The following is a 144,179-nucleotide window of genomic DNA, read 5'->3' as shown; positions in this document are numbered from 1 at the left end:
TAAAGGGAATAGTACAACTATATTTGAGAATATCAAAATCAAGAACAAGTCACAAAGTGGAGACACACATTCGATCTTATAGCTATAAGTAAAATAAAGAATGCGAATACAATCAAGATTGAGATCAAGTGTCAAAATCGAGGGACAATATCGAAGGGGAGACAACCCACAACCTTATAGGAGAAGTACAATAAGAGGTGCATAAATGAAATTATAATTTAAATCAAATGTCAAATTCAAGGATAGCGTATCTGGAGGTGGAGACATACCATTAACTTTATAGGAAAATTATAATCACAAACACATTGTTAGATTTATAATTCAAATAAAGACCCAAAATTGAGGGGGAATCTCAAGTTGGAGACACCATCAACGTTATGGAATATGGACAATCGCAAGAACAGTCATAGAATTATGATTCAAATCATGTGTCAAAGTTGGGGAAGATAAATCTCAAAGTGGAGATGCACCATCAACCTCTAGGAAAATTTTAATTACAAGCACCAGCATAGTTTTCTGACAGAAATCAAGTGTCAACAATACCTCGAAGAGGCTAAATATCAATCTATAGGATAAGTAAAATCAGAACGACAAAAATGGAATTATTATTCAAATCAAGTGCAAAAATCGATAAGGGAGAAATTTAAGGAGGTCCTTGTAGTTATAGTATAATCACAAGCACAAGAATAGATTTACAACTAAAATCATGGGTAAAAAGTGAAAGTGAACCTCAAGGCGGAGAACCAACCTCAACCTAGTAGAATAAGAAATATCACAAAAATAGAAATAGCATTATGATTAAAATCAAGTAGAAAAAACGGGGGCAAAGCATAAGGTGGAGAAACACTGTTAACCATATAGAATATGAACAATCACCAGAACACTAATAGATTTATGATTAAAATCAAGTGTAAAAATCAAGGTGAACCACTCTCAACTTGATAGAATAATTAGAATCACAAGGATAGGAATAGCATTATGATTAAAATCAAGTATCGAAATTGAGGGTGAATCCCAAGGTGGAGACACACCCACAACTACATATTGTAACTACAATCCCAAGGACATGAATAGAATTATGACTTAATCAAGTTTCAAAATCAAGAAGGGATCTCAAGTTGGAGACCCACTATCAAGCTGATAGGATAAAGTACAATCACAGAAACAATGATAGAATTATGATTTAAATCAAGTGTCAAAATCATGGTGGTACTAACCGTGGACATTGTAGAGAAAGTATAATCACAAGCACAAGAACACATTTAAGACTAAAATCATGTGTCGAATTTGAGGAGGGTAAACTTCAAGGTGGAGTAGAACCCACAACCTTATAAGATAAATACAATCACAATGATAAGAATAGCATTATAATTAAAATCAAGTATAAAAATTGTGAAACAATCTCAAGGTGGAGACATACCCCAAACATATAGGGATAGTATTCAATCACAATGATAAGAATAGGTTTATGAATAAAATCAAGCGCCGAACTATAACTACGAATGAAATAAAGTGTCAATCGAGGAGGACGAATCACAACCTTAAATGATAAGTAAAATCATAAAGATAATAGTACAACAATATTTGAGAATATCAATATCAAGGACGAGTCTCAAAGTGGAGACACACATTAGATCTTATAGCTATAAGTAGAATAAAGAATGCGAATACAATCACGATTGAGATCAAGTGTCAAAATAGAGGGACAATATCAAGGGGGAGACAACCCTCAACCTTATAGGAGAAGTACAATCACAAGTGCATAAATGAGATTATAATTTAAATCAAATGTCAAATTCGAGGATAGCATATCTCGAGGTGCAGACATACCATTAACTTTATAGGAAAATTATAATCACAAGATCATTGTTAGATTTATAATTGAAATAAAGACACAAAATTGAGGGGGAATCTCAAGTTGGAGACACCAACAACGTTATGGAATATGGACAATCGTATGAACAGTGAAAGAATTATGATTCAAGTCATGTATCAAAGTTGGGGAAGACAAATCTCAAAATGGAGATGCACCATCAACCTCTAGGAAAATTTTAATCACAAGGACCAGCATAGTTTTCTGACTGAAATCAAGTGTCAACAATACCTCGAAGACACTAAATATAAATCTATAGGATAAGTAAAATCACAACAACAAGAATGGAATTATTATTGAAATCAAGTGCCAAAATCGACAAGGAAGAAACTTAAGGAGGTCCTTGTAGTTAAAGTATAATCACAAGCACAAGAATAGATTTAACACTAAAATCATTTGTAAAAATTGAAGGTGAACCTCAAGGCGGAGAACCAACCTCAACCTATTAGAATAATAAAAATCACAAGAATAGAAATAGCTTTATGATTAAAATCATGTAAAAAATCGAGAGCAAATCTCAAGGTGGAGAAACACTTTTACCATAAAGAATATGTACAATCACCAGAACACTAATAGATTTATGATTAAAATCAATTGTCAAAATCAAAGTGAACCACCGTCAACTTGACAGAATAATTAGAATCACAAGGATAGAAATAGGATTATGATTAAAATCAAGTATCGAAATCGAGGGTGAATCTCAAGGTGGAGACACACCCTCAACTACATAAGGTAACTACAATCCCAAGGACATGAATAGAATTATGACTTAATCAAGTTTCAAAACCAAGAAGGGATCTCAAGTTAGAGACCCACTATCAGACTGATAGGATAAAGTACAATCACAGGAACAATGATAGAATTATGATTTAAATCAAGTGTCTAAATCATGGTGATACTAACCGTGGACATTGTAGGAAAAGTATAATCACAAGGACAAGAACATATTAAAGACTAAAATCATGTGTCAATTTTGAAGAGGGTAAACCTCAAGGTGGAGTAGAACCCTCAACCTTATACGATAAGTACAATCACAAGGATAAGAATAGCATTATCATTAAAATCAAGTATCAAAATTGTGAAAGAATCTCAAGGTGGAGACATACCCCAAACATATAGGGATAGTCTACAATCACAAGGACAAGAATAGATTTATGAATAAAATCAAGCGCAGAACTAAAACTACGAATGAAATAAAGTTTCAATCGAGGACGAATCACAACCTTAAATGATAAGTATAATAATAAAGGTAATAGTACAACTATATTTGAGAATATCAAAATCAAGGACGAGTCTCAAAGTGGAGACACACATTCGATCTTATAGCTATAAGTAGAATAAAGAATGCGAATACAATCACGATTGAGATCAAGTGTCAAAATCGAGGGACAATATCAAGGGGGAGACAACCCTCAACCTTATAGGAGAAGTACAATCACAAGTGCATAAATGAGATTATAATTTAAATCAAATGTCAAATTCGAGGATAGCATATCTCGAGGTGCAGACATACCATTAACTTTATAGGAAAATTATAATCACAAGATCATTGTTAGATTTATAATTGAAATAAAGACACAAAATTGAGGGGGAATCTCAAGTTGGAGACACCAACAACGTTATGGAATATGGACAATCGTATGAACAGTGAAAGAATTATGATTCAAGTCATGTATCAAAGTTGGGGAAGACAAATCTCAAAATGGAGATGCACCATCAACCACTAGGAAAATTTTAATCACAAGGACCAGCATAGTTTTCTGACTGAAATCAAGTGTCAACAATACCTCGAAGACGCTAAATATCAATCTATAGGATAAGTAAAATCACAACGACAAGAATGGAATTATTATTGAAATCAAGTGCCAAAATCGATAAGGAAGAAACTTAAGGAGGTCCTTGTAGTTAAAGTATAATAACAAGCACAAGAATAGATTTACAATTAAAATCATGTGTAACAATTGAAGGTGAACCTCAAGGCGGAGAACCAACCTCAACCTAGTAGAATAAGAAAAATCACAAGAATAGAAATAGATTTATGATTAAAATCATGTAAAAAATCGAGGGCAAATCTAAAGGTGGAGAAACACTGTTTACCATAAGGAATATGTACAATCACCAGAACACTAATAGATTTATGATTAAAATCAAGTGTCAAAAATAATGTGAACCACCTTCAACTTGATAGAATAATTAGAATCACAAGGATAAGAATAGCATTATGATTAAAATCAAGTATCGAAATCGAGGGTGAATCTCAAGGTGGAGACACACCCACAACTACATAAGGTAACTACAATCCCAAGGACATGAATAGAATTATGACTTAATCAAATTTCAAAATCAAGAAGGGATCTCAAGTTGGAGACCCACTATCGGCCAAGTAGGATAAAGTACAATCACAGGAACAATGAAAGAATTATGATTTAAATCATGTGTCTAAATAAAGGTGATACTAACCGTGGACATTGTAGGAAAAGTATAATCACAAGCACAAAACTAATTAAAGACTAAAATCAACCTTATAAGATAAGTACAATCACAAGGATAAGAATAGCATTATAATTCAAATCTAGTATCAAAATTGTGAAAGAATCTCAAGGTGGAGACATACCCCAAACATATAGGGATAGTATACAATCACAAAGATAAGAATAGATTTATGAATAAAATCAAGCGCCGAACTATAACTACGAATGAAGTAAAGTGTCAATCGAGGAGGACGAATCACAACCTTCAATGATAAGTAAAATCATAAAGATAATAGTACAACAAAATTTGAGAATATCAAAATCAAGGACGAGTCTCAAAGTGGAGACACACATTCGATCTTATAGATATAAGTAGAATAAAGAATGCGAATACAATCACGATTGAGATCAAGTGTCAAAATCGAGGGACAATATCAAGGGGGAAAAACCCTCAACCTTATAGGAGAGGTACAATCACAACTACATAAATGAGATTATAATTTAAATCAAATGTCAAATTCGAGGATAGCATATCTCGAGGTGGAGACATACCATTAACTTTATAGGAAGATTATAATCACAAGCACATTGTTAGATTTATAATTGAAATAAAGACCCAAAATTGAGGGCCAATCTCAAGTTGGAGACACCATCAACGTTATGGAATATGGACAATCGCAAGAACGGTGATAGAATTAAAATTCAAATCATGTGTCAAAGTTCGGGAAGACAAATCTCAAAGTGGAGATGAACCATCAACCTCTAGGAAAATTTTTATCACAAGGACCAGCATAGTTTTCTGACTGAAATCAAGTGTCAACAATACCTCGAAGACGCTAAATATCAATCTATAGGATAAGTAAAATCACAACAACAAGAATGGAATTATTATTCAAATCAAGTGCCAAAATCGAAAAGGAAGAAACTTAAGGAGGTCCTTGTAGTTAAAGTATAATAACAAGCACAAGAATAGATTTACAACTAAAATCATGTGTAACAATTGAAGGTGAACCTCAAGGCGGAGAATCAACCTCAACCTAGTAGAATAAGAAAAATCACAAGAATAGAAATAGCTTTATGATTAAAATCATGTAAAAAATCGAGGGCAAATCTCAAGGTTGAGAAACACTGTTTACCATAAGGAATATGTACAATCACCAGAACACTAATAGATTTATGATTAAAATCAAGTGTCAAAATCAAGGTGAACCACCATCAACTTGATAGAATAATTAGAATCACAAGGATAGGAATAGCACTATGATTAAAATCAAGTATCGAAATCGAGGGTGAATCTCAAGGTGGAGACACACCCTCAACTATATAAGGTAACTACAATCCCGAGGACATGAATAGAATTATGACTTAATCAAGTTTCAAAATAAGGAACGGATCTCAAGTTGGAGACCCACTATCAACCTGATAAGATAAAGTACAATCACAGGAACAATGATAGAATTATGATTTAAATCAAGTGTCTAAATCATGGTGATACTAACCGTGGACATTGTAGGAAAAGTATAATCACAAGCACAAGAACAACAGCAATTAGAATTGATTATCAGGAAATCATGGTGTCCCGGGACTTTGAGGATTCACACCGACTTTAAGACTAAAATCATGTGTCAAATTTGAGGAGGGTAAACCTCAAGGTGAAGTAGAACCCTCAACCTTATAAGATAAGTACAATCACAAGGATAAGAATAGCATTATCATTAAAATCAAGTATCAAAATTGTGAAAGAATCTCAAGGTGGAGACATACTCCAAACATATAGGGATAGTCTACAATCACAAGGACAAGAATAGATTTATGAATAAAATCAAGCGCAGAACTAAAACTAAGAATGAAATAAAGTTTCAATCGAGGAGGACGAATAACAACCTTAAATGATAAGTATAATCATAAAGGTAATAGTACAACTATATTTGAAAATATCAAAATCAAGGACGAGTCTCAAAGTGGAGACACACATTCGATCTTATAGCTATAAGTAGAATAAAGAATGCGAATACATTCACGATTGAGATCAAGTGTCAAAATCGAGGGACAATATCAAGGGGGAGAAAACTTTCAACCTTATAGGAGAAGTACAATCACAAGTGCATAAATGAGATTATAATTTAAATCAAATGTCAAATTCGAGGATAGCGTATCTCGAGGTGCAGACATACCATTAACTTTATAGGAAAATTATAATCAGAAGATCATTGTTAGATTTATAATTGAAATAAAGACCCAAAATTGAATGGGAATCTAAAGTTGGAGACACCATCAACGTTATGGAATATGGACAATCGCAAGAACAGTGATAAAATTATAATTAAAATCATGTGTCAAAGTTGGGGAAGACAAATCTCAAAGTGGAGATGAACCATCAACCTCTAGGAAAATTTTAATCACAAGGACCAGCATAGTTTTCTGACTGAAATCAAGTGTCAAAAATACCTCGAAGACACTAAATATCAATCTATAGGATAAGTAAAATCACAACGACAAGAATGGAATTATTATTTGAATCAAGTGCCAAAATCGATAAGGAAGAAACATAAGGAGGTCCTTGTAGTTATAATCACAAGCACAAGAATAGATTTACAACTAAAATCATGTGTAACAATTGAAGGTGAACCTCAAGGCGGAGAACCAACCTCAACCTAGTAGAACAACAAAAATCACAAGAATAGAAATAGCTTGATGATTAAAATCATGTAAAAAATCGAGGGCAAATCTCAAGGTGGAGAAACATTGTTTACCATAAAGAATATGTACAATCACCAGAACACTAATAGATTTATGATTAAAATCAAGTGTCAAAATCAATGTGAACCACCCTCAACTTGATAGAATAATTAGAGTCACAAGGATAGGAATAGCATTATGATTAAAATAAAGTATCGAAATCGAGGGTGAATCTCAAGGTGGAGACACACCCTCAACTACATAAGGTAACTACAATCCCAAGGACATGAAAAGAATTATGACTTAATCAAGTTTCAAAATAAAGAAGGGATCCCAAGTTTGAGACCCACTATCAGCCGAGTAGGATAAAGTACTATCACAGGAACAATGAAAGAATTATGATTTAAATCAAGTGTCTAAATCAAGGTGATACTAACCGTGGACATTGTAGGAAAAGTATAATCACAAGCACAAGAAGTAATTAAAGACTAAAATCATGTATCGAATTTGAGGAGGGTAAACCTCAAGGTGGAGTAGAACCCTCAACCTTATAAGATAAGTACAATCACAAGGATAAGAATAGCATTATAATTAAAATCAAGCATCAAAATTGTGAAAGAATCTCAAGGTGGAGACATACCCCAAACATATAGGGATAGTCTACAATCACAAGGACAAGAATAGATTTATGAATAAAATCAAGCGCAGAACTAAAACTACGAATGAAATAAAGTGTCAATCGAGGAGGACGAATCACAACCTTAAATGATAAGTATAATCATAAAGGTAATAGTACATTTATATTTGAGAATATCAAAATCAAGGACGGGTCTCAAAGTAGAGACACACATTCGACCTTATAGCTATAAGTAGAATAAAGAATGCGAATACAATCACGATTGAGATCAAGTGTCAAAATCGAGGGACAATATCAAGGGGGAGAAAACCCTCAACCTTATAGGAGAAGTACAATCACAAGTGCATAAAAGAGATTATAATTTAAATCAAATGTCAAATTCGAGGATAGCGTATCTAGAGGTGGAGACATACCAATAACTTTATAGGAAAATTATAATCACAAGATCATTGTTAGATTTATAATTGAAATAAAGACCCAAAATTGAGGGCAATCTCAAGTTGGAGACACCATCAACGTTATGGAATATGGACAATCGCAAGAACAGTGACTGAATTATGATTCAAATCATGTGTCAAAGTTCGGGAAGACAAATCTCAAAGTGGAGATGAACCATCAACCTCTAGGAAAATTTTAATCACAAGGACCAGCATAGTTTTCTGACTGAAATCAAGTGTCAACAATACCTCGAAGACACTAAATATCAATCTATAGAATAAGTAAAATCACAACGAAAAGAATGGAATTATTCTTGAAATCAAGTGCCAAAATAGATAAGGAAGAAACTTAAGGAGGTCCTTGTAGTTAAAGTATAATCACAAGCACAAAAATAGATTTACAACTAAAATCATGTGTAACAATTGAAGGTGAACCTCAAGGCGGAGAACCAACCTCAACCTAATAGAATAAGAAAAATCACAAGAATAGAAATAGCTTTATGATTAAAATCATGTAAAAAATTGAGGGCAAATCTCAAGGTGGAGAAACACTGTTTACCATAAGGAATATGTACAATCACCAGAACACTAATATATTTATGATTAAAATCAAGTGTCAAAATCAATGTGAACCACCCTCAACTTGATAGAATAATTAGAATCACAAGGATAGGAATAGCATTATGATTAAAATCAAGTATCGAAATCGAGGGTGAATCTCAAGGTGGAGACACACCCCCAACAAAAAAAAAAATAAGGAATCCCAAGGAACATGAATAGAATTATGACTTAATCAAGTTTCAAAATCAAGAAGGGATATCAAGTTGGAGACCCACCGCATCAGCCGCAGAATCAAGAGGTACAATCGACAGGGAACAATGAAAGAATTATGATTTAAATCAAGTGTCTAAATCAAGGTGATACTAACCGTGGACATTGTAGGAAAAGTATAATCACAAGCACAAGAACATATTAAAGACTAAAATCAGGTATCGAGTTTGAGGAGGGTAAACCTCAAGGTGGAGTAGAACCCTCAACCTTATAAGATAAGTACAATCACAAGGATAAGAATAGCATTATAATTAAAATCAAGCATCAAAATTGTGAAAGAACCTCAAGGTGGAGACATACCCCAAACATATAGGGATAGTCTACAATCACAAGGACAAGAATAGATTTATGAATAAAATCAAGCGCAGAACTAAAACTACGAATGACATAAAGTGTCAATCGAGAAGGACGAATCACAACCTTAAATGATAAGTATAATCATAAAGGTAATAGTACATTTATATTTGAGAATATCAAAATCAGACGGGCTCAAAGAGAGACACACATTCGACCATATAGCTATAAGTAGAATAAAGAATGCGAATAGAATCACGATTGAGATCAAGTGTCAAAATCGAGGGACAATATCAGGGGGAGAACCCTCAACCTTATAGGAGAAGTACAATCACAAGTGCATAAATGAGATTATAATTGAAATCAAATGTCAAATTCGAGGATAGCGTACCTCGAGGTGGAGACATACCATTAACTTTATAGGAAAATTATAATCACAAGATCATTGTTAGATTTATAATAGAAATAAAGACCCAAAATTGAGGGGGAATCTCAAGTTGGAGACACCATCAACGTTATGGAATATGGACAATCGCAAGAACAGTGATAGAATTATGATTCAAATCATGTGTCAAAGTTCGGGAAGACAAATCTCAAAGTGGAGAGGCACCATCAACCTCTAGGAAAATTTTAATCACAAGGACCAGCAAAGTTTTCTGACTGAAATCAAGTGTCAACAATACCTCGAAGAGGCTAAATATCAATCTATAGGATAAGTAAAATCACAACGACAAGAATGGAATTATTAGTGAAATCAAATGCCAAAATCGATAAGGAAGAAACTTAAGGAGGTCTTTGTAGTTAAAGTATAATCACAAGCACAAGAATAGATTTACAACTAAAATCATGTGTAAAAAGTGAAGGTGAACCTCATGGCGGAGAACCAACCTCAACCTAGTAGCATAAGAAAAATCACAAGAATAGAAATACCATTATGATTAAAATCATGTAAAAAATCGAAGGCAAATCTCAAGGTGGAGAAACACTGTTTACCATAAGGAATATGTACAATCACCAGGACACTAATAGATTTATGATTAAAATCAAGTGTCAAAATCAAGGTGAACCACCCTCAACTTGATAGAATAATTAGAATCACAAGGATAGGAATAGCATTATGATTAAAATCAAGTATCGAAATCGAGGGTGAATCTCAAGGTGGAGACACACCCTCAACTACATAAGGTAACTACAATCCCGAGGACATGAATAGAATTATGACTTAATCAAGTTTCAAAATAAAGAAGAGATCTCAAGTTGGAGACCCACTATCAGCCGAGTAGGATAAAGAACAATCACAGGAACAATGAAAGAATTATGATTTAAATCAAGTGTCTAAATCAAGTGATACTAACCGTGGACATTGTAGGAAAAGTATAATTACAAGGACAAGAAGTAATTAAAGACTAAAATCATGTATCGAATTTGAGGAGGGTAAACCTCAAGGTGGAGTAGAACCCTCAACCTTATAAGATAAGTACAATCACAAGTATAAGAATAGCATTATGATTAAAGTCAAGTATTAAAATTGTGAAAGAATCTCAAGGTGGAGACATACCCCAAACATATAGGGATAGTCTACAATCACAAGGACAAGAATAGATTTATGAATAAAATAAAGCGCAGAACTAAAACTATGAATGAAATCAAGTGTCAATCGAGGAGGACGAATCACAACCTTCAATGATAAGTATAATTATAAAGGTAATAGTACAACTATATTTGAGAATATCAAAATCAAGGACGAGTCTCAAAGTGGAGACACACATTCGATCTTATAGATATAAGTAGAATAAAGAATGCGAATAGAATCACGATTGAGATCAAGTGTCAAAATCGAGGGACAATATCAAGGGGGAGAAAACCCTCAACCTTATAGGAGAAGTACAATCACAAGTGCATAAATGAGATTATAATTTAAATCAAATGTCAAATTCGAGGATAGCATATCTCGAGGTGGAGACATACCATTAACTTTATAGGAAGATTATAATCACAAGCACATTGTTAGACTTATAATTGAAATAAAGACCCAAAATTGAGGGGGAATCTCAAGTTGGAGACACCATCAACGTAATGGAATATGGACAATCGCAAGAACAGTGATAGAATTATGATTCAAATCATGTGTCAAAGTTGGGGAAGACAAATCTCAAAGTGGAGATGCACCATCAACCTCTAGGAAAATTTTAATCACAAGGACCAGCATAGTTTTCTGACTGAAATCAAGTGTCAACAATACCTCGAAGAGGCTAAATATCAATCTATAGGATAAGTAAAATCACACACGACAAGAATGGAATTATTATTGAAATCAAGTGCAAAAATAGATAAGGAAGAAACTTAAGGAGGTCCTTGTAGTTAAAGTATAATCACAAGCACAAGAATAGATTTACAACTAAAATCATGTATAAAAAGTGAAGGTGAACCCCATGGCGGAGAACCAACCTCAACCTAGTAGAATAAGAAAAATCACAAGAATAGAAATAGCTTTATGATTAAAATCATGTAAAATATCAAGGGCAAATCTAAAGGTGGAGAAACACTATTTACCAGAAGGAATATGTACAATCACGAGAACACTAATAGATTTATGATTAGTGTCAAAATCAAGGTGAACCACCCTCAACTTGATAAAATAATTAGAATCACAAGGATAGTAATAGCATTATGATTAAAATCAAGTATCGAAATCGAGGGTGAATCTCAAGGTGGAGACAAACCCTCATCTACATAAGGTAACTACAATCTCTAGGACATGCATAGATTTATAACTTAATCAAGTGTAAAAATCTAGAAGGGATCTCAAGTTGGGGACCAACAATCAGACTTATAGAATAAAGTACAATCACAGGAACAATGATAGAATTATGATTTAAATCAAGTGTCTAAATCATGGTGATACTAACCGTGGACATTGTAGGAAAAGTATAATCACAAGCACAAGAACATATTAAAGACTAAAATCATGTGTCGAATTTGAGGAGGATAAACCCCTGGAGTAGAACCCTCAACCTTATAAGATAAGTACAATCACAAGGATAAGAATAGCATTATGATTAAAATCAAGTATCAAAATTGTGAAAGAATCTCAAGGTAGAGACATACCCAAAACATATAGGGATAGTCTACAATCACAAGGACAAGAATAGATTTATGAATAAAATCAAGCGCGGAACTAAAACAATGAATGAAATCAAGTGTCAATCGAGGAGGACGAATCACAACCTTAAATGATAAGTATAATCATAAAGGTAATAGTACAACTATAATTGAGAATATCAAAATCAAGGACGAGTCTCAAAGTGGAGACACCTTCGATCTTATAGCTATAACTAGAATAAAGAATGCGAATACAATCACGATTGAGATCAAGTGTCAACATCGAGGGACAATATCAAGGGGGAGACAACCCTCAACATTATAGGAGAAGTACAATCACAAGTGCATAAATGAGATTATAATTTAAATCAAATGTCAAATTCAAGGATAGCGTATCTCGAGGTGGGGAAAAAACAAAAAATATAAAAAAAAAAAAAAAAAAAAAAAAATTGCTAGATTTATAATTGAAATAAAGACCCAAAATCGAGGGGGAATTTTAAGTGGAGACACCATCAACGTTATGGAATATGGACATTCGCAAGAACAATGATAGAATTATGATTCAAATCATGTGTCAAAGTTGGGGAAGACAAATCGCAAAGTAGAGATGCACCATCAACCTCATAGGAAAATTTTAATCACAAGGACCAGCATAGTTTTATGACTTAAATCAAGTGTCAACAATACCTCGAAGAGGCTAAATATCAATCTATAGGATAAGTAAATCACAACGACAAGAATGGAATTATTATTGAAATCAAGTGCCAAAATCGATAAGGGAGACACTTAAGGAAGTCCTTGTAGAATAAGAATAATCACAAGAATAGATTTACAACTAAAATCATGGGTAAAAAGTGAAGGTGAACCTCAAAGCGGAGAACCAATCTCAACCTAGTAGAATAAGAATAATCACAAGAATAGAAAGAGCTTTATGATTAAAATCAAGTAAGAAAATCGATGGCAAATCTTAAGGTGGAGAAACACTAATAACCATTTAGAATATGTACAATCACCAGAACACGAATAGATTTATGATTAAAATCAAGTGTCAAAATCAAGGTGAACCACCCTCAACTTGATAGAATAATTAGAATCACAAGGATAGAAATAGCATAATGATTAAAATCAAGTATCGAAGGTGAATCTCATGGTGGAGACACACCCTCAACTACATAAGGTAACCACAATCGCAAGGACTTGAATAGAATTATGATTAAAATCAAACGTAAAAAAGAGGGACGCGAACGTCAAGGTGCAACTGCATCCTCAACTTTTTAGGAATACAATCATAAGGACATGCATAGATTTTTGACTTAATCAAGTTTCAAAATCAAGAAAGGATCCCAAGTTGTAGACCCACAATCAGCCTTATAGGATAAAGTACAATCACAAGAACAATGATAGAATTATGATTTAAATCAAGTGTCTAAATCAAGGTGATACTAACGGTGGACATTGTAGGAAAAGTATAATCACAAGAACAAGAACACATTAAAGACTAAAATAATATGTCGAATTTGAGGAGGGTAAACCTCAAGGTGGAGAAGAACCCTCAACCTTATAGGAAAATCACAAGGACAAGAATAGATTTATGGAAAAAATCAAGCGCGGAACTAAAACTTTGAATGAAATCAAGTGTCAATCGAGGAGGACGAATCACAACCTTAAATGATAACTATAATCATAAAGGTAATAGTACAACTATATTTGAGAATATCAAAATCACGGACGAGTCTCAAAGTGGAGACACACATTCGATCTTATAGCTATAAGTAGGATAAAAAAAGCGAATACAATCACGATTGAAATTAAATGTCAAAATCGAGTATAGCGTATCTCGAGGTGGAGACATACCATTAACTTTATAGGAAACTTAAGTAGGTCCTTACAGTTAAAGTATAATCACAAGCACAAGAATAGATTTACAACTAAAACCATGTGTAAAAAGTAAAGGTGAACCTCAAGGCGGAGAACCAACCTCAACCTAGTAGAATAAGAAAAATCACAAGAACAGAAATAGCTTTATGATTAAAATCAAGTAAAAAATCAAGGGCAAATCTCAAGGTGTAGAAACACTGTTAACCATATAGAATATGTACAATCACCAGAACACTAATAGATTTATGATTAAAATCAAGTGTCAAAATTAAGGTGAACCACCCTCAACTTGATAGAATAATTAGAATCACAAGGATAGGAATATCATTACGATTAAAATCAAGTATCGAAATCAAGGGTGAATCTAAAAGTGGAGACAAACCCTCAACTACATAAGGTAACTAAAATCCCAAGGACATGAATAGAATTATGATTAAAATCAAACGTAAAAAAGAGGGACGCGAACCTCAAGGTGCAACCGCATCCTAACCTTTTTAGGAATACAATCATAAGGAAATGCATAGATTTAAGACTCAATCAAGTTTCAAAATCAAGAAGGGATCTCAAGTTGTAGACCCACTATCAGCCTTATAGTATAAAGTACAATCACAGGAACAATGATAAAATTATGATTTAAATCAAGTGTCTAAATCAGGGTGATACTAACCGTGGACATTGTTGGAAAAGTATAATCACAAGCACAAGAACATATTAAAGACTAAAATCATGCATCGAATTTGAGGAGGGTAAACCTCAAGGTGGAGTAGAACCCTCAACCTTATAAGATAAGTACTATCACAAGGATTAAAATAGCATTATGATTAAAATCAAGTATCAAAATTGTAAAAGAATCTCAACGTGGAGACGTACCCCAAACATATGGGATAGTCTACAATAACAAGGACAAGAATAGATTTATGGATAAAATCAAGCGCGGAACTAAAACTATGAATGAAATCAAGTGTCAATCGAGGAGGACGAATCACAACCTTAAATGATAATTATAATCATAAAGGTAATAGTACAACTATATTTGAGAATATCAAAATCACGGACGAGTCTCAAAGTGGAGACACACATTCGATCTTATAGCTATAAGTAGAATAAAGAAAGCGAATACAATCACGATTGACATCAACTGTCAAAATCGAGGGACAATATCAAAGGGGAGAAAACCCTCAACCTTATAGGAGAATTACAATCACAAGTGCATAAATGAAATTATAATTTAAATCAAATGTCAAAATCGAGTATAGCGTATCTCGAGGGGGAGACAAACCATTAACTTTATAGGAAAAATATAATCACAAGCACATTGTTAGATTTATAATTGAAATAAAGACCCAAAATTGAGGGGGAATCTCAAGTTGGAGACACCATCAACGTTATGGAATATGGACAATCGCAAGAACAGTGATAGAATTATGATTCAAATCATGTGTCAAAGATGGGGAAGACAAATCTCAAAGTGGAGATGCACCATCAACCTCATAGGAAAATTTTAATCACAAGGACCAGCATAGTTTTATGACTCAAATCAAGTGTCAACAATACCTCGAAGAGGCTAAATATCAATCTATAAGATAAGTAAAATCAAAACGACAAGAATGGAATTATTACTGAAAACAAGTGCCAAAATCGATAAGGGAGAAACTTAAGTAGGTCCTTAAAGTTAAAGTATAATCACAAGCACAAGAATAGATTGACAACTAAAATCTTTTATAAAAAGTAAAGGTGAACCTCAAAGCGGAGAACCAACCTCAACCTAGTAGAATAAGAAAAATCACAAGAATAGAAATAGCTTTATGATTAAAATCAAGTAAAAAATCAAGGGCAAATCTGAAGGTGTAGAAACACTGTTAACCATATAGAATATGTACAATCACCAGAACACTAATAGATTTATGATTAAAATCAAGTGTCAAAATTAAGGTGAACCACCCTCAACTTGATAGAATAATTAGAATCACAAGGATAGGAATATCATTACGATTAAAATCAAGTATCGAAATCAAGGGTGAATCTCAAAGTGGAGACAAACCCTCAACTACATAAGGTAACTAAAATCCCAAAGACATTAATAGAATTATGATTAAAATCAAACGCAAAAAAGAGGGACGCGAACCTCAAGGTGCAACCGCATCCTAACCTTTTTAGGAATACAATCATAAGGAAATGCATAGATTTAAGACTCCATCAAGTTTCAAAATCAAGAAGGGATCTCAAGTTGTAGACCCACTATCAGCCTTATAGGATAAAGTACAATCAAAGGAACAATGATAGAATTATGATTTAAATCAAGTGTCTAAATCAAGGTGATACTAACCGTGGACATTGTAGGAAAAGTATAATCACAAGCACAAGAACATATTAAAGACTAAAATCATGTATCGAATTTGAGGAGGGTAAACCTCAAGGTGGAGTAGAACCCTCAACCTTATAAGATAAGTACAATCACAAGGATTAGAATAGCATTATAATTAAAATCAAGTATCAAAATTGTAAAAGAATCTCAACGTGGAGACGTACCCCAAACATATAGGATAGTCTACAATAACAAGGACAAGAATAGATTTATGGATAAAATCAAGCGCGGAACTAAAACTACGAATGAAATAAAGTGTCAATCAAGGAGGACGAATCACAGCCTTAAATGATAAGTATAACCATAAAGGTAATAGTACATTTATATTTGAGAATATCAAAATCAAGGACGGGTCTCAAAGTTGAGACACACATTCGACCTTATAGCTATAAGTAGAATAAAGAATGCGAATACAATCACGATTGAGATCAAGTGTCAAAATTGAGGGACAATATCAAGGGGGAGAAAACCGTCAACCTAATAGGAGAAGTACAATCACAAATACATAAATGAGATTATAATTGAAATCAAATGTCAAATTCGAGGATAGCGTACCTCGAGGTGGAGACAAACCATTAACTTTATAGGAAAATTATAATCACAAGATCATTGTTAGATTTATAATTGAAATAAAGACCCAAAATTGAGGGGGAATCTCAAGTTTGGAGACACCATCAACGTTATGGAATATGGACAATCGCAAGAACAGTGACAAAATTATGATTCAAATCATGTGTCAAAGTTCGGGAAGACAAATCTCAAAGTGGAGACGCACCATCAACCTCTAGGAAAATTTTAATCACAAGGACCAGCATAGTTTTCTGACTGAAATTAAGTGTCAACAATACCTCGAAGATGCTAAATATCAATCTATAGGATAAGTAAAATCACAACGACAAGAAAGGGATTATTATTGAAATCAAGTGCCAAAATCGATAAGGAAGAAACTTAAGCAGGTCCTTGTAGTTAAAGTATAATCACAAGCACAAGAATAGATTTACAACTAAAATCATGTGTAAAAAGTGAAGGTGAACCTCATGGCATAGAACCAACCTTAACCTAGTAGAATAAGAAAAATCACAAGAATAGAAATACCATTATGATTAAAATGATGTAAAAAATCGAGGTCAAATCTCAAGGTGGAGAAACACTGTTTACCATAAGGAATATGTACAATCGCCAGAACACTAATAGATTTATGATTAAAATCAAGTGTCAAAATCAAGAACCACCCTCTACTTTATAGAATAATTATAAATCAGAAGGATAGGAATAGCATTATGATTAAAATCAAGTATCAAAATCAAGGGTGAATCTCAAGGTGGAGACACACCCTCAACTACATAAGGTAACTACAATCCCAAGGACATGAATAGAATTATGACTTAATCAAGTTTCAAAATCAAGAAATGATCTCAAGTTGGAGACCCACTATCAGACTGATAGGATAATCTACAATCACAGGAACAATGATAGAATTATGTTTTAAATCAAGTGTCTAAATCATGGTGATACTAACCGGGGACATTGTAGGAAAAGTATAACCACAAGCACAAGAACATATTAAAGACTAAAATCATGTGTCAAATTTGAGGAGGGTAAACCTCAAGGCGGAATAGAACCCTCAACCTTATAAGATAAATAAAATCACAAGTATAAGAATAACATTATAATTAAAATCAAGTATCAAAATTGTGAAAGAATCTCATGGTGAACACATACCCCAAACATATAGGGATAGTCTACAATCTCATGGACAAGAATAGATTTATGAATAAAATCAAGCGCAGAACTAAAACTACGAATGAAATAAAGTGTCAATCGATGAGGACGAATCACAACCTTCAATGATAACTATAATTATAAAGGTAATAGTACAACTATATTTGAGAATACCAAAATCAAAGACGAGTCTCAAAGTGGAGACACACATTCGATCTTAAAGATATAAGTAGAATAAAGAATGCGAATACAATCACGATTGAGATCAAGTGTCAAAATCGAGGGACAATATCAAGGGGGAGAAAACCCTCAACCTTATAGGAGAAGTACAATCACAAGTGCATAAATAAGATTATAATTTAAATCAAATGTCAAATTCGAGGATAGCATATCTCGAGGTGGAGACATACCATTAACTTTATATGAAGATTATAATCACAAGCACATTGTTAGATTTATAATTGAAATAAAGACCGAAAATTGAGGGGGAATCTCAAGTAGGAGACACCATCAACGTTATGGAATATGGACAATCGCAAGAGCAGTGATAGAATTATAATTCAAATCATGTACCAAAGTTGGGGAAGACAAATCTCAAAGTGGAGATGAACCATCAACCTCTAGGAAAATTTTAATCACAAGGACCAGCATAGTTTTCTGACTGAAATCAAGTGTCAACAATATCTCGAAGACACTAAATATCAATCTATAGGATAAGTAAAATAACAACGAAAAGAATGGAATTATTATTGAAATCAAGTGCCAAAATCGATAAGGAAGAAACTTAAGGAGGTCATTGTAGTTAAAGTATTATCACAAGCACAAGAATAGATTTACAACTAAAATCATGTGTAACAATTGAAGGTGAACCTCAAGGCGGAGAACCAACCTCAACCTAGTAGAATAAGAAAAATCACAAGAATAGAAATAGCTTTATGATTAAAATCATGTAAAAAATCGAGGGCAAATCTCAAGGTTGAGAAACACTGTTTACCATTAGGAATATGTACAATCACCAGAACACTAATAGATTTATGATTAAAATCAAGTGTCAAAATCAAGGTGAACCACCATCAACTTGATAGAATAATTAGAATCACAAGGATAGGAATAGCACTATGATTAAAATCAAGTATCGAAATCGAGCGTGAATCTCAAGGTGGAGACACACCCTCAACTATATAAGGTAACTACAATCCCGAGGACATGAATAGAATTATGACTTAATCAAGTTTCAAAATAAGGAACGGATCTCAAGTTGGAGACCCACTCTCAACATGATAAGATAAAGTACAATCACAGGAACAATGATAGAATTATGATTTAAATCAAGTGTCTAAATCATGGTGATACTAACCGTGGACATTGTAAGAAAAGTATAATCACAAGCACAAGAACAATCATAGGAACAATGATAGAATTATGATTCAAATCAAGTGTCTAAATCATGGTGATACTAACCGTGGACATTGTAGGAAAAGTATAATCACAAGCACAACAACATATTAAAGACTAAAATCATGTGTCAAATTTGAGGAGGGTAAACCTCAAGGTGGAGTAGAACCCTCAACCTTATAAGATAAGTACAATCACAAGGATAAGAATAGCATTATCATTAAAATCAAGTATCAAAATTGTGAAAGAATCTCAAGGTGGAGACATACTCCAAACATATAGGGATAGTCTACAATCACAAGGACAAGAATAGATTTATGAATAAAATCAAGCGCAGAACTAAAACCAAGAATGAAATAAAGTTTCAATCGAGGAGGACGAATCACAACCTTAAAAGATAAGTATAATCATAAAGGTAATAGTACAACTATATTTGAAAATATCAAAATCAAGGACGAGTCTCAAAGTGGAGACACACATTCGATCTTATAGCTATAAGTAGAATAAACAATGCGAATACATTCACGATTGAGATCAAGTGTCAAAATCGACGGACAATATCAAGGGGGAGAAAACTTTCAACCTTATAGGAGAAGTACAATCACAAGCGCATAAATGAGATTATAATTTAAATCAAATGTCAAATTCGAGGATAGCGTATCTCGAAGTGCAGAAATACCATTAACTTTATAGGAAAATTATAATCACAAGATCATTGTTAGATTTATAATTGAAATAAAGACCCAAAATTGAATGGGAATCTAAAGTTGGAGACACCATCAACGTTATGGAATATGGACAATCGAAAGAACAGTGATAAAATTTTAATTAAAATCATGTGTCAATGTTGGGGAAGACAAATCTCAAAGTGGAGATGAACCATCAACCTCTTGGAAAATTTTAATCACAAGGACCAGCATAGTTTTCTGACTAAAATCAAGTGTCAAAATCGATAAGGAAGAAACATAAGGAGGTCCTTGTAGTTAAAGTATAATCACAAGCACAAGAATAGATTTACAACTAAAATCATGTGTAACAATTGAAGGTGAACCTCAAGGCGGAGAACCAACCTCAACCTAGTAGAATAAGAAAAATCACAAGAATAGAAATAGATTTATGATTAAAATCACGTAAAAAATCGAGGGCAAATCTCAAGGTGGAGAAACACTCTTTACCATAAGGAATATGTACAATCACCAGAACACTAATATATTTATGATTAAAATCAAATGTCAAAATCAATGTGAACCACCCTCAACTTGATAGAATAATTAGAATCACAAGGATAAGAATAGCATTATGATTAAAATCAAGTATCGAAATCGATGGTGAATCTCAAGGTGGAGACACACCCTCAACTACATAAGGTAACTACAATCCCAAGGACATGAATAGAATTATGACTTAATCAAATTTCAAAATTAAGAAGGGATATCAAGTTGGAGACCCACTATCAGCCGAGTAGGATAAAGTACAATCACAGGAACAATGAAAGAATTATGATTTAAATCAAGTGTCTAAATCAAGGTGATACTAACCGTGGACATTGTAGGAAAAGTATAATCACAAGCACAAGAACATATTAAAGACTAAAATCAGGTATCGAGTTTGAGAAGGGTAAACCTCAAGGTGGAGTAGAACCCGCAACCTTATAAGATAAGTACAATCACAAGGATAAGAATAGCATTATAATTAAAATCAAGCATCAAAATTGTGAAAAAATCTCAAGGTGGAGACATACCCCAAACATATAGGGATAGTCTACAATCACAAGGACAAGAATAGATTTATGAATAAAATCAAGCGCAGAACTAAAACTACGAATAAAATAAAGTGTCAATTGAGGAGGACTAATCACAACCTTAAATGATAAGTATAATCATAAAGGTAATAGTACATTTATATTTGAGAAAATCAAAATCAAGGACGGGTCTCATAGTAGAGACACACATTCGACCTTATAGCTATAAGTAGAATAAAGAATGCGAATACAATCACGATTGAGATCAAGTGTCAAAATTGAGGGACAATATCAAGGGGGAGAAAACCGTCAACCTTATAGGAGAAGTACAATCACAAGTGCATAAATGAGATTAAAATTGAAATCAAATGTAAAATTCGAGGATAGCGTACCTCGAGGTGGAGACATGCCATTAACTTTATAGGAAAATTATAATCACAAGATCATTGTTAGATTTATAATAGAAATAAAGACCCAAAATTGAGGGGGAATCTCAAGTTGGAGACACCATCAACGTTATGGAATATGGACAATCGCAAGAACAGTGATAGAATTATGATTCAAATCATGTGTCAAAGTTCGGGAAGACAAATCTCAAAGTGGAGAACCAACCATCAACCTAGGAAAATTTTAATCACAAGGACCAGACATAGTTTTACGACGAAATCAAATGTCAACAATACCTCGAAGAGGCTAAATATCAATCTATAGGATAAGTAAAATCACAACGACAAGAATGGAATTATTAGTGAAATCAAGTGCCAAAATCGATAAGGAAGAAACTAAAGGAAGTCTTTGTAGTTAAAGTATAATCACAAGCACAAGAATAGATTTACAACTAAAATCATGTTTAAAAAGTGAATGTGAACCTCATGGTGGAGAACCAACCTCAACCTAGTAAGATAAGAAAAATCACAAGAATAGAAATACCATTATGATTAAAATCAAGTAAAAAATCGAAGGCAAAATCTCAAGTTGGAGAAACACACTTACCTAAGGAAAAAGTACAATCACAGAACACTAAAAGAATTATGATTAAAATCAAGTGTCAAAATCAACGTGAACCAACCCTGGACATTGAAGGAATAAGTAGAATCACAAGGACAGGATTAGCATTAAGACTAAAATCATGTATCGAATTCGAGGAGGGTGAACCTCAAGGTGGAGACACACCCTCAACCACATAAGGTAAGTACAATCCAAGGACAAGAATAGCATTATGACTTAATCAAGTATTAAAATCGAGAAGAGATCTCAAGGTGGAGACCCACCCCAAACATATAGGATAAAGTCTACAATCACAAGGACAATGAATAGATTTATGAAAAAATCAAGTGAACTAAAACATGAATGAAACAACCGTGACAATGGAGGAGGACAAATCACAACTACAATGATAAGTATAATTATAAAGGTAATAGTACAACTATATTTGAGAATATCAAAATCAAGGACGAGTCTCAAAGTGGAGACACACATCGACCTTATAGAGATAAGTACAATCACAAGAATGCAAATACCATCACGATTGAGATCAAGTGTCTAAAAATGTGAAAGAATCTCAAGGTGGAGACAAACCCCAACCATATAGGAGAAGTTACAATCACAAGGGCATGAATGAGATTATAATTTAAATCAAATGTCAAATTCGAGGATAGCATATCTAGAGGTGGAGACATACCATTAACTTTCAATAGGAAGATAATCACAACCTCACAATGATATTGTTAGACTCATAATTGAAATATAAGACCTAAAATTGAGGGGAATCTCAAGTTGGAGACACCATCAACGTAATGGAATATGGACAATCGCAAGAACAGTGACAGAATTATGATTCAAATCATGTGTCAAAGTTGGGGAAGACAAATCTCAAAGTGGTGATTCACCATCAACCTCTAGGAAAATTTTAATCACAAGGACCAGCATAGTTTTCTGACTGAAATCAAGTGTCAACAATACCTCGAAGAGGCTAAATATCAATCTATAGGATAAGTAAAATCACAACGACAAGAATGGAATTATTATTGAAATCAAGTGCAAAAATAGATAAGGAAGAAACTTAAGGAGGTCCTTGTAGTTAAAGTATAATCACAAGCACAAGAATAGATTTACAACTAAAATCATGTATAAAAAGTGAAGGTGAACCTCATGGCGGAGAACCAACCTCAACCTAGTAGAATAAGAAAATTCACAAGAATAGAAATAGCTTTCTGATTAAAATCATGTAAAATATCAAGGGCAAATCTAAAGGTGGAGAAACACTATTTACCAGAAGGAATATGTACAATCACGAGAACACTAATAGATTTATGATTAAAATCAAGTGTCAAAATCAAGGTGAACCACCCTCAACTTGATAGAATAATTAGAATCACAAGTATAGTAATAGCATTATGATTAAAATCAAGTATCGAAATCGAGGGTGAATCTCAAGGTGGAGACAAACCCTCATCTACATAAGGTAACTACAATCTCTAGGACATGCATAGATTTATAACTTAATCAAGTGTAAAAATCTAGAAGGGATCTCAAGTTGGGGACCAACAATCAGACTTATAGAATAAAGTACAATCACAGGAACAATGATAGAATTATGATTTAAATCAAGTGTCTAAATCATGGTGATACTAACCATGGACATTGTAGGAAAAGTATAATCACAAGCACAAGAACATATTAAAGACTAAAATCATGTGTCGAATTTGAGGAGGATAAACCCCTGGAGTAGAACCCTCAACCTTATAAGATAAGTACAATCACAAGGATAAGAATAGCATTATGATTAAAACCAAGTATCAAAATTGTGAAAGAATCTCAAGGTAGAGACATACCCCAAACATATAGGGATAGTCTACAATCACAAGGCCAAGAATAGATTTATGAATAAAATCAAGCGCGGAACTAAAACTATGAATGAAATCAAGTGTCAATCGAGGAGGACGAATCACAACCTTAAATGATAAGTATAATCATAAAGGTAATAGTACAACTATAATTGAGAATATCGAAATCGACGACGAGTCTCAAAGTGGAGACACCTTCGATCTTATAGCTATAACTAGAATAAAGAATGCGAATACAATCACGATTGAGATCAAGTGTCAACATCGAGGGACAATATCAAGGGGGAGACAACCCTCAACATTATAGGAGAAGTACAATCACAAGTGCATAAATGAGATTATAATTTAAATCAAATGTCAAATTCAAGGATAGCATATCTCGAGGTGGAGACATACCATTAACTTTATAGGAAAATTATAATCACAAGCACATTGTTAGATTTATAATTGAAATAAAGACCCAAAATTGAGGGGGAATTTCAAGTTGGAGACACCATCAACGTTATGGAATATGGAAATTCGCAAGAACAATGATAGAATTATGATTCAAATCATGTGTCAAAGTTGGGGAAGACAAATCTCAAAGTAGAGATGCACCATCAACCTCATAGGAAAATTTTAATCACAAGGACCAGCATAGTTTTATGACTTAAATCAAGTGTCAACAATACCTCGAAGAGGCTAAATATCAATCTATAGGATAAGTAAAATCACAACGACAAGAATGGAATTATTATTGAAATCAAGTGCCAAAATCGATAAGGGAGACACTTAAGGAAGTCCTTGTAGTTAAAGTATAATCATAAGCACAAGAATAGATTTACAACTAAAATCATGTGTAAAAAGTGAAGGTGAACCTCAAAGCGGAGAACCAATCTCAACCTAGTAGAATAAGAATAATCACAAGAATAGAAAGAGCTTTATGATTAAAATCAAGTAAGAAAATCGATGGCAAATCTTAAGGTGGAGAAACACTAATAACCATTTAGAATATGTACAATCACCAGAACACGAATAGATTTATGATTAAAATCAAGTGTCAAAATCAAGGTGAACCACCCTCAACTTGATAGAATAATTAGAATCACAAGGATAGGAATAGCATAATGATTAAAATCAAGTATCGAAATCGAGGGTGAATCTCATGGTGGAGACACACCCTCAACTACATAAGGTAACTACAATCCCAAGGACTTGAATAGAATTATGATTAAAATCAAACGTAAAAAAGAGGGACGCAAACCTCAAGGTGCAACTGCATCTTCAACTTTTTAGGAATACAATCATAAGGACATGCATAGATTTTTGACTTAATCAAGTTTCAAAATCAAGAAAGGATCTCAAGTTGTAGACCCACTATAAGCCTTATAGGATAAAGTACAATCACAAGAAGAATGATAGAATTATGATTTAAATCAAGTGTCTAAATCAAGGTGATACTAACCGTGGACATTGTAGGAAAAGTATAATGACAAGAACAAGAACACATTAAAGACTAAAATAATATGTCGAATTTGAGGAGGGTAAACCTCAAGGTGGAGAAGAACCCTCAACCTTATAGGAAAATCACAAGGACAAGAATAGATTTATGGATAAAATCAAGCGCAGAACTAAAACTACGAATGAAATAAAGTTTCAATCGAGGAGGACGAATCACAACCTTAAATGGTAAGTATAATCATAAACGTAATAGTACAACTATATTTGAAAATATCAAAATCAAGGACGAGTCTCAAAGTGGAGACACACATTCGATCTTATAGCTATAAGTAGAATAAAGAATGCGAATACAATCACGATTGAAATCAAGTGTCAAAACCGAGGGACAATATCAAAGGGGAGAAAACTTTCATATTATAGGAGAAATACAATCACAAGTGAATAAATGAGATTATAATTTAAATCAAATGACAAATTCGAGGATAGCGTATCTCGAGGTGCAGACATACCATTAACTTTATAGGAAAATTATAATCACAAGATCATTGTTAGATTTATAATTGAAATAAAGACCCAAAATTGAAGGGGAATCTCAAGTTGGAGACACCATCAACGTTATGGAATATGGACAATCGCAAGAACAGTGATAAAATTATAATTCATATCATGTGTCAAAGTTGGGGAAGACAAATCTCAAAGTGGAGATGAACCATCAACTTATAGGAAAATTTTAATCACAAGGACCAGCATAGTTTTATGACTCAAATCAAGTGTCAACAATACCTCGAAGAGGCTAAATATCAATCTACAGGATACATAAAATAACAACGACAAGAATGGAATTATTATTGAAATCAAGTGCCAAAATCGATAAGGGAGAAACTTAAGGAGGTCCTTGTAGTTAAAGTATAATCGCAAGCACAAGAATAGATTTACAACTAAAATCATGTGTAAAAAGTGAAGGTGAACCTCAAGGCGGAGAACCAACCTCACAATCTAGTAGAATAAGAAAAATCACAAGAATAAAAATAGCATTATGATTAAAATCAAATAAAAAAATAAGGGGCAAATCATGAGGTGAAGAAACACTGTTAACCATATAGAATATGTACAATCACCAGAACACTAATAGATTTATGATTAAAATCAAGTGTAAAAATCAAGGTGAACCACCCTCAACTTGATAGAATAATTAGAATCACAAGGATAGGAATAGCATTATGATTAAAATCAAGTATCAAAATCGAGGGTGAATCTTAAGGTGGAGACACACCCTAAACCACATAAGGTAAGTACAATCCCAAGGACATGAATAGAATTATGCCGGGGGCGCCCGGGCACCGCCGCACGGGGTTTAAGACTCAATCAAGTTTCAAAATCAAGAAGGGATCTCAAGTTGGAGACCCACTATCAGCCTTATAGGATAAAGTACAATCACAGGAACAATGATAGAATTATGATTTAAATCAAGTGTCTAAATCAAGGTGATACTAACCGTGGACATTGTAGGAAAAGTATAATCACAAGCACAAGAACATATTAAAGACTAAAATCATGTATCGAATTTGAGGAGGGTAAACCTCAAGGTGGAGTAGAAACCTCAACCTTATAAGATAAGTACAATCACAAGGATAAGAATAGCATTATAATTAAAATCAAGCATCAAAATTGTGAAAGAACCTCAAGGTGGAGACATACCCCAAACATATAGGGATAGTCTACAATCACAAGGACAAGAATAGATTTATGGATAAAATCAAGCACGGAAGTAAAACTACGAATGAAATAAAGTGTCAATCAAGGAGGACGAATCACAACCTTAAAGGATAAGTATAATCATAAAGGTAATAGTACATTTATATTTGAGAATATCAAAATCAAGGACGGGTCTCAAAGTTGAGACACACATTCGACCTTATAGCTATAAGTAGAATAAAGAATGCGAATACAATCACGATTGAGATCAAGTGTCAAAATTGAGGGACAATATCAAGGGGGAGAAAACCGTCAACCTTATAGGAGAAGTACAATCACAAGTGCATAAATGAGATTATAATTGAAATCAAATGTCAAATTCGAGGATAGCGTACCTCGAGGTGGAGACAGACCATTAACTTTATAGGAAAATTATAATCACAAGATCATTGTTAGATTTATAATTGAAATAAAGACCCAAAATTGAGGGGGAATCTCAAGTTGGAGACACCATCAACGTTATGGAATATGGACAATCGCAAGAACAGTGATAGAATTATGATTCAAATCATGTGTCAAAGTTCGGAAAGACAAATCTCAAAGTGGAGAGGCACCATCAACCTCTAGGAAAATTTTAATCACAAGGACCAGCATAGTTTTCTGACTGAAATCAAGTGTCAACAATACCTCGAAGAGGCTAAATATCAATCTATAGGATAAGTAAAATCACAACGACAAGAATGGAATTATTATTGAAATCAAGTGCCAAAATCGATAAGGAAGAAACTTAAGGAGGTCCTTGTAGTTAAAGTATAATCACAAGCACAAGAATAGATTTACAACTAAAATCATGTGTAAAAAGTGAAGGTGAACCTCATGGCATGGAAAACCAACCTCAACCTAGTAGAATAAGAAAAATCACAAGAATAGAAATACCATTATGATTAAAATCATGTACAAATATCGAAGGTCAAATCTCAAGGTGGAGAAACACGTTTTACCATAAGGAATATGTACAATCGCTAGAACACTAATAGATTTATGATTAAAATCAAGTGTCAAAATCAAGGTGAACCACCCTCTACTTTATAGAATAATTATAAATCACAAGGATAGGAATAACATTAAGATTAAAATCAAGTATCAAAATCAAGATTGAATCTCAAGGTGGAGACACACCCTCAACTACATAAGGTAACTACAATCCCGAGGACATGAATAGAATTATGACTTAATCAAGTTTCAAAATCAAGAAAGGATCTCAAGTTGGAGACCCACTATCAGCCTGAGTAGGATAAAGTACAATCACAGGAACAATGATAGAATTATGTTTTAAATCAAGTGTCTAAATCATGGTGATACTAACCGTGGACATTGTAGGAAAAGTATAATCACAAGCACAAGAACATATTAAAGACTAAAATCATGTATCGAATTTGAGGAGGGTAAACCTCAAGGTGGAGTAGAACCCTCAACCTTATAAGATAAGTACAATCACAAGGATAAGAATAGCATTATAATTAAAATCAAGTATCAAAATTGTGAGAGAATCTCATGGTGGAGACATACCCCAAACATATAGGGATAGTCTACAATCACAAGGACAAGAATAGATTTATGAATAAAATCAAGCGCAAAACTAAAACTATGAATGAAATCAAGTGTCAATCGAGGAGGACGAATCACAACCTTAAATGATAAGTATAATTATAAAGGTAATAGTACAACTATATTTGAGAATATCAAAATCAAGGACGAGTCTCAAAGTGGAGACACACATTCGATCTTATAGATATAAATAGAATAAAGAATGCGAATACAATCACGATTGAGATCAAGTGTCAAAATCGAGGGACAATATCAAGGGGGAGAAAACCCTCAACCTTATAGGAGAAGTACAATCACAAGTGCATAAATGAGATTATAATTTAAATCAAATGTCAAATTCGAGGATAGCATATCTCGAGGTGGAGACATACCATTAACTTTATAAGAAAGATTATAATCACAAGCACATTGTTAGATTTATAATTGAAATAAAGACCCAAAATTGAGGGGGAATCTCAAGTTGGAGACACCATCAACGTAATGGAATATGGACAATCGCAAGAACAAGTGATAAAATAATTCAATCAGGCAAAGTGGGAAGACAAACTCAAAGTGGAGAGAACCATCAACCCAGGAAAATAATCACAGGACCAGATAGGACAACAAGGCAACAAACCCAAGAGGCAAAACAACACGGAACAAAACAACGACAGAAGGAAAAGAAACAAGGCCAAAACGAAGGGAGAAACAGGAGGCCGAGAAAGAACACAAGCACAGAAAGAACAACAAACAGGAAAAAGGAAGGGAACCGGGGAGAACAACCCAACCGAGAAAAGAAAAAGAAGAAAAAAAGGAGAAAACAAAAAAAAACGGGGCAAACGAGGGAGAAACACAACCAAGAAAGACAACACGAACACAAGATGAAAAACGGAAAAAGGGGAACACCACAAGATAGAAAAGAACACAAGGAAGGAAAGCAAGAAAAACAAGCAAACGAGGGGAACCAGGGGACACACCAACACAAAGGAACACAACCCAGGACAGAAGAAAGACAACAAGCAAACAAGAAGGACCAAGGGGACCACACGGGGAGCAACGCAAGAAGAAGAAACAAGGAAACAAGGACAACCGGGACAGAGGAAAAGAAACAGGACGAAGAAAAAGACAAAACAGCGAGGGGGACCGGGGGCAACAAAGAGACAACACAGAAAAAAGAGTTAAACAAGATTGAAAAGGACAGAATTATGATTCAAATCATGTGTCAAAGTTGGGGAAGACAAATCTCAAAGTGGAGATGCACCATCAACCTCTAGGAAAATTTTAATCACAAGGACCAGCATAGTTTTCTGACTGAAATCAAGTGTCAACAATACCTCGAAGAGGCTAAATATCAATCTATAGGATAAGTAAAATTACAACGACAAGAATGGAATTATTATTGAAATCAAGTGCAAAAATAGATAAGGAAGAAACTTAAGGAGGTCCTTGTAGTTAAAGTATAATCACGAGCACAAGAATAGATTTACAACTAAAATCATGTATAAAAAGTGAAGGTGAACCTCATGGCGGAGAACCAACCTCAACCTAGTAGAATAAGAAAAATCACAAGAATAGAAATAGCTTCATGATTAAAATCATGTAAAATATCAAGGGCAAATCTAAAGGTGGAGAAACACTATTTACCATAAGGAATATGTACAATCACCAGAACACTAATAGATTTATGATTAAAATCAAGTGTCAAAATCAAGGTGAACCACCCTCAACTTGATAGAATAATTAGAATCACAAGGATAGGAATAGCATTATGATTAAAATCAAGTATCGAAATCGAGGGTGAATCTCAAGGTGGAGACAAACCCTCATCTACATAAGGTAACTACAATCCCTAGGACATGCATAGATTTATAACTTAATCAAGTGTAAAAATCTAGAAGGGATCTCAAGTTGGGGACCAACAATCAGACTTATAGAATAAAGTACAATAACAGGAACAATGATAGAATTATGATTTAAATCAAGTGTCTAAATCAGGGTGATACTAACCGTGGACATTGTAGGAAAAGTATAATCACAAGCACAAGAACATATTAAAGACTAAAATCATATGTCGAATTTGAGGAGGATAAACCCATGGAGTAGAACCCTCAACCTTATAAGATAAGTACAATCACAAGGATAAGAATAGCATTATGATTAAAATCAAGTATCAAAATTGTGAAAGAATCTCAAGGTAGAGACATACCCCAAACATATAGGGATAGTCTACAATCACAAGGACAAGAATAGATTTATGAATAAAATCAAGAGCGGAACTAAAACTATGAATGAAATCAAGTGTCAATCGAGGAGGACGAATCACAACCTTAAATGATAAGTATAATCATAAACGTAATAGTACAACTATATTTGAAAATATCAAAATCAAGGACGAGTCTCAAAGTGGAGACACACATTCGATCTTATAGCTATAAGTAGAATAAAGAATGCGAATACAATCACGATTGAAATCAAGTGTCAAAACCGAGGGACAATATCAAAGGGGAGAAAACTTTCAACCTTATAGGAGAAATACAATCACAAGTGAATAAATGAGATTATAATTTAAATCAAATGACAAATTCGAGGATAGCGTATCTCGAGGTGCAGACATACCATTAACTTTATAGGAAAATTATAATCACAAGATCATTGTTAGATTTATAATTGAAATAAAGACCCAAAATTGAAGGGGAATCTCAAGTTGGAGACACCATCAACGTTATGGAATATGGACAATCGCAAGAACAGTGATAAAATTATAATTCATATCATGTGTCAAAGTTGGGGAAGACCAATCTCAAAGTGGAGATGAACCATCAACCTCTAGGAAAATTTTAATCACAAGGACCAGCATAGTTTTCTGACTGAAATCAAGTGTCAACAATACCTCGAAGACACTAAATATCAATCTATAGGATAAGTAAAATCACAACGACAAGAATGGAATTATTATTGAAATCAAATGCCAAAATCGATAAGGAAGAAACTTAAGGAGGTCCTTGTAGTTAAAGTATAATCATAAGCACAAGAATAGCTTTACAACTAAAATCATGTGTAAAAAGTGAAGGTGAACCTCAAAGCGGAGAACCAATCTCAACCTAGTAGAATAAGAATAATCACAAGAATAGAAAGAGCTTTATGATTAAAATCAAGTAAGAAAATCGATGGCAAATCTTAAGGTGGAGAAACACTAATAACCATTTAGAATATGTACAATCACCAGAACACGAATAGATTTATGATTAAAATCATGTGTCAAAATCAAGGTGAACCACCCTCAACTTGATAGAATAATTAGAATCACAAGGATAGGAATAGCATAATGATTAAAATAAAGTATCGAAATCGAGGGTGAATCTCAAGGTGGAGACACACCCTCAACTACATAAGGTAACTACAATCCCAAGGACTTGAATAGAATTATGATTAAAATCAAACGTAAAAAAGAGGGACGCGAACCTCAAGGTGCAACTGCATCCTCAACTTTTTAGGAATACAATCATAAGGACATGCATAGATTTTTGACTTAATCAAGTTTCAAAATCAAGAAAGGATCTCAAGTTGTAGACCCACTATCAGCCTTATAGGATAAAGTACAATCACAAGAAGAATGATAGAATTATGATTTAAATCAAGTGTCTAAATCAAGGTGATACTAACCGTGGACATTGTAGGAAAAGTATAATCACAAGAACAAGAACACATTAAAGACTAAACTAATATGTCGAATTTGAGGAGGGTAAACCTCAAGGTGGAGAAGAACCCTCAACCTTATCGGAAAATCACAAGGACAAGAATAGATTTATGGATAAAATCAAGCGCGGAACTAAAACTATGAATGAAATCAAGTGTCAATCGAGGAGGACGAATCACAACCTTAAATGGTAACTATAATCATAAAGGTAATAGTACAACTATATTTGAGAATATCAAAATCACGGACGAGTCTCAAAGTGGAGACACACATTCGATCTTATAGCTATAAGCAGAATAAAGAAACCAATACAATCACGATTGAGATCAACTGTCAAAATCGAGGGACAATATCAAGGGGGATAAAACCCTCAACCTTATAGGAGAAGTACAATCACAAGTGCATAAATGAAATTATAATTTAAATCAAATGTCAAAATCGAGTATAGCGTATCTCGAGGTGGAGACATACCATTAACTTTATAGGAAAATTATAATCACAAGCACATTGTTAGATTTATAATTGAAATAAAGACCCAAAATTGAGGGGGAATCTCAAGTTGGAGACACCATCAACGTTATGGAATATGGACAATCGCAAGAACAGTGATAGAATTATGATTCAAATCATGTGTCAAAGAGGGGGAAGACAAATCTCAAAGTGGAGATGCACCATCAACCTCATAGGAAAATTTTAATCACAAGGACCAGCATAGTTTTATGACTCAAATCAAGTGTCAACAATACCTCGAAGAGACTAAATATCAATCTATAGGATAAGTAAAATCACAACGACAAAAATGGAATTATTACTGAAAACAAGTGCCAAAATCGATAAGGGAGAAACTTAAGTAGGTCCTTACAGTTAAAGTATAATCACAAGCACAAGAATAGATTTACAACTAAAATCATGTGTAAAAAGTAAAGGTGAACCTCAAGGCGGAGAACCAACCTCAACCTAGTAGAATAAGAAAAATCACAAGAATAGAAATAGCTTTATAATTAAAATCAAGTAAAAAATCAAGGGCAAATCTCAAGGTGTAGAAACACTGTTAACCATATAGAATATGTACAATCACCAGAACACTAATAGATTTATGATTAAAATCAAGTGTCAAAATTAAGGTGAACCACCCTCAACTTGATAGAATAATTAGAATCACAAGGATAGGAATATCATTACGATTAAAATCAAGTATCGAAATCAAGGGTGAATCTCAAAGTCGAGACAAACCCTCAACTACATAAGGTAACTAAAATCCCAAGGACATGAATAGAATTATGATTAAAATCAAACGTAAAAAAGAGGGACGCGAACCTCAAGGTGCAACCGCATCCTCAACTTTTTAGGAATACAATCATAAGGAAATGCATAGATTTAAGAGTCAATCAAGTTTCAAAATCAAGAAGGGATCTCAAGTTGTAGACCCACTATCAGCCTTATAGGATAAAGTACAATCACAGGAACAATGATAGAATGATGTTTTAAATCAAGTGTCTAAATCATGGTGATACTAACCGGGGACATTGTAGGAAAAGTATAATCACAAGCACAAGAAGATATTTAAGACTAAAATCATGTATCGAATTTGAGGAGGGTAAACCTCAAGGTGGAGTAGAACCCTCAACCTTATAAGATAAGTACAATCACAAGGATTAGAATAGCATTATGATTAAAATCAAGTATCAAAATTGTAAAAGAATCTCAACGTGGAGACGTACCCCAAACATATAGGATAGTCTACAATAACAAGGACAAGAATAGATTTATGGATAAAATCAAGCGCGGAACTAAAACTATGAATGAAATCAAGTGTCAATCGAGGAGGACGAATCACAACCTTAAATGATAAGTATAATCATAAAGGTAATAGTACAACTATATTTGAGAATATCAAAATCAAGGACGAGTTTCGAAGTGGAGACACATTCGATCTTATAGCTATAAGTAGAATAAAGAATGTGAATACAATAACGATAGAGATCATGTGTCAAAATCGAGGGACAATATCAAGGGGGAGAAAACCCTCAACCTTATAGGAGAAGTAGAATCACAAGTGCATAAATGAAATTATAATTTAAACCAAATGTCAAATTCGAGGATAGCGTATCTCGAGGTGGAGACATACCATTAACTTTATAGGAAAATTATAATCAAAAACACATTGTTAGATTTATAATTGAAATAAAGACCCAAAATTCAGGGGGAATCTCAAGTTGGAGACACCATCAACGTTATTGAATATGGACAATCGCAAGAACAGTAATAGAATTATGATTCAAATCATGTGTCAAAGATGGGGAAGACAAATCTCAAAGTGGAGATGCACCATCAACCTCTAGGAAAATTTTAATCACAAGGACCAGCATAGTTTTCAGACTGATATCAAGTGTCAACAATACCTCGAAGAGGCTAAATATCAATCTATAGGATAAGTAAAATCACAACGATAAGAATGGAATTATTATTGAAATCAAGTGCCAAAATCGATAAGGGAGACACTCAAGGAGGTCCTTGTAGTAAAAGTTTAATCATAAGCACAGGAATAGATTTACAACTAAAATCATGTGTAAAAAGTGAAGGTGAACCTCAAGGCGGAGAACCAACCTCAACCTAGTAGAATAAGAAAAATCACAAGAATAGAAATAGCTTTATGATTAAAATCAAGTAAAAAATCAAGGGCAAATCTCAAGGTGTAGAAACACTGTTAACCATATAGAATATGTACAATCACCAGAACACTAATAGATTTATGATTAAAATCAAGTGTCAAAATTAAGGTGAACCACCCTCAACTTGATAGAATAATTAGAATCACAAGGATAGGAATATCATTACGATTAAAATCAAGTATCGAAATCAAGGGTGAATCTCAAAGGTGAGACAAACCCTCAACTACATAAGGTAACTAAAATCCCAAGGACATGAATAGAATTATGATTAAAATCAAACGTAAAAAAGAGGGACGCGAACCTCAAGTGAACCCATCCTCAACTTAGGAATACAATCATAAGGAAATGCAAGATTTAAGACTCAATCAAGTTTCAAAATCAAGAAGGGATCTCAAGTTGTAGACCCACTATCAGCCTTATAGGATAAAGTACAATCACAGGAACAATGATAGAATTATGATTTAAATCAAGTGTCTAAATCAAGGTGATACTAACCGTGGACATTGTAGGAAAAGTATAATCACAAGCACAAGAAGATATTTAAGACTAAAATCATGTGTCGAATTTGAGGAGGGTAAACCTCAGGGTAGAGTAGAACCCTCATCCTTATAATATAAGTACAATCACAAGGATTAGAATAGCATTATGATTAAAATCAAGTATCAAAATTGTAAAAGAATCTCAAGGTGGAGACGTACCCCAAAGATATAGGATAGTCTACAATAACAAGGACAAGAATAGATTTATGGATAAAATCAAGCGCGGAACTAAAACTATGAATGAAATCAAGTGTCAATCGAGGAGGACGAATCACAACCTTAAATGATAACTATAATCATAAAGGTAATAGTACAACTATATTTGAGAATATCAAAATCAAGGACGAGTTTCAAAGTGGAGACACCTTCTATTTTATAGCTATAAGTAAAATAAAGAATGCGAATACAATCACGATAGAGATCATGTGTCAAAATCGAGGGACAATATCAAGGGGGAGACAACCATCAACCTTATAGGAGAAGTACAATCACAAGTGCATAAATGAAATTATAATTTAAATCAAATGTCAAATTCGAGGATAGCGTATCTCGAGGTGGAGACATACCATTAACTTTATAGGAAAATTATAATCAAAAACACATTATTAGATTTATAATTGAAATAAAGACCGAAAATTCAGCGGGAATCTCAAGTTGGAGACACCATCAACGTTATGGAATATGGACAATCGCAAGAACAGAGATAGAATTATTATTCAAATCATGTGTCAAAGTTGGGGAAGACAAATCTCAAAGTGGAGATTCACCATCAACCTCATAGGAAAATTTTAATCAAAAGGACCAGCATAGTTTTATGACTCAAATCAAGTGTCAACAATACCTCGAAGAGGCTAAATAACAATCTACAGGATACATAAAATAACAACGACAAGAATGGAATTATTATTGAAATCAAGTGCCAAAATCGATAATGGAGAAACTTAAGGAGGTCCTTGTAGTTAAAGTATAATCACAAGCACAAGAATAGATTTACAACTAAAATCATGTGTAAAAAGTGAAGGTGAACATCAAGGCGGAGAACCAACCTCAACCTAGTAGAATAAGAAAAATCACAAGAATAAAAATAGCTTCATGATTAAAATCATGTAAAATATCAAGGGCAAATCTAAAGGTGGAGAAACACTGTTAACCATATAGAATATGTACAATCACCAGAACACTAATAGATTTATGATTAAAATCAAGTGTAAAAATCAAGGTGAACCACCCTCAACTTGATAGAATAATTAGAATCACAAGGATAGGAATAGCATTATGATTAAAATCAAGTATCGAAATCGAGGGTAAATCCCAAGGTGGAGACACACCCTCAACTACATAAGGTAACCACAATCCCAAGGACATGCATAGAATTATGATTTAATCAAGTTTCAAAATCAAGAAGGGATCTCAAGTTGTAGACCCACTATCAGCCTTATAGGATAAAGTACAATCATAGGAACAATGATAGAATTATGATTTAAATCAAGGTGATACTAACCGTGGACATTGTAGGAAAAGTATAATCACAAGCACAAGAACATATTAAAGACTAAAATCATGTGTCGAATTTGAGGAGGGTAAACCTCAAGGTGGAGTAGAACCCTCAACCTTATAATATAAGTACAATCATAAGGATAAGAATAGCATTATGATTCAAATCATGTATCAAAATTGTGAAAGAATCTCATGGTGGAGACATATCCCAAACATATAGGGATAGTCTACAATCACAAGGACAAGAATAGATTTAAGAATAAAATCAAGCGCAAAACTAAAACTATGAATGAAATCAAGTGTCAATCGAGGAGGACGAATCACAACCTTAAATGATAAGTATAATCATAAAGGTAATAGTACAACTATATTTTAGAATATCAAAATCAAGGATGAGTCTCAAAGTGGAGACGCACATTCGATCTTATAGCTATAAGTAGAATAAAGAATGCGAATACAATCACGATGAGATCAAGTGTCAAAATCGAGGGACAATATCAAGGGGGAGACAACCCTCAACCTTATAGGAGAAGTACAATCACAAGTGCATAAATGAAATTATAATTTAAATCAAATGTCAAATTCGAGGATAGCGTATCTCGAGGTGGAGACATACCATTAAGTTTATAGGAAATTTATAATCACAAGCACATTGTTAGATTTATAATTGAAATAAAGACCCAAAATTGAGGTGGAATCTCAAGTTGGAGACACCATCAACGTTATGGAATATGGACAATCGCAAGAACTGTGATAGAATTATGATTCAAATAATGTGTCAAAGTTGGGGAAGACAAATCTCAAAGTGGAGATGCACCATCAACCTCAAGGTGGAGGAGATTCATCCTCACCCTGACAAGAAAATTAGAAGCACAAGGCATGAATTGATTTATGACTAAAAGAAAATGCCAAATCTTGGAGAGGGAATCTTAAGGTGGAAAAGTACCCTCAAGTTGATAGAATAAATACAATCAAAAGGACAAGAATAGTATTATGATTAAAATCAAATATCAAAATCGATGGTGAATCTCAAAGTGGAAACACACCCTCAACCACATAGGATAAGTACAAAACACAAGGACATGAATAGCATAATGATGAAAATCAACCGTCAAAAAAGTGTAATGCAGATCTCAAGGTGGAGACAAACCCTTAAATTGATAGGAAAATTAGGATCACACGGACATGCATAGGTTTATGACTTAAACAAGTGTCAAACTCAAGAAAAGTGAATCTCAAGTTAGAGATGCAATATCAATTTTATAAAATAAGTACAATCAAAAGGACAGTGATAGAATTATTATTGAAATCAAGTCTCAAAATCGGGGACGGCAAATCTCAAGGTGGAGATGTGCTAGTAATCTCATAGGAAATTTATAATCACAAGGATAGGCACAGCTTATGACTGAAATCAAGTGTTAACATCGTGGAGGCCAAATATCAGAGTGGAGGCTCCATCCACTTTATAAGAAAAGTACAATCCCAAGGACAATAATAGAACTATGATTGAAATCGAGTGTCAAAATCAAACCAAGTGAAACTCAGGGTCCAGCCGTACCCTCGACCTTGTAAGAAAAATAAAATCACATGGACAGGAATTGATTTATGAGAAAAATCATTTATCAAATTCAAGGAGGATGAACATCAAGGTGGAGAAGCACCCTCAGCCTTATAGAATAAGTACAATCACAAGGGAAAATAGCATCATGAGTAAAATCAATTATCCAACTTAAGGATGAATCTCAAGGTGGAGACACACCCTTAACCACATAGAATAATGAACAATCACAAGGACATGAAAAGACTTATGATTAAAATCATATGTCAAATTTGAGGAAGCAGATCTCAAGGTGGAGACACACCCTCAGCTTTATACAAAAATTATACTTACAAGCACATGCCTAATTTGTGATATAAACCAAGTGCCAAAATCAAGGAGGGGAATCTCAAGTTGGAGACACACCATCAACCTTATAAGATAAGGACAACACAATGACTGATAGAATTATGATTGAAATCATGTGATGAAATCAAGGAGGACGATTCTCAAGGTGGAGATGTACCATCAACATCATAACAAAATTATAATCACTAGGACCAGCATTGTTTTATGACTAACATCAAATGTAAATATCAAGGAAGTCGAATATCTATTTATAGGATAAGCACAATCACGAGAACAAGAATAGAAAGTTACAATTGAAATCAAGTGTCAAGATTGAGGAGGGTGAAACTCAAGGTGAACCTATAGGAATAGTATAATCATGAGGATAAGAATAGATTTATGATTAAAATCATGTGTCAAAATAAAGGAGGGTGAACTTCAAGGTGGAGAAGCACCCTCAACCTTATAGATTAAGTATAATCACAAGAATAGAAATAGCTTCATGATTAAAATCAAGTACCAAAATCGAGGGTGAATCTCAAGGTGGAGACACACAGTCAACCATATACAATATGTACAATCACAAAGACATGAATAGATTAATAATTAATATCAAATGTCAAAATCAAAGAGGTCAAATCTCAAGGTGGAGACGCACCCTTGCCCTTATTGAAAAATTATAATCACAAGGACATCCCTAAATTTATGACTGAAAGCAAGTGTCGAAATCCAGGAGCAGCTGAAGCATGAATCTCAAGTTAGAGTCACACCATCAACATTATAGGATAAGTACAATCACAAGAACAGTGATAGAATTATGACCGAAATCAAGTGTCGAATTCGGGGAGGGCAAATATCAAGGAGGAGAAGCACCAGCAATTTTATAGGAAACTTATAATCAAAAGGACCAGCATAGTTTTATGATTAAAATCAATTATCAACATTAAGGAGGTTGAGTATCAATTTATAGAATAAATACAATCACAATGACAAGAATATAATTATGATGGAAATCAAGTGTCCCAAGTTAAGAGTGGTGAAACTTAAGGTGGACCTTGTGGGAAGAGTATAATTTATGACTAAAATCATGTGTCAAAGTCAAGGAGGGTGAATCTCAAGGTGGAGAAGCACCTCAACCCTATAGAATAAGTACAATCACAAGAACAGAAATAGCCAATCACAAGAATAGAAATAGTTTTATGATTATAACAAAGTATCAAAATTGAGGGCAAATCTCAATGTTGAGACAAACCATCGACCATTTAGGATAAGTACAATCACAAGGACATGAATAGATTTATGATTAAAATAAAATGCCAAAATCGAGGAGATCAAACCTCAAGGTCGAGACACACCATCAACCTTGTAGGAAAATTATATTCACATGGACATGCCTAGATTTATGATTGAAATTAAGGGTCAAAATCAAGGAGGGCAAATCTCAAGTTGGAGACGCACCATCAATCTTATAGGATAAGTAGAATCACAAGGACACTGATAGAATTATAAATGAAATTATGTGTCAAAATTAAGGAGGATGTGTTGTAAGGTGGAGACGCATCCTCAACCTTATAGGATAAGTAGAATAATAAGGACAAAAATAAATTTATGATTGAAATCAAGTGTCAAAATCGAGGACGACAAATCTCAAAGTGCAGACTCACACTCAATCGTATCGGACAAATACAATCACAAGGGCAAGAACAAAAATATGACTACAATCAATTTCAGGAAGGTTCAATTATAAGGCAGAGACACACCCTCGACCTTGTAGGAAAATTTCAATCACAAGAACAGGAATAGATTTATGACTAAAATCATGTGTCAAAATTGTGAAGGGCGAATTGTAAGGTGGAGACACACCCTCAACCTTATAGGATAAGTATTATAACAATGACAAGAATGGAATTAGCATTGAAATCAAGTGTTAAAATTGTGGAAGGTGAATCTAAAGGTGGAGACACACCTTCATCCTTATAGGAAAGTATAATCACAAGGACATGAGTAGAATTATGAATAATTAAATTCAGGAGTCAAAATAGGTGGAAATGCACCTGAAACCTAATAGGAAAATTATAATCACAAGGACAAACATAAATTTATGAATGAAATCAAGTGTCAAAATTGAGGAGGGCGAATCGTAAGTGCCTAATGTGAAGGTATAGCTAGTTTTAGGGGTAAAAATATCCAAAGAGGAGGAAAAGTTATTGTTTTGTTTAGTTTTGTAAACCCAAAGTTGAATTTAGCTAATTTTGTTGAATTAAATATTGAGTGACTATTTCTATAAAGATAAACCTAGAAGTAGCTAATCTACTAATTATCCCATAGAATTATGATTGAAATCAAGTGTCAAAATCAAGGAGGGTAAATCTTAAAAGTGGAGACACACCCCTCAACCTTATACGATAAGTTTAATCTTAAGGGCAAGAATAAAACTATAATTGAAATCAAGTGTCAAAATTGAGGAGGGTAAATCTCAGTGTAGAGACGGACCCCTCATCCTTATAGGATAGGTACCAACACAAGGACATGAATAGAATTATGATTAAGATCAAGTGTTGAAATTGGTGCGACACAATACGATTATTTATAGCCTAGTCCAATAGAACGACAACTTTGCATTGAATATCGTTAATTTAGCCATCCATGCTAGAGAACAATTTCCACTATCCTATTTTTCTCTTGTCAAATTTGAGTAATACAAATGGATGTGGGCCTTGCTGTGACTACTAAACCCTTAGGGCAAAGAAGCCTTGCTAAAAGGCAAAATTCATCCATCCAAACTTTGAATTTTCTTGTTCTCCTTCGTTATTCAAATCTTTTCGTAGTGGAAGAGTTGAGCTGTTGGTGTCATTAATGGAAAGAGTTCTGGATTGGCAGCTGCTCCCTTACTTGGAAGCCATCCTTCCTTCCTTCATTCTATTCACAAACCTTACTCCATTCTACTTACAATTGATCCACCTCCCATCCAATCTTCTTCCAATTACTTCACCAACATGCATTACTTTCTGAGTTCGAAACACCACCACAACAGATATTCTGACAAGCATTAATCAGTTTTAAATGCAGCACATATTCATGGCCTACATTCAATCCCACATTGAAGCGCTGCTGATTGGAACTTTAGTCCACAGAACATAAGTTTCCAAGTTGGTGAATAGTATCATCTCTAGCAATCAAACCATAATCAAGTGAGAATTGCAGCAGTCCTTCCTCTAAATACAAGCATTACTTGAGCATAGTCTGATTAGAATTCTAGCCAACGGTTTGACTTACACAGTAAGCTTCTAAATTTTTGGCCTTGCTTTCTAATTTGGTTCTGTTGGTCACTTTGGTGCAAAGTTGTCATTAATTTTAGCCATAAAATGGTCGGTACCATTTGACATACCAATTTCAGATGGAATAGGTTAATGAGTAGTCAAATCAATGAATTGACACAAAGTCTACCAAGGCCAACTTCATAAGAGCTGGCACAATTGGCAATTGGTAGGATTAGGTCACTGAGGAGTCAAATCAAATGAATTTCCACCTCATATAGTTCAGTCTACCTAGACCAACCACATAAGAGCTGGCCACACTTGGAAATAGGTGTTCATCAATACAAGGTTTCTTTTCAAGGAGCAAAGGACCATCTTTTTTAATAAAAAACAAGTGCAGTGGACCAATAGACAGAGAAAAACATCTGTACAGATGAGAAGTTGAGAACAAATCAGCCAATAAACTTGATTCCAAAAACAAAATATCAGAAATAATGCTATAGATATGGTTTATACAAGATCCATTGGTTTACCCATGAAATAAAAAGATTTAGATAGCGTATTAGACAAAATTACTGAAAGAAAAGACACTAAGACAGCCAGTAATTGTTGAGACACAAACCTGATCACACACTCGTGTTCAAGCTTTGACTGTTTGTCATCTCTCCCTTTCATGGCTTTTTCAAGATCTTCCACCTTCCACTCCTCGAGATCCATATCCTTCAGCAAGCCAACATAGAAATCAGAAAGCAAATAGACAAAATACTAAGAAGAATGTGCATTCATGTTTACGAGGACAATAGAAGCAACATCATGCATGAAGAATAACCTACAAACAAACTATAAGAAGTGTGTCTAGAAGAGGCCAAATACAGAACCAAAACTTTTCCAATGCAGTGCAGAATCAATCTATTCATTATTGTGTAAATGGGTGTCATGTTGACTTCACCTTAGCCTCTCTGTTTGTTACTTTCTTCTCTGTTGTATAATGGTTCCCTTAGGATTCAGTATCAAATTCCTAAATACTTCTTTTCTTACTAAAATTCTGGTTGTAAATCTCTCTCTACTCTAGGCAATTCAATCACTAGATTCCTGTCCCCATCCATCTCCACTATTATGAGTTCTACATCTGAAACAATCCCTGAACTTGAGGTTACAAACTCTCAGAGAATTCATTCAGGTTTCAAACCATCATTTGTGGATGTTAGAGAGCAGTGGATCGGAATCCTGCTTCTGAAATTTCATATTGATTGCTGCCTAAGATCTCCCTTTCAAACTACTCCTTTTGTTGCTGGCATTGCTTGAAGTTAGAAGAAGCGAATATGTTTTCCAAATCTTGCCATAACAGTTCTTTCCCACTTTATCCGTTGCTTCTTCCTTTATTATATCTACTCCTGATTTAACATTCATTCTAGGTTTACCTCATATCAATACAGACCCCTTATGCTTTTCTAGTTCAGCCAACAACAACCCCTTTCAATTTTGGTCAATTATAGAATTGACAATCCCAATATAAACTTAAGAGATATCTACAACTGTGTTGCTGTTGTTGAGTAGACAATAATTGATCTGGACCAGGTATTTTTAGAACTCTAGATTTCCTTACCATGTTTCTAATACAATATACTTATGTTTCCCACTATTTTACCAATAAAATAATGCATTTATTCTTTTGGTAATAAAAATAATGCATTTTGAATCATAATGTATTGGTTTTAAGTAAATTTATTAGAACACATCACAGAGAATGAAGTGAGCAATTGGGAGCTGCTTACCATGTCCCGTTCAATGTTGACAAAAATTTTGTTCAACCAAATTCTCATGTAGATAACTGAATTCTCAAACCAAACACTCAAATATCTTTTAACTGTAAGATGATTTGTCAAAATTATTTGTCAAAGAAATTATTATATTGTACCCATTCAGGACTCCTTTTAAACAAAGATCAGGTTCATTAAAGCTAAACAAAATCTTTCACTCCTGAATTAAAATAGTTGGATGGATTACTAGAGGAATTCAGGATATTGTTTAGGAATTCAGGATATTGTTTAGGAATCGCTGAATTTGATTAGTTACTTGAGAAGCATTGCTATTAAGTGGAAGAAGACAAACATAAGAGAATTGTAGTATGAAGCACCCTCAGACGTAACTAACCTTTAATTTTTTTCCTTCTAAACGACATTGCCACTTTTTCAAATTTATTACAGCGTTACCAGGGATCACGGTTCCGTCTCACAGTTTCCTTGTTGAGAAATTAACTGGTTACAGACCATAAATTAAATAGTAGTACACTTTCAGAAACTTCCTCATATCATTGATCCATCTCCCTCATAACCATTTAACATCTGAAGTATGAGAAAATTTCTATATACCAAGCAGAAAAAGCAAAAGAACTATAGGAAGGCAGAATTAACAAACAGTAGATGAAAACCAGCGAAAGGGAGTTCAAACCTTTGCCAGTATGGAACCCAGTGGATTTGCAATTATTCCCCTTGTAGCATTCTCAGTAATATCAATAAAGAAGCTCTCAAGGAAAGCCGCCGGCGAACTTCAAGACTAAGAGAAATTAGGGTTTAAGTGGTGAAACACATATGGGTAATGAGGCTAAGTCGGCACCGGCCAAAACCCCTGCTTTTGCCAGCCTCGGTTGCTTCCACTTGTGGCCTTCTTTGAGCAACGAACACCCACTCTTCTTCTTTTCATGACTAAACGAACAGGAATTCCAAGCTGAAGAAAGGCGAGAAAGAGTTAGATACTCAAAACGATGAGAAAACAGGGTTTCAGTGGAGAAAATAAAATGGGTACTGATCGGAGTGAGAGTTAATACTCGGAGGTTGAAACAATCAGAGAAATCAGGGTTTGAGTGGAGAGAAGAAAATGGGTAATGATCCGAGAGAGAGTTGATATTCAAAACGATCGAAAAAATCAGGGTTTCAGTGGAGGAATGAAGATGGGTAATGATCGGAGAAAGTACCCAAAACGACCGGAGAAACCAGGGTTTCAATGGAGAGAAGAAAATGGGTAATGATCGGTGAGAGAGTTGATACTCAAAACCGGAAAAAACAGGGTTTCAGTGGAGGAATGAAGATGGGTAATGATCGGAGAAGAGTTGGAACTCAAAACCATCGGAAAAACCTGGGTTTCAGTGGAGAAATGAAGATGGGTAACGATCGGAGAGTACCCAAAACGACAGGAGAAACCAGGGTTTCAATGGAGAGAAGAAATGGTTAATGATCTGAGAGAGAGAGAGTTAATACTCAAAACCATCGAGAAACCAGGGTTTCAGTACAGAGAAGAAAACGGGTATTGATACTCAAATCGATCGGAGAAACCAGTGTTTCAGACTTTAAGTAGAGGAATGAAAATGGGTATCGATCGGTGAGAGTTGATACTGGGGAATTGGGATGGTTTGAGCGGGAGATGAAGCGGCATTTGATCAAATATCTGCACGTGTTAAATGAGGTTTAAATATATAAATAAACAAAATTTAAAAAGAAGACGGAACGATCCCAACGACTAGAAGAGAGATTTAACCGACATTTATGATAACGTCGGTTTGTTAAAACTATTTTTAAAAAATAATTTACTTTTCATTTTAGTTATCAAATATAATTTTTTCAAAAAAAATCTTATTTCTCATGATGGTTCTTTTTCTTTTTTTTAAACAAATAATGGATTGTTTTTGTTAAATTATTTTCATAAATCTTTCTTGTATCTCAATTCTTATAGACAAAGATAATTTTAAAATTTTAAAATAATCTCTTTTTTTGTATCTTTTAGGAGTCAATTATTAATAAATTTTTACAATTTATAAAAAGTTTTCAATTATTTTGAATTTTGACAACGACCATGGTCCATGGTAACAAAATTATAGGATTGTTTAACAAAAGAAAATAAATAAATTTATAAGATTAAATTATTAAAAGAATAAAAGATAATTATTGTTTCTCCTATTTACTCTAATTTAATGACTATTTTATTTCCTATAGTTTTTCAAATTACTAATTCAAATGTAGAGTTACTTATTTTTACCGATCCTTCTACCTTTAAGTTCCATTAGTTAATTGATGACATAGTATCTTTGTTTATTCAAAAACCCTAAATTACTCTTGAAATTTTATATTACTCATTTATATTTGATGTTAAATTGCATAGAAAAAAAAATTTAACCCTAAACTTAAGGTGCTAAACAGTTTTTTTTTTTTAAACAAATGCACTTTTTATATAAGAAAATTAGAAATTGGGATTGTTAGAAAATGCCATGTCAGCATTTGTTACATTAGCTTCTATTGGTTTTGATAATAGTAAACATGAATTACTAATGACTATATTGAATTACGTTGTTTAAGTTCAAGATGAGAAACAAGTGTACCAACTCCAAGTCAAAGTCATATGCTCAAGTCAAGCCAAAACCAAGATCATGCCAATATGGACATGAAGTCTAAGTCAAGATGATCATGCCAAGATAATCATGAAGAATGGAATACAAAAAGACTCAAGAACTTCAATGATCAAGACTTAGATGAAGTTAGGACTTAGGACACTTCCATATGCACTATCATGTAACTGTATGTAATCATGTGCATATCATGTCACTAGACTGACCTAGGACATAGTAGGAAGGTGTATAAGACTTAGGGTTGACCAAAAACCCAAGCCAAATCCAAGTCTCATACTTGACTTGCTGCTGACGGACGTCTATCTAGTTTCTGTCAAATCATAGAAAGTCAGACGGATGACCGCTTGATTTAACTAAAACACAACGGCAAGTTTTTAACGGCTATTTCCCAGACGGACAACCGTCTAGTCAGATGGACGATTGTCTGGACTGAAAATTGGACTAAAATTATGTTCTTTTTCTATCCGTTGGGGATTGGGCTAAGGTACTCAAATGCCATCTATTTAAGCCCAATTCACCCCCTTTTGAGAGAGTTGAACTCACACTTGATCAACTACTCCTCAAGTAATCTCAAGCTCTCAAAATACAAGAAAGCCATTGGGTTTTGCCTCTCACCCTCTCTCCAGACTTGAAGACCATACCAAGGTGTTAAAGTAAGCTTGTGGAAGTCAAGCTTGAGGTGATTGAAGGCTTTGGTGGTGCATGCATTTCATATATTGAGCATACAACTCTTATTGCATCACACACACACAAGAGGTAAAGTGTCACACCTCTTGTTAAGGTACCATCCTTCTCTTGTAACTGTTTTCAATTATAGTCTAGATAGATTATAATTGGTTTTAGGTACTCTTGCCCGTGAACAAAGATTGGTTGGGTACTCTTGCCCATAAACAAAGATTGAAGAGGGTGCTTTTGCCCTAAGATAAAACAAAGATTGTAAATGGTGCTCTTGCCCCGTAACAAATATTGTAAACGATTTGATCTCTACCCAATTGTATTGAAAGAGAATCCCTAGTGGAATACTCTCTTGAGGCCAAGAAAGGAGTGAACGTAGACTTGTAAAGTCAAACCACTATAAATCATGTGTTGTGATTGTTTGTCATTGTTTAAATTCATTTGAATTCTCAATTTATCTTGAAATCACAATCAAACCGAAAAATTGGGACAATCCACTAGTTGTAACCGATTCACCCCCCTTTAGGTTGCTCCAATAGGGATATTACATATGTCGCCGGCAACGATTGAACCCACAATCTCTCCACTGAGAGGTGAAGTTCTCAACCATTATTCCCTTACCATTCTCCTCTTACTTATAAAAATGAAAATGAAAATATATATATATATATATATATATATATATATATATATATATATATATATATATATATATATATTCTTTTGGCAAAAGTGATCACCTGGTTTCATTTCATTCCTTTTCCCTTTTTCTTTTTGGTAAATCCGATTTCATCTTAACTTTTTTGAATCTAACATTACAATAATAAGGATAAAATTGATATTTCATATAATATTTTCTCTTAGCTTCTTAGTTCTATAAGGACAAAACAAACATATGTACAACCATAACAATTTCTTAACATCGTTAGAAGTAAAGAGGCTCTAGTAATTTCATAAAGAGTAAGATCCTTTCTAGTAATTAAGTAATAATATAAAGGGCAATAGCAATTATCTCAAATGAATAAATTAAACAAAACATGTGAACTATCAAATTAGAGTAAATTTGTTAGAAATTTTGTGAAGAACATGAGGAGTGATTACCAAATTTTAAGAGTAAATTGTTGAAAAAAATCTTGGTAACATGAATGAAAAATGACATCAAAACGAGCTTAATCAAAAACTAACTTCCTAATTTCGTTTTGGAGTTAAAGAGTCCTAAATATGTGGGTTTATATACTTAACCCACAAAAATGAGACATAAAGAATGCTAAGCCCATGACCCATATTACACATTTGGCAATTGAAATTGAGAGAACTTGACTTGGACTAAAAAACAACGGGCCCATCTTATGGGTCTCATCTTCTAGCTAAAGTATTGCAATATCATGTCAACAGCTTAATTTTCCAGCAAGTGTATTGGCCTTAGGGGACCAAGTCATCAACTTTAATGTCTCAAATGTAATCAGAGGTCCTAGTTATAGAATATGGTTATGGATGTCAAGGATTTTGCTTCAGTGCTGTGCGTTTATCTGCAGCACTAAGATGCCATTAGTGAGGATCAATTTCTCGTTTCAATTTTTATTTATTTATTTATTTGTTACCTTTTGAACTACACGATTGAACCCCCCCCCCAAAAAAAAGGGTGGTCTACATTTGATCTCGACCATCACTTTAAATCTGTATCGTAAGCAGCTCAGTGCTGCACAATTAGAAACAAAATCCAGATATCAAAGTCTCTAAAATTTGTACACATCAATGCTTCTTGAATGCAACTTAATGCTGATGTTATGAATAGTGATTATTGACATCATGGTTTTTACATGTTTCAATGCTATCAAGTTATTTACAGCATCTATTAAATCCAATAACGATACAAACTTATAGTGTAAATTATCAAAATTACAAATATTTGATAAATTAAATATAAATAAATTTATTTATTTTCCTTTACATTGAAAAAATACCTAGGAGATCAAAGTACACTAGCACCTTAGCTCCTAGATTCCACTACATTCTATGGAAGATTAAAAAACTAAGAGGACTCCATCAAGGCGTTAAACAGAAGATTCTTTGCCATTGGTGTCATTCATAAATAATTTAAGAGAGAAGGATTTCTATAAAATAGAATTTCTCACATTTTTGCACATAATGAGATTCACACTGATATTTGTTCATTTACACAAAACATGAGTCCCTCACTAAATTTTACCAAAAAAATTATTTTTCTTACCAAACAAATTGAGGTCTGATGAGACCAAGATTCATAGTTATCCAAAACAATTCAAAGTGTTTTTTTTTTCTTCTTCTGGGTGGGGCGTCGGAAAATTGAGGTTTGATGAGCGTTTTTATATGCACCTCAACTACATCTTTTAAGGATAGTGTTATATACCATAGAGCTTTACTTTTGGCCTCATAAATAGAAAGGTGTAAATATAATTAACTTTTTCTTTGTGTGGTGGGGAGCGAATATGAATTTGTAGTTTCATATTAAGGGGTGAAGACAGTGAGCGTTGATCCATACTTTTTACTAAGCAGTGTTTGTTATTATAAACTGAGCAATTTTGTAATAATTGTTTAGCAAGTATTTTAGGGCTTAGGAGGCACGTATGTGAACGGGGGAGCAAAACCCTAAAACCCTGCATAGTTTGGATTATGTGATATATTCTGATTCTTCTTTCTTCTTTAGTATTCTTCAGTGATCAGTCCTTCCACTTTGAGTGTAATCCAAAACTTCAAACTACATAAGCAACATATTTTAAAGAAAACCCAATTTCCAACACTTGTTTCTCTTCTCTTCCTACTTGAAACACCCAACTCCAAGGCATGCAAGCATGCCCACAATCTCAATCTTCAAACCCTAAACCCACAGACTTGTTTTCAGATATGCTAAGTGTTACGTTCGTCATCTCAACATATGTCTAATATGTCAACCCCTCAGCTACACCTGGCAAATTACACAGACATGGAGACCATGACAAACAAATATGTTACCCCTAAACTCAGCTCCAAACCAGTGTAGTTCAAGCCTTGCACAAACTATCCAAGCACCCATCTCTACATATATCTGCTACTGAGACTTCAATGTCTGAAATGAACATTCCAGTGTGTTCCAAATTATTTTTAATAACTCCATATTCAGGACCTTGCTTTGTAACTATTTAAATACTTCTAATCAATTCTAAACAATCTTTCATATGTTTTAACTAGATCTCAACGTATTCTTGCTATTTTAGCTCCTCAGCCACATCTAGCAATCTACAAGACCATGACAAAAAGGTACCATAGTCAAGAACTTGCTCGACCCAGGTTTTAGGTACTCACCGTCGATTTGTACTTAAACCGTACCGAATTGGTATCGGACCAAATTAAGGAATATAAATATAACTTTACAATTAAAACACTATATTTTTACCATATCTATAATTCCCTATTACAAATTTTCATTTCATCATTTACTCTTCTATCGATTATTTGATCGCAATTTCATTAGAATCTTAATGAACTAACAATAAAAGTCGCAATTTCATCAGGATCTTAATGAACTAAGCAACAAAAGTAGCATAACGAAAGATAGAAGAAGAAAAAAAAAAAATTCAATTGTGGCCCATGCAGGTCTCGAACCTGCGACCTCCGCGTTATTAGCACGACGCTCTAACCAACTGAGCTAATGGGCCAGTTGATTCTATTTTAAAAGATTTTCTTTACTGATTGATATCAATTGTTATTTTGGTTTAATATTTAAATAATTTTTTGTAATAGATGATTTTTTATATTGAGAATAGAGGATATTACGTAATCCAAGGCAAGTGTTGCCGTTACCCCGGAGGAAATTCAAATTTCAAACTATAATCCCTTATTTAGGAGTAAGTGTTGAATTTTTACCAAAAAAGTCACATCCCTCAGTTAAGATATTTAATCTTTAAACCAACAAAAACATGACATATTGATCACTATCAACCTTGGAAAGTACTTCCTGGCATTTTAACCACTCGGATAACGTCAGGAGAGATTAGGACTTAGGAGTACATCAGGAGAACTGATCAGGAGTAAGGGGATTTATGTATTTCATTTAGAAATTGGACTTACAAAATCCAACAAATCTTCATTGCCTATACTAAAAATTTTCTTTTATTTTTTTTTTGGTTTGCCAACCCCGGTTTCCAAGGCTTTGCCCTGACTATTCCGGTGTTCAACCCGGGTCGCACACCTGGCTGTGGTGGGTGAGTCTCCCAACGGAAATTTTTTGCATCCACAATGATTTGATACTGAAACCTTGCTTAAGTGGACAAAGTTGCTTACCACTTCCTAGAGACTAGAGTTAATGGACATGGGGACCCGAGGGTTGAGGCGCAGCGAGCCATTCCATTCAAGCAAGACAAAATGGGCGGGCACGAACGGTCTAGTGTTCGAGTGAATTGGTTAGACAATGGCTACTTTACTTATTAGATTGGTATTAATTGCCTACCCCGGAATGGAATGGAATAGAAAGGATGCAAAACACTACCACTATAGGATCAGTTTTTTTTGGGGGAAACTTTCGTACAATTGGATTCATTGGTGGATTCCATTTAGAACAATTTGATTGACAGATTTATCACAGAAAAACATCATCTATTGTGCACGTCTCTTTACTATGCACAACAATGCACTTTTGTACCAAATGGTTGACTAAAAAAACAAAACAAATACAAGACTATTGAGAATTTTAAAATTTTATAATTAAACTTTTAATCTCAGCCTTTTATTTGGTACAAAAGTGTGTCGCTATGCACAGCAGAAGATTTTTTTTCCACTTATCATTGACCTAGGGTAAAACATTTAATATAAGAAAGTTGTAGGAAGCGCTACTCAAGTGGTTGCCTTCTTTTCTTAACAAAAATTTGAACATCTCATGAGTGTTTAGGTGGAGATGATTTCTTTTTACATCCCAATTTCAGATAAATGGCAGGTCATAATGTTCATATAGCAAAAGAGAGATAGAGGGAAGGAAAAGAGAGAAAAGGGAGAAAGAAGAAGAAAAAAAAAGAAGGGGGGGGGGGGACGTTCTCTTTGTTGTCACAATAAAAACACTAGTAGGAAAAGCCATTTCTAAATTCTGTACAACTCAAAGAAACATATATCAAGAAATACATATGCTTTCATGGACCATACTTGACAGGCTGGCCATTCTTTCCAGAAGCAATAACTGCACTAACTGACTCGGTGGGAAGAGTTACACTGATCTTACCATTATCTATCAGAACTGACCAGAGAGCCCTTTACCCAGCTTAGAAACTCCACTTTCAGAACCAGGGACAGTTAGCAAGTTACCACTATCAGACATGTAGTAGTAGTTATAGTTGATTCTCGTAACCAGATCTGCCAAATGAGGAAAGTGCCCCACGTTGAGTTTAAAGGACAAGACCTATACAAATATGAGGAAAGAATCAGCTTTGTGTGGTATCATTTGCTAGTAAAACTATCAGTGAAACCACTATGTTCATGCAAGCAGAAGATATGTAGAATGAGCATCTGTGGAGTTTGTCACTTGAGTCACAGAGACAACCAAGCATATAAACTGAGACAGAAAGAAGATTACCCTCAGAAGAAAAGCAACACAGTCATCAAACTGTTTCTCAATCCGATCCACTTCCATTTCACATCTAGCCCTGATTGCAAGGGCACCTCCACCACTACTTAAAGTCTGCTGGACGGAGTAGAAGTCTAGAGCTAACCCAAGGATATTCTTGATTCGGCTTGCAATTAATGCCCACTGTGGATTCCATAACAGATTATCAGAATAAAGCATAACACATTTCTTTCATGGTGAGATCCCTAGCTCTGTGGAGACCAAGGAATGTAAATAAATTTCAAACAAACCCTACCACAAACTTGAGACAGTACTGTACCAGTTTATCTGGAACCACAAAGCACTGCCGCTGGATGGATAAGAGGTAGCCTTCATGTACATCAATGACTTCATCAAGAGAACCAGCTGATGCCATACCCTCACAGAGTTCATGCCATGCACCATGAAAGACCTGCTTAGCAAATCCTCGTCAGAATAAAGAGTGAAATTCCATCATGAGAAACTATACAATATGTCAAGATTGTACCCTGTCCATGACATATTGGTGAAAAGCATCCACGAAATGAAGGAGTTTCTGCTCCACTAACCAGTGATGCTTATGATTGATTGCAGTGCTTCTACCCTGACAGGAGGAATCAACAGATACCACAAAAACTATCATCCCATAAGAAATGGGACAGTTATACAGAATTCCGGTAGCCATAATTTATATGTGAGTTCATCCATTTTTTAATTATCATAACAAGTAGAACAGTGCAAAAGACTTCAAGAACTGACCTACCTTCCACATCCATCTTCGAGTTTTGTCAAGAACAAATTTTGCACGCTTTACTTTCAATAAGAAACCCATCACCTTAGAACCAACATGATCAGATCAGATAATAAATCAAGATAGTAGATGATTATCAATTAATTCAGGTGAAGAAAGCTAATGAAAAGGCTGTACCTGGTTATATTTCTTAATTGCCTCATTATTAGCAATAAGTTCAAGCGGCCAAGAGACCTGTTACATGCAACAAAAGCTTATTATACAAAGAAAAAAAAATAAAATAAATAAATATACATATAAAGAGAAAAAGAAAAAGAAAAAGATGTCCAGAACCTACAGTGCCAGAAGCAGTTACTTCCTAGTGGACTGTTGATTCTAAGTATCAAACAGATGGAAATTCCATGAATAGCCTACAAGTTATATTTAATAACCTATCAACTGCACGGTCCACAATGTATAAAGTTTTTTTAAGAGTCAGTTGTTCTTCAGATAGTAGAACAGTACATTGAACTTCAAACAGTTTCCAAAGCATTATATTGACATATGCTGATGATCACATGAATGACACATCTACTTAAATAGCAGTAACTAAGCTGCCATGCAGTGGTCATTGTCACAGAGTTAGAAGTCATTCCGGCACTGTCAGCAATGAATCCATGCACCAATTTATAAATTAAACAGGTAGAAAGCATCGTTATACCAGAATAACTACCTTGTATGTGAATTTTAAAGAATCTAAGGCATCAACCCCAAAAAAGTGGTTGCGCCCTTTATGAGGAGTCGAGACAAGGTTGGCTACATTATGTTGAGCATCACCACTGGAAACATGCTGTTTCGTGATTGACACTTCCAACAAATCTGGTGCACCAAGAAGCATTCCATCAGCAGAATTTCGAATGGATTCCTGCAGTCAACAAGCAGTCTCCAATTAACAGAAACCTTAAGAGTTAAAAGAAGAGGAAGGTATTTGTGTATGGGGGATTCTTCAGTCAACTTCATCAAATAGAGGGGAGGGGCATGTCAATTCAGATGGGCATTTATGCTAAGAATATATCAATCAATTGAGAATGCAACAGGAAACCACTCAGCTGGTCAGCATTTGCTGTTGTTCCACCCTAGGAAACAGATCCTAATAGTGAGTGCTACTACCCTGCATGCATACTGTACCAGTACACTGCCAGTAGTTATGCTAGACACATGTCTATAACTTATTAGATCATTTTTTACTGAACATGATTAGCTGCACCTGTAGTATTGTATTCAATTCAAAATCATCATCCCAGGATTCTCCCTTGTCTAACTTCTCAAAAAGAACCACCAGAAACTGCTGCAGCAGGTCACCTAACATATAACAGCACACAGACCAAAAAGAGTGAAGTTAGCATCACAATAACAAGTGGCATGCTACCTGTATGGCCAATGTAGGAATGATTTCATGCACGGCCCTAATATTTGAAAATACATAAATATTCAAATGAAATAAATCAACAGATGAAAAATACAAGGGAGATTACTGACACGTGAGGTCAATCAGGTCATACAATTGAACTTTATCTTTCTTTTTTGACAGGTTGAGTTTAACTCTAATATGCATCACCAATCCAAACTTTGCCCTATGTATCTATTGTACAGTAAAAACTAATCAACTCTTGCTTCAACAGCACAAAAACAAGTATTCTGTGTAGGAAGACCCAAGAAGTACACTAAATTGTTGCCACATAGATAGCCTTTTTCCTATCGGTCAATCAGATAGACCAATCTCTATAGGATGTAACATAACTACATAGTACCTGAACCCAATAAGTATATAGCACGCAATACTCCTAGCTCATCCATCAGTCTCCAACCATTCATCAACTTTAACAAGATATGTCTGCCAATGTAATCCACCTGGCACAAAGATCAATATAGAAACCAGTGAATTGAAAGCTCTAGCATCGTATTTAGAATTTTTTTTAAAACCAGATTGAGCTGCCTACCTGTTTCTTGATGTAGACAACAAGGCATTCCTGCATAATAACAAGAGGAAGTGGAGTGGCCTTCGGTTCAAAACTTTCAACCCAGTTAAGAACTCTTGAGATCAACGTGCTGTTTCTTTGAAAAGGTAAGACCTCTGAAATACGCAAGTTTTCCTAAAACAGAATAATGAATTAGTTTCATAAGAGTTTCTAGATGAATCGATAACAGCAAAAACTATACTAAATATTGATAATCAGGTAACAGAATGTACCTGAAAAGAAGGTAGAATGGTTGGGAAGCAGTACAATTCCCTTAATGTCTTCATGTCACCCTCCAAATGAGTATACTCAGATTCCCCATATTGAAAACCAAAAGCAAAGTCTGTCCCTCTGACTGCACAGTGTGTTTCATCTTTTACACCAAAAATAGCTTCTCGTAAATTCTCATCATTTAAAGGAGGGAGGTGACAATTTCTACCTAAGTTCAACATATTCCACTTTTCACTGTTTTCGAGCAGCGGTGTTTGGCATACAGTGATAACAGGATTTTCAGGACAGAATGACTGAAGGAAAGATGAATCATTCAAAAAACTATAAACGCTATCTTTATCCTTCACTTCATGAGATTCTGAAGAGGTCTCCTTTTTCTTTGACATTCTATCATTTAAGAACTTGAACCATATCTTCTCCGAGAAAGCAGAAGCTAAAGAAGTTGCATCATTCCCTTCTTCTAGCTTCTGTTTCCTTGTACAAGTCTCAAGCAAATGGGTAAATGTGGGGTTCCATGGACTATCCTGCTTTAAATACATAGAAATGTGATCACGATCACCTATGAGACCCACCAAGGATAGGCTGAAGACTTCTGACAAGGTTAATCCCCCGATGCTCTTCCGACAAAGTATCGCACTTAAGTCGTTCCCACTGACATGTCTTTCATAACCATATTGACAATCAGATGTCCTTTTACATTCCCCAGGAATATGCCGGATTAGCTGTAGTGATTTCCCTGCGGATACAATAGCTTTGGCTATGTCTCTGATGAACATAGGACAGACTTCAAGGCCTGCTCCACTCTGAGAGGTCCCTTTTACTAAGCTGGATTGCAAGATTGATTCTCGGTCAGCCCTTTCTTTCTTGTCACTATCACTGGCACAAGAAGCAGAAGGAAGCCCAGGATCCAACTTTTGGTTTTGTAATGATCTCAATAAGTAGCTCTTTTCCCAGAATGCAGCCTCATCAATTGATATTGTCTCATTGGCATAAAAAAACAACTACAATAACAAGTGAAACAGCAACAACAGAAAGAAGCTTAAGGTCATGGCTTAAAGTATCGGAAACTAGGCATACTGAATGCCAATTTAGCAAATTGTAACAGCCGGATTTCAACTCCAGAAAGACACAAACACAACAGCAGAGAACATTTGTCATAATAAATAAAGCAACGGATTCAACTAATAATTTTCAAGCAATGATATCTGCATAATTAAGTCGAGACAATTTTTTCCAATGCAGTCACACAAGTACTGGTCCAACAGTTCAATTGTTAATTCACATTCCTCTGATCCTCTCTTTATGACATTTAGCAATGCCAGTCTAGCATTTAGAAATTTGAATTCCATAATCTAATTAATTTAGACGTTTGCAAATTATTCAAATTTAACATAACACCATGTACACCAAACATCAAATTAGTCAACTGAACTAATCCTCTCTAAACTTCAGGAACAGCAATACAATTTCTCTATAGCATTTTAGAACTTGGTAGGAACATGTTATATATAATTATATATTTTTAAACATGAACCAAGCAGTTCCACCTGGTCTCTAGAACAAAGGAAAAGAGAAGGGGTTTTGGTTCTCATCCTAAAAATAGACATATTAAATTTGTAAAGATCACTAATAAAAACAATTAGACTAAAATCAATATCAGAATAAAAAATCAACACCAAAGATACCAAAAAAAAAAAAAAAAGCCTACAAGCTTCATTTCTGAGATGTTGAATAACTGAAAAATATTGAAATAATACAGCTTCCCTGCCAAGTATTCTATTATGCTTGCTGTCATGGCTCGGTTGATTAGGCTAAAGATAGTTCCCCATAAAAAAAAAATCCCCTTCCATAGGGATAGGGTTTCCTTTTAGTTCTTGCTCCGCATACGGTTTCCAACTCATAACAGAATGTAACCCATGTTTAGCTACTCTACACAAATTACACTAAAGTGGTGTTTAGTCAACCAACTGTGCACGATTTGGGTCAGATTACGATTTTAACTGTTTAAGTCTCAACATTAACTTCATGTGAAGCCATCACCTACCAAAGTTGCATACCAAGAGATGGATAGCAACAACCCATAATCTCCACATTTTAACATGTTTAGCCCAATAAATGGTCAACCTCAAGTTTAGGACGACATATAAAACACCAAAACGTAATTACCTCCTCAAATGGATCATCAAGAGTTCCATCATAAAGCCAGGAATCAAGCCCCTCAATGTATGGCACTAAACTCCCAACAAATATATACAAGAGCATCTGGTACAATTCTTCCTGAAATTGGGAAAAATGTATTCCAATAAGGATCTTATAGCATAAGATAATCATAGCAGATGAATTTAGAGCACAAAGCACGGTTGAAAAACTCCACAACCTCGCCACCTTGCATGAGGCAAACTTCATTTAACTTCTTGTAAAGGTGATCGAGGATATGAACTGCTAATTCACCAGCAGGAAAAGAAGATCCAGCCTCAAGGTAAACAGTGGGTACCGCTCCACGCACTACTTGGAGTAGATATTCAGCACTTGAGCAAAGGCTGTGGAATATATCTCATTAGCTTAGTTAAAAATACATCGTATGGCACATCGATGATGTAGAATGAATCATACACAACTCAGTTCGCTACAGAGTGGTAAAAGGAATTAGGATGCAGCAGCTTCAGAAAATTATATTTTGGCCATGAGAGCAAGAGGTTCTCTAGACGGAAAATCCAAGTGTCTGACTGATTGTAGTTCCTAATATACTGGTCCCACAAATTCCTTAGTGCCAATCATAGTAATTTTCAGCTAACTTGGTCAAAGTCAGTGGCAACACCTTGATAAGGAATTTACTAATCCGAGGAGGGTTGGAGTGGTTTTAGCATCAGCCTCTGCTATTCTCGTCTCCTCCCTTAAAGCAGCGTCATGCAATCTCTGTTCCACAACACAGGTAGTCAGTCTTCCCTACATTATAAAAAATGAATAACAGAAAATGACAATCAAAAAAATCAGAGATGTAGACACCTTAAGCCATGAGGACACAGAACTTGCAAATGCCTTCAAGGTAGGAGGTGATTGCATGGAAGATCTCTCCACCTTTTTGATGAAAATTTCAACCAGCTGGAAGCATGTCGCACCATAAATAAACTGGTTGAGAATGGCCCTCAGACTTGTCTGAGAAAGATGAGTCACATAAATCTCCTTTTTGGCATAAAAAGTTTGCCCTCCATCATCCCAAAAAAACACAGAACTGGAGAGTCCTTGTAGCATTTGCAAGACACCCCTAACCTATATTTGGAAAAAAGAAAAGGCATGATTAAGATGAGCATATGTAGGACCATGCAGTGTTTGCATGTTACAGATCTGGATCCAAATATACATAAGTTACAAGAATCAAAATACTAGTATACCAGGTCAAGCTCATTGGCCTTAAAATTAGCAGCTGGCGCTGCCAAGGGAAGGTCATCTGAGAAAATGCTATGTAGCCTGCTGACTAAACTTTTTGCACTTCCTGTTGTAAATCTATCCGCTGCAAACATTGTCAAGGAGGAAAAACAGTAGTAAGGTATCCCAAATGGCCTTGCACTTAGTATAGCTCATTTTTTTTTTGGGGTGAAGATAGTATAGCTCATTCCGTCCAAAATTATTTAAAAAAAGCTAGTACAACACCAAGATACTGTTCCAAGCCCCTAGCCTTTTCCTTTTGCTTTTCATTGTGTTTTTTGATGGTGGACAACCATAATAAACTTTTGTGTCAATTTTCTAAAGCTTATCCTGAGAATTGAAGTTACTGCTTTGTACTAATACATCATGCTAAGTCTCAAGTTATCAACCACTCAACTAAAAACCAGAGTATTATAAACTCTGATGAATCTCAAGTAGAACCCCAAAATGAAGCCTATAATACCGTTGCCAATGGAGAATTATACAATTGCATTGTTAATGCTCTACGTGTGTCTTACGAAAGCCACTTACTCATAGAAGCATTCAAAAAAGTGCCACTGAAAATTTCCATGAGATGTGCTCATTTACCAATTAAATCAACTATGAAACACTTCTAGTTTATAACTGAAGAGGATATTCCATACGACATGAACAAACATACCAAACCTTGATCGGGTCCAACAAATCCTGAAGCATGAGCTCTAAGGCTTGCTTTAAAGCTATAACGTAGTAAAAGCCTTACTCAGAGACAAGTACCACAGTGTTTATCAAATTCAAAGTGAGCTACCAGAGATAAATGATTACTAGTTTGGTAGTACCATTGTAAATGGGATTTCCCATTAAAATACTATGTAAGCTTGTAAGGGTCTGTGCTTCATGGAAGGAAACCCCATTGACAACAGCTGCAATCAATGTGAAAATTGGAATTCATCTGCCTGCAATGGAAACATGACAAGCTTAAGTCCATAATTATGTAAATTGACATCAGAAAATTCAGTAACGATAAAATATGCAATGACAATAAGGTTCCATCTGATTGGATCCATAGTGAACGGGAGGGAAATGAAATTAAAATAATAAATTAAATTGAACTTCCAATCTTTTTTTTTTTTGGGTAAAAGATTTTCCAATAATTGTCAATAATATGTAACTAATGAAAAGACTTGTTAAATCTGCCAGTAGAATTTTATTTTAATCCTATGATTTGAACATGCAATTACGACATACAGTAGTTCCCTTTCTTGTTTTAAGTATAATTAAACTTCCCTACATTTCACTTTACTTGAAACAGAGACGGCTTGAATAAATTCGAGCTCAACACGTAGCATGTAACTTCTATATCATAGTCCTCTCAATTAGTTCTGAGAAATTCAACTTATAACTCCACATTTTTGCTTATGGGATCAACACTAGACGTTTGAGCAATTAATATCAGTTACAATAGAAAGAATCGTACAATACAAAACGCCAAAGTTTCCAGCAAGGGATACGAGAACTGTAGCCATACAGTAAGGGATGTACTCTTGGACAAGTCAAACTAGAAGTATCCACGAGAGCTGGGTCTGATAAGGAAGTTGTAGGGTATTCTTACACAACCAAAAGTTGAAGCTTTCCCTGGTTCATGACTTGAGCTAAAAAGTTGGGGCAAAGCAGAATCTTCAAGAGTTTGTGCATAGGGAGGGCGAATTGCATTTGGTGGTTAATACAGGTGTGTGCAAAGATGCACGGTTTGTTTATGCTAGAAATAGGTCCCCTGAGTTTTCTATCCATGGAAAGGATGAGGGCAGCTACACTACAGACATGCCAATTAGGGTCACAGGATGATTTCTCAGATGAAGAGCGACAAGGCCGGATGTTTTGATGAAAGAGTGGGCGTTAGAGTTGAAGGGTGTGGATAGGGTAGGGGCAGATACTGATGGGTTACTGAGGAGATTAGGATTCAAAGGAAGAGGGTTGTTAAAGTTGAAAGCTCTTTTGCGAATTCGAGTGTTTGGGAAAGTGTAGATTATAGAGAAAGCATTTGCATAAGATGTTTGCCAAGGAGAGAGTGACACTGTACCTATAACTGCAATCTGGGTAACGCAGGAGCTCTAAAGCCGTGTCCACCTTCAACTACAGATTCACAATCATCGCAAAGTAAAGACTGCAATTTACTTTGTCGCTCTAAGACCCGATGTGAATGCAAACCACGAGGAACACAGATTCAGGTGAGAGGGAAAACGAAAACAGAAGAATTTGAAAATAGCATAACCGATTCAATCGAGAAATTAGGTGAACAAATTACCAGAAAAGGACATTTGATGAAATTAACTTCCCAAATAGAAAACGAATTTGAAATTGCATATCAAATGTTTACGTGTTGTGTGAAAAGGAAAAAACGAAAAAGCGCCAAAGGCGTTATTAGCTATCGACGCTCCCTGTTATTAGGGCAGTCTGTTTCTAAAAAACAAAAGAAAATCTTATAAAAAAAAAAAAACTTATTAAAAAAAAAAAAACCTAAAACAAATTAATCGAAAAAGAAAACAATCGTATTTTTGTCGCAAAAATTATTAAACTAATAGTTTCAGTTAAAAGGAGCCATTTGCAAAAAAAAACTTAAATTGGACCATTTGCAAAAGAAAACTTAAATTGGACCAAACGTGACCAGACCAAACCTTAAGGTCCAAATGAAAATTACCCAAAATTTAAATACATTTTTTTGCTTCTAAAATTAATTTCCAAATCCCGCCTTTTTTTAAAAAGAAATCTCAATTAAGAATTGAATTTATTAAAAACAAACAATTGAGAGGGAAAGAAACACTCTTCTGCAATTAGGAGCCGAAGAGAAAGTCATGGTTGCTTAGTTTGCTAAGTATACAAAAAGAACTCCGCTATATCCTTACCCAAAGTGCCGTTTTAGGCCCAATTTCTTGTAAGTTCTCCCATCAACACCTGTGTCGTGTGAACACCATGAAGGAGGTGCAAGCCTTTAATGAGTCCATAGTGACGGCCTGGAGATGAAAAGGTCTACCCTCTAGGATTTTACCCATTAGAACCAGGTCTATATGTTGATCTAAACGATCCTCTTCTTCTAGATCCAAAACCAGTGGAGCACAGTGGGTTGGCCGGGGGGAGAATGACGGTGAGAGAGGAGGAGAATGTGGAAGGCGAGAGGGGAGGCTCACCTCTCATGGCTAACAGAGGAGAAAAGGCCAGATACTGCAATAACATTCCGCTGGGGAGGACTAACTCACTCTGGTGAGGAGGATGACAGAAGGTATTTTTCCTCGCAGTGCTTATAGGTTTACATTAAGGTTCAAGCTACCTGAATTCACTAGCACAAATCGAATACATAGATTTAACAGTATAGACACAAACAGGAGTGCAAATTCATAAGGCTTTTGTGAGTTAATATTTTAGGTTGTGCCAAAAAATCAGATCCATAAAATGCATAACAATCACTGAAACATACCACCGAAACCTGACAAAATTTATACAGATTTCAACAAGATTTTGAAAGTCTCCAGGTGGGTACAACCTCAAGATGAACCAAAATCTTGAACCTTGATCACAGTGTTGTAGAACAGAAATAGGCACATGAAACTCACGAAGAAGAGAAGAGAGTATAATGAAATAATCAAATCAACTTGATAGTAGTCCATGCTCACAAGCTATAGCAAGTTGTTTACACGATTGCCAAGTAGCAGCAATCGCAAAGCCCAGAAAAATTGGATTGCCATCATTTTATTAAGGGGAATCTGAGTTTTCATATTTCAGTTTAATCTTCCAGTCTTCCTTTTCTTTGTGGCTCATTAAAAAAATCAATCCACTGATCATCCTGTAACAAAACGTACAAATCAGATTTTAGGATACATTAGAGAGCAGCAAGCCAAAAAGAAAGGGAGAATTAGAAGACCACAGAATTACTAGAAGAATAAATGTATTTGAAAAATGGTAGGAGAAGATGATGGGTGTATCTTCGTCATGAAAATTAACTCAGATTTTAAGATGCAAATTTTGAACAATGTTAGGTTTTTTTATAATTAATCTATATTATTTATATATTAAGTTTCAAAATTAGTTTTTGTATTTCTTTTATTTATTTATTTTGTTAGTGTATGGGACCCATGAGGTAAGGGTGGTAATGAGGCACCATGAGTAAAGGAGGCCCTTCATGACTTTGGTTATGAGGCTCTTCATGACATTGTTCATGGGTCTTAAAGGTCTTGATCATGGTGATGAGGTGGGCTTACTTGAATGGTGGAATTACTCAAGTTCTAACTCTTGACCTTCATTTCTCATTTCAACTTCATGACCATTCATGGCCATTACCATGAGTGGGGGTTAAGGTCTTTGAATGGGTTAACTCCTATTCATTCCAAAGAAGTGAATATGAGAGTTACTTCCCCAAGTAGTGGGGAGGTTAGGTCAAAGGGGTTTATTCACATTAGTGGAGGAGGGATAAACCATTGATTCTCCATTAGTGGAGAATTGATTCTCCCCTTGTGAGGAGGTGTGGTTTGGGTCTATATAAACCCAACCCTTCCTTGCATATGGTGTGAAAATAGAAACACTCCTCACTCACATTATTTTGTGTTACAAAGTTAGTTTTTTTTCTTGAGTTGTCTAAGTGTTGTGCTCTAGCTTTTGGCTCTTTGAAGGGACTAGAAGAACTACCTCATCTTCTAGTTGGATGTTGCTTTATCTTGGAGGTGGTGGTGTGAAGAACCCTTAGTAGTAGGGTGCATCAATTACCTTAAAGACAACACTCAAGGTGTGACTCAACCTCATTGATCGGTGGTTCGTTCTTTTGCAACATCAAGCTTTCCGAATTAGTTAAGGATTTTCATCTTTCAATTGTGTTGTAATTTCATTTTTTGTATTTTAAAGAATTTGTAATATAATTATCCCAACAAACAATGTGAGAAAATAGAGGGGTTATCATTAAAAATTACAAGTTTCTTGAGTTGAAGAAGCTTCCAACACTTTTTGAAATGCATTAATAAATCACCTTTCATTTTCTTGAATATTTGATAACATCTTGAAGTGCCCGAATGGTGGTTCTGCTCCATGAAAGCTTTGAGTGATGCATTTAAGTTTCGGTGCAGAAATTGAGAAAACCCCCTTCTTGCATTTTTTCTGTGGGCACTTGAATTCATCTCCATTTACTTTCTTCTATCTACATCTCTTCATTAAAGCTGTCAAAATGTTAAAATATATTGTACCCAAATTTGCAAAGACTACTGTACAAAAGTGGAGTTCAAAAGAAAAGAAGAAAAGAAAGAAACAAGAAGGAAAGAAGAGGACGAGGAAGCAAATGTGCCAAGAAGTGAACTCTTGTTATAGTATACACACAAGGTGTTGGTGAAAACATTTGAAAAGAAGGAGATTGAGAACAGAAAAAATGACAATGGCTGAAAAGCTGTAGGATTAAATTTTATGTTTCCTACACTACAAAGGAACACCTAAAATTGGAAGATTCAAGTGGATTACTAGTCATCTCATCTCATTTCAAAAATCCTAGTGGTTAGAGACAATGCATGCTGTGAGCTTTCTTTTATCTCTTGGCACGTTAATTGTATATGCTAGATAGGTTTGATCAAGGTTTAAAGTATCCCATGATACCATACGATACTAGTCGATACGTATCTATATTTGACTCAACCGATACGATACATCTCGATACGTATCTCCATTGAATTACACTAAAATATATTAGCTAGAGCGATACAATACTCGATACAAGACGATACGTCTCTTAAAATCACTTAACCAATACGATACTCGATACTGATACTTTAAACCTTGGGTTTGATTACTACCATTGACCTACCTTAGTGTGCTTTCACTGTATTGTCACTGTAGGTAGGCATGTGTCTCCTAGATAAATTCTAGCTAATCAGTGAAGACCAAGTCTTGGTAATTTAGGGTGGAAAGTATTTTGTTGTGTTATAGATGCTTGCTTGTTAGTATTTGAAGTATGTGGTTTTCAAGATGGACATACACACTTAAGTAGAGCCTTTGAATCTCTCTGGGGTGAATATATACAACTATGTGTATATATATACCACTTATGATGTGAGATAGCATTGGTATATTGAGAAACATCATATACAGTTTTAAGCAAAGGAATATTGTGCAGTGGCATAGAAATACTAAAAGCAGCTGATACAGTTGAAAGCAAAAGAAAAAAAATATGGAGCCATGATGTGTTTGAGCGAAAAATCTATAGCATTGTGTCAGGTAGCTCTAAGCAGTAGGTCTTGATTACAATGTCATCAATGTATTACAAATGATTAGACCAGTGGTGGAGCCAGATTTTTCAAAATTTATTTGAATTCCTTTAATATTGTTATTTTTATGTTAATTTTTTTCATTTTTCCATTTTTTTCTCTTCTCACATGTAAAATATCACTATTTGGCCCCCTCAATATTGAAAATAAATTTTAAAGGTAAAATAATGAGTATAAATGTCATCCCTAGTGAAAAACTAACTCTTCAATCCCTATTTATTCTCCATCTCTTGTCTCTCACATCTTTTCTTCCTATTTATTCTCTTCTCTTTCTATAAACGGATTAATGGAAAATTTTGGAAAAAAATCTTATTAGATATTCAAAATGTAATTCTAATTAGAAACCGACTCTTTTCAATCCCTATTTATTCTCTCATCTCTCCTCTTTTCTTCCTATTTATTCTCTTCCGTTTATTTCTTTCTTTTTATTTATTATTCCCTTTCTATAAGGGTGGGTTAAGGAAAATTTGGGAAAAAATATTCTCTACAATTAGGTACTCTTTCTGTTTCTCAATTTATTTATTATTTCTTTTTTTCTCATTTGTTTGTTATTCTTTATTTGATTTTATATTTTATATATATATTTTTTATTTCTTTTGCAATTTTTTGTTATTTGATTTTATATTGTGAATAAAATGGCAATAGTTAGTAAGGTAACTAATTACCATTGGTTTGCATCTCTTATTTAAAAAAAACCTTTGGTTTGCATTGAACTTTTTAGGGTTAAAGTCATATATATTTATTTTTGTTCGGATGCTTTAATTTACCTATATCTTGTTGAAAAAATGTACCATTATCAATAATTTACCTAATTTTGTCAAATATATGTGGGCTCTACAAAATATATGTGGGTCTAATCCTTAATATAATAAAATAATTTATAAGTGGGATCCTAATGGGTCTTATAAGGGGCTCACACAATATGTGTGGCGAAAAAGTATTAGTGCTTCCCCAATTTGGACTTCCATTCTCGTTATATTGAATCCTGGCTCCACCCTGGATTAGACACTGAAAAATGACCACCCTCCCGAAAAATCAGTGCTAAGTAAAGACCAAGAAACCATAATTAAGAAGATGGATGGAGGCTGTTAATTACCTCATCATTCAAACCACTTTGCTGCAAGTGTTGATATTGTTGTTGCTGATGCAGATGCTCTTGTTGTGGTGGGTGTTGGACTTGAAACAGATTGTCAACTGGAACTAAAGGTATTGAAGAAGAGATAGCCCCTCTTAGCTGATTAAATTCAACACCATTTGCCTCAGTTGCCTCAAGAGCCCTATCAAAGCCATTATTTATCTTGACAAGCTCATGTTGTTGAACCTGCTGCTGTTGTTGCTCCTCGTAGAGCCTCATCATCTCGTGTTGTTGTTGTCTAGCAGCTACAGCTTTGGCTAGATTTTGTGACTCTATTATTTGTTGTTGCTGCTGGGCATGTGCTAATGCTTCTGGTGGCAAAACTATTTCTGTCGAAGACATTCCATATAGTGGTATGTTCAAAGGATTCTGGTATGGATATGGGTACATGTTCTGATGGTGCAGTGGTTGACTATTGAGAGGAACCACCGATGATGATGATGAGCCAAAGCGGTTCATGAGTTCTGTCCTGGAAGTTAATAGTTGAGTCTGGAGTTGCTTCAGCTCTTGTTGTAGGTATGCTACAATACTCACACAGCCATACACAGGATCTTTAAGCCTACTTTCTGCCTCGTAGGCTAGGGAACCTACTGCTTCTTCTCTCAGTGCAACAGGTATATCAGTTAGAATCTTAGACACATTGCTTGCACCAAAAACCTTGTGCACATTTGCGAATTTCATTGGTTGATCGGGTGGAAAATATGGTGCAAACACACATTCTTGTGTGCACTTTCGCCTAAGGAACTTGCATGCTGCACAAGGAGAATTTGACGAAGACGCCATTTCACTACACTGTTATAACATATTCAACTTTCACTTCATTTGTATAACATAACATATTCAACTACATAAAATTTTGCAATCAATGAAGCCTAAGTAGGTGGAAAATTTTATATCAGAGTTTTCTTTTATCCCAAAAGTTTCCAATTTCTGTTTGATTCTCTCTTAATTTGCTTTTTTCCTTTTAATTACAGCATTTAGGTTTTTTTTGTTGTTGTGGAATAAAAGGCCTTCATATGCATGCATTTGATTTATTCGTATAAAGATCATGAATGGTTGTATTAGATTGAATCTTGGATCTATATTCTCTAAGAATTTGGAGTATTGTATTAGATTGCAAGATCATGACTGTTGCATTTGATTAATCCTTTATAAAGATTCACAGTATGCAAGCATAGATGGCTGATATCCTATGTATCTAAATTCTAAAGGATTTTGACTCTCTAAGGAAATCATTTCGCCATTAACAGTAAAAGAAGAAAAAAGAAGATAAACAAAAGGCGATGCATCTCTTACCCACAAGCAGTAATATCTCTACTGCACTGGAAAAACGAAGAGCAGCAACAACAGCAAAAAATAATCATTTACAGAGATAGAAAGAAGGAATGACAGATTGATTAGTCAGGAAAAAATAATATTACCTTGATTGGATCCTCAAGATTTACTTTGTATAAGCTTTAGTGCGGCTTGAAGAGCTGAAGTAAAACATAACCTATTTCTTTTATAATTTAGCAATTTGACTTGAATTGCAGATAAGTATTGAAGTTCCCACAACACATTCAATAAATTACATAGACCATCCGATTATAATCTTTGTATATTTATGATCATATTTACGTTTTTCATTTTATAAATAAAAAGAATTTCATTAGTAAGGAATCAAGATTGATTTACCAAAAAAAGAAAAGAAAAGAAATCAAGACTGCAGTGCCCGGATTTTTTGAAAATTTAAATATGCGTTTAGTAACATTTCTGTTCTGAGAAACCAGTTTTTTATGCAAAACCGTTTTTTAATGTTTCTGTGCTAAAAGACCATTCTTTACTTGAAAATGGGCATTTGAAAAATCTGTTTTGAAAATATTTTTAAAACACTAAATAGAATATGATAGTGTTTTTTTTTTTTGGGTTGAAAAATAATTTGATGTTTGATAAACTTGTTCTAAGGCTTCAATTTGAACCAATTTTATCACTTCCGTTTCTGTTCTTCGGTAAAAATATCTTTTTTATGTTCTGTAAAAAACGTTATTTAGAACACTTTTCTGACTAGTCCGTTCTTAAAGAACAGAAGAACGAACCGTTTTATCAAACGCTTCTAACTCGTTCTTCCTTTCTCAAAGAATAGAAAACGCCAGAAACGTTTGTTAAGAACGTTATCAAACGCGCCCTAAACATCCCTATTATTTTTCTTTATTTCTCTCACTTTATATGTGAAATACCACCATTTGGCCCCTTCAAAAATTAAAAATAAAAATTTACCATAAAGATGATGAATACAAATGTCATTCTTAATAATTATTTAATGGTTATCATTAAAACACTAGTTTTAAGGAATAAAAGGTTAAATTATAATTAAAAACTAACTCACGATCCATGAATTTCTCCCTATATAATCTCTCATATTTTCATTTTTATTTATTCTCCAATGAATCTCTTCTTTTATTCGTATTGAAGCAGTTAGCAAATATTGGAATTTTCCTAAATTTTCTCCACAGTTATCAGGTATTCACTCTCTCTTTTTTTCAAATTATTCCTCTCTCTCACGCTCATGATTTTTCTAGTATTCTTCTCATAAAGCATAATTTTTTTAATTATTTTTCTATTTCGTTCTTCTTCGTAATCATTTAATTTTATTTTTGAATCTCTAAACTTTCTCAAATCCTACTAATAGCAATTTAAAATTTAAGTTTATTAGTTGGATGTTTAAATTTATGCCATTGATTTTTTAATTAATTTATGATAAATTAAGTGTTCATCCCATATTTAGTTAATAGACTTCAAATCTATATTTTTTCTTATAATTTCTCCCACAATTTCTTTTTCGCCTTTTTTCTTTCGTGATTTATAAAAAAAAAATTCTCCCAGAATTTTAGCCCCTATTTTTTTTAATATATTTTTTTTATAGTTTACTTATAATTGTGTTATCTATATTTTAGTCCTCTTATTAATTTACCTAAATTTTTGTTGTGGATCTCACGTCAAAATATAATAAAAGATTCTAAGATGGAACCTATAGTGGGTCGCGCATTGGCCCACATATATTCGGCCCCCCAATGTTCAAAATATAATAAAAGATTCTAAGATAGGACCTATAGTGGGTCGTGCATTGGCCCACATATATTCGGCCCCCCAATGTTCAATCCTAGCTCTGCCCCTGATCAAGAGTACACATCTGAGGTTGCATTTATATTTTATTTTTTATGTTTTAGAATTGGTAGTTTTTTTTTATAATATGGAATGGGGATTGAGAACTATTACATATACTATTGAGAGACTCGAACATGAGACCTCTTCAATAAGAGATGTCTAATCTTGACTTAAAAAAAGAAAGAAAGAAAAAAAAAAGCAAGCTACCCACTAATGGCAAACTTGCCTTAATAAGCTTTTCAAGGATTAATTGAGTTGCATACAGTTGCTTGAGTGACCTCGGCTTTAATTTTCTTAACGACCTTGTGAATTCAATTCACTCACTTCGGAAGATTAGTTAAAGTACGTGTGAGATGATCCGAATGTCTTGGTCATAAAAGAAAATCATTTATTATTTCATAAAATGTCTAATTGTCAAATGATCACACGATTATCATAGCCCTAAGACTTCTGGTATAATGATGGCAACCTCTTATACAAAGACATCAAGACAAAAGAGGTGTTAAGTTTATCAGCGCACGCATTCCTGCTCCCCACCTTCCCCTCTTCTGAGCCTATGAGTCCGAGTTACTTTCAAGAAAAGTTTTGCTGGTTAACTTGAAAAGAAAAACACCTAACTCTTATTTTTATTTTTTATTTTTAAGTAAAAGAGGTAAGAGTCCCACCTACAGGAATGTTCCAAAAAATAAAATGTGTGGTGCGCTAGGAATTCTAGGGTTTCATTCCTTTATTGAATTGGATTGATTATAAAAGTTCAATCCGTTGATCATCCTGTGACCATATATTTCAAACAGATTTTGAAACTCTCCGAAGAAGATTTCAAAAAGAAAATACAATGTCATACTACGGAGACTACATGACAAATATCACAACCATGGATGTAATCATTCTATTATTCCTGGGTTTAGCAAAACCATATTTAAGAAGACAGATGAGCCCTATTGTTAGCCTCATTCAAATCTCTCTTACTGCTGATGTGAATGCTCTTGTTGTGGTGGTTGAACCTGAAAGGGATTGTCCAATGGAATCTCTGCACTCAACTGATTAAATTCAACACCATCTTCCTCAGCAGCTTTATCAAAGTTGAACCTTGCAATCTCATGTTGCTGTTGTTGTTGCTGCTGCTGCTGCCACAGATGTGCCTCCACCATCTGCTGTTGCTCCCGCATTAAGAGTTGGGCCTGTGCTTGGGCTTCTGGAGACATTCCATAAGGTCCCATTGCAGATGAAATGTTCTGGTATGGGTGTTGATACATGTGCTGATGGTGTGCTTGTTGATGGCTAAGAGGAATTGCTGATGGGCCAACATAATTAACAAGTTCAGTCTTGGCAGTGATGAGATCATTCTGCATTTGTCTCAGCTTCTGCTGTAGCATTGAAACTAGACCCACACAGCCATAAACTGGATCTCTAAGCCTAAATTCTGCTTCATAGGCTAGGGAATTCACTGCTTCTTCTCTATGGGAAGGAGGTAAATCTGTGAGGATCTTTGAAATGTTGCTTGCACCAAAAACCTTGTGCACATTAGCAAACTTTGTTGGCTGATCAGGTGGAAAATATGGTGCAAACACGCATTCTTGGGTACATTTCCGGCGAAGAAGCTTGCATGCCGCGCATGGAGAATTGGATGAGGACGCCATTTCTCTTCGCACACTTTTCAAATTCAAACACAGCATTTCAAGTTTGCACACCAACAACATAGATAAATTAGCAAAAGGAATTAGACAAGCATGGCTAATTGTTTTCAGAATCTTATGATTTCCCAGCTTAAACCGATTTAAACAAAGTGATCTAAGAGAAAAGCATTTCAATGCATGAAATATGAGTTCAAGAAAACCCTAGGGCCTAAGGTCGAGGGATTCAAAAGAGTCTGGATTAACTCGTCGTAAGAAAGAACAACGTATTCATGTTTTTAATAGGAATAGAACCCCCTTTAAATACTGACAAAATGAATCGAAACCTATTATCTTAAAGAAAAGTGTTTTATTCTATTCTGATGAGATGATGATGCTTTTTTCGAAATTACTGGCCAACGGATTTTTATTTTCCCTCAGATTTTTTGTGAAACGAATTATCTCAGTGAAAGAGATTAAAGCAAAAAACACAGATTTTTCTAAACTCGAGATACGAGAAAGATATAAACGTAATGCATCAGATAAGATCGGGGGAAGTTTTTTTTTTTAATTAATACATGAAAAATCAAAATTTCATTTAGAAAGAATCAGATCAGACTTTGAAGCTTTGTTTTCACCCTGTTAACATCTCTATGCAATCATGTAGATGTTAAAAGAATGTTTACAAAAATAATTAGCATTTAAGAAGAAAGTAAAGATCGATCCATACCTAAAAGAGCTAGCTTGCTCCTTGAAATTAAAACTCTGAGATGATTTTCGTTGTCTCCTCTTAGAGCCTCTCTTTTGAACCAAAAAATATTTCTGTGAATCTGAAGATAGTCTTAGAAATTCCGAAGAGAAAAGACCATGCAATTCAGAGTCGCAGAGGAGTATATAGTCAGAACTCAGAAGCATAAGCATGCAGCAATGCCATTTGTGGCTCAAATTTGCAGCTCGTTTTTTTTTTTCTTTTTTTCTGAAGCATTTTTTTGGTACGAAAAAGTCATTTAGAGTTTTTATTAGCATTTAATTATTTGGGAGTTTCTAGCCCCAAATATGTCCATTTGTTTATTATGGCATCCTCAGATCCGAAGTCTCATATTTTTGGTTTCGAAACCGAAAAACATATAGATTTGTTATATCAAGTAACAGATATTTGTTTGTTTCTGTTATGAATGTAATTTACTAGTTTTTCAACTCTATAAGGAGACTAGCAGAGAGGGTGAGCCATATTAGAATTTAACTTCTTGTAAAAATTTTACTCTTTTCTATTTAAAGATAATAAAACCTCAACCCATAAGTAAGTTGATTGAGGTTTTCTTGCCGTGGATGTAAGCTTCACAATGAATGCCAAACCACGTTAAATCTTGGGTTCTTTATATGAATGTTTATGGTAAATTTAACATGGTATCAGAGCAATGGCATTTGCCACTAGTGAATTAGTCTGGATTGGTGTCCTACTGTGATAATCAAGTGGCTACACACATTGCCTCTAATCCGGTGTTTCATGAAAGAACTAAACACATTGAAGTTGATTGTCATTTTGTTCGTGAGAAGGTTCAAGATGAAACTATAGAAACCCCTTATGTAAGAAGTGAAAATCAGCTTGCAGATGTTTTCACCAAAGCCTTGTCAAAGGGATTGTTTCAAATTGTATTGAGCAAGTTGACCTCAAATGATATTTTCGATCCAACTTGAGGGGGGTTATGAATGTAACTTGCTAGTCTTCCAACTCTATAAAGAGACTAGTAGAGAGAGGGAGTCATATTAGAATTTAACTTCTTGTAAACTCTTACTCTTTTCTATTTAAAGATAATGAAACTTCACCTCAGAAGTAAGTTGATTGAGGTTTTCTTACCATGGATGTAGACTTCACAATGAATGTCGTTAAATCTTGGGTTCTTTGTATGAATGTTTATGGTAAATTTAATAGTTTTAAAGTATGAAATTTTGTTAGATATATCCAGGTGTTTCTCATAACACTGCACATTTTGAAACGTTCAACTATGGGCTGTAAATTTAACAGCATATTTTGAAAGGTTCTTTCTCCCCTTCTTGGGGTATTCGACAAGGCGACCCGTTATCCCCTTTCTTATTCATATTGGGGTCTCAGGTCCTCAATTCTATTGTGAATGATGCAGAGCACCACAACTTTGTCAAAGGCATCAGTGTGAAAAATAGAGCTCCCCGGATCTCCCATTTACTATTGCCTGATGACTGTTTGATGTTTTCAGAAGTTAATCTTCAACAAATATGTCATTTGAAGGCATGCATGGGCCTTTATTGCCAAGCAAGTGGTCAGACTATCAATGAAGGTAAATCCTCCTTCACCTTCAGCCCTAATGCCCCAGTTTGCTTCAGAAGATGGTTCTCTAGGGTGTTAAAAATTAAATATGCTGATGAACCTTCCAATTATCTTGGCCTACCATCGGATTTTGGAGTTAAAAAATCAAATATTTTTAAGGACATTGGTGAAAAAGTGAGAAAAAGAACACTTGGATGGAAGGCCAAGATACTCTCTCAAGCGGGGCGTGAGGTGTTGATCAAATCAGTAGCATCAGCTATTTCATCCTATTCGGGCTCACATTTTATGTTACCTGGTACAGTCCATAATGAAGCAAGGAAAGCAATCTCCAATTTCTACTGGGGTCAAACTGAAGAGGAGCATAAAACCCACTGGATGTCTTGGTCTAGGCTTTGCAGATCAAAAGAGAATGGTGGACTTGGTTTCTGGGATCCAACACTTCATAACTGGGCGCTACTATCAAAAGTGGCTTGGCGGTTATGGGCTCAGCCAAATTCACTATGGGCCAAGTTTATCAAAGCCATCTACTATCCAAATTGCAGTTTTCTAGAGGCTAGAAATGGATCAAATACATCGTGGGCATGGCAAAGCATATTAAAAGGCAGGGAGGTTCTAAAGATGGGCTTGTTATCAGTGGTTGGAGATGGAGCTGACATCTCAATTTGGGATAATAACTAGATCCCAAGTCTACCATGTTACAGAATTACTTCTCCTAGGCCTAATTCGAGCCCAGTTAAATGGGTATCCGATCTTATTGATCCCAGTTCAAAGTCTTGGAAGAGTCAATTATTACAACAGTTGTTCTCATCTGAGGAAGTCAAGGCAATTTCAAAAATACAAATCGGACATACTCTGGTTTGCGATTCTGTAGTCTGGGGAGGAGCAACAAATGGGAAATTTTCTGTTAAAAGTGCATACCATCTCTTATGTAATCGAAGGGATCTGCGTGCTTGCTTGGCTCCATTTTCTTCGAGGCGACACAGATGGGAGGAAATACCTTCAAAGGTCTGGAGATTGGTATGGAAAATACAATGTTATCCGAAGATCAGGAATTTCTTATGGGAGGCTTTGAATCAAGCAATTGCTACTGGAGAAAACTTGCTTACCAAACAAATCCGGATTGATCCAATATGCAGAAGATGTGATAAAGTGGTTGAATCGATGGATCATATATTTTTTGATTGCGATCACTCTAGACCTCTGTGGTTTGGGTTGGGTCTCTCAGGATGTTTCATGCACACGAACCAACGTCCTTATCAGGCATTCTTAACAATTGGGGAAATCTGCAATTCCCGGACAAAGAAACAAAAGAGAGGATGCTCAGTCTGCTTGGATTCGCTGCTGTTGGAACATCTGGTTAGCAAGAAATGATTTAACTTTTAAAAGCATCATATGGAGCCCTAACGATCTGGTGGAGAAAATCAAAAGGAATCATAAGGAATTTTGGGATTTATCGAGGAAAACTACATACCTTGTAAATCTGATCTCTCGAAGGTGGGAAGCTCCGAGCAGCCGCTACTTGAAGATGAACTCTGATTTTTCCCTCTCTAATGGGGAAGACAAAGCAGGCTTGGGGGCGATTCTTTGGAATTCCAGCAGAGTTTGTATCTGGGCAGCTTCAATCCCATGCACTGGGTCGAGTGTTTTCACAGGTGAAGCGCGAGCCTTGAGGGAAGCTTTGATCTGGGCGAAGGAGGAAGCGTTGGCTGAAGTTATCTTTGAATGCGATTCTGAAAGCTTGGTGCAGCGAATTGAAAACCCCAAGTATCCCCGTGAGACAGAGGCTTCATGTGTGGTGGAAGATGTTCGTTTCCTATTATCCTCAGAACCAAGTTGGGGTATTAGGTATATATCTAGATGGGCCAACTCTATGACTAATAGTCTGGGTAGGAAGGCCCAGTCCATGGCAAGTAGGACTATATGGCCGGTTTCCACTCCTTCGCTTCTTGAAGCTTGTATCCAAGATGCCTTGGGCTTTTCTTGCCCCTCTTTCAATTAAATCTACTATTACCAAAAAAAAAAAAGAAAAAAGTAAGGGCTAATAATTTAGAAATCAGGTAAAGTCTCTCATGCATGATGAATGGACGTATATATATATATATATATATATATATATATATATATATATATATATATATATATATATATATATATATATATATATATATATATATATATATATATATTACGTATATATATATAACACATATCCAAACCATAGAAGAAAATTCGACCGAAATTGTCGAAATTTCGGTCGAAATGTTTGCATTTTTAAAAAATGAAACGAAATTTCAATTATTTCGGAAAAGTGTCAAATTTCGACCGAAATTTCGACCATTTCGACCAAAATTTCGACATATCAGCATTCCAACTTGTTTTTCCTTAGTTTTTGTTGATTTCTATCCCATTTTCACCTAATTTTCACTACTCCTTTGCCTTCAAACATCACTTTTGCTTATTTTTTTGCCTCCAAACACCTCCTAAGCCACAACAGCTACAAAGGAAACTCCAGCAACAATAGAATGTGAAGCATGAGCCACACCCAACAATTCCAAACTTCCCCTTTTTTTATTTTTGTTTTGTTCATGCCTTAAATGATCTTGTATTGCCTTGAAATTAATATATGTTTAGCCTAGGACTATGATCTATAATTGTGTTTTGTTAAACTTATCTTTTTATTATTTGCTACCATTTTTTCATTTTTTCATTTTAATAATAATTTTCTAAAATTATGTATTTTTATTTTATGTATATATGATATATAGGCTTTAGCTTTATATATTTGAGACACCATCATTTGATCTAGTCGGTCATTTTATTTTGTTGACTTGTTGTATATGTAACTATTCTACCAAACAATTCATGTATGTTGTTGATTCTATGCATGTATGCAATATAGTTTGCACTTGTCGGAACCAGTCATTTGTTAGTATACTTGAATGATAAATTTTCAATAGTTTTGTTTTTTACAAAATACTAGTTCCATTGTGTTTATTATGCTTGAAATAGGTAGTATACAAGAATCCAAATCATTTTGAGTCCATATGAGGCCCGAAATTGAAGTTCCAATTTTCAGAAAAAGTGTCCAGTTTCGGAAGAAATTTTGACCGAAACATCGAAATTTCTTCCTTGATCCAAACACAAGGAATAAGTACAGTAAAAAATAAATAAATGAAAGCGTGGGCATTGTTGACTCCTACAATTAAGGGTGTCAAAACAAAATTGAAATTAAATGCCAAATTCGAAATCGACCCTAACTGCACCAAACTTATTTGGGGGTTTATATTCAATTCCAATTTTATTCACTAGTAGCTGATTGTTTAAAAATTACCTTCTACCCTCCAATGGACTCCCCCCCCTACCCAAAAAAAAAAAAAAGGAAATACCCAAACCTTCAATACCCCTAAATGATAACTGATGCAAATGCAGAGGACAGGAAACTTATATACGACCTTTGTCCTCTAAATTTTTTCTATTTTTTGGTAACATTGTCTTTGAAATGAAACCTATGGAATAATTTTACCCTAGGTTTGTACAACAAATGGAATAATACGAATGATTCACAATAAATAAAGGTTATATTGTTGAGACTCGTATTCCATACAACTGAACTTACAGGATTAAAACAGGAATGCATATATACAGGATGATATGATCAATTCCCCTCTTCTCCATCATCTGGTAGCCCAGTGTCATCTCCAATACCATCTAGGAGTGAATCGACATCCTCCCCCAACTCCTCCAACCTTAGTGTCAGCTTCTCCACCTTACTCTGTTCCTGTCCAAGGCAAACAAGCAGATCACTCAATTCTGCCTCAGCCTCCTTCTGGGCTTCTTCCCTTGCCTCAGCTTTTAGGGCCTCAATGTCTGCGGGCGGTTCTCCTTTCCTCAATGTATTTAGCTCTGATTCCATCCTAAAGTTAGCCTGTTCAATACTGTTGTATGCATCAGAAAGGCTCTTCAGATCAGCTTCCAGCTTACTAGCTACGTTGCAATACATGGATGCATCAGCCTCAATCTTAGCCTTATCAGACTTGAGCGTCTCAACCTGTTGCTTTGCTTCTTGAAGCTCTCTACGGAGGGTTTCGATCTGGACCCTCTCCCGTCCACCATTTGAAGCCTTCTGATCAGATCCGGAAGCAACACCTCCACCAGATACCATCAAATCCTCAGCTAGAGTTGCATTTCGACCCAGCAGATCCTAACACGTGGGAGCATTTTAGGAGTAAGGATGTACATGCAGACATAATGATGGGGAAAGATAAAATGTGTATACAAATCCAATCATGCATAATGGAGCTGAAATTGTATTGTAATAAGGAAAGAAGAGCAAAGACAGGCTATGATAAGTACCTGCATCTCAATACACTGCTTCTGTATAAATGATTTTAAACGTTTTATATAGTCAGCATCGCTCTCCCCACTATTCTGTTCCAACTCTGCTGGCATCACCACTGTACTGTTCTTTGGGTGACTGTAAATTTTCATAATGCTGTCTCTAATATCAGTCTCCAGCCTCTTAACAAAATTGACAAATTCACCATCAAAAAGCGACATGAGAACTGGATGTTCATCCTCATTCTCACTAGTCCCATCAATCTCATCAGTTTCTTTGTTCTCCATGACACTGGCAGTGTCAGATCTTGTCAGCAAGTTATGCTGTTGGATTGGCTTTACCAAGGTGAAAAGCAAACTTTTCTGCATCTCATCAAACTTCAGCAAGTATGAGGTCAGCCCTATCTTCTGGCTAATGGCATCTACCACCATAGAACAATCCTTGGCACTGTCACTGGATTTGTTGTAGATAATGCATTCACCTAAGAGAACAGCGGCCAAACCCCTTACACATACACTAGCAGATGGGTTTGACACTAGTTCGAGCAAGAATGTGAGGTGCGGCTTTGAATCTAAAAAGGCATGAACTGCTTCAGGGCAATCTGCAAGCCATGTGACAAGTAGTTGCAAGATAATAGGTTGGACATAGAAGCCTCCAACTGAAGTTGATTTTTTGTTTTTATGGCCATTTTCCTTCTTTCTCAAGGAGGCAGCAAGAACCAAATACTTTACTATTAGGTGCATCAATAGCTCTGGGGCACCCATGGACGACATTGGTGCTTCAATTTTGATTTGCATGACCTGAATTGTTGAAGCAGAAAGTTAGATGAGTATAATAAGATCTCCCTTCATTCAATCCTAGTTTCAGAGTTTAAGAGATCCCTGAAACCAGTAGGAAAAATGAGCCCAGAATTTCTGAAATGCTCAAGTACTTTCTATGTCTGTTAGGTATATGTTTACTTCTACATGCTCGAATCTAAACTGGGAGAGAAATAAAAAATGAAGAAATGAAAGGGTTTCTCTATTTAGGAGAGAGGATTACCCGCTCCTTGCACTGGCTATTATCCTTCAGTATGTGTTTAAGAACACTAGCAGCTCTGCAACAGGTCTGCATGCACTCAAAAGCATTAGCTGCAGAAGTATAGGAAGCAATAACAACCTATGTTTTATCCAGATCAATAATTGTGTCAAGAAGAGGCACTTTTTTTATAAATACACAGGGCGTAATCCAACTGTTCTTTTTTCCTGATAAACTAGGTTTTCTTTGGGGCAGTAAAAAGTTGTTCTAGAATCAATGGTAGCTGTGTTACCTCAAGATCTCCATCAGTCTCAGTTAAAGTAAGACCACGTAACAGCATGCTGCCACAGAAAAGCAAAGAGTTTAGGGAAGATAATCTTAAAATTAGTGCCAATTTTAAGTTTTAGATTGTAAATGATAGAGACATAGAGTAGGAGCAAATGCAGGATCTCTCTGGTATCCTCTTTCATTTTGTTTTTGATACAAACATTTTTGCAAGTGTTTGGTGTAATTTACGAAGCTATTTCCATTTAAGCTTAATCAAAATGATGGAAAATTCACAACAAGGTCAATATCCTATTGTGGAATATGGCCAAAAGTCTATTTTGATTATTTACACGGAATACTTAGATGAGCATATGCTCATGAACCCTAAAATTTAGGAGATACAGAAGAGTCTGTTTAGTTTTTGTTAGTAGATTTTTAGAAAAGCAAGCCCCAACTTACTCTTCTTCTTCCAACCCCATTCATACCTTCCCGCCAACCCCCACCCCCTCTTATTCTTCCAGCAACACACTTTTTTCCTTCCGCCTGTAATGCTACCAGCCCCCGTCCTCTGCTTCAACTCATGCTCTCCCTACCTACCCTGTCTTCCCATCCTTTCCCCCCATATCAATGCAACATTGATCTTCTACTGATTTCCATGATCAGTCCCCACTACAAAGCTGCAAACAATTCAAAATCCTTTTATTGGAACTGTTAAACATTTGGCTTCAGATCCAAGTTGAGAAATTTGACAGTAACCATGACATCAAGAATCCTTCCTTTCCGCAGTATGGGTAGTGGAATTAGATGTTCCAATTATTTCTGGTCATTCAAACCAGTCATTGTTGCAAAAAAAAAGTTCTCCTACATTGAGCTTGACAAACACTTCCAATCTTAGGATCCTTTCTACCTTAGTTGTAGCAATCTTCTTTCATGGCCAAGGACCCCAACAGCAGTGTAGAACAATAGGAGTCTGGAGAATTTCTGCTTTAGCATGCAGAGCACTGCCATTTCACAAGTGGGATGAAGAAGAGAGGACTAATGAGTATGTAGTGTGTTGGGAAGGTATGAAAGTAGAAATGGGAATAGTTGTCTGAAGGGCCTTAAGGCACTCACGCATAGAGGGATACACGTACACCACAGCAGGTGGAAGCGAAGAGATCAAGGGGATCAAACCCGGTGGATCATGTGGGGGAGAGAATCAAAGGACAAGAACAGGTGGCACAGACTCATTGGGGAGGAACCACTTTCATGTTGGAAATTTTCAGAGGGTATGGTGAGGTGGAAAGTAGTTGATGCAAACCCAGGTTTAGGGTTTATTAACCAGGACCCTCTTTAATAAGAACCAACACTGATTAGAAATTTCTGATGGCTTTGGCTAAGGGTTTTAGGGGTTATAAGGCTGCTGGGATTGTGATTTCAGGTCTGAAATTAAATAGGAATTCAACTTAAATTTGGAAATTCCAGTCCTTGGCCAACTAGGACTCAATTTGGGTTAGGGTTTTGGGAATGGGTTTCGGCTTGGAAGGGGAAAGGTAAAGGGTTGCTGGTTCTAATATTTAGAACTGTTTTCTATAGATGTTCTTCAACCAGAACCAGATCCGATGATTGGGACTTAAGAAATTTCAGAATCTGAATTTCTGGAAATTTTGAAAATTCTGCAATCCAAGGAAGAAGATGAATTGCAGGTTTTTGTTTAAACTCCAGACCAAAAGGGAAGGAAAAAGATTAGGACTAGGTTCTAGGCTTAAGGGCAACCAAAAGGGAAGGAAAAAGGGGTCGTTGGGGTTGGGAATACGGTTTTCCTATTAGGGTTAGGACTGTAAACGTGGGGAAGAAGAAGAAGATGGGAGATGGCTTCTAGGGCATAGGGAAGGGCTGGAAATTGCAGAGAACTAAAGGGGAGGGGTGAGAGAGTATTTGCAATGGGATTAGGGATACTCCTAAGGTCTGAAACTAAAAGGAGGGGTTGGGAAGGCTGCAAACTGAAGAGGGGAGTGTAAGGGCTAGGAGAGGGGGCTCAGTACTTACTTGATTGATGATGAACTGCAGGAACTTCAGTTAAATGCCGTAAACGGTGAGTGAATGTCTTGAAAGTTGAAGAAACAAAACACCAAGCCAGCTGCAGGGTCTCCTCCAAGGATCCCCACAACTTCCCAAGTCAATATTCGAACTCTATTTTCATTCAATCAATCAAATCTGAAAATAGCTTACACTAGAAAGGTATTTATAGCCTGAAAAAAGGGACTGGGACTTACTAGACTAGCACCTAAAAATTAGGACTCCTTATTAAGGAATAATTCTTTCCTAATTTACAATTCAAAGACTCTTAATAAAAGGAAACAAAACTAACTTAATCACTAAGACTCCAATTTAGAAAATAAAACCAAAATTAAAAATAAAAAATAAATCTGAACTAACCCTACTAAATAGACTCGATTCTAGGGGAGAAAATGACCATTCTGCCCTTGGTCAGATTCAGCCCTCCTTTGTTTAGGCCCTATTTCAGATGGGCTTGGGGCCCTTCTAGGCTCTTTTGGGGCTGCCTGGGGGTTGGATACATCAGTAGTTGGTCAGGATTTTTGTTGGGTTATCTTATGATAAGAAACAATTGAATTAATAAGATAATCTGGCTTAATGGTGCCAGTAACCCCCACAGCATTCACTGCTGCCCCTCAGCCATAGGCTGCCCCAAAATCACTCACATAACAATCGATACCTGCTCCTCTCCATTCTTCCCTATTTATTACCCCTCACCTGACCTAAACACTCTCTCACCCCGCCACATGACATCATCCTAGGGCCCTATCAATACCGGCCCCTAGAAATTCACCTGTCCTCAAGGTGAAGGAAAATTTGAATCTTGGTCTTTACATGTTTGTCACACAACCATGTTAGTTCAGTGTTGACCAAAACAAACTGCCTTGCTTGTCCTACTGTGATAGCAACCAATTGAGTAAACTTGACATCTGCTGTATCTTCACCCAGATCTTTGTTGATTCGTAGAAACTACAAGTCATCAAGATGCAGGTCTCCAAACTCAAAGGCTGACCTATAAACATCAGAAATATTCACAGCTGCAAGTTTTGGATGGTTCTCTCCTATGGCTGTTAATTTTTCCCAACCTTCCTGATGCGTCCAAAATCTGCTCAGCCCTTAGATCTCCTTGTAATGAGTTGCAAAACGAAAGCGTCAGATGTGGCCCGACCGCTGGGGTCGGGAGTCCACCTCCGAAGGCTAAGTCAGTTGATGAACTTAATCACAAACGGCTCTGCTAGACGCACAGAGCTAAGGAATGAAAAACTGGGAATGTGATCTAGATCGTAAGCATATGAGAGTTTACGTCCACCAGTGTGTGTATGGATCTGGGTCCCCCCTACCTCGTAGGTAAGTAAGGTTTATATAGAGTGTACCTTCGAATCTTCTTCGTTGGATGCATTTGAGCCTTCTTCGGATAGTCGTTGGATTCTAACAGTTAGATCCATTGAGCGATAGACTTCTACTAGTTTGAACTAGTAGCGGACTCCTCAGATAACCTCACGGTTATCCGATGATTATCCCTTCAATAGCGATAAGTGACAGCCGCCAAGTTGAGTCTGCCATCATTAGGGTAATTAACCTAATCCATTAGCCAGATTAGGGCGTGCTTGTTGCCGATTTAGTTTTCTTCCTCAGCAAGCTATCTCCTGGACCCGGCTCGCTCGGAAGCAAGTCGATTCCCTCCGTCTCGACCGGGGTCGAGGGTCAAACCGAGTACGAACCAGGTTCGATCATATTTCCTCCGTATCACGAGCCCCCCAGACCAAGCGTTCGGTCGATCCCGAGGGCTTGGTTTTTAACTGGGTTCTTCGTCAGGCAATAGTCTCTGCGTATCCCACTAAATGTCATATCACATTTAATGCGGTGGTCACTTTTCCTCGAGCGTTGTGAGGGTAATGCCACGTGTCCCATTACAGTCGAATGATCGTGGCTCACGTAACCCAAGCAACGGTTTCCGAATGCCTGTTTTGGATTCGTGAGTTCAAACTTTCAAACCGACTCTAAATCTCGATCGTCAACGCTAGATCAATCTCGATCGTTCACGTCTTCGAATACTCGTGCGGGTGCTTAAAAGTGGTTCGTTGTCTTCGTAGGTTTCATTCTTCTTGTCTGGAATTTTGAAACTTCGTCGTGCTGCTTCGCGCCTTCTCGTTCTCAAGCTTCTGCCTCACTGAATCAGTAAGTTTACTGATCCCTTTGCAAAGTTAAAAACTCCTTGTCTCCAGTTTTTTTTTGTACCTTCCTGAAGCTAGTAATGGAGGATAATAGGGTTTCTTCTTCCCTGGTGCCCAGCGTAAGTAATAGTAGTGGTAACGAAGCCTTTGCTTCCCTTCCTTCCGAGCAGTCGGATAGTGATAATAAAACCCTAACTGCCCTCTGGCGTGAATTCGCAGAAGTTTCTCATAAAAGTTTAAAAAGAAAGGCCGAAACTCCTTCTGGCTTTCCTGAGTCTGGACCTTCCAAGACTCCTAGGGTGACCGCCGAGTCCTCTAGACAGTCAAAACAAACCTCCAGGTCTAAAGGTGGACCTGGTTTTGTTCCCTCCTCTTACAAGGAGAAAACCCTTCTTTCGGCCATCCAGGGTTTTGATTTTCCTTCTTCTTATCATATTAGGGTTCCCAATCCTGATGAGAGGGTTGATTCGACCCTTCCGGGCGAATTTTCCCTATACATAGATGCATTGGAGAGCGGGGTTCGCTTTCCTTTTTTCAATCCTTTGTTTGCTGCCATCCTGAATCACTGGGACATTTGCCCTGGAATGCTCCTTCCCAATAGCTGGCGTCTCATCGTCGGCTTCTTGGGTTTGTGTTTTGAACTTGGTGTTACGCCCTCTCTTGCTCTTTTTGTGCACTTTCATCTACTTTCTATCTCCCATCCTCCCGGCTGGGTTGTGCTCTCCAAGCGTAATAAGACTGAGCTTAACTGGAGAGGCAGCATTCTTGCCAAAGGAACTTGCCCTTCCAATCACAAAGGATGGCGCGAACGATACTTTTTCTGTCGAGCGCCTCAGTTAGATCTCAACTTCCCGACCGTCTGGAAACAGTATACTTCATACTTTGAAAGTAACCGGGTCCTTCCTTTATCCAAAGAAGACGAGACGGCCGTCAAGACGATCAAATCAATTCCATGGTATCAGGAGATACATGGACTTGAGGTGGAGTACAACTCCATCCTTCAATATTGGGGATTGGCTCATTGTGAGCTTCTTAACCATCATCCTTCAAATTTATAAGAGTGATATGTCTTTTTGCAATTATGATTCTTGTTCTTCTTTGCAGTGCCTCCAAGAATGAACCCTGAGCATCTTCGGGCAAACGCTGTCAGGGCCATTGTGACAGCTGAGCAACGGTCGCCCCGAGCCTTAACTGTCGATCAAGAGGCTTCTGTTCCCTTTCCCGACCCTTCTTACAAGGGTATCAGGAACTTAAAGCCCGTGGTCGACGCTTCGGGAAAAGGGAAAAACCAATGGTGAAGAGGCCAAATATCTCCTCCGCCGCTCGAACCAAAAGGAAGCACGATAAAGTTGATGCTTCCTCCTATAAAAAATCCAAAAATATTGAAGATGGTGAGGAGGTCTTCATGCCTCAGTGGACACTGAAGCCAATTGATAAGGTGACTCAGGACCCTGAGAAAGCCGCAGAATGGAGTTCCCTCAGTCTTTTGCCTGCTGACCGTCAGGACTTTGAGGCCCTGAACGATGATACTCTTGTTAGTCAGTCCACCAGGTACCGGCCTTCCGATCCTTCTTTAATTGTTTTTTATAATTTCTTATGATTTTTTCTGATAATCTTCTCGTCCCCAGGAATGCCGTGCTGAGCTTTTATCAGCACATGGAAGCATTGAGCTAGGTTGGTCGTAACGGCTCTTTGTTGCAGACCTGTGAAGAGAATTTGGCCAAGGCCAATTCTGAAATAGACCGGCTGACGGCAACTGCCAAGGAGCTACAGATGAAGCATGATGAGGAGATGAACTCCTTAAAAAGGCCCTCGACTCTTCAAAGGCCCGCGCTGTAGCCGCCGAGCGCGAGGCTAAGAAGCAGAAAGCAGCTGCCACGTTGTTCGGTGACAGACTTGAGCTTAAGTCCATGGAGAACGAAAATATACTGAAGATGGCAGTCCCTAGCAAACCCGAGCATATCAAGCCGGAGCTTTGAAAGGATTGTGTTCGGAAGTACCTGAACAGCGTACCTTTCTGCAACCTGCTGGGTGCCTTCAACATCCAAGCTTACCGCTTGGGGCAGAATGACGTTTGGGAAAAGATCCTCGAATCTATCCCTTCCTTCGATACAACTCCTTTTCGTGAGGTGTGTCACAGAGAGGTCTTCGAGAAGCTTAAATTGGACCTCCCTAACTGGGCTCTGGAAGAGGATGATCCTTTTCCAGCTGACCCAAAGTATGAGGAATATCTTGCTGACGAACCGCCCCTCCAAGAAGAAAAGTCACAGGTTGTCGTTGAAAAGGACCCTGCTAATGACAATCCTGAGGAAGGCTCTTCAAAGGACCCTGAGAATGACGATCCTGAGAAAGGCTCTCCTGTGCAGGACTCTTCGGGCAATAATGAGGAAGAAGCATAAGGAGTTACTTTTTTTTTTTTTTTTTGTAAAGATTGATCCTCCTCATTAATGAATAGATACTTTTTCCATGTTTGCCTAAATATTTCCTCATCTCCTATCCGAAAGCTTGTCTTGAAAATCAAAATATAAATGATAAAACTTATCATTAACTTCGTATACCTTGACGAAGGATAATCTTGTAAAGATATCATGAAGAGATGTTTGGGAAAGATGCTTTAGCCTCTATTCCCCATTACTCCTTCATTTATTGCAAAGTCCACACGTTTCCCTTCATTTGTTGCGAAGTCCAAACGTTTTCTTGCCTTTGTATACCATTCAATGTTTTCAATGAATTGGTAATACAACCATTATTTAAATGGTGGTGCGACGGTTGGAGGTATTCTCGTATCAGGTGCCTACTTCCATGTGGCCTCCTTTTGACTGTTGATCTTGCTTGTTGAGGAATTCGAAGCGTTTCTTTGATCTGGGCCATTGGTTGCCTTTGGCTCTCAACCGTCGTCTTACTACCTGAGGCTATTTAAGTCCTTCGAGGGTACTCTCCATCTATCCTGCTATCTGCAAGTTAGATTTGCAAAAACAACATTCCGTCTTCCTGCCCTGCATCCGTATTACTCGTACTCCAACAATAATCTCTGAACAAGTGAGCTTTAAGCTTTTTTGCCCTCTCCTTCCCCTTGAGTAAACTCCACAATAGTAATACTTGGGGTTTACTTAATGAGTATTTTGAGTAGTTCATATCTGACAGAGAACGAGGGTTTTCCCTTTTTCCTTATGTTGTTGGATTCTCATACTGATACGACTTTTTCTGTGCTTGCAGTGCCTCCCAGAATCGATCAGAACTTTATTAGAACGAAGTCCTGCAAGAAAACTGTTCCAGCATCGACGGGGTTTTGGCCAATAAGGTGATTTCATCTGGTGAATCCTCTAAGCGTAAGGAGACTGCTGTTGGTGAATCTTCAGGTCAGATTCCCACAGTTTCTACTGATGCCTCTCCTACGCTCCCTCCGTCTGAAGAGATCGCCCAGTTTTCCCAGGAAGATCTTGATCACTCCATCGCTGATGGTGTTGTTGATGTCCCTGCCGGAGATACCAGTCGGGCTTCTCCGAAGGAAACTCTTCGGACATCCGAGGCAACTATGTTGGCATCTGATGAAGGTGCGCCCCCAGAGGTGCTGCTCTATTTCCAACTCTAGAGCTTGTTTGGTATCCTCTGCCTCTCCTTCTTTGGAGCCGGAGGATTTTGCCACTAGGAAGCGTCGTCGGTTGGTGGAGGATGCAACTCACCCTTCTCTTGATGTAGCTCATCCTTCTCCTCCTTCGAGGAGGTCTGAATTAGTGTCAAACGAGTTTGACAAAGCGTTGGAGTGGTGCACTGCTGCTCAAATGTCTAGCCAGAGCAGAGTTCTTTCCAAACTTCCAGACGATGACTTTATGAAGTCAGTGGTGATGTAAGTTTCTCTTCAGTTTTCTTTTGATGCTGAAGATTACTCTTTTGCTCCTGACTAACTCGGAAGTTGTTTGCAGGAGTCTTACTGGGAACTTCCACAACCAAGTGGAAGCAGCCTCTAGACTCAATAAACTGAGTAATGAAGTTTCCAGGCTTCGGGAAGACTCCGAAGCCAAAGACGCTGAGATTGCTCGTCTTAGGAAATTAGCTTGGGAGGTTGCAGGAGAAAAGAACTCGGTGATCGAGCGTCTCCGTTTAGACTTGGGTGATGCCAGGGAGAAGATCCGGCGACTGGAGCGAGAAGCGGGAAAGTCAAGGGCCTAGGGTTCTGAAGCGTTACCTCAAAGGCAAGCTGTCATTCCTTTGCCCGAATCCCTTCCGGCTGACGTTCGCAGAGCTTGCATCTTCAAGTATTTACATAGTAAGCCCTTTGTTGACATGCTGAATGCTTATAACTTGCAGGCGTACCGGGATGGCAAGAACGAAGTATGGGAATCAATACTAAGGAAAGATCCTCATTTTGATATGACTCCCTACAACGCTGTTTGTCATCCTGAAGTGTTTACCAACCTGGGTCTTCCTTCTCCTGACTGGACCAAAGATAAGATCGATCCTCCGCCTTCTGATCCGGATATTATGCATTATCTTGAGGATTCTCCTGTTTATTCTCCCCTGGAAGGATTTAGTTATGAAGAGCTTGGCCTGAATGCAAGTCTGATCGAGGACCATACTTCTTCTGGTCAAGCTGGACAAAGAGTATGAAATTGTGGAGGATTTTGTTCATACTGTAATGCTTTTGTAATCCCCGTTCCTCCTCTTTTTCTTCTTGAATCCGTGTCGCTGCTCGACTCTTGTGTTTGTTCTGGCAAAGTTGTTCTGATCTTGTTTGATTTCTTAATGATCACCGATGATGATTTTCTTTTTTTGACCGAAGATTGTATTGATGTAAAGGTTGGCCCCTTCCGGTCTTTTGAAGAAATAAGAAATTAACTTTATCTTGAACTTTGCCAGTCACTTGAGTCGCTGTTGCACTAGGTCTTAGTTATTCAGAACAATGCCTTTACTTAAAGATTTCCGGAGAAATAAAATAAGTCTGAGAAGGAACTCACTCGGGTTTTAAACCGATGCCTTTACTAAGGATTTCCGGAGAAATACAATAAGTTTGAGAAGGAACTCACTCGGGTTTTAAGCCGATGCCTTTACTTAAGGATTTCCGGAGAAATACAATAAGTCTGAGAAGGAACTCACTCGGGTTTTAAACCGATGCCTTGTAGAAGGAACTCACTCGGACTTTAAACCGATGCCTTTACTTAGAGACATTTTGGAAATTCAATAAGTCTAAGAAGGAACTCACTCGGTTTTTAAACCGATGCCTTGTGGAAGGAACTCACTCGGACTTTCATCCGATGCCTTGACTTAAGAAATTCCGAAAAATTCAATAAATTCAATAAGTGTTTGAAGGACCCACACGGATTTTCATCCGATGCCTTGTAGTTAGATCTGTTCTTGAATGTGGTGTATGATGCCCCTCAATCAAAAGATAATTGTTGAAAACCAATAATTGCATTGATTGAGTTGAAATTGGTTACATCACGAACAAAATTGAAATCATCAAGGATAAAATTTCTTGAGATGCCTGGCATTCCATGAACGATCCAACTCTTTCTGGGTGGTGATGTTCTTCAGCTTGTACGCTCCTGAACCGACTGGTTTTACAACCATATAAGGTCCTTCCCAAGAAGGATCCAACTTTCTTTGGTGGCGTGGATCTGAAGCTAAGGTATTTCTCAACACCAAATCTCCCGCCAAATACCGACGATTCTTTACTCGGGTATTGTAATGTGACGCTATCCTTCGTTGATAATGTTGAGTTCGTGCTATTGCCTTTGCACGAACCTCGTCCAACAAATCAAGGCTATCAAGCAGTCCTTGTTCGTTTGCTTTTTCTTCGAACTCTTTGTCCCACAATGTTCCTGCCATTATCTCAATAGGTGCCAATGCTTCAGATCCATAGGCTAACCTAAATGGAGTTTCTCCTGTGGGTGTTCGAACCGTAGTTCGATAGGCCCACAAGTACATTATGTAGCTCTTCGACCCATAAGGCTTTATCAGCCTCAAGTCTTCTCTTTATCCCCTCAAGCAGCGTTTGGTTAGTAACCTCTACCTGTCCATTGCTTTGGGGGTATGCCACTGAGGACATACGATGCTCGATCATATACGTTCCACAAAATTGCTCAAATTGTGGACAGTCGAACTGGGTGCCATGGTCAGTGATGATAATCTTTGGAATCCCAAAGCGATATATGATTGACTCAAGCACAAATTTCTCCACTTTTTTCTCAATGATTGTTGCCAGGGCACTGGCTTCAACCCATTTTGTGAAGTAATCAATTGCTACTATCAGATATTCCCGTCCGCCTGACGCCTTGGTGAATTTGCCCATGATATCAATTCCCCACATCGCAAAGGGGATGGGATCTAGAATTGAAGTCATGGTTTCCGCTGGTCGCTTTGATACTGTAGCATGGATTTGACAATTGCTACATCGACGAACATACTCCATAGCAGCCTCTTGGATCTTAGCCAATATAACTCAAGTTTCAGAATCTTGTGTGCCAGGGATCGTCCACCCATGTGAGCTCCACAAATTCCTTCATGAACCTCGGCCAAGGCCGAGTCCGCTCCTTCGGGACCTAAACATCTCATAAGGGGTCCAGAATAAGATCTTTTGTATAACCTTCCATTATGTATGATAAATCTCGTTGATCGTATCTTGATCAGTCTAGCCTCTTTCGTATCTTTTGGTAGTTTATCATCTCTCAGATATTCAACTATTGGATCCATCCAGCAACGCTCTGCTTCAATATAAGAAATTTCTTTCTCATGATAACTTGGAAACGTTATCTCTTCGATGTAGACCGATGGGTCTAAATTATTTTTTTTGGCATTAGCTAATCGAGATAGCTCATTTGCCACTGTGTTTTCTATCCTTGGAATCTGAAATATCTTCAAATTCCTGAATTCTTTTTTAAATGCTTGCACAATCTCTAGGTACTTCTGCAAGCGAGGTTCTTTTATACCATACTCCCCCTGAACTTGGTTGACAATAAGTTGAGAGTCACTATAAATAGTTACATCTGCTATTGCCAATGCTTTTGACAACCTAAGTCCAGCTATCAGGGCTTCATATTCTGCTTCATTATTGCTTGCTTCGAACGCAAATCTCAGTGCATATCGAATGATAAATCCCGCCGGACTCTTCAATAGAATTCCAGCTCCTGCTCCGTCCTTATTGCTCGAACCGTCCACATATACTTCCCAAATGGTTGGTATAATGGGATCTTCAACAATGTTCTCCACTGGTGCAGTAGTTTCTACTACAAAATCGGCTAACGCTTGAGCTTTGATTGCCGTTCGGGCTTAAAGCTTACTTGAAACTCACTGAGTTCAACCGACTAGGCCACCATTCTTCCAGATAAATTAGGTTTATGAAGAACTTTACTAAGAGGGAAAGTTGTAAATACCTCTATTGAATGAGCCTGAAAGTACGGACGTAGCTTCCTGGCTGCTGTCATGAGAGCTAAAGCATGCTTCTCAATCTGCGAATATCGTGTCTCCGCATCAAGTAATACGTGGCTAACATAATAAATTGGCCACTGTTTCTTATCCTTCTCCCGAACAAGTACTGCACTGACCGCTGAAAGGGATGCTGCTAAATATAGCTGTAAGATTTCCCCCTTCTCTGGTCGGGACAAAAGTGGTGGCTGTCCCAGTGTTTCCTTCAATTCCTCGAAAGCCTTCTGGCACTCTTCAGTCCAATTCGCTTCCTTTCTGCCCCTTAGATCTTTGAGTGCTTTGAAAAATGGTAGACATTTTTCTCAGATTTTGAGATGAAACGATTCAAAGCGGCAATTCTCCCCATTAAGCATTGTACATCTCGAACAGTTTTGGGAGCTTCCATGTCAATTAGAGCCTGTATTTTGGCTGGATTAGCCTTAATACCCCTTTGCGATACCATGAAGCCCAAAAATTTGCCTGACGAGACTCCAAAGGCACACTTCTCCGGATTCAGCTTCATCTAGTATTTTCGTAATACTGAAAATACCTCAGTTAAATCTGCAATATGATTTGCCTTTGTAATGCTTTTTACCAACATGTCGTCAACATAAGCCTCAACATTCCTTTCGATTAGGTCCTTGAATATCTTGTTGACGGCCCTCTGATATGTAGCTCCTGCATTTTTCAGGCCAAATGGCATGACTTTATAATAGAAGCTTTCACGATCAGTCATGAAAGCAGTAAACTTTTCATCCTCTTTATTCATGAGGATTTGATTATACCCTGAGTAGGCATCCATGAAACTCAAAGTTTCATATCCTGCAGTCGCATCTATCAAGAGGTCAATCCGTGGCAACGGATAGCAATCTTTAGGGCAAGCCTTGTTGAGGTCAGTGTAGTCTGTACACATCCTCCACTTCCCATTGGCCTTCTTGACCATTACTACGTTGGCCAACCAGATTGGGCATTCAATTGGTTCTATGAAACCTGAACTCTTCAATTTTTCGACTTTGCCCCGAACGGCTTCATACTTCTCTATGGAGAAATTTCTCCTTTTTCGGATAACTGGTTTCACCTTTGGATCTATCCAGAGTTTATGCTCTGCGACAGTTCGATCGATTCCTGGCATGTCTTCGGCAGACCATGCGAATGCATCACTATTTTGTTGAAGAAAAAACTTCAACTCTTCCTTGAACTCCTCCAGCTGCTTAGACCCGATATAAGTAATCTTTTTCTCATCATCGGTACACAACTGGATTTGCTCCAGCCTTTCTACCGGCTCGGGCCTTTGCATTTCTGCTTCTTCCCGATCATCTCGAACTTCTATTGGTAGGGCAGTCACTTTCTTCGGGCCCTCCTTGTCCTTCAAATAGGCAACATAACATTGCCGAGAGATCCTCTGGTCAGAGGAAACTTGACCAATTCCCATGTCAGTCGGGAATTTTATCTTCATGTGCTTCGTTGAAACAATAGCACCTAATTTGGACAAAGATGGCCGTCCGAGGATAACATTATAAGCTGGAAGTTCCCGAACCACCAAAAAATTGATTCGGACGGTAGTCTCTTTGGGAAAACTTCCATTAGATAAATCTAACTGGACAGATCCTTCCGCTTATGCGCAGACGATCCTGCAAAGCCATATAAATGCGTGGATGATGGCTCCATCAAATCCTCATCCACCTTCAGCTTTTGATACACTTCATAAGATATTAGGTAAGCTGCAAACCTTGTATCAACTAAAACTCTATGTACCTCCTGGCGTGCAATCTCTACCTTGATGACTATGGCATCATCATGAGGTAGACAAACGCCTCTTTCATCCTCCTCGCCAAAGGTGATGGAATCTTCACCATTTGGCCTCTTACGCTTCTGCGTCTCTCCGGTCCCAACAAATTTAGATTTTGTCTTTAACCTCCGGGAGTGATTCGGGTTTTGGGCCTCCGAAAATTGTAAGGATCGGTGACCGAGTAGCATCAATCACCTCCTTACCTTTTTTAGACTTCGGAGCCTCCTTCGGTCGTTCTGAACTAACCGAACAATCCCTTTTGGGGCCAGCTTCACGTGGCTCCTCTCTTCTTCTACTAACAAAATTGGACAAATGTCCCTGAGATATTAATCTCTCAATATCTGCTTTTAAATGACAACAGTCATTAGTATAATGACCGTAATCCTTGTGGAAACAACAATATTTTTCTCGATCCTGCTGCTCTCTGGGCTTCAAAGGAATTTTGGGTGGCCACTTCAAAATATTTCGCTTCTTAATGATATTCAAAATATCAGCCCGAGGAGCATTTAATGGAGTATACTCACTTTTACCGGGAGATCTCTGCCGCCAAGCCTGAGGCTTTCCAACCCGATCTCGAACATTCTGCTTTGGCTCAGGAGCCTTTTGTTCTTTAGTGGAGGCTTTATTGTCTCCTTGGCGCACATCTAAAATCTCCATGACTTCAGCCTGCTTTTGGCATCTCTGTACCAACTCATCATAAGTTGTAGGCATATCCTGTAGTAATAACTCCAGGAGTCTTCGGTTAGTGAGTCCAGTGAATAGAGCAGTTTTAGCTACTTGCTCATCCAGATTTTCTATCTCCATTGTTACTCTATTGAATCTTTTTAGATACTCTCTGATCGATTCGCTCTTTCCTTGTCTGATGGTAAACAAGGTTTCTTCTGTCTTCTTGACTTGGATTCCACTCTGGAATCGTCCTATGAAATTGCGTGCTAACTAATCAAAATTTACGATCCTTCCGGACGGGAGGTTCGAAAACCACTTTTGTGCTGCTCCGTAAAAGATGAACCAAAAACCCTGCAAATAATTTCATCAGAATTACTTGCAACTGCCATAGTCTGCTGATAATAGCCGATGTGGGCCGTAGGATCTCCGGAGCCATCGAATGTAGAAAAAGTTGGCAAACGGAAGTTGTAGGGAAACTGATATCCCGCAATTGGCTCGGCAAAGGGGGTTTTTCGAATAACTGAATAAATATAATCAGTTATCCTTCCTCTAGCCAATTGTCCAAGTTTCTGATTGATATTGGCCAATTCCTGACCAATATGAGTCGAATGATCTTCTGCAATACGATCACGACCTCGAACAACACGATCATCACGAGCTATTCGATCATCACGAACGGCCCGTTCGTCACGAACATTCCGCTCATCGCGAACTGCTCGATCATCACGAACGGTTCGTCTAACAGTTGGTGAGTGAGTCTTCACTCCTGTATCCAACCTTGTATTTGAATCGGTTGTACTTTCCTGTGGTCTGTCAAACCGATCGTCCTGCCTAGGTAGATCGTCGACTCTCCTAGGCCCTCGGTCACCTTCGTGAAAGTTCTGACCGATATTCCGATCTGAAGTCAATCTTTGATCCGGTGGTAATACACGCCTCCCTGAATCGCGATGATCAGGTTTTTGTGGTAATACCACTCGTCTGGTTAGCACGCGGAGTGCTTGACTCACCTCCAAAAGTTGAATCTTTACCTGATTCAATTGATCTTGGAATGTCTCCGGAGGATCATGTCCTCCTTGACCACCATCTACCTCAAGAGGTGGTAAACTTCCATGGGGAATATCTGGATTATTCTCTCCAGGAATTTGAACACCAGTATCACGTTGTGCAGCGGCTGCTGCCGATCTAGTCACCATAGCTTTATAAGTCTTTCCCACAGACGGCACCAAATGATGCGTCCAAAATCTGCTCAGCCCTTAGATCTCCTTGTAATGACCTGCAAAACGAAAGCGTCAGATGTGGCCCGACCGCTGGGGTCCGGAGTCCACCTCCGAAGGCTAAGTCAGTTGATGAACTTAATCACAAACGGCTCTGCTAGATGCACAGAGCTAAGGAATGAAAAACTGGGAATGTGATCTAGATCGTAAGCATATGAGAGTTTACGTCCACCAGTGTGTGTATGGATCTGGGTCCCCCTACCTCGTAGGTAAGTAAGGTTTATATAGAGTGTACCTTCGAATCTTCTTCGTTGGATGCATTTGAGCCTTCTTCGGATAGTCGTTGGATTCTAACAGTTAGATCCGTTGAGCGATAGACTTCTACTAGTTTGAACTAGTAGCGGACTCCTGAGATAACCTCACGGTTATCCGATGATTATCCCTTCAATAGCGATAAGTGACAGCCGCCAAGTTGAGTCTGCCATCATTAGGGTAATTAACCTAATCCATTAGCCAGATTAGGGCGTGATTGTTGCCGATTTAGTTTTCTTCCTCAGCAAGCTATCTCCTGGACCCGGCTCGCTCGGAAGCGAGTCGATTCCCTCCGTCTCGACCGGGGTCGAGGGTCAAACCGAGTACGAACCAGGTTCGATCATATTTCCTCCGTATCACTTCCTCATACAAGTTGTCGCCAATCTGAGGCCAGCCATTGAAATACAATCTGAATGCAGCAGTCACTGAGCCTCCAGTCATGAAAGTTATACAGGTGCCTTTCGACATACTCTGAGAACTCATTATACCTTTAGAGTAGTGGACAACCCCACAGGATAAAACAAGCTTCGCACCTTTTTGATCAGCTTCAAAATACTATAGTAGACGATGACTCAAAATCCTGCCAACAACCTTCTCCACTCTATCATGTGTTAATGCGTGATTACAAACTATCTCAAGACCATCGCACTCCAATCCACTAAGATTCATGAATTTTTTTTGAATCTGTTCTCTAGGTTAGCCAAGCTTTTCCCTTTCTCCATCTCGGGATCGTCTGTCGTGCAGCATTTATTCCCACTCCATCCTCATTCTCAATCACATCAGTAATCGCACCTGGGACTCTAGGAGAACCTTAAAAATTCAACCTTCTTGTGTCGAGTGTTGTCTTTGTTATGAGTGTCGTAGACATCCTCCCCACTAATAACAAGAAGGGGCTCTTTAGAAGTCATAACATTGTCGCTACTTGAGCCTTCACCATCAGCAGCTTGAAGCTCAATCTCGATCCGTCAACAGTGATGGTCACAAAGTACAAAAAAGGATCTTATGGCTTCCTAACGACTGGAATCTTCGGAGAAATGATTGCAAAACCTCCGTTCAATGACTCTTTCAACGATGAAAAACCACCCGCCATTGGAAGTGGTGTGAGCTCCTCTCTCACTGCCTCGCAGCCCTTTCTGGTTCCTGCTCAACATGATGGGGAAGGTAGAAAAGGTTGAATAGGAGATTTCATAAAATACCCCCTTTTCATGTCTAGAAAATGGGCCATTTGGTTTCTGGACCATTGTTTGTTTGGGCCCTAAAGCAACTTCTGGGGGTGGCCTAGGCTCACCCTTTAATGCCCAATTATGGTTCCCTAAGGAGTGGGCTTTAGTTGGCCCCCTTAAGGCCCATTTCTTGATTATTAAACCTTGGGCCAAATATCACACCCGACCCAGGAGTTTAACAAACTGAACCCTCATTTGAGTTGCTGGTTTCCAGGTCCATTCTTGGACATTTCTTCTCCAACAAGACACGACAACAAGCCTAATGTTCTCATCTTGCACTGCCGATTGCAAGGCACTCCTTTCTTGGTCAAGGGCAAAGGGACGCTAGAGATCAAGCCGTTCCTGCTCCCAAGATGTCGACAAGTTCTCTTCCATATCTATCGACATCGCCCATGGTGGTTTTTCTGGAGCTCGTGCCGCCCACCTCTTTCCTCCTCTGTTTCAGTGAAGCTTCATCTCTTGAAGACGAACAGAACCCTGGTCTTCAACTGTGTCGACTTCAGTTCCCCATTCACTCAACACCAATGGCGTTTGAAACTCTTCGAGTTTGCCCACTAACTGAAGGTCATCCTCCTTGATCCTTTCAATCTTTCCTTCTTCCTCGACAACATGCTGCTCTTCACTTCGTCTCCTGATAAGCATGCATTTACCATTATTTATTTGATTTAATTCCCCATACTTATTTAATTAAAGAGAGCTAATTGAGTATTTTTGTGTATTTTTCAGGAATAAGGTGATTTTGGATATTAGAGATAATATGGAGTAAAGTTGGCAAATATATTAGATATTGGTGGATTTTAAATAATGGCATTCAATCTTGCTGCTCAAGGAATCATGAAAAGTGAGATCTTAGCCAAATTGGAAATAGGTGGAGGTCTAAGGAACAAAATTGGTAATAAATCTGAAAATCGGGTAAACAGACCTACTTTCAGTATTTTGGGCATATCTCTCTCGTATGAGCTTGGATTTCGATGATTCAAGATGCTATGAAACGATATTGAAAATATCTACAACTTTCTAGTTTTGAGTTTTTCCAAAATCCGAACGAATAAAGGTCGAATCTACGGGTAAAGAGAAGGGATTCATTGTGTGCGGGAGACATAAAAGAGAAGGAAGCCATAGAAAAGAAAGGAAGACGGCGAATGCGGCTCTCATCTCTCTCATTGCTGAAGAAGAAGACCACATCTCTCTCTCTCTCCTCCCCCTATGTTTCATCTTTATTTTTCTTATGAACTTTGTGATAATGAGTAGCTAGTTCTTTTTCTTTGGGATGTAGATGAACCATGCTTATTTAATTAATTTGATTGTTCTATCTCTTCTAGTTGATTGTGTTTGAGTTTGGCCAAAGATGTTCTATAACTCAGCGAACTAAGCGTGCCAAGCTTCTGCGAAGGACGATAGTCTTGCAAAGTTAGGGCATACCTAGGAAGACCATCCCTAATTTGCTTTGAAGTGTAGAGTTATATCGGTTAAAGAAAAGCATTGGGGATTCGAAATCCCAAAGATCTTCACATATTCATAGTTTAAGTTTTTGCATTAATTAATAGATTTAGTTTAAATTTAGTTTTGTTAAATTCAATCTTAGTAACTTAGCCTTTCAGTTCCCCATAGTTCGACCCCGTACTTTCTGCTTGCTAGATTAGTATAGGATTTTATTTTTGATTGGTTAGCGACACGATCATCTCCTCTCTAATTATGCAGGCCCCCAACCCTACAATACTTCTCCAATCGGCTCCACTGACTTGATTTCCAGGTTCACATTCATCAGCCTTCTCCTCGTTGTCAACCAAATTTTCATCACCAAAATCGGTTTTCAAGGCTTCTTTGAAACTTGTCCAGGAAAACTCCAACCAGTCCTTCTGATAAACCCACTCTAAGGCTTTTCCATTCAAATGTTGGAGAGCTACTCCCAGTCAGTACTCATTCGTGATCTGATGTTTCCAATGGAACAACATAATCTCAAGAAGCCATCTATCTCTGCACATCCCCTTCGCCCAAAAACAGTGGCTATACCATTGCTTCCGTCGGATCGAACTGCTTTGATACCAATTTGATAAGAAACCTCTAATTCAATATCAAAATTAATAATGAAACAACTGAATTAATAAGATAATCTGGCTTAATGGTGCCAGTAACCCCCACAGCATTCACTGCTGACCCTCAGCCATAGGCTGCCCCAAAATCACTCACATAACAATTGATACCTGCTCCTCTCCATTCTCCCCTATTTATTACCCTTCTCCTGATCTTAACACTCTCCCCCGGCCACATGGCATCATCCTAGGGCCCTATCATATTAGAGGGAAGGGGTGAGGATAAGAGGAAGGCAAGAAGTAAGAAAGGGGTGAGCTAAGCTCGCAGGGGAGGGGAAGACCCTTGGGTAGGGCATATTGAAGAGTGTATTCAGGTCTGGGGAAGCTGTAATGGAGTTTTGTTTAATCAATTACATTTGTTGAGTTAAACATATTAGCCATTTACATTTCTCTTAACTCTATTTATGCTATGTGTGTTTAAGAGAATGAAGTGAGGTTGTTGTGTGTGTTTGTGGGCTAGGAAATCGCAGGTTGCTGCAATAATTGTCGAAGATCAATTGGGTTCTTAAACAAACTTTTATACGAAATTTCAATAGTAGACAAGGTTTCAAGTATAAGTACGGTATTGTATCAGTCAGGTGATTTTAGGAGTAGTATCTTACTGTTCACATTGTAACAGAGATACTTATCAAATGGTGGAAAAAACTCACGGGAATGGCCAAATTGTACACGGAAATACAGTTTTTCAGCAGAAAAAGACAAAATAAATAAACTTTCTATGATTTGAGTATGATGACCAAGTTTGACGCATCAACAAACTTAGTCTTGCCTAAAAATATTGATTTATAGCAAAAAAAGATGCTAAAAAAAAAAACCATAAATTAACTAAGATTCAAACAGAAAGATCAAGTTTTTTCCCCTCTTCTAAAACCTACCTTTTCTCAATGAAATCTCCTTTTTCTTGAAATCTTTTTCAATCTCTGATCCCATAAGTTCACAACCAAAATTATAATTTAACAACACATGGACCTTTAACAGTTGTAACATACAACATGTATAATGCATAAATGCGAAAATGAAGGAAACATATAATGATACAAGAAACTTTCTATGATTTGAGTATGATGACTAAGTTTGATGCATCAAAAAACTTAGTCTTGCCTAAACGTATTGATTTATAGTAAAAAAAAATGATTAAAAAACCCATAAATTAACTAAGATTTCAACACAAATATCAAGTCCCCCCCCCAACTGAAACCAACCTTTTCTCGATGGAATCTCATTTTTCTTGGAGTCTTTTTCAATCTTTGACCTCATAACCAAAATTATAATTTAACAATCACATGGACCTTTAACGATTCTATCCACATGTACAGTTGGTATTGATTGTACGATATGTATTGAGTTGTATCGGTCTATAATCATCAATGTTCTCAGACTTTTAACATCAAAACGTATTGATCTTGTATCAACTAATACACAAAATGATGTGAACACAAAGACCCCAAGCCAAAATCCTAAGTGGGGCCCCCAAAATGGCCCCAAAGCCTCCTCCATAAGCTGGCCGAACCTTTTTTTTTTTTTTGGATGAATGAATAAATATATTAAAGAAACAAAACACCGAACTACAAGAAAGATCCAAACTGGGAAGGGTCAAAGAGAAGGATGTAATTGGGAGTAGAGTCCCTAGGAAAACAACAATGAGCCTGTTCCTTGGGGAATCAACAACCAGGGGATGGGGAATACAAGCAAGCCTAGCAAATACATCAAAGTAAATCGCATTCCAAATCGAGTCAAGAGAGCGGGATTTGGAAGTCCAACGCCTGAGATTGCGCTCCCACCAAAGATGGTGGACCATAGCACCAAAGACAAGCTTACCAATCCGGTCACAAATAGAAGTATCTGAAAAGTTACTCAATATCTAAGAACAATCACGATCAAACCCAAATGAGCGACGGGAGCAGGGCCAAATGGAAGCAAGGGCTTTCCTCCAAAGGGAATTAGAGAAAGGGCAAGAAAAAAACAAATGCTCAATGTCCTCAGTACCAGTCCAACAAAGGATACAGTTAGGGTTCGCAGGGATGTGACGGGTAATAAGGAAAGCCTGGGTTGGGAGGGCTAGGTTTAGGGCTCGCCAAAGGGTAAGAGAGTGACAGGGAATGTGACCTTTGAACCAAACTAGGGGGGCCAAGAGGGGGAGGGGGAGGGGGATCGAACCAGGTTCCAAGCAGAAGATGTGGTGAAGGATTTGGTGGTGGAAGGGAGCCAAACTAGTGTATCATGGGAGAAGGGAAAGATGGGAGGGAGAGAGTTCTAAGACTTGTGTAAGACTAGGATAGGGGAGAGAGACCCAGGAGCCATCGGAGATGAAATCCTATAAAAGGGTGGATTTGGGGATACGGGTTTCATAGACAGTGCAGGGGGGAAGAAGGGTGAGGAGAATACCCATCGGATGCCACGAATCTAGCCAGAAGTTAGTGGAGAGGCCAGAGGAAATTTGGGTGGTAATGGCAGAAAGGGCACAGGGTCTGAGGAGAATAAGCTTCCTCCAGATCTAGGAAGGGTTGGAAGGGTTGGAAGGGATAGGGGAAATCCAGAAAGAGTCAAATTTGAGAAGGTAAGAGTAAATCCAATTGATCCAAATGGAATCTCGTTTGGAGACAAGTTTCCAAATGAGTTTGAGCAAAGTAGCAGAATTGACCTCTTGGATCCGTCAAATTCCTAGACCCCCCCTCAGTTTTAGGCCAACAGATGTTGGACCAACTGAGGGGACGGAGGAATCACGAGGACTCCTAGCCCTTCCAAAGAAAGAAACAGAAGAGAGATTCCATTGCCGACAAGATGGACTTGGGAATCGGAAAAATGCGACACCAATAAAGGTAGGAGGATTGGAGGACAGACCGCATGGCTCTACCCTACCAGCAAAGGAGAGAAGCCAACTTTTCCAAAGTTGGAGCTCTTACGAATGTGGTCCAGCATGGGGGAGCAGTGATGGCGAGTGAGTCTGCTAGGGATTAGAGGGAGACCAAGGTAGACAACAGGGAAGGATCCAGGCTTGAATCCGAAGATTCAGGAGATTGGAGTGCAAAGAATCGAAACCCCAGAGAGGAAGATGGTAGATTTGTGAGGTTTGACTTTAAGACCAGAGATGGACTCGAAGAAGGCGAGGGAAGAGAGGACGGAGGAGATGGACCTGTGATCAGCTTTGGAGAAGATCATGAGATCATCAGCGAAAGCAAGATGAATGAGATTGAGGGATTTGCATTTGAGAATGGGGGAAATCAGGAGCTGATCCGTCTTGGATTGGAGAATGCAGGAGAGAACCTCCAGAGCCAGGGAAAAGACATCAGGGGAGAGGGGACACCCTTGGCGAATTCCGACTCGGGAGGGGAAGAAACCAGCCAGCGAGCTATTGGTGATAATGGAGAAGGTAGGAGTGGAGATGCAGACCTTGATCCAATGCATAAAGGAAGGAGGGATCTCATGGCAAAAAGAATATCACTAATACAATCCCAACGGATAGAATCGAAAGCTTTGTGGAGGTCAACTTTGAGGAGAGCAGCAGGGGAATGAGAGGATCTCTTAAACCCCTTGGCAATCTCTGCACAAAGAAGAATATTATCTGCAATACTACCCCTGAAATGAAAGCAGTTTGATTGGCACTTACCAGATTTGGGATAACCTTCTTGAGCTGATTCGCAAGGATTTTGGAGATGAATTTGTAAAGGAGGTTACAAAGGGAAATGGGGCAAAAATTAGGAAGGGAGGAAGCACCAGCCTTCTTGAGGATAAGGCAAAGGAAAGTTTGGTTGATGGAAGAGAGAGCGGGAAGGGTTAAGAAAGAAACTGCAAACAGCGCGAATCAGATCGACCTCAATAGTATCCCAGGCACTAGAGAAGAAGCCCATATTAAACCCATCCAGGCCGGGAGCATGATTGGATTTGTGGGGATCGGATGGCTAGAAGGATTTCATCATGGGAGGGGATAGAATAGAGGGTGGAGAGGGATTGGGGCCAAAATACCCAAACCCTTTATAAGGGGTATTTTGGGCATTTTATCCCTTAGTATACCCTAAAATTAATTTAGGAATTTCATTAAGTCAGGTTTGGGTTTGTTTGGAGTATTTTATTTTGAGTTGAAGTTGTTTTTGAAGGATTCCTATTTAGTGGATTAGATAAGATAAGATTCCTTATCCGTTAGGAGTTTTGGATAAGCGTCCAGTCCAATATGTAAGTAAGGAAAACCTAGTTGGAGTTAGTCTGTTATTGTAGGCTATAAATAGCCTCTTCATGCATTATTATTTTCAGACCACATGATTTAAGAATTTGATTGGTAATCGCCTAAATGAGTGGCAGGGTTCCTTTGAGGGGGACCTTGTGGTTGTCTTTGAGAGAGTTCTCAACTTGATTCCAGCATTCAAGCAGCATTCAAGTTCTAAAGATTAAACCATCAAGTCCAGCAAGCTCCTTCAAGTTTCCAGCAAACTAAGTCAGTCACAGACTCACAGCCCATTCCCCACCTCCCCTTCCCCCCCCCCCCCCCCCCCCCCCAAAAAAAAAAAACAGAAGTCCATCCTCCACCTCCCCTGCCTTGCGCAACCCTCCCCAACCCCCTGGCCCTGCTGCTGCTTCAATTCAGCAACATCCCCTAGGTCCCACGAGTCCTTTAAACCCTTCCCCTAACCCCCATGGCCTCCCCAGCCCCTTCCCCTACTTACCCTGGCATCCGCAGGCCTCCCTTCCCTTCCTTCTCTTCCACGGCAGCCAAATCCTAACCTGAATCCCCAGTCCCTTCTCCACCCCTTTCACTCTCACTAGAATCGCAGGAAGCCATAGACTCTGGTCCTATCATTATTTTCTGCAGTTATGTTCTATTCCATTGAATTTAGAAATTCAGCAGTTCATCTTTAGCCTTGAGAAATTGCAGAAAATTTGAAGTTGCAGAATTTTGAATTGTGAAGTTCTGTTCATCAATTCATACTCTGGGGGAAAGCTTAAGACTGAGAAAAATTCTGCCATTACAGAACATAGGGAATTGAGCCTTCTTCCCCGAGCCAAAACCCTAAACTAACCTTTGAAATTCAAATTTCAAATCTGAACTTCAAAATTACAAAAGGATTCAGGTCTGAAGTTTACATTCAGAAGGTTCTAAACCCTATTAGAAACCCTAAAATCCTTCCCTCTTTCATTGGAACCTCCTGGGCAAACTCTAAGTCTAGGGAATTACCAATTTACCCTTTAGCCCTAAACCTGGTTTACATCACAATACCAAACAAGACATACTAATTTCTAAGGAAAAAGACATTATTGGTAACGTATCGCACCGGTATCAACCAATGTTGACACATATCAGCCTATATTGGTCAGCACTTACATTATGGTAGCATATGTCAAAGAACAGAAATCCAGTCCCTAACCTGTTACTAATTTGAGTTGATTTTGGAAAGAAGATTTGTTAAGGGCAAATTCTTTACCTAGCACAAAAACAATTTATGAGAGTTTCTGTCATTTCTTCAAAGATGCTAAAAAACCATTTAAACCTATTCAGCTATCAAAACTATTCTATATTTACAACAAATTATGCTAAACAGTCCACCAAAGGTTTTTATCATTTCATTAAAGAAAGATTTTCAATCATGAACTTTTAAATTTTTTAAGAATAAAAACAAAATGAAAGATGATAGTCAAAAGACCCTAAGTTAACAAGATTGTTAAGATGCTAAGAAACCTTCCAAAAGACATCTTAACGTCTTCCTCAAGAGGAGCATGAGTCATTGATTGCGGTTGGGGAATCATCGTGGATGCCAACATTGCTTGACCATCGGCATTTCCCTGAATTAACAAAGTGGGAAGCATTGCATTACAACATAAGACACAATACGACAACAACAACAACAACAACAACAAGCCTTGTCCCCACTAAATGGGGTCAGCCACAAGGATGCTTGCCTTCCAATCAGCTCTATTTGAGGCCATACTAGATAAAATATAAGGCACAATATAACAAGAAAAAACAATAGAAGACCATGCAAATTTTGTAATACCTATTTCCTGCTCTATACAGTCTCTGATCTCATATCAAAATTCCCTCTTTCATGAACCTAAGCTCTCCATATTATTGTGTCTGGATATTCCAACACATTCATCCACGTACTTGAGCAAGAATGTAATATGATGCCAATACAAAATTACAGCAAGCTAAATGCTGTGGAAATAAAATCTTAATATATCATGAGAAATAGATTTTGGTAGGGTACTTTCTCATCTCTCTTCTCTTTAGACAGACCAGGATGATACTCTCAAATTATTGGGGTGTAGATCAGCAGCACAGAAGCCAAACTCTCAAACCACTCACTTTCCAACATAATTCAATCACCATGTACAACCAATGGCTTCTTCTTCCTTATACTCAATACACTGTATTTAAAAGGAAATGACTACTATGAAGTTTGAGTCACCGCAAGAGACCAACCTCACACATAACTTAAAAATATGGTCAGCTAGTTGTAAACTGGGAGCACTACAATGTTAAAGTTTACAGTAAGAAACAAACCTCACAAAAGCACTTGAAAACATAGTCAGCTGCTATGAACTCCTGTAAACTGGAAGCACGCAAAAGGATTCGCAGGATTGAATTCAGGGCTGGTTCAACATCTGGTTCATCTCCAAGTAATTTACTAGCAAGGGTGTCAAGATTTTGAGGATTTCGAGCAACCAAATCACCGATACATTGAAGTGCCTGAAATTTTTCATATTTTTAAATCTCATTACATGAACTTGTCCATATTTTAAAGTCACATAAATGCATTTATATTATTGAGACTTGAACACATCCGAATCCTCTGTGGCATGGTCCTGCCCTGCGTACTGCTAGGATGCAGGGCATGAGATGAGGTCATCATTTTAGAGGTCACTAAGCATAGTGGAGTTCACAGTTTACCTAAAATCTGAAGTTATTCTCCAGGGGAATAATAAAAGAAATTATTAAAATAAAGGAAAGACAGAAAACAGCTTCTTCTTGAAGGAGTTGAACTGAAAACTGGAAAATCTAGACCAGAGTATATTATTACTCTATTGCTTTTACATTTCTTACGTCTTCTGAATCTATTAAATGCAATATGTAAAGAAATCATATACAGTATTTGCAAAAAGTACACTTAAACAGCGAAGCTTTTCTTCTTACAGGTAATAAATAATCTTTAGATCCTGAGTTCGAAATCGTTATGTAGAGCCCATCAGTAGTAGAGGTTGACACTCCCATCACAACTCAAATATTCACTTACAACCTTTTATGGGGTTCCAGTTCATCATCATGGACAAGCATTCAAAAAGGTGAGAACAGATGACTGGGAGTAAACAGTAAAAACCATACAACCAACTTAGTCAAAACACATTCTGATTTTCTTGTTGCAAAAACAGAGTGATGCAAATTTTCTTCATGCTGTAGTCATTTACATGCTATGGTGTCTCCATGGTTCTCACTCTGATCCATTGCTGACCATGTGTAGCCCCCGTAGATGAACCGTGATTTTTCACCGGTTGGATTGGCATGAAGATGCCATAACATGAAAGTGGCACGTAGATACCTGCTCTTTCTTGAAGGATCTAAGACCTTGTCTGCTTTGCTAGGCTATGACAATTTTAAAAAAGGTCTATATGCCAACTCAATATAATTCAAGGAAACCTCAACCTAGTTATATATGCCTATATGCATGGTCCTCAAAGAAATGTTCATCTTACCGCACAGCGCACAGCAACTGCAGCCCATTGGCTCTCAACTCCCAACATTAGAAGAGAATCCAAGGCTTTCTACAATTGAATTAAGACAATAGCAAATGAGACATTATTAGGTTGAGAAGTTCAAAAGAGGAAGTCTGAAAAGTACAACTTGAATTGGTTAAGATCTTTGAATACAAACCTGACACAAGACTCTTTGGTTAGTAAACCTGTCCGCATTTCTGGGTCCAGCCTCCTGACCTCCAATCAGTAGCAACTTAATGGACTCTAATGCACTGAGCAGATTTACAGCCTACCAGCATCATAAGTTTTTTCATGCAAATAGATAAGGAAAACCAAACACGAGATACCCATGTAAGGACAAGATCTCTGCATCCCAAGAAATACTAATTCTAAGAAAAGTTTAAATTTATTAAAGGTTGCATCTTGTAGCCACCACAATGAGAGAAAGTTGAGCTTCTTTTCAATTTTCTCTTCTTATTCCTAAAAGTTATACGATGTAAGAGTAAAAAATGTTCTGAAAATAATCCAAAACTGACTCGTCATCGTATAATTATTAAAAGCCGAACACTAAGCATGTGAAATGACAGGATTTACTGATTGGAAGAAGAAAAAATATGCATTACACTGATGGGCAAAAAAGAAAGGTTACAACCTTTTTTATTCGCCAACCTCAGTTACCACTAGAGTTCACATTAATTAAAATGAACAACAGATAAATCGAAAAACTATTGAATTTGTTTTCCTACCTTTTGTTGGGTAAATTTGTATGCACTGCCGCGGAGCCTCAAAATTGATATTAAAGGCTCAAAGCCAATAGTTTCCCTCAATAGTATCTGAGCAAAACAAAAAGCACGATCACTCACACAATGGAAAAACAGGAACCGAATTTAAATTTAAAATAAATAACAAACCTGATTAGATCCGTTGTTACGAATAAGATTGTTTAACAGTTCAAGACAGTCCTGTGTAAACAAAGACATTAGTATTGCTGGAATCAAGAAATTTTTAATTCAACCAGTTAAAGCAATTTTGAAGACTCATAGTCCATGGGGAAAAAAATGATTGGAACAATTACACAAGGAAAAAGATTGGGTTACTCAAAAAGACAAAAAGGATCATGGCTGTAGTAGTATAAAGTAGTCATGGTTCATTTAGACAAAAATGTTTAGTATGGGACTTCATTGTGGATGATCTTGTCCACACCATCCGGAGCTTTTTTCTCAATCCTTCCCAGCTCTCCTCCATTAACCAAACTTTCCTCTGTCTCATTCCCAAGAAGCCTGGAGCCTCCTCCCTTTCCGATTTCCGCCCCATTTCCCTCTGCAATGTCATCTACAAATTCATATCCAAAATCCTTGCCAATCGAATCAAGAAGGTTATTCCATCTCTTGTGAGCCCTAACCAATCTGCTTTCATTTTGGGTCGGAGCATCTCCAACAATATTCTCCTTTGTGTGGAAATTGTTCGAGGTTTTGATAAATCTTCTCACTCCCCGGCTGCTCTTCTGAAAGTGGACCTTCACAAAGCCTTCGATCCGTTGGGATTTCATTAGCGAGGTCCTCTCTGCTATGGGATTCCCTCCGGCTTTTATCCACTACATTGAGATTTGTATCTCCACCCCTTACTTCTCCATCATCACAAATGGCTCCCCTGCTAGCTACTTCCCCTCCAAGGTGGGAATTCACTAAGGCTGCCCTCTTTCCCCCGCTTCTTCACCCTGGCTCTCGAGGTACTCTCCCGTATCCTCCAATCAAATATGGATCAGCTCCTCATCTCTCCCATTCCCAAGTGCAGATCCACAAACCTTACCCACCTCACTTTTGCGGACGATCGCATAATCTTCTCCAAAGCTGACCATCAATCCATCTCGACTCCCCCATTCTTTCCTCCCCTCCTCCTTTGAATATCTTTCCGACCTCCGTGTCAACCTCAGCAAATCCACTCTCTTTCTCTCCGGTGTCTCGGATTCTACCCGAGCCTCTCTTCTGCAGCTCTCAGGGGTTCAGTCTTGGCTCCTTCCCTGTGACCTACCTTGGTTTCTCTCTCATCCCCAGTAGGCTCACCCGCCACCACTGCTCCCCCATGCTTGATCATATTAGGAAAAAGCTTCAACTCTAGAAAGGAAAACTTTTATCCTATGCTGGGAGAGTGGTGCTCATTCAATATGTCCTCCAATCTTCTTATCTTTATTGGAGTGGTATTTTTTTCCCCAAATCCATTATCCAATCTATGGAGTCCCTCTTATGTGCTTTCTTTTGGAAAGTTCAAGAAGCTTCCAAATTCCTTCATCCCATCTCCTGGGCGGCGGTCTGTCATCCCAAAGCTGAGGGTGGCCTTGGCATTCGTTGCATCCTTGACGTTAACTTGGCCTGCCTCCTTAAGCTCATTTGGAAGATTGCTACCAAGCATGAGTCCATCTGGGTCTATTGGGTCTATTCTTACATTCTCAAACAGGATTCTATCTAGATTGCTTCTTGCCCGTCAAATCCTCCTTGGATCTGGAGGAAGATTCTTCTCCTTCAGGCCCGTGCTCTCTCAACCATATCTGTCCAAGTCTCACTTGGTTCCTCCACCCTTTTTTGGCTTGACCCTTGGCATCCGTTGGGCATTCTCTTTACCCTTCTTGGTCCCTGCACAGTCTATAAGACCCGCATCCCTAAAACTACCACCCTTGACATCTTCATCTTTCAAGGGGCCTGGTCCCCTCTCCCCCTCCCCAATCTCACACATATTTGGAATTTTCTCCCTCATATCCTTAACCTTCCCTGAGATACCACCATTTGGTCCCCTTTGCTGTCCAAATCCTTTATCACTTCCTCCGCATGGAGCCTTCTCCGCTCTCCCCATCCCCCTGTCCCCTAGTCCCACTTGGTTTGGTTCACATCCCCCGTCATACCCTCACCCTTTGGAGACCTTTCAACCATGCTCTCCCTACCCAATCCTTCCTTATCAGCCGCCATATCCCCGCCAACCCTAGCTGTACCCTTTGCTGGAGTGGTTCAGAGGACATTGAACACCTTTTCTTCTCCTGTCCCCTTTGGAATAGAGCCCTTGCATCCATTTGGCCTCGCTCGAGACGCCCACATGGGTTTGTTCGTGATTGGTCTTGGATCTCAAGGAACTTTGCCGGTCACTCTATATGCGATCGCCTTGGCAAGTTAGTCTTTAGTGCCACCATCCATCACATTTGGTGGGAGTGCAACCTTAGAAGATGAACTCCCAAATCTTGTTCCTGAGACTTGAATTGGAAAGCCATCTACTTTGATGTATCTTTTAGATTGCTATCCCTCCCCCCATCCCCATGTTGCCGACACCCCCCAGAAATAGGTTAATTGCTAGTTTTTGGGGCCTCAGCTGTTCTCTCATCTCCCCCTCTTGAGCTCCTTGCTCCTCCCCCCCCCCTTTTTTTATTTCGGTCCCTTTGTAATCTTCTCCTGTTGTGTTGTCTGTTGCTTTTAATATATTATTTATTCATCCAAAAGAAAAAATTCACTAGCATCAAAATTAGACTCATAAAAATAGTGAAGAAAATGAAGGAACTTCTATCAAGATGCATTATAAAAGACAGTGCCTATGGCTCAAGCCACACAAAAAAAAAAAAGAGAGATTTTAGGCAATTATGAGTTTCCCCCATGAATACCAAGAGCTTATCTTCCACTTCACTTTTTTCTTTAACTGAAATTTCTTTCTGCCATTTTCTAATGGTAAATTCATTTTACTAATAAGTAAAATCTTCAACTGCATGACCGATAATGATAATACTACAAGGGCCATGAAGGGCATTTTAATAATAGAGCACAGAATGCATGATAAACTCAGTCTAGATTAACGGGCTCCCTCCATAAATGGAGAAGAAAAAATCCACACAACCTCAGGTAGCACTTATCTAATTAGGTACAGAAGGATCATTAACTTCAATACAGCTTTAATAAAAGGATCATGGTAGCTTATCCACTAACAGATTTGTACATTGGAATATTGGATGAAAGCTCATAAAAACGTACCTGCACAACGACACCTCCTTCAGAACCTCCTTCCTCTTTAATAATGCTAAATATCTTCTCAAATGCACCCTCAAAGACAACAATTTTTTGAATTTCCTGTAAGTTAGGAGGTTAAATGATCAGCACTCAAAGAAATTATAAATAACAAATATGAATGGTGCTGAGGTAGAATACAACCTCAGCTTCACGGGTCAAGTGAGTAAGAAGTAACAAAGCCTCATTTCGTATAACCTGCCAATCAGAGTAACAAATTTAAGTTCAAAAGTAGTTGCATGACCGACATGAACAAATCCATGTGTTGGTCTGAGAGAGAGACAAACAAAAGAATCATAGGTCAGTTCTGAAGCACATCGTAGCATAATTATAAAGGAGCATACCTCACGATCCATAAGCATATCCATAAGACGAGTTATTCCACGAGGAATGGTAAGAATTGCTTCTTGCAGCCTGAAACAACAACCTCAGGACAACTTTATGTCAAGACACTGGATGAATAACAGGCATAAGCAATACTGGATAACAGGTCAAACAATAAAATTACAGCAGAAAACAGGATACCTATTGGGAGAATTTGTTAAAAGTCCTGTCAAAAGTTGAAGTGTATAGTACCGAACATAAAAGTCTTCATCTGACTGCCAAAGTACCAAAAGGACAATGTTTCACAGGTAGGCACATGACACATTGAAACCTAAAATGCAACGTGCAAATATCAATTTAAAAATATAGAATAGACTAGAGAACTCTCACCAACAAACTTAAAATCAGAGAAATGTTTTCAACTTCTCTGGAAAGCAAATCAGAGTTCATCAAAGCTGCTTGAACTTCATTCTTTGGTCCCCGTGTACGTTCAATAGGAGTCAAAGCACTTACAATGGTTTCTAGAGCACCACGAACCTGCGCACATGAAGTCAAAAGCATATTAATTATCCCAAAAACAAACATAGAGGTGAGAACATGTTTTATATGAAAAGCATAGAACTGATTACCAGAAACAAAAGGTAACAGAAAGTATAGCATTTCTTTACAGATGAGTAGAAGCTCCCATGTATTGCCTTTTCGAGGAAACACATGCAACTTTGTTCACAAATACATTTATACTTGGAGAAATTGGTAGTCCATATGAGTTGTGTATTTCTCCCTGGTAAGCTGGCAATTTAGAAGGCCGAAGTGGGAAAAAGAGAAATCCTCTTCCTACTCATTCTTATCTGGAGGATTCTTAAATTCAAGGGCCATTATTTAACGGCAGAGACTGAAATATACAGAGTGAGGCTGATGTGAGCAAGGGCAAAGTGGTCAATCTAGAGGGGTTCTTACAAAAAAGGATGGTATTAATTTTCCACAAAAGTCTCTAAGCAGCAGAAAATCTGCTGCCCTACTCATTCCACCGCAACAAGTTGCCAGCCACAGAAAAGTTTGACCTCATGTGCTTTCAATGGCAAAAGTTTCTCAAAATACTACCAAAAATGGTGGAGGAATCTTCCATTATGCTTCCTGTAGCATCATTCCACATATATGTCTTATAAGTCTTATCTTCATAGTTGCTATAATTGGGAGTATAACATACTTTTTAGGACAACCTGTGATTCTACTGTGAATGAGGCTCCCAGAGCACTCTTAGATCGACAATATTATTGTTGTAAAGTGAGATCTCAAATAAAAAATGAAAAATGGTTTATCAAATCAGACACCTGTTATAAAAATATAACTAAAAACAATAAGAAGAATTAGTCACCATTTCTACATCATCGCGTTCTTCCTTCAAAATGCCCATAAGCACTGGGAAGCCTGCAAAAAAAATACACAGAAAATGCATGACCTGTATATACAGTAAATGCATCTTGAATTTTTCTTTTCAAGCAAGAAACAAGCAATCACCCATTGCCCCAAAAGCAAGCTGAGCAAAATGACTTTCAGCAACAACAGACTGAAGTTCAGCAATAGCAGTACGCCTGTCCTCTGCTAAGACACCATTGCTAATACGGTCGAGCAAGCGTTCTACATAGCTACTGAAACAAGCAATACAACACATTCATCAGAGAAATACACATGTGGGCATACATCCAAACTAGCATACCCAGCAACAATAAGCAATCAACTGAGGAGGGAGAAAAGACAAAAACGGCTACAACCCTCTGAGGCCGAAAGAGACATGATGCAAATATAAAAAGTGCTCCACATTTGTATCTCAGAAACATATTAAAATGATTACCAGGGCTCCCTTATTTTTTGTCTTTTAGAACAAAATTGTTCTATTTATTTTAAAAAATAAGTTACTAATAGGAAGGAATAGCTACACCCAACAATATAAGCCCAGAGGGGGATGGAAGAACTAAAGATTAGTCAGCTGGTTCCAGCTTTTTTCCTGTATCTGCATGTGTCATGCCAGATGCTAGCACAGACACAACTAGACACTGGTTTGAAGGTGCATCCTAATCCTTGACACAACCATAGAAAAAAATTCAACCAAAATTGTCGAAATGCCTGCGTTTTTCAAAACAAAACGAAATACAAAGATAGGAATACAAAATTGTTCGTTTTTTTTTTTTTGGATGAATAAATAATTATATTAAAGACAACAAGCAATACAAAGCCACAGACCAAGTAGCACAAAGTACTCAAGCAGGGGGTAAAAGATGAGTGGAGATCCCAGAAACTAACAATTAATCTATTTCTGGGGGAGTCCGCCACAGGGGGAAGGGGGATAGACAACAATCTGGAAGATACATCAAAGTAGATGGCGTTCCAAATCAGCTCCAGAGAACGAGATTTGGAGGTCCATTTTCTAATGTTACACTCCCACCAAAGATGGTGGATGATGGCACCGAAGACTAGCCTGCCGAGACAATCGCAAATAGAGTGACCGGCAAAGTTCCTCAAAATCCATGACCAATCCCTAGCAAACCCAAGAGATCGACGAGCGCGAGGCCAAATGGAGGAGAGGGCTCTGTTCCAAATGGAACGGGAAAGGGGGCAGGAGAAGAAAATGTGCTCAGTGTCCTCAGAGGCAATCCAACAAAGGGAACATGAAGGGTTGGCGGGAATGTGGCGGCTAATGAGAAAAGATTGGGTAGGGAGGGCAAGATTGAGAGCCCTCCAAAGGGTGAGAGCATGGCGGGGGATGTGACCTCTAAACCAAACTAACCGGGACCAGGGGACAGGGGGGTGATGGGATCGAAGGAGGTTCCAGGCTGAGGCCGTGGTGAATGATTTGGTGGGAGAGGGGGACCAAATAGTGATGTCCGAGGGTTGGCTGGAGATAGGTGGAAGGGAACTCCAAACTAGAGAGAGGCTGGGATGAGGGAGTGGGATCCACGAACCGTTGGAGATGAAACAATCCAGGGTGCAAGTTTTGGGGATACGGGTCTCGTAGGCAGCACGGGGACCCAGGAGGGTATAGAGAACTCCCATCGGATGCCAGGGGTATAGAAATGATATGGAATTTCGATCAATACAACACGAAATTTTGTATCGTTTCATAACGACCCGAAACGATACAGGGCAGGTTATAAAAATCACCATTTTTTATCGAAACTTGCATTATTTTGCAGGTTTCGCGATTTCGTGCGATATTGCTAGTGAGATTTCAACCTATTTTTATTTCTCTTGGATTCTACCCCCATTTCACCCATTTTAACAACTCCTTTGCATTCCTTCTCCAATCTTGCTCCTCCATTGTTGGGATTTTGAGAATCAAAGAAGGTGAGTAACCAACTTCCTCATTTTTTTATTTTTGTTTTGTTTGTGCCTTAAATCTTCTTGGATTGCTTCCAAATTTAAGTATGTTTACTTTAGAGTGTTGATCTATGAATTTGTAGTGTCAAAATTAATTTTATGTTCTTCCTACTATTTTTTTATTTTTCTATTACTAAAAATTATTTTGTAAATTATGCATATTGCTAAAAATGTATATGTATAGTAGGTGTTGAATCAATTTTTTTTCCTGTTAATTATCTATTTTTTACTATAGTTAATATATATATTTAAATAATTTAAAAAATATTCAAATATTAAAAAAATAATTAATTTTTGTTTTAAATTTAAAAATAGGAGAGTATTAGTGGAAGCATGTATGCAATTTTTTAAGCATGTTGTGGAGCTTGATAACTAGTGTGTATTTTATATATTTTAAAATTATTTAGATATTAAAAAATACTTATTTATTTTTGTTTTATCTTTAAAAATAGGAGGTTATTATTAGAAGCATGTATATAATTTTTGGAGCATATTGTGGAGCTTTTCAAGATACTTAGTGTATATTTCTTGTGTCAGGCACTCTCTTTCAAAGATGTCAAATATAGCTTGGCAACATAGGAGGCCACTGACAACTGATAAGAGGAAGAACAAGTGTAATTACTGCAAGAAACAAATAGGAGGAGGTGGAGCCACTAGATCGAAGGTGCATCTAGCTGGTGGAAACATGAATGTAGTAGGGTGCCAAAAGATGCTCTCAGAGGTCAACAAGGCAATGGCCTCATACTTAAGTGGGGGAAAGCAAAAGAGGAAAGAGAAGAGAACACAGAGGGAGGAGTTCGAGGATGCATACCTAGATGACCTTCAAGAGCCAGAGGATTATGATTTAGAAGAGCCAGGAGAGTATGGATGTGACCTTGACCAAAAAGCCTAACAGATCAGGAGGGCGATGATGATGAGTAGGAAGCAACAGAGGATTGATGACATGAGGAGGCAATAGAGGTCCATGGGTTGTGGGTCCTCTAGAGAGCCAGCAGGTATGGTAAGCACAAACAACTCCTAAGTCCCTATATGGATAGGTATAGTAAACACAAGCAGCTCCTAAGTCCCTATAAGGAGGAGTCAGAGTGTGAGGTAGGAGGCTCCTATCCCACGGTCCCCAATAAGGGGTTGAACTTCATCAGCACATCATACAAATCCGGATTTGGAGATTCTTCACAGTGATCCGGCCCTATTTAAGAGGCCTGAGCAAAAGCAGAGAAAGTTAAAGCACTTATGGGAGACTGTGAAGGAGAAAGTGGGGATGGCTTTCTCCAAATGGCCTTATTGCCATAGTATTCCAGCACATACAGCCTAAGGGCCCTACTATAGGGATATGATTGAGGAGATAGGCAGGTTTGAAAGTGGTGTAAAGGGACCCACTCCATATGAGATATATAATGTCTATTTGCCTAAGCATAAGGAGGAGATAAATGAGTATATTAATGGAATAAAGCCCATGTGGGCTTATTATAGAGTGATTGTGATGGATGATGGTTGGACTGGTCTCACTAGACAGTCCATCATCAATTTCATGTTGAATTGTGATGGGGGGACAATGTTCCTCAAGTCAGTAGATGCATCTAGTGAGAAGAAGAATGTAAAATACATTTATAAATTATTAAAGCAAGTGGTGAAGGAGGTTGGAGTGGAGAATGTGATCCAAATTGTGACTGACAATGGCTCCAACTAAAGAAAGCTGAGTTGAAGATGCATGGGAACCCTAGGTATCAAAACCCCTTCTACTTCTAGTACTAATTTTTATTTTTAAATACATATATTTACATTACATGTACACTTTATAACTTTGTATTGATGCCTTGATGGATGGACAGATATATTGGACTCCATGTGCTGCTCACTACATTGACCTAAAGCTAAAGGACATCGGAAAGGTCAAGCTTGTGAAAAAGACCATGAAGCAAGCTCGACAAGTTAGCACATTCATCTCTAACCACACATATGCATTAAAAATGATAGCAACAAGTGTCAGGGTGACTTAGTGAGACCAGGCATAACTAGATTTGTTACCAATTGGATAGCACTGTAGAGCTTTGAGAGTAGGAAGACTAGCTTTAGGAGCATATTCGCATCAAAGTAGTGGTTTAACTGGGAGGGTTCTTCATTCATAAGAGGAAGGATACCACAGTTGACCATACTCGATGACAGTTTCTGGCATAATGTGAGGATAGTGGTGAAGATGCTTGAGCCTATGGTGCATGTGTTGAGGATGGTAGATCAACAAAGAAGACCTACCCTTCCACATATATGGGCTATAGTAGAAAGGATGAAGCAAGAAGTTGCTTAGGTTTACCCACACAACAACAAGATAGTCCTTGACATTATCCAAGTTAGATGGGACTTGGGAGCCTATACTGCAACATCCACTGTATAAGGCTGGTGAGTTGTTAAGTCTAGGAATCAATTTAATTTTTATTGTGTTATCATACTATTAAGTATTTAAGGATTGACAATTCCCTCCTATTTTTGCTTTTTCTTACACAACATACTATTTAAATCCCAAGTAACATTACAAAGACAATCTTGGGATGAGAAGAGATTTGACGAATGCCGTCCAAACTGTAGTGGAGAAGTTGGAACCAGATCCATCTAAACAAGCCGTCATCCTTATGGAGGTGAGATAGTGATTTAATATTCACAATTCATAGTTTTATACTAAATTATAACCTAGTTATTGTTTTTTTTCCTTCTTCTTTTCTTTATATATTAGATAAAGACATTTAGGGATGCCACTAGGAGCTTCGGTCATTCCGTGGCCATATCGGGACGAGAATCTGCCCCTGAGGGTAAGTTAATTCATTATATATTTAATTATTAAATTATATATTTAACTTAGTTATTTAAGTATTGAAATGACTTGGAGTCTATATTTGTTGCAGCTAAATGGTGATTGCAATTTGGATGTGACTCACCCCACTTGAGTACGATTGCAAGCGAACGCGCTCTCCAGACATGTTCTGCCACTGGTTGTGAGCGAAATTGGAGCACCTATAGCCTCATCCACTCAAAGAGATGCAACTAATTGGATGTGAAGCGTCTAGAGGACCTTGTCTACTTACACTATAATATGAGACCGATGGAAAATCATATTAAGATGGAGGATGATGATGATAACTTAGTGTTGACTGGATTAGGGACAGTGGAGAGCCATTACTGGATGAGGAGGGAGGTCGTCCCAATAGACAGAATGCAGAGGAGATGGGGGTTGATGTGGAGGACTTCATGGCCTAGGAGGGAGTGCTCATGCAGCGCCCACTTGTCCCTTCGTGTTACACCCAACAATATAAGCCCAGAGGGGGATGGAAGAACTAAAGATTAGTCAGCTAGTTCCAGCTTTTTTCATGTATCTGCATGTGTCATGCCAAATGCTAGCACAGACACAACTAGACACTGGTTTGAAGGTGTGTCCTTGATGCAACACAACCAAAAGTTACTGTTCACGAGAACAGTAACCTAGGAGATAATTCTTCATATTAGGTGGGCCTAAGTCCAGCTTGCTAAGAGATAAAATAGGAATTGTTTTCATGGGATTTTTAAGAGATAATGTAGGATTTTGTAATTTACTATTAGAATAATTATGTAATCAGATTTATAATTCGGGTAGGATATCTAGGTTTTTAGTTAGTTTTAAATTGCTAAGAGTCCTGGTAGGATCAGTTTTTTTGTTAGTTTTAAATTACCAAGAGTCCTACTATAGCTGTTTTCGTATTGAAGCATGTCTCTTTTGTTATTTAAACACTTGTAATCAGTTTACTGAGCAAGGAATAGAAAAATGAAGTAAAGCATGAGCATTGTACGTTCGCAGCCCCCTCCCACTCTCTCCTCTCCTCCTCTTCTTCTTCTTAATAGTTTTCCTCTCCATCTCTTTTTTTATGTCTGATTCTTATCAGGTTTCCCCTTCTTCCCCCTCTTCTTTATCCTTCTTTCTCCTTCATCCTGTCTCCATTAGTCCTTTACCCAACCTGGCCCAACTTGTCCTACTTGAGTATTTTCTTCTCTTACTAAATTTTTGACCAACTCTTTCCTATTAAAATCTTTACTAAAAAGCACCATAATACAGGTAAAACCATATAATTTCATGCACTGGCTTATTATCCACTTGTCTATTTCATGTACATAATGCATGTTATATAGCATATGTAAGGGCAAAAGAATATACAAAGTTATTCTCCATGTTTATAAGCATCAAACTACCACAATGAGGTTGCCTTCCACCGTGAAACAACTTGGAATTCCAATTTTTGAGATATTTAAACATGCTAAGCATGTTTAATTAATTAAGCTATGCTCCTTTTCTGGAATTTCGGGGTTTGTCATGTCCATGTTGAAAAACCTGTGTCAGTGGTCTACCCATCAAATTAAGAAAATTGAAATACTATTGTAAATCACTTCTTTACAATGGTCTTCGAATTTAACATGGAAAATGTCAGAATTAATATAAAAATACAGTCATTGTTACTTGCCATGTGGTTAACAGTTGAAGGATCAGGAAACATGCTAGGTGGGTCACATGTAGTATATTTGATGATTTCAATAAATAACCGAACATTGAGATATGAATGCATTAGAAACGTGGTTTCAGAAATTTTGAAAAGCAACACTTGCATCAGATAGTCAAAAATCCTTTGTTTTTGTCATTCACACTAAGAATTCTATCCGAAGCACCAGTAAGTGGGACATGGAAGGACAGAACAAGATGGCCAACTTCTTCCCAAAGTAACATTGTTTTGGGAGAATGCTTTCGACTTTAGAAACCAGCATGTTCCCTGTAGATAGAGCCATAACTTGCAGAAACAATGTTTCTGGTTCCGGTGTCATGGTGCTCCGGTGATCCTCTTCCTTGTTCCGGTGTCTTGGTCTTCTTCCTTGTTGCCTCTCCCTGAACCATGTCCACTAGCGTCCCCCCTCCATCCTCCCATCTCCCCCCTCCTTGTAACCCACCGCTAGCCTCTGCCTCTTCCTTTCTTTCTCCTGAAATTGCCTCCTCCAGCATCCATGAGCAGCCTCCTAAAGCTTGGTCATCTCTTTTCTCCCCTTCTCACTCTCCCATCCCTTCTCTCCCCACACATGACTGCAATCTCTCGTTCATTCCTCCCTCCCCTTCCACGGATCTCCCCCCCTTGGTTCATTGTCCTGCTGAAGCCACTCATGATAGTATCCGGCACTGGGGTCTTGCTGTTCTTGGCCAATTTATGGGCCCTTGCCCTCCTCTTGGTATCATCAAAGCCTCCCTGTCCAAGCAATGGAAGGCCCAAGGTTCCCTGGGTACTTTCTTGATTGATTCCAACACCTTCCTGTTCAAACTTACCTCTCCTTCTTGCAAAACTAAAGCGATCGAAGGTTCCCCCTGGTTTGTTGGCAAATCGCCCATTTTTATTAAATCTTGGGAGCCTTCTATGCCTCTATGCAGGGTTGATTTCAATACGATTCCCCTATGGCTTAACCTCCCTGGCCTTCCCCTGGATTTCTGGAATCAGGAGTGTCTCAGCCGTATTGGTTCAGCGATTGGTCGCCCTCTCCGCACTGACCTGAAGACTATTAGACTTGAACGTCTTTCGTATGCTAGGATTTGTGTTGAAATCTCTGCAGCCAAACCCCTTCCCCCTCATATCATCATTGAAGACGACAATGGTTTGCACTACAACCAAATCATAGCCTACGATTGGATTCCGTCGAGGTGCGACGCTTGTGCTTCTTTTGGTCACGACGACTCTTCCTGCTCATCGACTGTCTCGGTGAATAACTCATCTCAAGGTATTTTGCCCCTGCCAGTTTCATCGAATGCTCCGCCAGCCTCCAAAGCTCAAGTTCCCTTTCATGCCGAAGGAAATTTGGACGATGCCCCACTTGCCATCAGAGCCCAAGTCCCCTTGCTTGCCGAAGAAAGAATGGACAATACTTTTTGCAATCTTGTTTAGACCCCTTTGATTGACCGCCTCGAGTTGATTTCTACGCCTGTTGCTCCTGCTGATGTATCTCCGACTCTCCCGACGACGACGAAGACTTACTGGAGGAATCGAAAAAAAAAAAAAGAAAAAAAAAAAAATCCCTATTTTCCTCTGGTATTGTTCCTCCATCTTTTCAGGACCCTGCAAACCCTGCTTCTTAGGGATTAGGCGCTGCCATTTCTGACGGTGATCTGATAGAAGCTTCCTCCTCTCACATCAATGGTGCCGTGGACGAAACCTCCGCCTGCTGGTTGTCGCTTAAGCAGAATTTCTCTGATCCTGGCCATCTCGATAGCCTACCTTCGTCCCATCATGTAGCTGGTCAAACTGCTCCGGATTTACCGCTGCAAGCCTCTGTCAAGCTTTTGAGCCTCCGCCATCCCTTATCACCTACTTTGGCACCGACCTTGTCTCGAGACCAACCACCTCCTCTGAAGATTCCCCTTGCCCTTTTCAATGATGACGTTGAGCTCTCTGCCTCTAACCCTCTTATCCCTCTCCTTAACCCTAATACTTATGGGCCTTCTTCTAGCCCACCTGACCCTCTTTCCCGCCAGCCCACTTCTAAACCACCTAAAACCCCTGGTCCAACCCAATTCCAAAATCATAAACAATCTAGCCCACCATTGAACCCTCTTTCCCGCCAGCCCACTTCTAAACCACCTAAAACCCCTGGTCCAACCCAATTCCAAAATCATAAACAATTTAGCCCACCACTGAACCCTCTTTCTCGCCAGCCCAACTCCAAACCTTTTAAACCCTCTGGTCCAACCTATATCCTAACCCATGAACCCACTAACATTCAAACCCATTCTTCTTTATCCAACGTCCTGGACCCAACCCATTGTCCTCCCTCTTCGCCCATCATTAGCACGCCTATCAATCCTATTTGTCCCCAGAACACACCTTCCGCTTCTTCTGTCCCGGTTAGCCCCTCTGCCTCTTTCTCCCCAAGCTCTAGTTCCACCATTGACCCGAGCTTATTTGAAACCCCATCTCCTTTACACTCCCCATCGTGTGAGGCCCCGGACCTATCTCCTCTTCCCTTCCCAACCTCTGCTTCTCTCCTTTCTAGCCAGTTAGAGGCCCTCTCCCCCTCTCAGTAGTAGCTATGTCCAGTATACTCATTTGGAATATTAGAGGGCTAAGTGCCCTGTCTAAGCAAGCTGATGTCAAGCATTCCATTCGTGATTCGAAAGCTTCTTTTTGTGCCATCATTGAAACCCATATTCACATAGACAATGCCCTTCGGATTGCCAAATCAATAGCCCCTTCTTGGTCTTTTCTTTCTAATTCTAATCTCGCCCCTAATGGTCGCATCTGGATTCTTTGGGACCCTTCAAAATTCCAGGTTTCCCTCATTTCCTCGTCCCCTCAATTCATGCACCTCCAACTTACTTCTCCTTCTTCCTCCCCTCTCTTCCTTACCATCATCTATGGCTTCAATCGGCCTCTCGAGCGTTCCCCCTTATGGGCTGATCTCCGTTCCCTGGCTTCTTCCCTGGGGGGGCTCCCTGGGGGGTCGGTGGTGATTTTAATATTGTCCGCTTTTCGCATGAGAGGGTTGGGGGATCCCGCCCTGACCCTGTGGTTGTGGATGCTTTCAATTCCTGCCTTGAGGATTCGGGTCTCTCTGATCTCCGCTGGTCTGGCCACCTCCTTACGTGGCATAATAGGAGATCAGGAGATGCTCGCATTGCCTCCAAGCTTGATCGCTTTCTGGTCAATGAATCCTGGCTTTCCTCCTTCCCTGCCTCCCATGTCAATTTCTCCTCTCCTGGCCTCTCTGATCATTCTCCCTGCATCCTCCATCTCCTTGACCCGCTCTCCTTTGGCCCTAAGCCCTTCAAATTCTTTGACATGTGGACTTCTAACCCCTCCTTTCTCCCCACTGTCTCTGAAGCCTGGAACCAGCCGGTGCATTGCAATTCCCTCCCTCTTATTGCCTTGGCCCGCAAACTCAAAAATACCAAGATCGCCTTGCGATCCTGGAACTCCTCCACCTTTGGAAATATCTCTTCTCAAGTCTCCACTTGCCGTTCTAACCTCTTTAGGGTCCAGCGCCTCCTCCAGGACTGCCCTTCGGACCCTTCTCTTGCTGAGGAAGAGCGAGTGCTTTCCGCTTCCCTTTCCTCTCTCTCCTCCCAGGAGGATAGTTTCCTTCGGCAAAAAGCGAGAATTAAGTGGCTTGACCTTGGGGATGCCAATACAGCTTACTTCCATCGCTCCCTTAAAGGTCGTCTCAATTTCAATTCCATTCCCTGTCTCCTCTCTAGAAACGGATCGTGGATCTCGGATCCCTCTAGCATTAGGAATGAGGTTGTCTCCTTCTTCTCCACCCTTCTCTCCCCTCCCACTCTCCCATCCCGCCCTTCTCTTCCCCCTTATATGATCAACAAACTTGTCTCTCCTCCAGACCAAGTTTTTCTCCGATCCATCCCTTCCCCCGAAGAAATTATCTCTGCCATTCGCTCTCACAAAGCCAACCGTGCCCCTGGCCCTGATGGTTTTAGTATGGGTTTCTTTTTGTCTACTTGGGACTTCATTGTCAACGATCTTGTCATTGCCATCCGCAGCTTCTTCTTCAATCCTTCTCAGCTGTCCTCCATCAACCAAACTTTTATTTGTCATCATTCCCAAAAAGCTGGGGGCTTCTTCCCTCTCCGATTTTCGCCCCATCTCTCTCTTTGCAATGTCATTTACAAATTCATCTCAAAGATTCTTGCTAACCGAATTAAGAAGGTCATCCCCTCTCTGGTGAGTTCTAACCAATCTGCATTCATTTCGGGTCGTAGTATCTCGGATAATATTCTCCTCTGTGCTGAAATTGTCCGGGGCTTTGACAGGTCGTCCCACTCTCCGGCCGCTCTCCTGAAAGTTGATCTCCATAAAGCTTTCGATTCTATCCGTTGGGATTTCATTAGTGAGGTCCTTTCCGCTATGAGATTCCCTCCGTCCTTTGTCCATTGGATTGAGATTTGTATCTCTACCCCCCATTTCTCCATCATCACCAATGGTTCCCCTGCTGGCTATTTCCCTTCGAGAGTGGGTATCCGCCAAGGTTGCCCTCTCTCCCCCTATCTTTTCTCCCTAGCCCTTGAGGTTCTCTCCCGTACCCTTCAATCTAACACGGACCTGCACCTAATCTCTCCCATCCCTAAGTGTAGATCCTCAAATCTTACTCATCTTGCCTTTGCGGACGACCTCATGATATTCTCCAAGGCTGACCACCAATCTATCTCCACCATTGTTTCCTCTCTCTCCTCCTTTGAATCTCTCTATGGCCTCCGTGTCAATCTCAGCAAATCTACTATTTTTCTCTCTGGAGTCTCGGACTCCACTCGGGCTTCCCTTCTACAGCTCTCTGGATTTAGCCCTGGCTCCTTCCCGGTGACCTATCTTGGCCTCCCCCTCATCCCTAGTAGGCTCACCCGCCACCACTGCGCTCCTATGCTTGACCATATTAGGAAAAAGCTCCAACTTTGGAAAGGGAAGCTTTTGTCCTTTGCGGGTCGAGTCGTGCTCATCCAATCTGTCCTCCAATCTTCATACCTGTATTGGAGTGGTATTTTCTCTATCCCGAAATCCATTATCCATTCCATGGAATCCCTCTTCTGTGCATTCCTTTGGAAAGGCCAAGAATCTTCCCGATTCCTCCATCCCATCGCTTGGGACTCTGTTTGTCGTCCCAAATCTGAGGGAGGCCTTGGGATCCGCCGCATTCTTGATGTTAATATGGCCTGTCTTTTGAAACTCATTTGGAAGATTGTATCTAAGCAGGATTCAATTTGGGTCTCGTGGGTATACTCTTACCTTCTCAAGCAGGACTCCTTATGGACAGTTTCTTGTCCCTCTAATCCGTCCTGGATTTGGAGGAAGATCCTTCTCCTCCGTCCCCGAGCTCTCACTGCAATTTCAATCCAAATCTCGCTTGGAACTTCCATTCTTTTTTGGCTCGACCCCTGGCATCCGTTGGGCTTTCTCTATTCTCTCCTCGGCCCTCGCGCTGTCTATGAGACTCGAATCCCCAAATCTACCACCCTTGATGCCTTCATTTCCAATGGGTCCTGGTCCCCTCTTCCCCACCCCAGTCTAGCTCTTGTTTGGAATGCCCTCCCCCCTATCCTTAGTCAGTCGTGTGACGCCACCATTTGGTCCCCTTCCACCACTAAATCTTTTACCACAGCCCTCGCATGGAACCTGCTTCGCCACCACCACCACCCTGTCCCTTGGTCCCGGTTGGTCTGGTTCAAAGGTCACATTCCCCGCCATTCCCTCACTCTCTGGAGAGCTCTAAACCTTGCCCTTCCTACCCAATCATTCCTTATTAGCCGCCATATCCAAGCCACCCCTAACTGTTCCCTTTGTTGGAACGCTTCAGAGGACATTGACCACCTTTTTTTCTCCTGCCCCCTTTCCCGGTCCCTTTGGGATAGAGCCATTGCATCCATCTGGCCCCGCTCGAGACGTTCTCAGGGTTTTGCTCGGGATTGGTCATGGTTCTTGAGAAATTTTGCTGGTCAATCCATTTGCGATCGCCTTGGCAAGTTAGTTTTCGGTGCCATCATCCATCATCTCTGGTGGGAGCGAAACATTAGAAGATGGACTTCCAAATCTCGCTCTATTGACTTGATTTGGAGCGCCATCTACTTTGATGTATCATCTAGATTGCTGTCTATTCCCCATCCCCCTGTGCTTGACTCTCCCAGAAATAGGTTTATTGTTAGTTTCTGGGGTCTCAGCTCTTCTTTTACTACCCCAGAAATAGGTTAATTGTTAGTCTCTGGGGTCTCTGCTCTCTGCTCTTGAGCTCTTTTGCTACTTTGTGCTTGTCTGTTTTGCTTGTTGTTTTCAATATAATTATTTATTCATCCAAAAAAAAAAAAGATGGCCAACAGTTTCCCATTATCCAAAGCAATGTTCGTTAACAGCTTTCTCTCCTTCTAAGGCCAAGGAGTTGCTCAATAGTTTACCTCTTCAATGTGAAGAACACAACTAGCTATTTAACACACACCTGTTTGCCACTGCCTCCTCCCTTACAATATTTAAAAGAAAGAAAATAAACAGACGGGTAGAAGCCTCTTTTTCTACAATCAATATTTTATTATTGTCTGCCAATTTTTCTAACCACAGACAATTTTCGCTCTCCACTAGCTACTCCTACTACAAAACTATACTAATGAAAAATACATATGCTTCCTGCCCAACCCTTTGGCCTTCCCAGCAAGTGTTTCCTGCAAAGCAGGAAAAGGGAGGGGGAGTCTCACCACAAAAGCTCCAGAGATGCTCTGTAATATAAATCAATTTGATTATTATGATTGCTAAAAAGGCAGAAATAAACATTCACATCAAGAGTCTGATCACACTTGATATCAGAGAAGCCTCAATTGAGATGCCTAAGGATAATTTCAATGCAAAATAGTTTTTAATGATAAGAAATTACAAGAGAATATTTTAACTTATGAATTGGGAATCTGATGAGTTATGTGGGTTTGCCATTATGTCAGTTATAAAAAGAAGCTAACAAAAAAGAAAGAAAAGAAGAATTAAGAAGAGTTATACAAACCCCCCCCAACACCCACCCCCAAAAAAATATGAAAGAAACATGACATCAAAGGGATGAAACACCACGAAACACACATCAACACACTTGAGTATCTACTCCTGAGTAGCAGTAGCAATGTAAGATCAATTGAACCCTTATAAACAATGCAAAAATATTTGTTACAACTACTGCTCCTGTTGTCCCCTACTAAAATTTGCATAATAAATAAAACACCATCAAAAGAATTTGCAAATGAACCTAAATATCCGATATAGTTGATCTTTGAATTGCTGAAAATAATGATATAAATCTGCATGTTCATCACCTCAACCAGGATTCTCCACCCCATACTCAAAACTCTATTTCAGAACCACCTTCTGGAATTTATTTTATCTAGATAAAAATTGCATGAACAGTACATCACTTAGTGACTTATAATATTTTAGGTTCCCTTTGAAGAAAGAGAACCTCCCCAAAAAGCACACTGAAGTATCTCCACAATCAATGGCTCCTAAAATAATGTTTACTCCCAGAAATCCCATCCAGGGCTAGATGTACATATGGTTAAATTTACTTGCTTCTTGGATTTAAATAAAAAAAAGAAGACCAAAAAGTACCTTATAGCAAACTAACATTGACAAATAAGTAGTTATTTAATGATTAAGACACTTCCAATACAAGGGTGGATGCGAAGCAACAAGTTATAGCAACTAAAATACAGAGGCATCAAAATAATCATCTAATTGTAAAAATGTTCTCATGTGAAGGAAACCCAAAATAATACGACAAGGTATTCAGCTTACCTATCCTCACTGGAAGCAGAACTTTCATTCCCAAAGACAAGCCCAACAACCCCCTGTCCAAAGAGCAATGTTAAAAAATAAAATTGAAAAAGAAACATATAAGCGATGGAAGTTTTACTAACTGAAATTTCAATGGCTCATATAACAGGAAACACAAGAAGAATAAATTCCAGATGTATGTATTTAGCTCAAATGATCTTTTTCCCCTTGGTTTTGCTGCAGGTGGTAGCCAGGCAATTGGCTGAATAGCTTACATGGTCAGCTAGTAGCCTAGTACTGATCCTGATGTAGATATGAGGAAGTATTCCTTGAAGTGCCATGGCAGGAACCAGGAACCAGGACCTGCGGGCATTTAGACCCACTATTGATTCAACGGTACTATATTTGATTCATTCTGGTTCAGGAGAAGTCTTATAGCTACAGCGTCTGATACTCTGATTAGGACTTTACTTCGTACTTCAGGTTGAGTGCAGGCCTAGGTAGGCTGGATTAGTAGTCCAAGTTGGGGCTTATCTGATGGCTTGATCTCAAGTTAAGTCCAGGTTACAGAATTAGAAGGTGAAACTGAGAATAGAAGGAAGTCTGCAGCAAACAAACAGGCCACCAAAATGGTGTCAAACTTGGTTTGAAGTTGGATCTGTTTGAAGGCAGGTTGTGCATCAAGCCATCAACTAGCTTTTCAATAAGGCAGAGGATTGCAGAGATCGGACTCTCCAAAGTTTTTAACAGAATCTTGGCAGAAAACAGACTTAGCAGCCTTCCTTTTGGACATGTGAAGCAGAAAGACTCTCAAAGGAGATTGAAAATTTGGATCTAGTCTTCAGAGAGTTCTCCAAAAGCAGTTCATTGCATTCACAAGCCACAAGGTAGCAGCGACAGTAGAAACTATGTCAGAGTTGAAGGGCAAGACAGAAAGGGGGTGTAGTTTCAGGCTTTCAGCTTCAGCCCTTCATCCTCTCACCAGGACAAGAATAAATCTCAAAGCAAATTTCCATTCATCAACATAATTGAGTGGAGGGTCCTAGAAGCCATTAGTAATGTCTTGCCTTTCAAATTTACATAAAATAGTAGGTAAACTATGAATTAGAAACTCAACACAACGAGGGTTTCAAAAATAGAAACTATGAAATTAGGAACACAATATTGACTGAATTAGAAAACAATGACTGGACTGGAAACTAAGTCTAATGAAGAAAATAGAAACTAAGTTTTAAGTCTAATAGAAGTCTCAAAGTAAAGCAGAAGGGTCTTGTTTCTTGCAGAACCCAGCTTTAAATCCAAGTTGATTGTAGCAGCCTTGTGGTCCCAACCTCAGAAGCAAGCCCATTGGCCAGTTTGTGGACTTATAGAAGCCAATTATGATCCCCATGATTTTGGATTTGTGAAACCCAAAAATTTCCCAGCCCACGTTGGCTGGCCGAGCTAAACTTGTGGGCCCTGTGGCCCTTTGGTGGGTGGTTAACTGATTGATGAAGTGAACCAGCCCTCTTATTGATCTTGTGGCATCGGTGTACATTGGGATCAGCTTGGAAGCAAGTCCAACCCAAGACTTCTATTGAGATGGGTGTTGATGTCAACGACTTTATGATTTCTCAAGAGGGCCAAATTCCTTCATAAACACCCTGACCTTGTAAGTCAGACTAGTGGGGATGATTAGGAGGATACAAATGGCCACATTTGCACACGATTTCCATCTAATGTTGTTGGTGGTAATGGTGGTGATGTGGGGCTATGATTACACGGAGTCAAAGTAATAGAGGAAGCTCAACCAATTCACAGACAAAAATCAGTTTGATTATGCCACAAGAAATGCTGACCATGGTGCACATGCACAAAGTACTTCAGAGGCTTGCATCACGATTTAGACCAGATAAGGAAGATGATAGCATGGATATCAATGTTACAACTAGTTTGACTGGCACCCTCATAGGCCTGAGAGGTGGAGAGTAGTAGGTGCCTTACTATTTTTCACTATTTTATGTAGGAAACTCAACAAAGTCACAAAGACATAATAGTCTCCAATTAACAAGAAGAAGACAATACATAGGTTCTCATAAGTATGATTTATGAATAAACAGCCAATTACAGCAGTAGCAATCTCAATTGACATAACTCTTATCATGACACCTCATGCGATTGTGTATATCTCCAACTCCATAATCCCTTTATGGATCAATAGGATATTGCACATTCTTTCTTCATGTAAATACGATCAAGAAACTCTATCCCCAATGGTTGTGTATTCCATCCATGTACTAAGCACATTAGGAAACTCCTTCTATATATCTTGCCCATCGAGACTCAATGCAATACACACAGATACAATACATTAAAGCTTCTTTGTGTTTATTTTGTTCACAATAAGCTAACAACCCATTATAGCAATGGTGATCTCAACCAACATACAGAAGAATTCATATACTTTCACATACTTCTACATAAGAAAAGGTTTAAAGAAAATAAGGCCACAGAAGAATTTTAAACTTCAATCTCCCTTCATACAATTATGCAACTAAAGCTGACCAAGTACCCAACTACAATTATTTTCTCGCAATAAGACCAACTTGTCAGTTCCCACATTACCACACCCCTAAGACAGACAATTTTCCTGATACTGTGTTTAATTTCTGGACCAATTCTTGATTCCTAATGTAGTCAAACCCGAACCAGGAAAATCCAGTAAAATACAGTCAAACAGAAATTCTACAGCTCACCAATGAAAAGTTAAATTGTCCAAAAAGGGAAAAAGGCAGGTTGACTGGTCTATTAAGATGATAGACAGGTGCTGCAAAATTTGAAGAAATTAAGATGGAGGGATTTTGAATATCAGGAGAACCTTTTTCCTTTACGATAAGTATAAAGCGGAATAGAAGCTGCATCAATAGATCCATACTAATTAGTCATTTAACTTCGTAAATAGAGCTTCCGACGACTGATACCTTGTAACCCGCCACCAAATCCATTTTGCTTCTCAGCGGAGCACCGAAATTCATAGCTAAAACAGCAGGAGAAATCAAGAATGCGCAGCAGAACCCTCAGAAGAACTGATTTCAATAACTAATAACTAATAGATCATATATGTTGCTTCCTTGGCCTCATACATAATAAATCCAACGAAAGCGAAAGCAATAAATCCAATATAACGAAGCTTTAACATTGCGGGCAGCGCGACGAAATCCTCAAAATAAAAAAATAAAAGTAGTTTTTTTTTACAAATGCGACTTGTTTACGGTTCGGTTCATGATGTAATTAGCCAAATCATAAAATAAAATCGAACCGTTCGGTTTGTTTTGGTTCTCTAAGGGTATTGTTGTCTTTTAGACCATCTACCTCGAAAGTAGTCGAAACGATTTAGATCGTAATTTCATTTTCAAACCGGTTAGAAATGGTGTGAAGGGTAGACCATTACGGCGTGTTTGGTAACAGGTGAAAGGAACAGTTTTTAGTGTTCTTTGGTTAGAACATCAAAAAATGCCAAAAAAAAGCTTGGGTAAATGGATTATTCTTTCATTTTTTATAAAATGAATTTAATGTATCCAAAAATTATTTAGTTTCCAGATCACTACAAAACAGAAGTTAGACTTGAGCCAACTGCACGGTCAAGTAGTCACCTTTTAAGGTTAAGTCAGTATTTGAAACACCACATGGCTCTAGCTTGATGTAGAGCTTTAATTGGATGAATCGATGGAGGGAACCGATTCAACCCCTTTTACTTTGTACGATCCTTTAGTTTATATAGATTTTATCTGACATTTTCGATTGGTAGATTCATTCATTCCCTTTATTGGTGACTGATCGATCCCCATGGTTGTAAGTGCATTCACAAGATTATAAAATACATAAGAAGTAAAAGGGCACGCCCACGATGTGGCGAACAATATTTTTTCGAGTGTGACTTATGCAAGCATTAACCATATGCACTACCAGTGCAAGCACTGAACCCATCAGCGGAGCCCCACTGGAAGCCTAGTATAGTCCATAGAAGCTAGTCACATGCTCAAGTCGAAGATCACACAACTGTCAAATACAAAAAAAACAAGAGGAGCAAAACCAAACTACTTGCGAGTGAGTTTAGGGCCACTAAACCACCACCCCGGTTGTGCGAACAGTTCAAAAGCCGGGAATTGTAGTAGTTTCAGGATCGAATTTGTGGAATTGCAGCGAAATCATCACCTTCAGAAACACCAGAAAAATCTACCTCTTCAAGTAGAAGGAAACCTGGTTGTTTGCACAACGAGAACGCATGGAAGCCTTTCGTCTCTCATCTCTGTTAAGAAGAACCTCCTCTTTTTCCTTGCAGAAGTTCCTTCCGTTCTCTTCATCCTCCAGTGCAGCGAAGTACCTTAACTTCATTTGCGACGGAAACGAAGAGGGCAGCCCATTTTATCGCCATAAGCTTATGTTCCAGCGGCCGACGACCATGAAATGGGACAAACGACTCTGTAACTCTGCCAGCTTCATTGGCTCAGTGTTGTATCCTTTGAAGATGGATAATTCCAACAAGCACCTTTCTGTTCATACCCTTCTCGATGTGAGATCTTACCGCTATTCTGATCGTACATTCAGGTGTGATTCGTAACTTTTTTGACTAATTCTTGTTCGAAATTCTACATATTTTCCCCCTGAGTTATTAGGGCTAGGGTTTTTACTTCCTTTAGTTAGCGGTATATGCTGTAGTTATGGAATCAGTTTGCTGGTCAAGCCAACACTCTTACAGTAATTTGACAGGATTTTAGTGAGGATGAAGGGCGAGATGGCAGAAATATCACTTCAGCATTTGAGACCAAATGATTTCATTTATGTTTCAGGTCAATTACAATATTACACAAAGGTTGACTTAACTGGAAAGCTCCGGACCTTTTATTCGGTGAGCAAATAATAGTTGTTGTTTTGGGGTTTATTCTCATTTCTAAAACTATGTAGTTTCTTCTTGGAGAGGATGATGGGAGTCCATCTTCTACCATTAATTCCTCTTAGTTTCATGATTATTTCGCCTCAATTTATCATGTTTTCACCTGCTTTTCAAATCATGTAAATATACCATTCATCCATATCAATTGGCATTGTAAAATCGATAACCTTGGAAACCTGTCATGTCACAAGTTCAATTTTATGTTCCCTATTCTTCTCCCAGTTCTTGTTGCTGGCTTTTTTTGCATGGGAATGTCTTCACCCCTTTTCAGCCCCACTCTCGTCTCTTCTTTTCTTGTTAAATTGGTCCAGCCCTTTTCTCTTTGTTGTTATCTCATCTTATTCTTGCAAATAGTTGTATAAATTTCTTTAGAACTCATCTGTAATATGGGTGACCTGGTTAGTTTTTGGAGTTATCCAAGGTAGAAACTGTTATTGACACTCTAGTTCTGCCTTGCAGTCTCTTACTTTTATCACCACCTGGGTTTTTGGTCAAAGAGACTCTACAAATTCGATGTCAACCATTCTATTCTAATATTTGGGGACAGTTCCTACTCTATTTGGGTTTTTTTTTCTTCTTTTTCTTTTTTTTTTGGGGGGGGGGGTGTTGAGGAGGTGATTAACATGAGGCTCAAACCCAAGACATCCTGGTAGGATGGGCTTTACTGCACAAGTGACTATCAACTGAATGTGGCAGTTGTCCTCCCTGTATTCTGTTGTTATTTCTGCTATCATATCCTTTTTCCAATCTCAAGTCAACTGATTAATCCAGGAAGAATTTGTGACACTGGTTTTCTGACATAAGCTGGGGTTAGATAAGTCTTTGAACTTCCACAATTTTAGCTTTAAAGGATATAAGGGAAAATTTCTCAATGGCTTTTGTTACCTTTTGCTGGTATTTTCCTAACTCTTGTTACATAATTTCTTTTAACATTATCCATTCTCTTCCAGATGCTTGTGAAGGAACTGAACTATGTTGCACAGAGTGGGCAATACGAAACTGGCAAGAAATTGGAGAAATCAAAACCAAAAGAAAGCCGACCTCTTTTCAGTAAGTCTGATAGTCTTCTTGGCTGTTTGTGTCATTGCTGTTAGTCTCCTTTAGAGTTCAACTTTGATGGTTCATGTTCTGCATCAGAATCTTTTTCTGGTTCTCTTTTTGGGTGTGTTATATCTTTGGCATATTGAACTGTTCAATCTTATTTTTACCAGGTTAAGAAAGCTGGCAGATGAATAATATCTCTGCATCAGCATGGTAGCCCAACTAGTTTCTGCTTGTGTTTTACTGACATAATTCCAGATTGGTAGGAGACCGACTAGAAGCCAAAACATTTGCTGTGAACATCATCAGGTAGGCCAAATATGGTTCTTTGGATCAAATTAGGGATGCTGTTTCGTGGAACCTAGGTTATTTTTTTGGGTAAACCAGAATTTTATTGAATAGGAAAGCAGGGATTACACAAGACATCCTGATTACAAAGATCTAGGAGCCAAGATTCAGATGCATGCCAAACTGTCCAACCTGCTAAGGGCAGGGCTTTCTGTGACAGGGTATCCGCAACTTGATTTGCGTCCCTACTAATGTGCTTAAAAGTCACAAAAGAAAAATCCCTTGAGAGGAATCTGATCTCCTCAAGGCTTTGATTTGGTCAAGTAGGGAAGTCTAACAGTGAAGGTCTTGTTAAGTTTTTAGTGGTGACAAATGATCTTAATTGAAGTTGCAGCAATTTAGGAGGTTTTTGGTTTTTAAAAGAGAGCTAAGTGCGGGTTTGACTGATCAGAAGTTCAGAACTCAACCAAACTCGAATGCTTTTGTTAGAAGGTTATGGGGAGTAGTTATATAGATTTGGAGATGATTTAACAGTTGATTTGGGCTGTGTGGGATTTAAGGTTTTCTTCTATGAAAGTTGAGAGAGATGGGTCTAGGGTTTGTATGGTCATGAAAGGAGAAGATTTGGGTTGAGTTTACTGCTTTTTATTTATTTATTTATTATTTTTTGGGTTGGGGGTGGGTTGGAGGTGTAGTAATTCATCCAAATCTCAACTGTTTCAATGATCAGGTTGGTCTGACAGTATATGGAATGTGGAAATTGACTAGAGAATAGAGTCTAGGATGTGGTCATTCAGAGGGTGAAGAAGAATTGCTAGGGTTTGGTTGCTTCAAAATTACTTGGAAGATGATGAAGAACACTTGAACAGATTTGAATGATGATGTAAATCCTTCAAACCAGAAATTGAATGTAGAACTCCAATGGTTTAGCAAAGACTGCTTGAATGAACCAACTGGGCTTCACACTGCAAGCATTGATTGGAGTTTGGACACAGAATCTCACCAGTGAACCTTCTGGGTTTCCCATTACAAGGTGGCATGGGATCACACACTGATCCCGCCAGCCTTGAACAAACACTAGATGAAGATCTTCAGTGGAAATGAAGAGCAGCAGCAAAAGCTTTTCATTAATCAAATTCATGTTCAGTGTTCGGCCCCCTTTAAAACTCGTTTGAAAGACTGAAAAATAAACTGAAAGCAAAGGCCTAACCCAATCCTTGAACTTGATAGGTTACCTAAATTGATTTGGAAACTAAAATCGATCTTAATCCAGACCCAGTTTACCTCAAAATTATGCAAATTTTTTTTTATCTATGAGGTATCAAATGTCCATTTGTTACCTCCCATGAAGACTGGTTTATTCATTCTCTGGCCTATCAGCGGCATCATACAAGGAAACCAGACACTGATTTGCTGCAAATGACACTAAAATATTTGTACCAGTGTGAATATATTAAGATAGAATGATGATGTTTTGTCTATGGATGTAATTTGGAATAACTTGGAGGCTTTAATATGAGTTATGCTGATTTTCTTTTTCAGCTTCATTCTCTTCATCCCTTTTCCAATTATACAGGTTTTCTGCAGTATGCATCAATATATATTATATAGATGACATCTACTTTACTTTTTCTTGTATTAAACTGTGAATTAGGTAACTATTGGCATTGTCCTTTTTTCTTGGGTGAAGTTTGATTCAGATGCTTACACCATTCGCAATGGCACCAATTTTCAAACATATATACGGAGAATTTCAGCGTCAAAAGTAAAAGAAGCTCTAAGGAGGATGAAAGTAAGCAAGGCACAAGGTCCTAATGAAATCCCAATAGAAGTATGGAAGAGCTTAGGAACCTATAGGCTAGCTTGGCTAACCAAGTTGTTCGGTAAGATTCTAAGAACAAGGAAATGTTAGATGAATGGAGGAAAAGCATCGTGGTTCCAATTTACAAAAATAAAGATATATTCAAAGCTATAATAACCATAGATGAATGGAGGAAAAGCATCGTGGTTCCAATTTACAAAAACAAAGAAGATATTCAAAGTTGTAATAACTATAGAGGCATCAAAATGATTTGTCATGCTGGGAAATTATGTGGGAGAATAATTGAAGCCCATTTGAGACAAGTAACCACTATTTCGAAGAAGCAATTTGGTTTTATACTGGGAAGATCTACAGTGGAAGCTATTTATCTTATTAGGAGACTTATGGAAAGGCATTTATATGGTCTTTATTGACTTAGAAAAAGCTCATGATTGAGTCCAACGTTAATTGGCAAGTACTAGAGAAACAAAATGTTGAAGTAAATATGTGGACATAATTAAAGAAATGTATGATGGTGCGGTGACAAGTGTAAGAATGGTGGGGGGACAAGTTGGTAAATTTCCAACTACAGTTGGGCTACATCAGGGATTAGCTTTAAGCCCATAGTTATTTGCACCTATAATGGATGAATTGACTAAAGACATTCAAGATGAGGTTCTTTGGTATATACTTTTTGATGATATTGTTTTGATGGATGAGACACAAGTATGAGTTAATGTCAAGTTAGAATCATGTAGAGCTACTTTGGAGTCAAAAGGCCTTAAACTAAGTAGAACGAAGATGAATATTGTGTGTGTGTGCCTTTGGTCCTGATCGAACGGATGGTGAGATGGTGAAACTTGATGAGAAGGAGATTTCACAAAGCGATTGTTTTAGGTACCTTGGCTTAGTGATAAAAAAAAAAGGTGTTAAAGAGGATTGTGTTTTCCAAAGAATTAAAATATGATGTTAAAGTGGATAGGTGCATCCAAGGTCTTATGTGATTGACGTATTCCTTTAAAGCTCAAAGGAAAGTTCTATAAGACCGTCGTATGACCAACAAGAATATATGGCACAGAGTGTTGGGCTGTTAAGAAATATCATATAGATAAACTTAGTGAAGTAAAAATGAGGATGCTATGATAGATGAGAGGCAAAACTATGAAGGATAATGAATGATCATATTAGAGCTGTCTTAGGTGTAGCTCCAATAAATAATAAGCTACAAGAAAGTTGTTTGAGGTGACACAACCACGTTCAATGGAGGCCTGTAAATGTCTCTGTTCGCAGAAGTGATTTAATATAGATTGAAGGAATTAGAAGAACCAGGGCCCGACTTAAGATAACCTTAAGGGAAATGTTGAGAAAAGATATCCATAGCTTAGGCCTTGTATCCAAAATGACCTCAAAGAAAGCTGGTTGAAAGGCAAGAATCCATGTAACCGATCCCATTTAGTTGGGACAAGGTTTTTTGTTGTTTAGTTTTTACTGCCATTTTATTTCATTGTATCATGAAAAAGTAGTGTTGGTTCATGGGCGTTGCGCTAAAATTGTTATAGCTTCTGTACAAAGTTCCATGGGCTATCCATGCGCTTCTTTTACATATTGAAACTTTACTGAGAATTTCTTCTTGCTGCAAGTTCCAAATTTCATTTTTCCTTTCTTCTTGTCTTGTGTCCCTGAGCTCTTGCATATTTTGATTGTCCAGTTTTAGGTGCATCAGATTCGGAAAAAAATAGAAAAGATCGTCTTTACTTGTGGCAAGTTTTCTTCGCCAATCCAAATGAATGGTGGGACAACAGGCATGGGAAAGTTAATCCTAAGGCTCCAGATTTTAAACATAAGGATACTGGTGAGGCCTTGTGGCTTAGTTCATCTGATCCTCCTTGGGTTACTAGGCAACTTGAACTGCATGACTCTAGAATGGGTCAAAGAAGGTATCAAGACTCGGTTGGTTCACATTCCCGTGAGTTTTTCTGGGAGTATACAGATGAAGAATTGTTTTCTGAGTTTGAGAAGAAGGAAATAGCACAAGGGTCATAGATTTGATGTCCTAAGGTTGTTCTGCTTGCCACAAGAGATGGACCCTTGGAATTGTTCGTGGTTAATAGTTTCGTTGGCATTTGATCCTGGTGGTGTCAAGGTTAGAGTTTGAACATTTTAGCTTGCCACTTGAAAAGCAAGAATGGAATGTATATACCATGGTGTACGTACTGCTAGGTTGAACTGATTGATTGCTAGAAAATTGTTTCATTTGTGACCGACGATCATGCTTTATTGTGACTGTGAAGGCTGCTTTAGTATTTCAAGCGAGAACCATGGTTCAAGTAGGCAGAATTGGCCAGAATTGCCTTTGGATACATTTCTATACAAGCTTGGGGTGCTTATGAAGAAACTCTGGAAGGATCTGGTAGAAAACCATGACACTTATATACCAGGTTGTGATGGTTGTTCAAAGGTTTACCATTAAGTTTGTACTTCCTTAAGGTCAAGATATATGGGTTCCATCTAGACCTTAAAGTAAACTATCATGGTGACGAAAAATTTCCAGGAAAGCTTGAGCTATCGTGTAACTTTGTGGATTTTTTTATTAATTTTTATTTTCTTTCCCCTTCTTTAAAATCACTATTCTACTGCGAGTTTCTTTGATGTTGTGTAAATACAGAAACTCCACTACACATCTTATCAATGACTTCCCTTCCAACTAAACAAAGCCAATTTTAGATCCCAATGACAAAGCCTTGAGAAGAAACCTTTTCTTCACTTCATCTTCTTGGGGTTTTCTTTTCGTGCGTAGTTGGAATCAGTAGCAGCTACAGAGAGATGATCATTATAAGTAATGAAATAATGGCAGCCCAGCCCAGCCCAGCCCAGCCCAGCCAGCTGTCCTAGACTCCTAGTACATGAAAGGATGTTACTGGATGGGGCTTGACTTGAACCGTAGCCCAATTCTGGAAGTCTAAAACTAGGCCCAAGCCCAGACATGCCCTGGTTGTCCTTGAACTCTTGAAGTCAATGGTTGTGTGTTTTGCCCATAGTGCAACATTTCGCTGAAATTCGGTGAATTTTGGCCTTTTCGGTGGTGGATGAAAAGATATTGAGGGCGAAACCGAGATGGTCCAAAAGTCGGCAATATTTTGCGATATATCATTGAAATCTCGATATTTTAAAGATCTCTTGCAATTTTATGGTGGAATCTTCAAGGTCAATGAACAATCTTACCAATTCTGTCCCAATGATTCAAGTCTCAAAAGACAATGTGCCAAATGTGATTAGGGAGGAAAATTCTACTTAGAATAATTCTTAGAATATTTTGTAGCAAAATCTTCAAGATCAATGAGTAATCTTATCAATTATATCCCAGTGATTTGGGCATCAAAAGGCAACGTGCCAAATGTGGTTAGGGAAGAGTATATACATAAAATAATTTAAATTATGAAGGAGTACTGTAATGGAATCTTGAATGTCAATGGGTAATCTTTTCAATTATATCCCAAATGATTTAGGTCTCATAAGGTAACATGTTAAATATGGCTAAGAATGAGAATTTGCATAGAAGAATTTATAGGAAGTAATTCAAATTTACTAAGTATTGACATCAAATTAACGTAGACACCAAATTTGGGCAAAAAATAACCAAAAACACCCCTGAAACGGGGGGTCAAAATATGCTGAAGTTTCAGCGAGATTTTGCCCGTTTGCCCGGTTTGCCAGGTAGCGAACTGGTGAACCTTGGCAAAATTTCGTTCCTTTTGCCTACCCAACTAGGAGAGATAGGGAGGAGAGAGAGATCTTCCCTCTCTCATTTTTCAGGTGTCAGGTAAGTTTCACTACCATCAGAGTAAGGAAAGCCGAAGCACTACTTGTTGACAAAATTGCAAAGGTGAAGTCTTCAAATCAATCCACAGTTAGGTTCAGCAAAGACTCAAAGCTTGGGTTGAAAGACTAAATTGGCAGTTCAGATGTACTTGGAGAGGAGTCGTATGCATGTATAATCCACTCTTTCTCTCTCATCAATGTCAGCTTCTACTTTGGATGGAAAATTTTCTTCCAAAAGCATATTCTCCATGATTTTCAACCAAAATCTTATAGAAAAGGAGATGCAGATAGAATTAGGAGCTAAGCCTTAACATGTTAGTTGAGGAGTCCATATCAAAAACCTGTTTGATGGCAACTTGTATAACAGAACTCACCCAATCTCTAATCAGTCTCATTTTTTTTTGTTCCAGTGGTGTAGTTCAAAAAGTATATAAAAATAAAAATAAAAATTGTGTGGTCAATATTGAATCTGACTACCAGAATTGATCTGGACCATAGGCAGTTCAATGTTGTACAAACGCATTAATTGTGCAGCACCGAAGCACGACTCAGCGAAGCCAAGACCGTTCTAGAGGATTCAGAACTCAAACCTGAATATTCCAGGCATCTGATGTAGTCCTTTTATGGGACCCAGAGAATATTCTTCTCATAATGAAATGAGGAGTCACAGTGTGATGTCAAATGGGATATTTAACTTTATTTGTGTTGGTTTAAGGTTCATCACCATCACAGTATATTCATATATATAATTAGAAGAGAGAATAATTAGTGTAACATCAAAGCATGAAATTTTTTTCATCTTTTGTTGTTGGTGACCATTGAAAGAATGTGCCACCTAACAAATGGTCCTACTACTCTACATGAATAACAACATTTAATCAAACACACTACTCTAGCTGGGAATTAAATTTTGAAACCTTAAGAGATATATATCTACCATGAGTTCCCATCTCCTTCTTTAATGATGGGGTCCCTCCATATAGAATGGAGCCCTCACTGATTTAATGTATAGTTTGATTACTGTATTGTTTCTAGGGGGGGGGGGTGTAAGCATCCATGACTGGCTCTTTGGTGGGTAATGATGTAATATAGGTGAGGATAAACTTGGAATATTCTAAAGTTGGTCAATTAGTTTTTTCAAAATAGATTAAAGAAAATAAGATTAGTTGGTCTATGAGCTATGTTGTCTTTTAGAATTTAATTCCAATTCTGGAATTAATACTGAACAAACAGTAGTGGATAAGCATTATTCCTAAGATGGCAAAAAAGGAATCTCAAAACCATTGGCAACAAGGCTCTTAAAATCTTAGCTGGTATTTTGGTTCAACAAGACAACAAGTGAGATCTTTAAGAGATTTTGTAACTATTTGGGCTTTCTTATACTTATCCGGTGAGCATTTCCATTTGTTTATGTTAATCACTAAAATGGTCATTCTATATCTTTCGGTCTGAACCAACAGTTGCACGATCCGACCAGGTTCACTACCTAGCAAGGTTCAACCAGGCGGTTCATGATAGGACTGATCATAGTGACAAACACATCCGCCTAGCAGGATGAGTAAACCTCACAAGGATAGACTCATACCATCCAATAACTGGAGAAGGGAGTCAGCTAGGTAAAAGAACTCTTTATTGAGTTACTTTCCTAAAACAACTCATATTAGAGTCATATTCCGAATATAACTCTATCATCATACACTATATAAACACCTCAAGTAAACACTATAAAAAAGGTATTCATATTCTCTATTGAGTAGTTGAGATCATATCATTGATACTGACTTGCTCGTCGGAGATGTACCTCAACCACACAAGGTCGAGCACGTATTTTGCAGGTTCGAGACAGGGAAGGGCGAGCGAGATTTTGTACAATAGTTTCAATGGAAAATTGTCATTGGAATTTTTTTGAATTTTACATCACAATTAAACATATTTAGGCATGATTGAAAGATTTGAGGAAGATAATTCGAACATATGGTTTAGTTTTTTTTTTCTAATTTCTAAACATCTTGCTTTTGAGATAAATATCTTAATGTGACAAGCACACCCTTAATGATGTAAAAGATGAATTATTTTTGATGCATCAGTTGCACCTTTTTCTCTAGACTTTCCTTAGCCAAAAGCAGAGACTGACAAGCGAAGAGTCGTGTCAATTGATTCGTCACCACTTATCGAGTGACTTCAAGTCGTACATTGACCGGAAGAAGTGTAGCCAGAAGATGAGGTCGAAGATGGCTAGGTTTCTTGTTTGCTTTTGGCTTTGGACAACACAAACTTGCCGTCTCGTTCACTTCTTGATAACATGCATATTGAAGGGAGGTATTTTTCAACATTTTTTTACTAGATTTACACTACAAATATATTGCACTTGTTTGTCAATCATTTAGATTATATTAAACCTTCGATAAAAATGACAATATTGAGAAATCGAAGAGGTAAAAATTTAGTTAAACAATAGGTCATAACAAAGTAGATTTCACATTGATTAGAGTTTCATATAGACGCTAAACAGGGAAATAGATAAGTAGGGTCTACAGAGTGTGGACTGTCAGGGGAGATGATTCGGACCCCGGACCGGGGTCTGCATGGATCAGTTGGGGGTGAATATCTACAAATAATATGACTATTGAAATGACATTTCTATACGTGGTTTTAGAGTTTTTTTTTTTTTTTTAATGTTTTGTTATTTACTTTTATCTGATGGTCCAATTTTTTGTCATCCAGCCGCTGGATGGACGACATCTGGAAGGATCTGCATTTGAAGCCTAAAGGGTAAAACAGTCAGATGATAATTATTGGAAACCTAATTGGATAAGCAGCCAGTCTTAAACTTGCCGGAGGAGCTGAGGATTCCTCAAGAATGCCATACCCAGCACGGCAGGGTAGCCAAGATTTTGGTGGAAAATTGGACACGCCGCCTTGTTGGAGGCTGTGGGTTGTGGGAAGTGGTTATCCTCGACACTTGTAATAAATCCTTTCAAGATAAGATGCAATGTTTGGTGGGAATGCTGGCCAAGTAAGAGAAACCTCAAGCAGAACCAGAGAATTCCACTGGAAGAACTAGGTTGTACTTCCAATCTGACATTATTGAGGAAACACAAATATCAAAGTCAAAATATGGTTTTCAGTTTTGCCCATAATTCACAACACAAAGCAAGTTGAACCAGCTTTTTCTGCTACTGTGTTTCAGTTTAAGTCTCCAGCTTCTTTTCTCCTATTGGGAGATACTGTTTGTTTCTTCAACAACAATGAAATTGGAATTGAAAAGGAAATGGGTGAAAGATTTTGTTTCTGTTTCCTTCATATCACAGGGATATTACATAAACCTCATTTATCAGATTACTTGGGGGGGAAGTCAAAAGAACAAAATAATCTATGAGGAAAACCTGCAAAATTTTCACAGATTCTCTGTCTGCCTTTCTCTTTCTCATCCTCTGTTTCTCATGAGGATCCTTCAGTCTGTATTTTCTTTTAATTTAGTTGTTCTGAATATCTAAACTCTCCATACACTTGGTTATCTGCAAAAATTTATGGATGATGGATCTGTCTATACATGTTCTTCACCCGACTTGTGGTGATTTCCTTTCCAACTGTTACTCTCAGATTTTCCGTCTTCATCATCTTCCATGCTTTCACCACCTGTGGTGGAGATGCCTCCAGCAGTTCCTGCCAACTGAAGAGGACCCTGTGGAGATCCAGACTGTGATGTGCTGGGCTTTGAAGATGTCCCATATTGATCTTGGGACATCCACAATCCTCCCAACACAACTACTGATTGATTCACTGGGGTTGCTGTGGCTGGAGCCCTTCTGGTATGAAGTCTGTATTTCTGAAACACCACAATACAAACTCCATCATCATTTCACCATTACACTAATTAGGAACAAAATTATAACAAAAATTGCAGTTAACCTAAAAAGAAAAACCCACCTGCAAATGGCTCTTCACTTCATCATTGGTGAGGCCATCTACCTTCATCAGATCTCTTATTTGCTTGGGTGTGGCAACTGCATATAAATAATCATATCAGACGAATGAAAGATATACAAACTAGCATTCCCAAATTCATGTTCTGTTTTCCTATACAGAATGAAACTAAATCTATAATTGGAGTAGTAGCCAGGAATTATCACCCACCATTACTACCATTTCTATAATTCAACCCCAAGCCCAAAAAAAAAATTCTCAATCAGAAACAAGTACAGAAAGTCCATTTCTTCTTATTTCTTCCTAAAGGTTTCAATTATAATTAGTATTCTCTCCCTTTCCTAGTTTTCAAATTTCACTTCTGAGTTCTATACCTTGTGAGCCTCCAAGCTGCTGTAGGGCATTAACGAAGCGCCTGTGTAACTCTGGTGACCAACATCTCCTTTGCTTCCTCGAAGCCTGTTGTTGTGAGGTAGTCGTCGCCGTCGTCTGCGGCGGCTGTAAGTTTGACTGTGAACTAGTAGAGGATGAGGAAGCAACAGTTCTCTTTGAATTCAGACCTGAGCTTGCTTCACTTGCAGATGGAGTCTTAAGTCCAGGAGTCAAAAGAGAAAGCCCAGGAACAGTTAACATCTCCTCCTCTTCTTCCTTCACGGGCTGTGCCGGAAAACCCATATAACCCTTGAAAGGCATGAACGCCCCTCCTCCTCCGCTCCTGTATTTGCATGACTGAAACGGATTTTCAGTACTGACACACTTATCTTCTTTGGCTCCCTGTAGTCACATTAGCCAATTGTCTTTCAATAAGAAGAAAAATAAAAATAAATCATCTCCCACAAAACTGATTCGTTTAAACCATTTAGAAACACGATAGAATTATTTACCTCTTTTATATCTGCAACAGATTTCTGTTTCCGATCGCTGTTAAGATCACCATTTGAACTCCAGAGCTGAACAGAGCTCATCCAGTTTCTCTTGTCTCTGCAATCCTTTTCGTTCTTTACCCCTCCGTCGTTATCACAGTTTCTCTTCAATGGAATGAATTCTTCAATTACAGGTCGAACATCAGATGCCCTATAGTGCATTGTTTCCTCCTTCAATGCTTTAATGGCTGAAAACCCATCAAATAAAATCAACAAAAATAAAAACCCATTACAGAAATGCAAGAAAAGATGCTGTAAAAGCAAAATCAAAAGAAAAATACCCACCGTCATCTAACAAAAGCATGCATAGAGGAAGCTCCCGTTTGAAGACATCGATCTTCCTCATTTCATCTTCTAATCTCTTTACATATTCATCTAGCTTCGATAACCTCTCAGAAACATCACCGATCGTCGAGATCTCTCGAAGAAAACCTGTAACAGTTCTGGGCACGTACCCCGGATTGAGATCTAAGCTCAGTTCCGGTGAATTCGAACCCATGTCGGTGTTTCAGATCTCAGTGTCTTTCTGTGCTTTTTTCTCCTCTCTCTCTCTCAACAGAGCCCAGATGAAATGAGAGACGGGTAGATTGAAAGAGAGAGTGAGAGACAAGATTTATACGCAGCGATTGGAAGCCAAAAAACCGGAATCGGGGATCTAAAAAAGGTGGTTTTAGGGAAACCAGGAAAGCAGGATTAAAATACGAAGATTCGGTTACACAACGCCGGTTTTCTACACCTCAAAGTCGTACTCTCGGTTCGTCGCATCTCTCATTTCATCTCTGCGTTCTTTACTACTTGTTCTTATCTTATCTCTTAGTTCGTTGTTACTTCTTACAAGCGAGTTGACTCCGTAGTGTCTGTTCTGAGTCATGACTCATGACTCATGACTCGACCGAGCTCCGAATCTCACTCGACCGTTTGAAGGGTCGAGAGAAAAGATTCCTGATTTTGTTTGCCTTTCCCTTTATAAGATTCGTTGATGTCTGTCGGTGGGACCGTGTAGTGTAACTTGGTAACGAAAAGAATCAGGTTCTTCTAAGGGATTTCACATTTTCACCCGAGTCGGTGTCGGTAAACCGATATGGATCGACCATAGCAAATCCGGTTGGACCATATTGTCCTTGAAAGGCACGA

At 37.7% G+C, this 144,179-nt stretch overlaps 4 protein-coding genes, 1 non-coding gene and 2 pseudogenes across 6 annotated transcripts; 1 reads left to right on the top strand and 6 right to left on the bottom strand.

Moving 5' to 3' along the window:
* Positions 1-51,214: 51,214 nt before the first annotated feature.
* Positions 51,215-51,288, bottom strand: TRNAI-AAU (transfer RNA isoleucine (anticodon AAU)). The gene has a single exon. It is a non-coding gene; the product is annotated as a tRNA-Ile (tRNA).
* A 1,360-nt stretch (positions 51,289-52,648) lies between these two features.
* EMB1427 (Spc97 / Spc98 family of spindle pole body (SBP) component) lies at positions 52,649-62,006 on the bottom strand. 2 transcript variants are annotated; one of them, XM_089152260.1, is made up of 19 exons: positions 61,891-62,006; positions 61,666-61,769; positions 60,425-60,541; positions 59,573-59,691; positions 59,187-59,450; positions 58,999-59,096; positions 58,558-58,720; positions 58,347-58,457; positions 56,183-57,181; positions 55,932-56,084; positions 55,743-55,842; positions 55,199-55,293; positions 54,665-54,856; positions 54,130-54,186; positions 53,965-54,036; positions 53,710-53,805; positions 53,503-53,634; positions 53,193-53,366; positions 52,649-53,018 (listed from the first exon to the last, which is right to left on the bottom strand). In XM_089152260.1, the coding sequence occupies exons 3-19, from the start codon at positions 60,444-60,446 to the stop codon at positions 52,851-52,853; spliced, it is 3,015 nt and encodes a 1,004-aa protein (XP_089008386.1). In that variant the 5' UTR covers positions 60,447-60,541; positions 61,666-61,769; positions 61,891-62,006; the 3' UTR covers positions 52,649-52,850. The 2 variants fall into 2 exon arrangements, with proteins under 2 accessions (XP_089008386.1, XP_089008387.1); XM_089152261.1 differs by lacking the exons at positions 52,649-53,018; positions 53,193-53,366; positions 53,503-53,634 and having other exon boundaries at positions 53,771-53,805; positions 53,961-54,036; positions 61,666-62,006.
* Positions 62,007-66,944: 4,938 nt separating this feature from the next.
* Positions 66,945-67,796, bottom strand: LOC149017938 (protein LATERAL ORGAN BOUNDARIES pseudogene; annotated as a pseudogene).
* Positions 67,797-71,122: 3,326 nt separating this feature from the next.
* LOC149017937 (LOB domain-containing protein 25 pseudogene) lies at positions 71,123-71,797 on the bottom strand (annotated as a pseudogene).
* A 5,670-nt stretch (positions 71,798-77,467) lies between these two features.
* Positions 77,468-129,504, bottom strand: LOC149017936 (golgin candidate 6-like). The gene is made up of 19 exons (XM_089152259.1): positions 129,274-129,504; positions 126,335-126,387; positions 112,164-112,294; positions 112,021-112,073; positions 111,036-111,182; positions 110,847-110,920; positions 110,666-110,735; positions 110,466-110,519; positions 110,289-110,384; positions 107,196-107,246; positions 107,031-107,117; positions 106,463-106,573; positions 106,285-106,353; positions 105,098-105,283; positions 104,273-104,376; positions 79,721-79,769; positions 79,453-79,518; positions 78,429-79,211; positions 77,468-78,276 (listed from the first exon to the last, which is right to left on the bottom strand). Exons 1-19 carry the CDS (start codon positions 129,325-129,327, stop codon positions 77,731-77,733), a joined length of 2,784 nt encoding a protein of 927 aa, XP_089008385.1. The 5' UTR covers positions 129,328-129,504; the 3' UTR covers positions 77,468-77,730.
* Positions 129,505-130,359: 855 nt separating this feature from the next.
* Positions 130,360-137,129, top strand: OSB1 (Primosome PriB/single-strand DNA-binding protein). Its single transcript, XM_089152258.1, has 4 exons — positions 130,360-130,900; positions 131,063-131,201; positions 132,197-132,296; positions 136,085-137,129. The coding sequence occupies exons 1-4, from the start codon at positions 130,578-130,580 to the stop codon at positions 136,417-136,419; spliced, it is 897 nt and encodes a 298-aa protein (XP_089008384.1). The 5' UTR covers positions 130,360-130,577; the 3' UTR covers positions 136,420-137,129.
* Positions 137,130-140,781: 3,652 nt separating this feature from the next.
* On the bottom strand, positions 140,782-143,795 carry LOC149017934 (transcription factor HHO6-like). Its single transcript, XM_089152257.1, has 5 exons — positions 143,331-143,795; positions 143,007-143,233; positions 142,497-142,896; positions 142,126-142,202; positions 140,782-142,024 (listed from the first exon to the last, which is right to left on the bottom strand). Exons 1-5 carry the CDS (start codon positions 143,542-143,544, stop codon positions 141,743-141,745), a joined length of 1,200 nt encoding a protein of 399 aa, XP_089008383.1. The 5' UTR covers positions 143,545-143,795; the 3' UTR covers positions 140,782-141,742.
* Between the last annotated feature and the right edge of the window lie 384 nt (positions 143,796-144,179).

This window comes from Hakea prostrata, chromosome 4 (assembly GCF_041222555.1).
Source record: "Hakea prostrata isolate BN-2017 chromosome 4, UWA_Hpros_2, whole genome shotgun sequence".
Lineage (NCBI taxonomy): Eukaryota > Viridiplantae > Streptophyta > Magnoliopsida > Proteales > Proteaceae > Hakea > Hakea prostrata.
The sequence above is the reverse complement of the archived record's forward strand: the minus strand, read 5'-3'. Positions and strand labels throughout refer to the sequence as shown.

Coding starts and splice junctions, on each gene's coding strand:
- LOC149017936 (XM_089152259.1), bottom strand. CDS start 129,327: ATGAATTTCGGTGCTCCGCTGAGAAGCAAAATGGATTTGGTGGCGGGT. Junction 106,354..106,462: donor ACCAAAGAGTCTTGTGTCAG/GTTTGTATTCAA, acceptor ATTCAATTGTAG/AAAGCCTTGGATTCTCTTCT. Junction 104,377..105,097: donor TTTTCAAGTGCTTTTGTGAG/GTTTGTTTCTTA, acceptor TTGTTAATTCAG/GGAAATGCCGATGGTCAAGC.
- EMB1427 (XM_089152260.1), bottom strand. CDS start 60,446: ATGGGAAATCCCATTTACAATG. Junction 55,843..55,931: donor TTGTCTACATCAAGAAACAG/GTAGGCAGCTCA, acceptor TCTTTGTGCCAG/GTGGATTACATTGGCAGACA. Junction 53,019..53,192: donor GTGTTGCTTTTCTTCTGAGG/GTAATCTTCTTT, acceptor ATATTTGTATAG/GTCTTGTCCTTTAAACTCAA.
- LOC149017934 (XM_089152257.1), bottom strand. CDS start 143,544: ATGGGTTCGAATTCACCGGAACTGAGCTTAGATCTCAATCCGGGGTAC. Junction 143,234..143,330: donor CATGCTTTTGTTAGATGACG/GTGGGTATTTTT, acceptor ATGGGTTTTCAG/CCATTAAAGCATTGAAGGAG. Junction 142,203..142,496: donor GCAGCTTGGAGGCTCACAAG/GTATAGAACTCA, acceptor ATTTATATGCAG/TTGCCACACCCAAGCAAATA.
- OSB1 (XM_089152258.1), top strand. CDS start 130,578: ATGGAAGCCTTTCGTCTCTCATCTCTGTTAAGAAGAACCTCCTCTTTT. Junction 130,901..131,062: donor TATTCTGATCGTACATTCAG/GTGTGATTCGTA, acceptor GTAATTTGACAG/GATTTTAGTGAGGATGAAGG. Junction 131,202..132,196: donor AGCTCCGGACCTTTTATTCG/GTGAGCAAATAA, acceptor ATTCTCTTCCAG/ATGCTTGTGAAGGAACTGAA.